Raw genomic sequence first — 144,179 nt, forward strand, 5'->3', positions numbered from 1 at the left:
ATTTGTGGGCGTTCTTTCCTTATTGTTGTTGAAGACCAGCTTTAGCCTGTGGTGATCTGATAGGACGCATGGGATTATTTCTATCTTTCTGTATCTATTGAGGCCTATTTTGTGCCAGATTGTGTGGTCAATTTTGGAGAAAGTACCATGAGGAGCTGAGATATATCCTTTTGCTTTAGGATAGAATGTTCTATAAATATCTGTTAAGTCTACTTGGTTCATGACTTCTGTTAGTCTGTCTATGTCTCTGTTTAATTTCTGTTTCCATGATCTGTCCATTGATGAGGGTGGGGTGTTGAAATCTCCTATTATTATTGTGTAAGGTGCAATGTGTACTTTGAGCTTTAGTAACGTTTCTTTTAAGTATGTTGGTGCCCTTGTATTTGGAGCATAGACATTTAGGATTGAGAGTTCATCCTGGTGGATTTTTCCTTTGATGAATATGAATATGTTTTCCTTATCTTTTTTGATGACTTTTGGTTGAAAATTGATTTTATTCGATATTAGAATGTCTACTCCAGCTTGCTTCTTCAGACCATTTGATTGGAAAGTTGTTTTCCAGTCTTTTATTCTGAGATAGTGTCTGTCTTTGTCTCTGATGTTTCCTGTAGGCAGCAAAATGGTGGGTCCTCCTTACATATTCAGTTTGTTAATCTGTGTCTTTTTATTGGGGAATTGAGACCATTGATATTGAGAATATTAAGGAATAGTGATTGTTGCTTCCTGTTATATTCATATTTGGATGTGAGATTATGTTTGTGTGCTTGTCTTCTCTTTGTTTTGTTGGAAACTGATTAGTTTCTTGCTTTTTCTAGGGTGTAGCTTGCCTCCTTTTGTTGGGCTTTACCATTTATTATCCTTTGTAGGGCTGGATTTGGAGAAAGATATTGTGTAAAGTTGGTTTTGTCATGGAATATCTTGGTTTCTCCATCTATGTTCATTGAGAGTTTTGCTGGATACAGTAACCTGGGCTGGCATTTGTGTTCTCTTAGGGTCTGTATGACATCTGTCCATGATCTTCTGGCTTTCATAGTCTCTGGTGAGAAGTCTGGTGTAATTCTGATAGGTCTGCCTGTGTATGTTACTTGACATTTTTCCCTTACTGCTTTTAATATTCTTTCTTTGTTTTGTGCATTTGGTGTTTTGACTATTATGTGATGGGAGGAGTATCTCTTCTGGTCCATTCTATTTGGAATTTTGTAGGCTTCTTGTATGTTTATGGGCATCTCTTTCTTTAGGTTAGGGAAGTTTTCTTCTATCTATGTTGAAGATATTTACTGGTCCTTTGAGTTGGGAGTCTTCACTCTCTTCTATTGCCACACCTCTTTTTGTGCCCACTGTCTCTGCCTCTGTCTCAAGCAATCCATTGTATTATATATGTCCTTTCTTCTATTTTAATTGACTGTTAATAAAAACACATCCAGCATGTGTGTTCCTTCCCATTTTTAACTAAGAACATTTCTCATCATAGTATTTCTTTTCATGGATCAAATTAAAATATTCACTAGGTTTATTTCATCCATTCATTCTTTATTCAAAGATTTACATGTGATCAAATTTAAAGTATAGAAATGATCTACTATGAAGTGCTCAGTAAGAAAGCTATGTTTTTTCTTAGTGAGTGTTAAGTCATTTGCAAATCTTTCAATGTGTACTAACAGTGTGAGTCAAGAGGGTCCACATTTGGCTTATTAGTCAAGTGTTTACAGATGTCTTTGTCCCAGACAGCCCCAGCTTACACTGTGTGTTGGCATAGTTATTAATAGTGCTGATTTCATTCTCTGAAGTTCTCTAGTTTGTATTTTCAAATACATTACCACTCTACATAGATTATGAGATACAATTTAAATGAGTCATATAAACATGATCACCTTATCTTGCTTCCCTAGAATCACGACATACTTTTAATGTGACTGAATTGAGCAGGTAAAGATGATAATTAATCAACTTCAGCCACAATTCATTTTACTAAGACTTTGTTCCTGCTTAAAAAAAAAATGCCTGAATGGATCAACATGGCACCTATGGTGTTAAAAACCGATTGCTTTGTTGTAACTGGTATGCAAGTATATTATATTGCTGGTAATAAATTACATATTTTAATTATAAAACTGATAGATGGACCCCCTTGGTCCAGAGGTTTCAGATATAGTACCTGAAATATAGTTGGCCCAAGTGTAAAACAGAGTCCTCCTGTTTGTATAAGGTCCCAATAGCTTTCCTGCTGCCCTGCACAGACAGCATAGCTATTGCAGGCATACACTAAGCCTTTACCTCATCTTCTGTTAATATGAGGAAGACTCTGTTCCTCACAAAGCTTATTACCGTGATGTATAATAATGTTGGGAACTTTTAAATTACAGTCAGTACGAATAATGTTCCTGAAAATGTGTACCTAAGGAGTCATCAGAATTAAGATCAATGCCCATTGTTTTTGCTTATTATTAACGTTTATCTTTGAAAAAGTTATTTAATTTTTCTAATCTTCAGTTTTATTAGAAATAATAAAAGCATCAATTTCTTGTTTTCTTCTAAGAGTAAGATGAAATAAATGTAAATAACACAAATCAAATCTATAACATAATCCTTTCATATAGTTCAGATGTTATTTTTAAGAGAAAAATTACAGATATAAGAACTTACATTAAATTTCTTGTAAGGTACTCTATCTAGGATTTTAGATTCTTAACAAAACTGAAAAGAATGTACAAAATTTTCCATCTACCTCCTCACACATAAACCACACCATCAATGTCCTTAAGCAGGTAGAACATTTCTTATAATTTTGAAGAATCCACACTGACACACTTCGATCACATAGTTCTATACATTAATATTGATGTTGTCCATTCACTGGGATTAAAAGGTGTTTAATACCGCACCTCCCTAGTACAGTGTCATTCAGAAAGAGCCTCTATTCCAGCCTAATCACCCACTTCCACTTAAAAACTTTTAGTTTTCCATAGTTTTGTCTTTCCCAGAATGCCCTAACATTGAATCCATATATAATGCAGATTTTTGCACTACATTTAATATTTGATTTTCCTCAATGTCTTTCTTTATAAAGCACTGAGTAGAATTCTAATTTCATTTTTTTTAATAAGACATCTTATTTTATTCAAAAGTATTGTTTAGGATGTCTGTTCTGTCATGCGATCAAATGTGCAGTTTTGTCTACCTTATTTCAAAGGTAAAGAAAGGGGCTCAGAGGGAGTAGAGCATTCTAATTTCTAACTGTACAAGATTGTATTGATCAGTTAAGGACAGATAAGTTTGTTTCAAATTTTGGTAAATATCTCTTAAAACATTATCTCGATTTGCAGGCTTTTGGGTAGAAGTGTCATTTTAACTTCAAGTTGGCCTATAAGGAAGGAAACATTAGTCGTATGAGAGATCGCCAATGATCTCTCACAATGGCTCTTCCTTTCACTGTGTTACTGGGAGTGGTGAAGGTTCCAGTGCACTCAATCTTTGGAGATATTTGCTATTTCCATGTACTGGCTGTATCAATCTTTTTAACAGTTAGGCAGTCATACCTCACTGCTGTTACTTGCATTTTTCTGATGATAAATGGTGTGAAGTCTTATTCACATGCTTATCTGCCATCTATAACCACCTCAGGGGATGTATGCTAACTTCCTTGACTCATTTTAAAATTTTTAATTCAATGATCTCAACTAATGTATATAATTATAAAAGTTCTACATATGAATGGATACTGGGTAATACCTCAATACATATATACATTGTAGAGTATTTAAATCACGCTAAATATATTTATTTTAATCATTGGTTTTTCATAGGTTGTATAAATCAGAAACATTGTATGAAATCTGAGGATTCAAGTCAAGAAAGTAGTCATTAAAATACAAAGATTTCATTTGAGAAGGAGATGACAAAGGCTGGTATCAGATATTTGAGCAATTTACCTTATTGCAAAACAGTATCATTAATAACCAAATAAAAGAATGAAAAAATAAAAATAAAGTTAATCTCATTTACATATTAGAATCTGTCTCATAACTTATGATTTTAGATATACTATCTATTTCTTATGAACACAGTGTATTAACATGATTTCCTGAGAAATATTATTTTGGAGTAGTAATATTGTAAATGCAATAATTAACTTACTGTCTCATTTAATCTTGATAACAACCATATAAAGACTTTTGAACTTACTCTAATTTAATCAAAGACGAATGCATCAGAATGTGTATGAATGTTCAACTTGTCCAGGTAACAGAACACAATTTGTATAAACCTCTGGTAAGACCCTCTGTGACGTGAGCAATGGTCAGTGGGAACTTCCAAGTGATAAAAACATTCTCAATACAGAAACACATGTCACAGGTGTGGACTGGGTACTTGAAATGTAGTTAGTACAAGTGAGAAACTGAATTTTAAAATCTCACTAAATATTAGTAATTTAAATTTCAGATTGCCTCATGCTTAGCAGTAGCCATACATACTGGTCAGTAAACCTTGAAATAGATTGCACTGGAAAATCCTGTGGAACATTCAGGACCATTGAGTAAACTTTTTTGTAGAGATAATAAGCTGCAATATCACTAGTTGTACTACTTTTAAATAAAAACTAATATTGTATATGAAAGATCATATATGCTTATCTTCCTTGGGTATAATATGATTATAAGCTCACTTGCATTTTGGAAGAAATTAACAGTATAAAAGCAAGATGCTTTCTTCATGCTTTCCTTTGTTTGGGTTTGGTGTGAGTCCAGATGCTTACACATAGGACACAACTCTAGGGAAGTTATAGAAGAGGTGTTAGGTGAGTGAGTAGGGTCCTCATATTTATTTAGAATGTGTTAGATGGGGGCAGAATGAAGCTTAAGGATAACATTAGTTAACTTCTATCTGTCTCCATTTGAACTAGCAGGGTGTGCTGTGAAAGTGCTACAGTGGCAATGGTATGTAATAGAATTCTCTCAGGAACATGTAAGATGACTTCTTGCCTGCCTACTCTATCTTGTGCCAAATAATTTAAGGCTAATATTAATATATGTGGTTTTTATTTTCTCTTCAGAGTCTCTTATCCCCTTCTTCCTTTCCCTCTGCTGTTAATTAATTAGTTAATTAGTTAATTAATTAATTAATTAAATACTTCTTTCCCTTCTAAACCCTACAGCATGGTTTTGCTTTATGATAGAAGACTTGAAAAAGCAATCATTCTTTTACATATCAAGAATATGAACACTGTAAATTAAAAATATCTATGTTGATTCCAGGGTTATCTTCCTATATTCCAGCTTATACAATCTGATGTAGGAGGATTCCAAATTCCTTGCCAGCTCATTGCACACAGGGAACACCTACCTCCTTTATAAAAGAAAATAAAACAAAAATCAAAGTTTCCTTCCAAAGATTCCAAGTTAATTACCAGTATCCCAACAGAATAAATAAGATTTACTTTTTTATATGTTTTTTTCAAATCCTTTACTCTTAAATGAGTAAAACTATCTTTTAATTACAAGCAATTGAAGGCTTTAATAACCCCACTTCCTTCATAATTTATTTCTCAGACTATGTTGGGAAGTCGGTAGTGGCTGTGGAAGGGAGTTCGAGTGACCGCACATGTGTAAGAGCCGCGCATACATGCTCAGGGCAGTACTAAGCAGTATGACCTCAGAGACTCACTTCTGGAAAGAGTGGTTGACTCAAGCCCCACCTATACAGAGCTCAGCTCCTAAAAATAGATGCTAGGTTGCATCCTTTGGACACAGGGCTAAAATAAATTCAGCAGCGCTGTCTACTTGCTTCATAGACTCTTCGGTGGAGCTGGTCTCCACTCTGCTGGTTGCTTTCAGGGGACTGGGAAACTTGCTGTATCTCAAACAGGGAGGAACCTTCCGAGTGAAGAGTTGCAAATCCATAGAGCATTTCTACGGAGATAGGGTCAATTCTGGTACAAAGGTATGTGTAACACAATCGTGTGCGTGCCAAGGTTATAAAACATTCTACTCTTACTGAGGAGCAGAGGAGACAGAAAGTCAATAGTCATCATATGAGGGAAGACAATCGGGTTGGATCTGTTCTTAGGGTTGTGCTTAGCATTATTGGATATGAAATTTAGGGCCCCATATGTCGATCCCTTTCCAATAAATTAGTTTTACGTTTAATATTAAAGAATAATGAACTTAATAACCAGGCACAGCTTAAAAGTTATCCTACAATTTACAGCCAGAAGGGAAACTGACAATTCTTTGTCTCTCATGTGCACAAAGTTAAAAAAAATACAGATTAAGAAGTGTGAATGATATTTCATGAAATTTGATGAGGAACAGGAGGGGTCTGAAATATTTTCAAGTATTTCAGCGTACTCAGAGAAATGCAGGAAAGGTATTGCTTCTTGGCTATAGTTTGATTTTGTAGTTCTTCCTCCAGGTGGAGGCTTCCGTCCTCTGGGAATCTTACTGGAGTTAAGGAGTAAAGAATCCGGTTCTTGTGTGTTTTCCAGAATTAAAGTACTGTCGGTTGGATCTGCCAGCCCTAATTATGGTAACTGCAAACTCAAATAGAAGATACTGAGATAGCTCTGTGACGGTGTCATGCCCTATATACACTTTCAAATGGATTTTTTTCTGCCTTCAATTGCCCGCGAACACATTAATTTGGTCCTGTTGTTCTGTGTTTGGATGTTAAGAGATTGGAGTGATTTGGGAGTGACAGTGTGAGAGATTCTCCTGAGGCACGGTGGAAAAGCAAGGACACTTTAAGATTGCATAATGCAAGGTTTAAATTTAGCCAGCTGGTGCCGAAGTGAAGGATATTTTATTTTTACCAGAGCTCAATTTGGTCACTGACGAGCTGTTGGTTGTTTGAAACGTTTTAAAAATTTTGAGTTAAAGTGTCAAAAGGCAAGTAAAATATTTACTTCAACTGTATTCAGAGTTATGGATTTTTTTTAAATAAAAGGATACCTGTTGATAGTTTTAGATAATATAAAAGGGAGTGGAAAATGTTGGGGCAGAAATCAGAACCTCTGCATTGTGTGTTTAAATATCGCTCTGCTTCTTCACTTGATATTTGAATATTTTCCCTTCTTGGTATCAGCGCAGCAGCTAAGAGCTAGATCCGTTTCTAAATATCACTCAGAGCTTCTCGGGGCTGCAATGTGGCACTCGGCACGCTGCTTAGAGTGAAGACGCGGTCTGGCTTTTAGATGGAATGGGGTTTCTTTCATCCAGGATTGGGCATCTTTTAGGTGCCGCTTCCCTCGAGTCTCTGAAAAATAAAAGTCGACATTCTCTAATGATCATGGGAGCCACGGCTTCAGAATAAGTTCTTGAAAACCATGTCAGCACAGGTGCCTGCTGTCTCCTGTGATTACAGGGAATGGCAGTGCTGCCTGTGTGCTGGGCTGCGTTCGCTGAGAAAGTCCACCAGCTTCATAGATAACCTGCTGGTATTTACAAAAGTTCTGTCCCTGCTGTTTAATCCGTTCCAGAATTCCAACTCTGACTCTGGATTTGCTAAATTTGAAAAAAAATTAAAACTTCTACAGAACAGCTTTGTTTCTTCCTACTAGAAAACCATTAGGCTTAATGGAAGAATTTCAAGTCTGAGCTCTCTCTCTCTCTCTCTCTCTCTCTCTCTCTCTCTCTCTCTCTCTCTCTCTCTCTCACACACACACACACACACACACACATGCACACGCACACACACAACACAAAACACACACACACACACACACACACCACATGTACACACAGAGAAACTCATCAGTTTATGTATTAGAGGAGTCCACTGGTAAGGTCTATTTGATAGCAGGGAGCCTACACTTTACGAGGCAGGGTTAGCAATAAGTAGATACCAATATAGTTCTAAGATTTTTGATTAACAATCTGTGTGAGATAGGACTTAATATAATTACCATGTCCTTTTTTATTTGCCTCTCCTCCAGTCTTTTGAAAAATATTCAAGTTACCCTTTGAAATTTAATTAAGTTGTAATTTGCTTTTTTCTCATTTCTTAAAAAGAAATTGGGTCGTTCAACTGATGCACTTATCCTGTGCAGAGGATTGACAAACTTCACCCTTTTCAGATCCAAGAAACCCCTGTCTAAATCAATGACCTATTCCAGAGGAATACGTGGTCTCTATATGGCTGCATTAGGTGTTTTGTTTTCTATTTCCTGATACTGTTTTACAAGACATACACTGCATCCTTTCCAATTACACACAGTTCTTCTATTACCCTAACTCCACCGGGCATCCCACAGACTCGACCCATCTGACACTACTGCTTCACTTAGGAAGTTCCCCCAGAAGCTACAGACTGGATCAGAGTAATCTGCCTCAGATAACACCTGAAACCGAGAGTGCAGCCTTCTGGCCCTTTCTCCTCACAAAACTAGACCCTCCTCCTGTCTGATAATTAATAAAAACGGGTCATAGAGCAGTCTTCCCACTATAGTGATGTTGTAAAGGGTACAATTACTCTACTATAACATGGCAGAGATACCCATGGCAAAGCAGTGGGAGAAAGGTGATGTTGTAGTCCCTTACCCAGGCCGCTCCTGACTAAGGGATCTCTGGAGCCAGAGGAGGACCAAGCTCTGGGACAAGTTCCACAGCCACCAGCAGCAAGGGTGGATAGAATGTCTGTGGAAAATAGAGCAGAGAAAGACTTTCAAGCAAAATCTTGGGGAAAGGGAATTATGTGTTTTTCTAATCAGCCTACACTGGTATTAGTTACTGGAGGAAGTTTTGAGACAAGACAGGCCACAAAAAGAAGTATCTACTTATTCTGGAAAGGGTGGATGGAGTACTAAATGGGCTCCTTAAAGGATGTGTAATCAGGCTTTTTACTGATTATTATTATTATTATTATTATTATTATTATTATTATTAAACATATAACTATTAGCATGATTGTTGAAATTTAAAAAGTATTAAATATATTATTCAATATAATCATATATTAAATATGTATGGGGATATGGAATATATTTCATTGGTATATCTCAAAGGTGTTAACTGGTTAACTGCCCTTATCTTACTATTTTACATCCTCCATGTGTGCAATTAAACTTAGGACTCTCACAGTTTTTCTCCTATTATTTAGCCCTGAAACTACTCAGTAGGGTTTCTGTGGCAGAACTCAGGTTGCAGCCTTTCCCCCCATGCAGAGGTACAAAGGGGCTGGAATATACTCATCTTTCTATTCCTTGATTGCATTTCTGAGCAAGCTCCTATCGTCTTGAAGAAAGGTACTGCTCTCTGATCCAGATTCTTAGGCAATGACATAAACAACATCACCAAGTATGTTCCAAAAGCTTCCGATGCCAAGAGCCAAGAAAAAAGAACAGGTATTTGTTCCAAAGTATATGATAAATGTCCACAGTCAGTCCTTCTACTGCAAATCAAAGGTTTAAAAACATTATCTGTCCCCCTTGGAATCTAACTCTTGCTAATTTTACTCCCCAGAGACGTTTTCCATTTGTAACCGTAAAAACATAATGAGCAAGAATAATTAGGACATGAACGTAGCAAGCATTGTGTTTTCTTAAAATCGGCAGATATAATCCTTGGCAAAAGTTTTGATACATGAAGTGGCAGTGAGTTCATATTTAATTGCATTTAAAATTTGGAGAAACCACCAATTATGACTTAAAAATAGTTTAGGGCAGTGGTCCCAACCTACATAACGCTGCAACCCTGTAATACACTTCCTCGCACTGTGGTCACCCTCAACCTAAAATTATTTTCACTCTTACTTTGTAACTGTAATTTTGCTAATGTTATTAATCATATTGCAAATATTCTTGGTGATGGGGTTTTGTCAAAAGGGTCAGGGTCCACAGGTTGAGAACCGCTACTCGAGGAAACGCACAATAAATAAGTCAAAGTCCTGCTACTGTAGTTGCACCACCTAAAATATTGCCAAAATAATGAAAAGTTACCATGTTGATATACAGCCTGGTGGCTGTTTAGTTCAACATCTTAAAGTCCTAAAGTACAGAACAGAGACCCTGGAATGAGTTATCCATACAAAGTCTCAAGACAAAACCCTAGGAACCCCCTCCCTTGAGCTGAGCTTAATCCCAGTGTTAACTTCTCTTTCTTGGAGTCTTTGAAGCATGGTAGCCCTGCACTATGCAGCTCCACAATAGGACGTGCATTTGGAAGCACATATTGGTAAACCCTTGGCTGTTTTGTGGAGATAGATAGATAGATAGATAGATAGATAGATAGATAGATAGATGATAGATTGTAGATAGACAGACCCAGACAGACAGATGATAGATAGATAGATAGATAGATAGATAGATAGATAGATAGATAGATAGATGATAGATTGTAGATAGACAGACCCAGACAGATGATAGATAGATAGATAGATAGATAGATAGATAGATAGATAGATAGTGATAAATTGGTAGATAGATGATAGATTGGTAGATAGACACAGACAGATGATAGATAGATGATAGATAGATGATAGATAGATAGTGATAGATTGGTAGATAACTGATAGATAGATAGATAGATAGATAGATAGATAGATAGATAGATAGATAGATAGATAGATAGATAATAGACACAGATAGACACACAGACAGACAGACAGACAGACAGACAGACAGACAGATAGATAGATAGATAGATAGATAGACTTTTGTTTCTTTTCATACTGTGTTTCATGTTTTTCCTAAAATTAAAACAAATTACCTAAAAGAGAACATGATCACATATGCTATAAACACTCAAAAAGTAGCAGGTACCTTATGCTCGGTTTTTACCCAGTGTTTGTGTGTCTTCTCTGTAGATGAGGTCTGCTCCCTCACCATGGCTGGTTTCTCTTTGCAAACATGTCATTTCTCATTGCTCTTTTTGGCCATCTTTTCCTTTCCTGTTTTTCTAATTGGACAGAAATATTTCGGCATTGCCTGGATGTATCTGATTGCTGAAAGGTATATAATTCCGTAGTGTGTCGGGTGTGCACGGAACATAAAATAAGCACAGCATGAGAATTCACTTTGGGGAACTATCACTCTTTTGGGAAGATCCAGTGGCATCTTTTCTCATGTTGGAATGAATTGTCATAGATAGTCTTACATGGTAATTACTAGCTTTAATAGTAATGCCTCACGTCTCGTGTGTTTTAAGACATGGATTAATATCACTCACACCTTCCAACCACATGTTTGGGGTTTGTCAGAAGTTTAATAAAGTTAGATTGAATATAAAATGTTTTCAGATGGCAATTGTTATTTTTGTTTTTAATGTATAAATTAAATACTTAGCGGTGTTGAATTTAGGTGCAGGTAGATTTCATATTTTGATGTACTTAGGGTTTAGAGGAACAGAGTCATGATTAAAGGACTAACTGCATTATAACTACAACAGCAGCAGGATTTGGGTTTTGCTTCTTTTAAGTTAATACTGACATAAGAATTCAGATTCGTGTTAGCTAGTTTCTAAGACATTTACATAGACAATGAAAAGCATATGGACAACGAACTATATGATTAAATGTGTCCAGAAAGCAATGAAAAATATTTTTGTGAAGTTAAAGCTCCCCTAATGATGTGTGTGTTTGATATTTTTGAAGTCTATCTAATTGTTCTAGTGAAGTGAGTCCGTTTGCAGACATAGAAAGATTATAGTGAGTTCCTTCTTATTAGCAAAGGTTCTCAATGGTGTCTGCAAACTTTTTTTAGCTCTTTTTCCTAGCTTTGTTTATATTTCTGTTGCATACAGACACATGTCCCTGCATAAATCAGGGGCAAAGGGTAGAAGGTAGGTGTTTCTCTGCTAGGCAAAATCCATCAGGAGTCACCTTTGGAACACAAACAGTGCAGCAGATGATAACAGAAATCCACCAGCAAGACGGTGTGTAGAACTTTCTCTGTGTCGCTCCTTCCCAAGGTGTACATTAAAAATGCAAGAGAGCCACGACTTCTTTAATAAGCGGCACCCACTGCGTCCTGCAGGAATGCAAGACATTTATTTTTAGGGATGAAGTTGTGTGAACATGTCCACTTTCAGTCACTGACTCATTCTGGAGTTGAAATAATCCCAAGATTCATCATCACTCCATCATACAGAACTGAGCAACTGTTAACCCTTTGGCTCCAAAATTTCAGAGAAATGAAATTCTTAAGGCATATGTCTGCATCTAAGAAATGTCTTCTTTCTCAAAAAGAAATCTAATCCATCACTAGCTGTTTTTAATTCAAAACAAGTATTTATAGTTCCCAGAGTCCAGCTTCTAAATATAAGCAATAAGCCATCTCTTCAACGTTACTCCTTTTACCTTTCATTTACTTTGTTGCCCAGTCCAACTGACCACAGTTTCTTGGCCCGGTCTTTGTGGTTAACTATTTCCTTTCTCTCAGTGAAGCTCGGTTATCCTTCACGTGTACACAGCATATGTGTTTTGTATTTTGTTTACATTCCCTTCTGTAAAATCCAATAGGACCTGTGTGCCCACATTTTTCTGTATTTTTTTCATATTCTTGATTAAGAATAATTTGACTGTTCAAAGAGCCATGGGTAGTGCTCAAATAATAGCCAGTATCTATGATATCATAATGATATATCCTATTATTTTGGTGTAATAATAAGTGTGACTAACATCCATGCAAATATTTGTGTTAAGACTTAAATACAAATGATAGCAAGATAATTCCTACAGAATTATTCTTCTAGGGTATATGTGAAAAGGAATTCTAGGGTAGGTACATAAAATTGCATTTATAAATGCAATCTTAGTATTTGGTCATTTGAAGTTAGAAAATGATTATAGGAATTAGAAAATGTAAATGATTTTCTAATCTCTCTCTTTCTCTCCTCCTCTTCCTTCCAACCTAATCTCTCACCATTGTTTTAGAATATACAAATGTATGAAAGACCTCTGAAATATGTTGCTTTTCTCTAGAACTCTGACCACTCTTGACATATGTAAGGTTCCTTCAGTTGACCAGAGTCACATAAGCTTTGTGTCTGAATCCATGTGAAGTCCACATCACATTGCTCTGGAAATGAGAAATGCTAATGGGCTTATCCTCACGGGTCAACCCATGAACTTTAGCACAAGTTCTGTGGACTACCATTCTGCTTCTTGCCTTTACAAAGTGTTGACATTGAGCCAATGGGCAGCTCTAGCCATTACCTAATGAAAATTAGACGCTGGTAGAGTTCTTCCCACAGCATTGCTCTGAGAATAGATTTACCCATATTTGTAAGGTGACCACATTTGTAATGGCCACATATTAAGTGCTACATAAGAACTGATCTTTCATATCATGATTAGTGTTTAATAGTGATATTATTGTAGCATAGTAATTACTGCTATTATGTTCCCAGAGAGCAAGGTAAGAAGATCAAAGTCTTAGGTTTCTCTGTGTGCTTAACTTTCAAAATAGCAACGTTCCAGGAACCTGTTTATGAGAGAGAATTGTCTACCTGATTGAGTATGTTGTTCTGTTGTTAACACCATCCTCACTTTTCACAGGCATACTCTTCAGTTCAAATTAAATTTCTGTGCTCTCCGGAGTTGCAGAAAGCTATTAAGTGCCCTCTTTCCATTATAATTATCCCAGTGCTTTAGATGAAAAGCCTTCTGTCATTCTTGGTGTCAGCATCACATTCCTACAAGAAACTAAGATCTGCACCAATCTTAACCCCAGTGACTCCAATCTTTCCTCTGGAGGAACTTCAGTCTTAGTTAATGTTCTATTGCTATCAAGACACACCATGACCATGGCAACTTCTGTAAAGGGGAGCATTTAATTGGGATTTGACTACAGTTTCAGAGGTTTGGTCCATTGTTGTCATGGTGGGGAGCATGGCAGCATGCAGGCAAACATGGCGCCATAGAAGTTACTGAGAATTCTACATCTGGATCTATGGGCAAGAGGAAGAAAGAGACTCTGGTGTAGACTTGAGCTTTTGAAAATCTAAAAGCTCACCTCCACTGAACACTCCCTCTAACAAGACCACACCTCCTAATCCTTGCAAAGAGTTCGACTTCCCAGTGACAAAACAAAATCTATGAGCCTTATGGGAACCAATCTCATTCAAACCACCACAACCACCCATGGCCACACTGGACCTTGTCAACATGTTGATCTAATTGTTGTGCTGCCAACATGTTCTGAGAAAATGTTTTTGATCTCATGGCACCTTCGACTCTTCAGTCACAATGGAATCTGACAGAAACCCTCAGGTCGTTCTACTCCCAGTGCACCTCCAGTCATTTTGCTGGCCTCTGTTTCTCTGTCTTAGCTCCACTTACATTAAGTGAAAGACAGGACTTCTCACTCAGGAATGAGAAACTAGTAAATAAAGCTGGAGACCACATTGCTTGCTTTCAAACTAGGCAAGGCAGAATCCAGTCAACTCGTTAAGAGAAAGCAAAAGACAGTGAGCTTGTGAAATGGTGCAAGGCATCATAAGTGAGTCAAGAAAATCAAGAAGAGTAAAACAGATAAAAGGGGAAGAAGCAAACAGGGTGCCTGGTACGGTTGTCCACATCTGTAATGCTAACACTTAGAAGGCTGAGGTGATATGGAAATGTAAAGTTCCTTCGGAAAGCCAGTTGTGTCAGAGGGTGTTTTCCTGGGGCAAGCACACGAAGTAGTGCTTTCCTGAAGGGAACATGAATGAAATGATGTTCTACTGAAGCAGACACATGAAGAAACATTTCACTGGAGCAGACATAGGTGAGAGGATGTTTTGCTTTCGAAAACATGTGAAAGGACACGTGATGAAGGATTCTTCGCTAATGACACGCATGTATTGATCCACCTTACATGAATACTTGAGTTCCATTTGTCGTGATTCCACAGAGAGAAATGCACCAAAAACTCCTGGTGGTGTGCTAGTGGCTTCTTGCCACTTCCACAGACTCGGGCAGATTGGCAGAGTGATGTCAGCTGATGCAGACTCTTGTGGAATTCAGCTAAATCAGACTCATGTACTGAGGAAAAACATGTGGCAAGACAAGACCCTGTGGAGGACACATGATGTTAGGAGGGAGTATAAATAGGACCCAATAGACTGTGAGAAGGGCTGGTAGAGCTTTCAGTGCAACGCTTCTTGGTCTCTCTCTTCGCTTCCCTGATAGCACAGCAGAGAACTTCTCCTGATGCTCCTACCTGCTGGCCCAAATCCCTCCAGCTGAATTGTGCTAATTCAGTCGAGGTTTGGCTGTTCCCACTGGATCTTGCCACTCCTGCTGCTATCCCAACACTACTGAACTGGACTGCTGGTGTATCAACAAAGTGTTTTAGAGTGATTCGAGCTGCTACTGCTGACCCATGAACTGAACTGCAGATTTTCTGACAACGCAGATGGGATTTGCTCCAAAGAACCATTTCTAAACAGGTCCACTCCCCCTGTATCATAATAACCTTTCTTTTCCACTGCCTCTGGTGGGTGATGAGCTTGGAGGGAGGTTAAGAACTATCATTAAAAGTAGCCTTTGAAAGAATTAAAGTTACAATGAGGCAAGGAGACCATCAAATGTTGAGGACCTGTGTGAATTACAAAGAGAACTCCATGCCAGCCTCTGTACAAAGTCAGACATGATGGAAGATTTCCAAGAGAAATTAGACAGGGAAGAGTTGGGACTGGATTTGATGAAGATACAATGAATATGCATATGAATTTTTCAATTAAAAACAATCAAAATTAAAGAGACAAACATAAATAAGAATTAAGAGGACAAGATGTGATGGACACTCAGATCAATGCCCTAATGGCATGTGCTTCTTGATAAAGGCCAAGATCAACTCAGGAGTCTCGGAAGACCCCGCTTCCTGTTTCGGAAGTAGTTGTCAGTGCTTAAAGTAGCAATGCTAGACCTAGTCCCCACCCACCCAACCTGGACCTGCTGTCAGCTACCCTCCCCTTCACATGTCTCACCTGGCCCCACAGCATTATACTGTCTGCCTCACGGAAAGTAAGTTCAACTACATCCAGTCAACATGTCCTGAGTACATTTCCATTCCCAAGATCATGCTTGTGTGTGCATATGCATATGTGAGGGCCCTTAACATTAAATAAAAGATCACAAGACTATATGCATGCCGATTGTAGAAGAAAAACTTTCCTCAGGTTTTGTTGAATTCTTACTGTATTTAGCATTATTTCTGACAATTCCACAACTGGAAAACTTGAAACTAGAAACAGATTTGTGAGAAATAAAAAATAAAAGGGAGAGAAAGAAAAAAAGCAAGCCCTGCTGGCCTTTTATAGTTTTGGTAACATAGAAGAATTAAGGTATTGGTTAATTTTAATTGATGGGATAAAAGAGCATGACCAAGGCAACTTATAGAAAACAAAGTTTATTTGGGGCTTATGGTTGCAGTGAATTAGAGTCCATGTCTGGAGCCCTGGGAACTCCCACCCTAAACAATAGCAAGAAGCAGAGAAATCTAGCAGAAATTGATGCGAATCTTTAGAAACCTCAAGGCTGCCTCCATCAACATTCTTCTTCCAGCAAAGCCAGGCCTTCTAATCCTCCTTCAAATAGCACTTACAGAACAAGTATTCAGATCGTCATACTTATAAAAGACATCTCATCTGAGCCACCACAATATATGAATACAAATGGTCTATTTTAGGAGTAACATGGGCAAAATTGAAAAAGACATCTCAGAAAGAATGGAGCCTTATAGATTATTTAGGTGCCATGTCTGTGTGTGTATACGTGTGTGCATGTACAAATGTGTGTGTGTGTGTTGTTTAGATACTAGTATAAGTGTTTTATTTGTGTTCAGTATAAGTCTCTCAGTAACTATATGCTCAAGTCTGAAATTATATAAAATTTGATATATAATATAATATAATCTGATGCTTTTACTTTCTCCTGTGATCCTTTCTCTTAGGCAGTCGAATTCATGGGTTTTATCACAAAGGATTCATACCTTGCACTGATAATGAGTGTGATGTTTGGGACCAGTAGCCATAAATCTATTGGGGGCTTTGGCTAGTAACAGGACCTGGTACCTGGGAACAGGCAAAATGCTTACCATCCCACCATCCCTTTTAGGGTCACTGGGGTTTCTAGCCTTAGCTCAATCAGGAACCAGGCTGCCTATCACAGTCCCACAACTTAGCAAGCATATTCTTCTAGTGTATCCTGGGACAGCCCTCAAACCCAAAACTCACAGACCAAGGAGAGGGCTGCTTCTGATCCATGGTGCACCACAGAAAGACGGGTGTACACCTACATGAGCAGCATGCATAGGCACACGCATTAGCTTTGCATCTCCGCTCAGTACTTAACTTCCAGGACTCGGAGCTGAGAGTGGTGATGAAGACATGGCTGTGTTGGAACAAGAAAAAAAAAGCTGGCAAAACTTAACTTTGGCAGGAAGCCCAACATTTCCTGGGTTTAGTTTCCCAGCAAACTTTTTTTTTCATTTTTAATTTTCACCTGCTCATGTGGTGTACACATTTCCACTTGGGCATGCCAAATTTTGATTGAAAAATTGAATTTTATTGTGGGAGACTCGCGTTTTTGCACAACTGACATTTGTTTTTACTTTCTCTACAAACTTTCATTTTAACTAACTTTCCTGATTTTCTTAATAACTTCCATTGCAGAATTTAAGACTTACTTTCTGAAAAAAAAAACAACAAAAATAGAAAAGAAACGATGAAAGCCATTGAACTGAAGGCACATTGGATTTTATAATGTTATGTCAAGGTAATTCAGAGTATTCACTGTAGATGTCTGAAAACATTTTAAATAGTTGTAAACTGGCTATTTTAATCTGAAGTATCAGTTTGCTTCTTGGGGGAATTTTAGTTCCAGGTAATAATAAAAATTTAATAACCCATTCTACAAAACTCTTTGGATAACTTTGCCACTCACTGTTAGAAAAACACCTGCCTCTGCTTTCTAGAAATAGTCTTTATTTACTTGGTGCTCACAGAAATACTAGTAAAGAGCATTTCCGGTCACTGTCAGCCATTGTAATTAAAAAGATGTGCTGCCGTTTTTAAAACAGATGAAATTGATATTATTGATATGAAACTGTGACAGAGATGATTAACCTACAGATCAGTGATTTATGAGAGAGGTGATATTGTATTGGCAAGCAGTTAAAAGACACAGTTCTTATTAAGTATCTTAAACATTAAAAATAGCTTTGAAAAAGAAAGCAAAGCAGAGGCTTAGCTTGATAGAATAAGTCCCCCTTTAGGGGCACTGCCCTAATACAGTGGGAAAGCAATCCAAATTGAAGAGATCCACTCAAGCTTTTGATGGAAAAAACAATACATATTAGTCAAAATACACAAAGTTGTAAACTTATGAAGACTTTACATGGAAATGTATGAAGTCCAATACATGATAACTTTTGCTGCTTCGTATATTTATCCTCCATTTCTTAACTTTTCTTCCTGTGTCCTCTACTGCACATGAGTTTAAATACCATGAATCCAGAAAGCCTTTACTTGAATGTGTTAATTAAATTAGGTGTTTATGAGTGGAGCTGTCTGAATCTGCATGGCAGACAGCAGGTTTCAATTAGATGGTGTCTAAACGCTAGTTTTAATACTTTTTTCCTTTAAAAACAGGGTGAGGGGTTGGGGATTTAGCTCAGCGGTAGAACGCTTGCCTATCGAGCGCAAGGCCCTGGGTTCAGTCCCCAGCTCCGAAAAAAAGAAAAAAGAAAAAGAAAAAAACAGGGTGAATGAAGCCACAAATACTGAGTCCCCCAAGTTACTGCCTACTTTAAGGGTTAGGCTTTGAGTAAGAAGAAACCCCAAATGCCATAGTTTTAATAACAAGTAACTATACATAAATTTAGGGCAGGTGAGAATTAGGAACTTTGTATTCCATGTGTATCCTAAGCAGGGGAGACTATCAACTCCTTGCTACTCCTTAGACTGTGGCTAATACCACCATAGCATTAGGGATCTGACATCACAGATTTTTGTTGAAATTACAAACTGCAGTTGGATATAAAGGGTATTTAGGTCATGGTAAGTGTATCAGGAGAGGTTTATCCAGCACCTGATTAGTTGGATGTTGATACATTGGAGTTATTGTAACTTTATCTGCAATTTGATACATGCTAACAAAGGAAATAGCATTTTTTCCCAATTAAGTGTCACAGTGTATATCAACTATACCCTAGGGCAGGCCTGATAGCCAGAAGTAGTTTAATTATACAAAATAAACTCTAAGGTATGTTTATGAACTTTTGTTTTGGTTTTGGTTTTTTATTTGGTTTGCTTCATTTGGTGTGGGGTAGTGTGTGTGTGTGTGTGTGTGTGTGTGTGTGTGTGTGTGTGTGTGTGTGTCATGGGACTTTTACCTGTTTAGTTGGTTTTTCAATTTTGTATTTTGTGGTTTTGTGGGGTTTGTGTTTTCTATTTTGTTCTACTTTGGTTTGGTTTTGTATTCTTTTTTTCTTTTATAAAGAGAAAAAGAGAGAAAGAATATAAAATTGGGTGGGGAGGGAAGTGAGTAAGATCTGGGAAGAGTTTGCAAAGGGGTAAATGCTATCAAAATATATTGTATAAAAATTTTAATTAAAAATAAAATAAACTATCATTTCTTTAATTCATAAACATTTTTAAGTTAAAAATAATCTAGTCTTTATTTTATACACCTTGTTTCTTTTACCAAGTGGGGACAATAATCAGAATGCAATCTTGGCAATGTGCACACTGGACCAGGATGTCAATTACCTCTTCTTTTGTTATTACAACCTACGGCTTTTAAGAAGTTCTATCCCACAAGGGATTCTGTATATTTCTGCTTTCCATTCGCAGCTTTATCCTCCTATCCAAGAGGAGCTAATGTAATAGCCATATTGTGTTGGATGTGTTCAATGCTTTGTGTAGAGTTTTCCTGAGCACATTAGTGCTTTCAAAGAGTGAAATGACTTCCAGAATAACAGGGCGTTTAAAAGCAATGCTGTATTTTTAAGTGTTTGTGTGTGTGTGTGTGTGTGTGTGTGTGTGTGTGTGTGTGTGTGTGTGTGTGTGTGTGAATTTTCTCTTCATTTCCTAGCTGTTCCAAATAATGTACAACAAAAAAAATCAGAGGGATCAGTATGGTTTTCCTGCTTTGACTAAGTCTATGTCATTAAGTTCAAAAGGTTAGAATATCAAAGTACAGTGAAGTTTGAGGACTTGACAGAGAAAATATTTTTAGATTAAAACTTCTAATCATTAAAAAGTTTCCTCAGATTAAGAGACTGGACTTCTCTAAGACAAATCTGATTGATTTAAGTAAATCTTACTTTTCAAATGAAGTGTGTTATTCTTTGAAGAAAAAGCTATTTAGTTAACAGCTAAGTTAATGAGACATACTATTTGGGGACTTGGAACCTCCTTATTGTGCTTCAACAGAATACATTTCATATTCTCTTCTTAACAGAGAGGTGAAAGTTAAAGGAGAATAAAGAATTGGGAAATTTCTGAGAAGGGATGAGATTCCTATTGGCCCTACATGCTCTTAGCACAAGCATTGCTCAAGGTACTAGAGAGTAAATAACTAGTCTGCTAATTTCTGCCTATATTTAGCAACTTTAAGCATGGACTTTTCAGGAAGATGTTCATACACACTCCAAATTATTCAAGTCTCATCTCTATTACATAACAACTGCTTGTTTCTCATCTCTGAATGCTTTTGTAGTTCATCGTGTCAATTTGAATGAACTGAGAGCAGATTTGTAAAATATAACTCTGAGTTCTGTCACAGAGCTTCGTGAGACAATTAGATCACAAAGGTTCTAAGCTAATGGATGGATCAATCCCTTGACAGAGTCTTCACATGATCAAAGGAGATTAAAAACTGGGAAGTAGAGTCTAGTAACAGAAATAGATCCATGGAAATGTGAGTGACAACTGTCTTGCCGTGAGCCCTTCTTGTAGACCATTTTTCCATTTCCTGATGCTGATATGAACTACTCAGTTTTACCAAGTTTCCCTCACCATGATGGACAGAGACATTGAAACTACAAACAAAATAAACAGTGCCTTTTTATAAGCTATTATTTAATTTGGCCACAAGATCAATACAAATGCTGATGGTGTTCTTGACACCAAAACAAAACAGCTTCGTGCAAATGGTCTATAAGGTTTCCCAAGCCTGTAAGAAACGCTTCTTTGTTCAAGGAAAAGATATATTTTATGATAATATGTAGAGGTCATTCCATCTACCATTGGTCTATGTTTGACAAAAATGTCATTTTCTCTATATTCTAGAAATCCCAAACACACTAGGAGTACAGAGAGATAGTTTAATGTATTTAAAAGGCATAACATTTTCTTTTCATCATCTTTTCCCACAATCCCTTTATGGTTGAGATGAGCATATTGGCTTCCTCTTTCTTGAGACTCAATTTCTAGCCATGAGAAATACTAAGACAAAGCCTTCTCAGAAGACAACGAACATACAAGAGGCATCATTTGAAGAGATAAGACTCTGAAAATTTTAGGAGCATCATAATGAAGTAGCAGTTTGAGAAATATTTCAGAAACAAAGTGGGGAAGACGTTTCCTCTAAAGGCAGAAACACAGTAAGAAATATAAATGTAGAATGATATGAATTCTAAGATTTTTTCTACAACATAGAACATAAGGAAAACAAGATAAAAGTCAATTTAAATTGAAGAAATTCATAGATAGAAATAATGTTTATAACCAAACTAATCATATACAGCAACATCTTTTTACTTAGGTTATACTTTCTTCACAATGTAACATTTGAAGCACATGATTACTTAACAGATAGCAACACAAACAAGATATGATGAATTGTATATAAAGAATGACATACACTTCCCTTTAGTAGGTAGCTACAGGTCAAATAGAGTTAAGTAGGAATCCATGTAGTGACATCTGATCTAGTTCAGGACAAAGGTAGAAAGTTCTCTGCTTGTGGGACTTTAGAAATTAAAGCACACAAACAACCCTTTTGCACTACTGTAGTGATCATTTATAGTTCTTAAAATGCATAAGAGCAGAGAGAACATGAACAGTCATTTGGAGGAACGCATGACCCGTCAAGTGGGACATCCTTGTTGTCTCTGTGAATCTATTTTCAGATGACTCTTGGAATGCTTGCTTCTACCAACTTGGTTCCTTATCTAGTCCCAGCACTCCAATTTTTGAATATCACATACATTTACCAAATAATTTTCCCTTTTATATTTTTCTGCAACGTAGTAGTATTTTCTGCACGTGTAGTATTTTTCCTTCCTGCAAACCTAACTCTAAATTACCTAATATTTTATGTCTGTGTCCTCTTTGGTGTGGACATCATGATAGATATAAGGATAGGATACATTCCATAAGAAATGAAATGAAATGAAAACATGAACTGTAGACAAGTCAGAACCAAGCCCTATATTTGCTACATACTGATGTTGGTGTTTATAACTTTTCTTATTTACCACCGTAGATCTATGTATCTATATACTTTTTATAAGTCTATGAATCCACATATCTTTATGTGGGGTATACAAAAATACTTGCATGGTTAGAAGACAGAAAAAGCATTTAGTTTGCTCTATTAAAGACACTTACTACATTGAACACTTTCATTTCATAAGATTATGTATAGTCTCCACAGGCAATTATTAGGTCTCACTGTATAGGTAAAAAAAACAAGAGTTTTAAAAAACATTAAGCAATTGATTTAAGGTCGAACTAGAAATCACAAATTATGGACTAAAAGAAGATGGCTACTTTCCTAGTGCTCTACCTTTTCAAAGTAGGTCCAACCAAGACTGTTAGACAGATTTATAAATTTTTTCTAGAATGAATTATATGCTGGTGCAAGATGAAAAAACTGGAAATAAATGTGCTCTAACACAGACTCCATAAGGAATCTCATATGTATATAGAAGGTATAAAATATATGCAGATATATATGTAAAAAAATTCCATAATGTATCCTAGGTATCAGAACCAAGGGTTTTCTAATTCAACCTCCCAAATACTTGATTTAACATGTTCTGTCATGTCTGACTAAAGTATAAGACCCATTATCTGAGTTAAGTGGGAAAAAATTGAGCTGCCATTAGACTATCTGTGATATTTTAATTTCTTTACCATATTGGACTGTATTCATTTTCATCTATTTTTATGTGCAGATCAGTGTAGTTTGGGGTGTTGGCAAAGATGTGCAGTATATGCCACCAATTTCCTAAAGATAACTTATATAATGATTACTGCATGTGGAGTATCTTCAGACAAGCTGGCTTCTTCAGCAGGACGGCCATCTGGGCTTTTTTTTTTCTTAATTCAGGAGCCAACAATAAAATGGCACAAATTGTTTTATTTCTAGTTTTAGAAATAAGGTCAGATTAACACTTCTTAGAAGAACATATTTCTTGAGAATTTTTCAAGCATTTTTCTTCCCTTCTCTTTCCAAGAAAAGCATGACTAAGTACAATGATTATTAATTTGTCCCCATAATGCTGACTAGCTAACGATTGACTACCCTGTAAGGACAGAGTACCAAATTCCCTCAATAGGTAGGAGAGAGCAGATTCAAGCCAAAGGAAAAGAGAAGCGTCATTCCACCCTTCATCCAGGGAGCAGAATAAATCACTAGGAAATGAAAGCCATGTCTTCTGCTCCGCATTTTCTCCACCTTACAGTCAAGCCCATCCATTTCCCTGCTCTCTTGGTTCCATCCCTAACGTTTCATTGGCCTGATCTCTGTAATCACCAAAGCAATGCAAATGAACAGCCTCCTGTGGGTTCCACTTCTAGACACAAGCTTATACGAAAGAAAAGGGAGCAAGTCATTGCTGCAGAAGTTCAATGCACTGTTTTCCCTCTGATCTACCTCAGACTAGACTAAAATCAATATCTAGAAGGGGTTAATATGCAGATATACATGAAGCAGGAAAAATTCATATCCTTAAATAGAAAATCTTCTTGGAAAGGTAAACATAACACTTCAGAACAACTATCTTTACATGAAAGCATTGCAAACAGGAAGAAGTACAAACGCAGAAATGTAAGGAGGTTTCAGTCACTTTGGTTCTACTGGCTACACACATGTGCGTCTGTGTGTCGAGCATATATATGAGTGCAAGCTTCAGTGCGTGCATGTATGCATGATGGCCTACATGTATGTGAATGCCAGAGGTCATCATCGGGTGACTTATTGCTGCTTGTTTGGAGAAATATCTCCACAGGAAGCCAGAGCTCACTGACGTGCTTAGTCAGCTGGCTAGTCAGCTGGAGGGGTTCACCTATCTGCCCCTTCATTGTGTGGATTATAATTGTGAATACTCAAGATTTTAAGAATATTTTCACTTTTACATGTGTGTAGTGTCTTTTGATCAAATCCACCCCTTCGAGACACACACACACACACGCATGTACTCAGGCATGCACGCACACACGCACTACCTTCACTCAAACTCACACCAGAACAGCCCTATCATTTCTTCCTCTCAACATCCCAACAGCGTTATCTCTTTGGTAAATACACTGAGTCCATTAGCACTGCCATGGGTCTATATAGGACCATCCCCTGGAAGACGGACAATCTACAAAAGGCCATATCCTAAAGAGAAACTAGCTATGAACCCCCATACCTTCTCAACTGTGGGCAGGGCATCAGGAGGCCTTCATTCATGCCAGCATTCTGACTGATTGGGTTTTGCACAGGTCTTGTGCACGCAATCATAGTCACTATGAGATCTTGTGAGCAAGGGCCTTGGCAATTCTAGAAATCATTGTTTCAAGCAGTCCTCCAAAACCTTGTCTCTTACACACTCTTATGTGTGGTTGAGTAATGAAAAGGTGGGTCTTCAGTCTTACACAGAAGGCACTTAACCACTGAAATGTTTTCCCCAGCACTTGATTTTAATCTTTTGTTCATTACTTCATCAGGAAAACAGGAATGAAGTCCCTACCAAATATGGGAATCAATGTATAATGCAAGGAAAATGATGCGCATTTAGTCACTCATTAATGGACAGTTTATTGTGGTGTGAGATTTCTCTAGTAAAGAAAAATATAACACCGAAATTCATGCTAAGAAGTAGAAACCATCCACAAGCATTTAATGGTTCAACTTATTTGAACTTTTCATTGAAAGTTAAATCATTTCATCCAATTATTGATTTTTTTTAAAACGGGCCAATTCTCTAAGCTAAGGAATTAATTTGAAATGTTTAATAGGAGTGTAATTAAATTCTCAAATATGCCCAAATTCGCAGTATTTTCACTCTAATGATTATCACATTTCTTCTTGAATTCTGTTCATTCACAACTGCTTTCCTACTGGAAGTCATGGAAAATCTTTACAGCAATTTATTGCATACAGGCATACAAGACAGATTGAATTGGCATGACCCAAGCAAGCTCTCTCTCCATCTCATCCCTCCCCCTCTCCCTCTTTCTCTCTGTGCTCTTCCTAGACAGCTATCTATACGTGTACAATGAATGATTCTGTTTGTTTCTGTCATAGTTAATGTTTATATTGCTGGATAATCACCTTAACCAACTGCAACTTGGGGAGGAAAAGATTTGTTTCATCTTATGCCTTGTAGTCCATCATCCCGCAAAATCAGGGCAAGAACCTGGAAGCAAGACAGGATGCAGAGCCCATAGAGGAATACTACTCACTAGGTTGCTTCACAAGTCTGCTTTCTTCTATACCCCAGGACTAACTGTCCAGGGCTGACACCACCCACAGTAAGCTGGCGGCTTCCATATCCATTACCAATTAAGAAAATTCACCAAAGGATTGCCCACAGGACAAGATTATGGGGGCATTTTCTCCATAGAGGTTACCTACTCCTAAAAATCTCCAGGCTGTGTCAAGTTGACTTAATTTTCTGAAGGGAAAAGGCAAGAGTGGATCTGGGGAAGCGGGAAGTAGTCGTTGTTTGATTATGAGGAATGAAAGGAGGAGAAACTGTGGTTGCAATGAAATGTATGAGAGAAGAATTTTAAAACAAGGCACACAATTTCCTATTGTTTTGTCACAAATGACCACGAGCTTCAGGAAAATTTTATCATGTAGTTGTAAGAGATCTGCATCCCAAGGAGACTCATTGTGCAGAAGTCAGGGTGCCTTCTAGGAGAAGCTCCTACAAGCAGCTTTACAAGAGGATGTATCCCCTGCTTTTTCTGGCTTCCGGAAGACAGATCCGTCCTATATCACTTTTACCTCCAACAGTACAAAACCAAACTCTCTCTCTCTTCTCCTCCTTCTCCTTCACACACTCCTCCTTCCCTCTAACACTCCTCTCCTTCTTTTTCCTCCCACCATCTTCTCTGTCCTCCTCTCTATTATCTATCATCTATCTACCTACCTACATATCTATCTATCATCTATCTATCTATCTACCTACATATCTATCTATACGTACCTATCTATCTATCTATCTATCTATCTATCTATCTATCTATCTATCTATCTCCACTCTCTTCTCTTGCTTCTCTTCTGTTCTTACTCTGTTAATATCTTGTACCTCTCTTTCACATATGAAGTTCATGGGGACTGCAATTTAACCATATGAAGAATCTAGGGAAATCATCCCATATCAAGATCATTAGATCCATAGCATCAGCAAAAAAAAAACTTCTGTTTTTTATATAAGTTATCACAGTTTCTAAAGGCTGGCATATAAACATCTTAGATATAGTTTGTGCAACTTAGGCTGCCTCTTCTCTTCTCCCTCTCCTGGGCTACTTCATGTATAAGATGCCATCTGGTATATGGTAAAAAAGAATTCTAATTAGAGAAGACCTGATAAAGAGAACAGAGCTTATCCTCTACAATGAAGTGAAGAGACACACCCTCACAGGCAAAAAAAATTCAATACAATTGGATGCAGGAGTGGAATCAGGGAAAGTTACAAGTACACAGTCAACAGCATGATGCATTTGGTGATGGTAAGATGATGGGGTGAAGGATTTAAGAGGCAGTCTGTTCCTATGCTAGACGGATGCCACAGAATCATTTTTATGCTGCTGTGGCATCCACTGGCACTCATTTTATTCCCTTGCCCTCCCTCATTGAGATAGGAATTGTGATTTATGCAAGATTGAATTGGATACCTGCTCATTCGTTTTATTATCTATTTCTTGGTTTTATAATACTCAAATACAGACAAGAATATAAAAAGACTCAAATTGGTTACATATTTGGCATGACAGGTGCACTTTAAATGCTTGGAGAGGTGAGTTTTTCTTATTAGCTGAAATATATGCAAATATTAAAATTATAGAAAAATGTATTCCTGCTAATGGATCTGAGCCTATGCTATGTCTAATGGTATCATTTTCTGCATGCAAATCTAAACTTGGTTATAGGTCATATATTTAGATTTGATAGAATTTAGCTCAGCACTTTCCCAACTCAATTCTAAATCAATTTCCCGAGTACTAAACAGTTGACTTCTTTATAACACATCCAGAATAAATAGCAGGGCGGCTGCTCTGTCAGTGTGAAAGAACTTGCCTTCTTGAAAGTGGTGGGCAAAGGAGAGGGGGATGGGGTGGGGAGTTCGTGGAGGAGAGACCTGGAAGAAGGAAAACATTTGAAGTGTAAACAAATAAAATGATTGATAAAGAAATGAAAAGAGAAAGTGGTATCTAAGACTCCTTTGGCCTTATAGAGACCCATGGGACACACCATCACATTCTTCGAACTGAATTGAAGCCTTTAGTGTTGACACTGTAGAAATTTCAGAAAAAAAAATAGTTCAGGTTGTTTTCCTTCTATAAAGTTTAACTTGCTATTGAACCTTGGGTCTCTTTGAGTCATAATCACCAAGGTATTAGCCATCTAGGAGTCTGTTTGTTATATCTGGATATGAACTAGTTCACAACAAGTTCAATATATCAGTGTTCCGCAGAAGAACAGAACTGATAGAATGAATTTTTATGTATCTAAAGGGAATTTATTAGATAAATTGACAGGCTGTAATCTGGCTAGTTCAACAGTGTCTGTCTCCTTCATGAAATGTCAGGAATCTACCATTATTCAGGCCATGAGGCTGGATGTCTCGGTTGCTCTTCAGTGTATGTCAGAATCGCAAAGAATTGGGTTCTCATACCAGAGAAGAAACGTCTGGGTGGAAGAATATGTGAACACGCCATTGAAACCGAAAGCAAGCAAAGAAGCAAACTCTCCCTCCTTCTTTGTCTTTTTATCTCGGCTGCCACAAGATGGTGCAACCCAGATGTGGAGTGGGTCCTCCTACCTCAAATGACCCAATCAAGAAAAAAATTCCTCAATATTTCCCAAGCTTCTTGGGTTTTAGTTGATTCCAAATAAAGTCAATCTGACTACTGATATTAGCCATCAAAGTCCTCTCCTTGACTTTCCCTTCAAGTGCTAACTAAGGAAACTACTAGTTGCCTGGTCTGGGCACACGTGCTTCCTGACAGATGACTGAGAAGTGTGACTAAGCCAGGGAACTGGACACAGAGCACCGAGCCACTCCTCCAGGTGGGCAGCTCATGAGCCACATGACAAGGAGAAAGTTTTAAATCTTTCTGTATCTCTACTTCCTTGCCCCCAAAAAAACAAAGTTTTTTTCCCTGCTCTTATTTTCACTTGTAAAGCATTTCCAGTTCTTTTTCTCATAGTCCAATGGCGTTAACATTTGGCTGGCTTGTCGGTTATCTTTATCAAAATTGAATACTTAAACCCATCAGTTATTCTCCATCACTAATTTGCCTTCCTCCTGCAAATGGTCTAAAATATTTGATCCTGAATTTTTGTTTCCCACATCCAATCCCAGTTTTGTTCCTGCTATAAACTTTGTATAATTGTTTTGTTGTTGCCCTTGTTGTTATTGTTGTTATTGCTGTTTGAGGTGGGTTTTGTTTGTTTGTTTGTTTAATATCAGGACATTCTATTGAAACCATTTTAAGGTGCACCCATGGTCTTCTAAAGATTCCCATCATCTTAAAAATATTTAACTCTTCAACCCAACCTGTACTTCATTTCCAGTATAGTGAGGGGTGAAGATCTCCTAAGGGTGTCCTCAAAGTCACCGCCCAACCTCTCCCACACAATCGCTTGGCCTTGATGCTGTTACATCCGTTCTGCATCTCCTCCTTGCACACAGGGCACAGCAGGCTTATCAGATGCCATCCCTGACAAAGCCACGTTGACATCACAGACGGCTTATGTGCTGCCTGCAAGTTCCAATGTACCTTGTACATGCATACTACCATTTGGGACTATAAATGTCTTCCTCCCAGGAGGCGAGAGCTCTGGAGCATAATGGAGACACACTGTGATTTTTGTAGATAACCTGAAGTAAATCCTGTTAGCTACCTTATTAAAATCATGTCTTCTTAATTTAGTCTTACAAAAATGATAGGTGGAAATTGCGGACACCCTTTCTCCCTGCTCTTCTTCTGGCTGCTGCTGGTGTTGTGCTTCTGTCCAATGATAATGTGCATACAGGTCCACGGTTATTAGATAGGTATTGTATTTCCTCAATAGATTGCTTCCGTATCTTATTCTGGATAATTTGTCCCCATGAAGACATTGCCTGCAAAGAATAGAGCTTAGGAAGTTTTTCTTTATTAGTATTTAATCTATTTCAGCCAGTCTTTCTTTCTAAATGGTTTTAGATGTATTGCCTATTTCTTATGAGTTTACTTTTATCTCTGTTTTCCAATATTAAGTTTGTTATTAATTCAAAACTACCACATTGGCTTTTACATCTATCTTCATGTGGAAGTACTATTTAAAGAGCGTTTCCTTGGTTTTGCCTGTTTTTTGTTTTGTTTTGTTTTGTTTTTGTTTTTTGTTAACATGGCTAATATAGGTGGTTTTATTCTTTCCCTCATAGTTTTCAGTTTAAATTCACATTGGTCTTTTTGGGGGGAGTCACACAACTAATATTCATTAGTTAATAATTGGTTCTCTAGTTCCTCATGATATTCAGTATATAAAATATAACATAATTATATAGCTATATAAACACAAATATGAATATATAAATACACACATATATATACATATATATGTATATAAATTCACGCACTAAAAGTGTCTGAAGGTTGTCCTTTAATCACAGAAACTCTTCCTGTCCCTGGACAATTAGAAATTTCTGATTGCATCATAAACTTGAATTTTTCATGGGGTTGGGGATTTAGCTCAGTGGTAGAGTGCTTGCCTAGCAAGCGCAAGGCCCTGGGTTCAGTCCCCAGCTCCAAAAAAAAAAAAAAGAAAAGAAATTTTCACAATTGTTACTAATATATTGGTTACTAATATATTTGATTAAGTTAACTTTTGGGTTGCATTAACTATTTCCATTTATATTGAAACTTCATTTTAACCATGTATTTCCCCTACTATATCTTACAGTGTGATGTGTGCAGCTTAGATTTCCCTCTGATCTCTGTGTCTGCCATCTGCTTTCATGCTATTGCTAATATGTCACTCATTCTCAATCTGCAACCTGCCAGTGCCTTCCTACTGCTCACGTTTTCCTCAAGACTCTGAGAAGCTTTCTTTCCCTTTGATTTCACCTTGATCTCTCTGCTAACAGGTTTTTAAGATTAAAAAGTTCATATATTTTCCATTTCACTCTATAGGGTTTTTGTTCTCTCAAGACATGCTTTTTGCATTAGTGAATATTGATACCCATTGTCTTCAATATTGGTTTTCACTGTGGCATTTAAATATAGTATATACCTTTCCATAGTCCATGTTGGATAGGAAAACAGGGAGATATGAGCCACATAAGTTTCAGTTATATGCAAATAAGCCAGTTTAACAGTGTCTAATGTCTAGTGCTTTTATTTCAACCCATAGAATCTACTGTTTTATTATGCACTCCTCCTTGCTGTAATACTTTTTCCAGAGCTAAGGTTTGGGAATATGCCTGCCACATTGCAAAAGCAATAAGAAGTATTACATTTAGAAAACATGCTGACAAGAAGTCTGGCTTTATAAAAGAGACAGTGACAAAGCACTTGTCCCTGTGAACCCTGCCACATTGGGCATTTTATGTGCGGACATTTTATGATTCTGGCGGCATTACAGAGTGACACATTGACCCTGAATTTATGTATCAGGCGGCTGGCCTTTAATTCACATTGCTACTGTATAAAGATATTAGGACTGAATTTGCAACTTTTAATATTGTGAAAGTAATTGTCGATGAGACATGCTTGCCACTTTTTGCTTTTATGTAACGTATATAATCTGTTTAACCCCAAACTGGAAACTCTCTGAACAGCTATGCAACAACAGTTCATATTAGCTTTAGGGATGACCCCTTTGGGGACGGTTGTTAATGAGAGTAGCTTCACACTGCTATGTGCTCTACCTTTGACCACAGACTCAGGAAAGTAAGAGAAACCCCAGGCTGAAATAATTTCATCCATTGTTCCTTACTATATTTAGCATCTGGCAGCTGAGACTCATTATTGTGTCCAAAGAACCCAAGACTGTTAAATACACAATCTTCCTTAATCTATTGTTCGGATGTGAATAATTGGTCAAGAATCCTCTGAGCACAAACATTGTACCAGTGTACTTTAAAAACTGCTGTAAACATGAATTCTCCAGAGAGGCAGGTATAATGAATTTCTGTGGCCTGGGAACAAAATGTCAACTGGGTTTGTTTATTTGTAGAAGTTGTAGGAGCAAAGCGTATGTGTAAATTCAAGTCCCATGATGTTTTGCGAGATAATAAAGCACGAAAGGACATGGTGACTTGAATTTTCCGTATTATGGAATGCATTATGTTACAGAGGTGATCACTGACGTCTTCTCCTAAGACAAATAGGACAATGAACGAAAGGCCTTCTTGTCTTCAGTGTCTGATACTTGCCTTCATGACACTTTTTATTTTTTAGTATTTAATTCTCTTTCAGAGTTATTCTGTGTGTTAGTTCTTTTTATGTGGTTTATTATGTCACGTAAAGAATTAATGTTTTAATGAATTGGCAATTGCGTTGGTATAAGCAATAAAAGAAACTCGGTGTACTTAGGGTATGATGGATTCTAAACAGAGTGGCGCCATTAGCTCTGGGAACAGCAGAGGACCCTCTGTCCGCCTGTGGATGGAGCTTTACTAGTCTGTACAGTGAATTAGCTGGAAGGCCAATGGACATAAAACATCTAACAATTGTGTGTGCATGTGCTCGTGCATGCATGTGCGTGCGCATGTGTGTATGCATGTGTGTGTGTGTGTGAGAGAGAGAGAGAGAGAGAAAGAGAGAGAGAGAGAGAGAGAGAGAGAGAGAGAGAGAGAGAGAGAGAGAGAGAGAGCCCTTAGTACTTATGAGGCTTCCTGACAGGACTTGTTTAAATATTTGGGGTTTCCTCTTCTCCACCTAAACCTTTCGACTTGTTCTCCGACATATTTACAATTGTTATCTTTTTTTTTTTACTTTTCCACAGACACTATGTGATGAAGAACTTATTTATCTGTTCTCTCATTACCTTCTACTTTGTAAAACATTCTAAACTCACTGCGCTCTTCTCCAGAGTCCGTCTCACTCACTCAGGGTCCTTGCAGCTCACTGTCCCCTCTTCCTCCCAATGCATCCCTATGGAAACAGATGTCTGGTCAAGGTTGAAAGCTGTGTTAGATATGACCAGACCAGCACCATGGTAAGAGTCCCTGGTGCCTTGCAAGGGAATAAAGAAAGGAGCATCACTCAATTTCGCCGTGAGGAAACTGGCAGGTGTTGACTTAGAAGATTGACAGGCAGTGTGGCTTCCTGTTAGTTCACTGTGATTATTATACCATGCCCAGAGCTGAATATGCAGTTGCTTACGAGTGATGGACAGGAAGATTGGAGAGCTCATCAAAAATGCAGCAGCATCCTCACTGCCAAAAAGGCCACTGGGCAATGAGGTCCAAATCTCAGAGCACTCAGGCCACTGATTGCTTTAATAATAACTTTGGACATCTTTCTCAGAGCTTAAATATGGTAAGAGTTGAATATTTCATATATAAACACTATCTGTAAATTTTAGCAAAAATAAACATGCTAGATTAGGCCAAGATGAACCACAAAGGAGTGAAATTTGTGACTTTTATACAAAATATTTATATTCAGTATGAAGAACATTTAGCAAGTCATATGTGTGTGTATGTATGTATAATCTCACATGAAGTGAGACCAGTGAAATTGAAGATAACCGAATCTATCTGTGCAAATGAATTAAACACTCAAAAAATAGGATATATCTATTTTAGGATGGTGATTTGTGGGGATCATTTTTCTCAGAAACATTGTACACTTGTATAAATCAAACTTTGGGATGGCAGTTGAATTTCAAATAGCTGATCTTTGAGAGTACATCAGTGTACTATAGTCAATCTCAGTATTTATAGAATACAACTTCTTGAAACTCTATAGCTTGTACCTTATAACATGGCAAATAAAGTACCTTTATTAAAATATAAAATATTTACTTGAATAGAAAGTCACGAACACCTAGACAGGGAGCTGAAATGTAAGTTATTTTAACTACCTCTGAGTCACAGAAACTGTTCTTATCAGCCATTGTGTAAATAAATCTCAAAGACACCCAAAAATTAAAAGTGAACAAGCCAATAAAATGTTTTAATGTGGAGGCTGAGGACTGAAGGGAAAAAGGAAATGGGACGGCGTGTTATTGCCGGAGTGATTTAGGCCTTGGTCCAAAGTGGTTATATTAAACCAACCTACATAATAAAATACACCAAGCAAATATACATTCTTTGTCCCAGAAGCTACAGGCTCTAAGAGGGAGAAGCTTGGGGAATATGCTTAAGTGGTGAATATATACACATTCACACACACACACACACACACACACACACACACACACACACTAGCACGCGTGTGTGTGTGTACACATGCACATGTTTGTGTGAACACACACAGACACACATTATCTTTATTTTTAAGATTTATTTATTTATTTATTTTGTGTATATTAGCATGCTGTTGTTGTCTTCAAACACAGCAGAAGGTGGCATCGGATCCAGTTACAGATGGTTGTGAGACACCATGTGGTTGCTGGAATTTCACTCAAGACCTCTGTAAGAGCAGCCAGTGCTCTTAATCACTGAGCCATCTCTCCAGCCCACCCCCACCCCCATCAGACACACATTTTCAAAAGAATAGTAAACCATCTAGCAAAGTGCTAGCAGGAAGGCACTAGATTAAATGAGAAAACATGGCTTTGAAGCCAGTTCTGGCATATGTGATCTAACAGGGTCCAGACACATAACTGTGAGATCTCTTATATTCCTTCCATTGAAAGGTAATATTGAGACATATGTCGTCTTTTGTCTAAGGATGTGCTTAGATTGGGTTAGTCACGAGAATCCTTTGGCTTAAGGCTGCCATCATTCTGTAAACTAGCAAGCAGTCCTTTGCTCTGGTACCCGGTGTCCAAGTCTTCTATGGTGGGCAAATGGTTCAGTAGGAAAAAAGGCCAAACTCTGATGAAGCTGTTTCTAGTGATTCTGTTGTTGTTTCTTCCATAACATCTGCCTCCAAATGAAACAAAAGCATCTATAATCTTCAGCCTTTCATTTTAGCTATGTGTATCTTCTTCAGGGTTGAGCCTAAGGAAAGACAAAAAGAACGATTTTTTTACTTGCAAATAGTCCAACTGTATTGAAACCCTGCTGCTCAGGAATTTTGAGATCCTGGGAAGTTTTGTGTTGGTGTTTGTTGTTGATGCTGTTGTTGTTTTCATTACTATGCAATTTCCACCCATGTAAAGTTTAGAAAATAGCATCTATCCACAAGGCTGTGAGAGAAACCATGGGGACATTTATTCAGCATTTAGCATAAGGGCAACATATAATGATTGAAGAATGTTAACTGTTAGACTACGTATGTGTTAATAAGTCATCATTTCTCATCATACTAACCTCAGAAGTAGAAGAGATGGGCAATAATGTTTCTTTGAGGATATCTTCTTGTATGTATATTTTTTAAACCTTGCCCTGAAACTCTGGAGAAAAGAAATTGTCAGAGAAACGTGAAAGCACCGTAATACTTTGCAGACCGGGTTAGGAGACAAGGACTCTAGAAGCTGTCGCTGTTCGTAAGTTGATGCTATTTTCTTCTCTTGCTGGCACCTATCTGAAAATGCTACATTTGTTTTCAGAGACCTTCAACCTTACTAAGCCGGGAGACGTGAGTACTGCTGGGACTGAGGACCAGTCGGATCTCCTAGAGGCGCTGTCCCTGAAGGAGAGGATGGCTAGGTACCAGGCAGCTGTTTCACGGGGCGACACCCGCAGCTTCTCGGCTAATGTAAGCAGCTCTGTAGAATTTTGTGAGAGTGATATGCATGCTGTCTGTCCATATTTCTCCATTACTTCTGAAAAACAAGAATAGCACTAGTTAAAAAACAAAATAGTTAAAAAAAAACTAAAACAAGTACTAGGTAGGCACTGGGACAATTTTACAGCGGCACCAAAAAACAAAAAAAAAAAAACAAAAACAAAAACAAAAACAAAAAAACAAACAAAAAAACCCATTAAAACAGAAATCTAGTTTAGAACATCTGACTTGAAGCCTCAGATGTGCTGTTTGATGGTTGCATGAACTGGAGCTATTCTCTTGACCACTACCAGAGCTTCAGTTTTCTGCACTGAGGAATGGGGATAATATTGTACCATATCGGGGTCTTAGGGAAGAACCAAGGAATAGTTTATGTGGAAGGCGGGAGGCACTCCGTAAATGTGTTGAAATTGTCATCATTGCCAATTAACCTATAGCTACTATCCTCGGGAAGGTTGAGAATTCATTTCACATCTTAATAATATGGGCTTATGTGTGGCCTTCCTTGGTCTTGTGTATCATTCATTTAAATTCTCTCGCAGTATAATTTCTTTTGCTTTTCTCGGGATGCACCAAATCCATTAGGTGAAGCTTAATCAACATAGAAATGAGAGAGATTATTGATGCAGGCACTTCTACTGAACCAATTATGATTCTGAGAAACTCTGAGATTCAGAAAGAATGTCAGTTTGAGAGACAATCCGTAATGAGTGATGTTCAAAAGAATTTGTAGAATTCTGTAATCTGTGTCATTCAACTTAATGAAATATAAGAACGTTCTTTTATAATTACAATCCCCAAATTAGCCATGTGTGTGAGACAGACAGACAGACAGACAGACAGAGAGACGGAGAGACAGAGAGATGGAGAGACAGACAGACAGAGAGGGAGAAAGACAAAGAGACGGAGAGATGGAGAGACAGGGAGACAGGGAGGATCCCAAAGGTAGGATTTAAAAATAGCTACTCAACATTTACAATTTATTTAGAAGCAAGGCTGACTGTGCCAAACTCATTAGCAGCCCTGCAATTGCAGATGACATTTAAGTTTTTACATAGTCATTAAAGTACATTTTAGATACTGCATAGATTTGAAATGAGTGCAGAGAAGTGACATGAGTAACTAGACCACTTCGCAAATGGTGGGTCAGCTCAACACCATTCGGCTAGTCTTCTTACTGTGCGCCCCCTGCTGGGGATTTTAAACCGTGACTACAAGGGAGTTTTGTTTTGTTTTGTTTTTGTTTTTGTTTTTTTTTTTTTTACTATATATTTCTTTACTTACATTTCAAAGGTTATTCCCCTTCCTGGTTTCCTGTCCATAAACCCCCATTCCCTCCTCTCCCCTTCCCCCATACGGGTGTTCTCCCTATACATCCCCCTTATTGCCCTCCCCCATATTCCCCTGCACTGGGGGTCCAACCTTAGCAAGACCAAGGGCTTCCCCTTCCACTGGTGCCCCAACAAGGCTATTCTCCGCTACATGTGCAGTTGGAGCCCTGGGTAAGTCCATGTATCGTCTTTCGGTAGTGGTTTAGTCCCTGGAAGCTCTGGTTGGTGACATTGTTGTTCTTATGGGGTTGCAAGCTCCTTCAACTTTCTCAATCCTTTCTCTAATTCCCCCCAAGGGGTTCCTGTTCTCAGTTCTGTGGTTTGCTGCTAGCATTGACCTCTGTATTGGACATGCTCTGGATGTGACTCTCAGGAGAGATCTATATCCAGTCCCTTTCCGCATGCATTTTTTAGCTTCATCAATCTTATCTAGTTTTGGTGGCTGTATATATATATGGGCCACATGTGGGGCAGGCTCTGAATGGCCATTCCTTGAATCGCTGCTCTAAACTTTGCTTCCATATCCCTGCCTATGAATATTTTCCCCTTTTAAGAAGGAATGGGAGCATCTGCATTTTGGTCATCCTTCTTGAGCTTCCTGTGGTCTGTGGATTACATCTTGGGTAATTTGAGCTTTTTGGCTAATATCCATTTATCAATGAGTGCATACCAAGTATGTTTTTCTGTGATTGAGTAACTTAACTCAGGATGATATTTTCTAGTTCATTCCATTTGCCTATGAATTTCATGAAGTCATTGTTTTTGATAGCTGAGTAGTACTCCATTGTGTAGATGTACCACATTTTTTGAATCCATTCCTCTGTTGAAGGGCATCTGGGTATACAAGGTGGCTTTACAGTGCTAAGAAAACAGTCAATATCATGAGGTATAAAATAAAAACAACAACAAGAAAAATTATTAATTTGCAAGCTAACAGACTGTTTATAAGACCAGAAGATGCCTCATTCAACACTGGCTATTTGGTAAACAATAGTTTTACTTAGGAAGACTCAGATTGTTTCCCATGAATGGATGCCATAAAATCATGATATGATTTGTATTTCTAAAGTTACAAAAGTAACTGTTTTAGGGGTTGGGTATTTACCTCAGTGGTAGAGTGCTTGCCTAGCAAGCACAAGGCCCTGGGTTTGGTCCTCAGCTCCGAAAAACAAACAAACAAACAAAAAGTAACTGTTTTAAATGGCCACACAGCCCGTCTGTAAGGCAAATGTTTGTAGTAATCAGCAATAGTTCTAAAAAGGTCTTAACTCTGTTTAGTCATTATTGAACTCTGCTATGTTTCTGCTACCGGCTTCCCCTTTAGCTGTGAGGAATGCCAACATCGCACTGGTGTCCTCAGTGTGCGATTACCCTCTGCTCATTGTGGGGTTTGCATCTTTAAATCGGCAAACTACAAAATACTACAAAGGAGAAAGTGCTGTGATCTTTAAAAACTAACAAGAATAAAAAAAAAAACTTTTTTTTTGTAGTAGTGAACCAACTGTTTCTTTTTGGAAAACAATCCTATCAGGAATGTAGTGGGATGAAGAATATTTCTATCATTTTTGATGCTTTGTTACTGTTTCCAAACAAAATGCTTTGAACCAGAATCATTTCTCATGCTTCATAGGCATCTGACGGTCTTTACCACAGTGATCACAAATGAGGTGTAACAGCCCGGCCTGCCTTCAAGATTTAACTCAGATCTCATTGTAAACTGGAATTGGCCCTGCCCTGACTCATAAATTGTGAAGAATGCACTTTTGGATTTGATTCACTCCCCGTGGAGGATGGCGTGTTGTATCCGGAGGCTATCAAATGTCTCACTAAATCTTTATTCGTTGATACAAAATAAATAAATAAAATGGATACAGATAAGTTAAATAATCCTATTCAATAAATAACAGAAATTAAGGCTGGTGTGAAAATGTTTTATATAAAGGCCCAAATTATAGGTAGAAAATTCAGTGAAATTATTTTTAAAGGATTGCACAATTATGAAATCAAATCCCCAGATTCATGATGCCAGTGCTCTTGTAACTATAAAGTTCCTTTTACATACGAGAAGTATCATGGCCCTCGGACTACCATACTCAATTTGCCTCAAATGTTATGACCACAGAAATATGGCAACACAGAACATTGATGAGCTCACAAAGCTCCCAATAAATATAGGGGGAAAAAGTAAATCAACAGTTTTGTTTGTCGGTGGTGTCAAATGCTTCATCCCTTAGCCCAATGAGGCCACTTGTGACTCTACACAGCTGCTGTGAGCATTGCAAATGAAGAATCTGGAAGTCACCGGTTCAACCCAAACTGACTCCAACGTGTCTCAAACTTGCTCGAACACCTATCAGTGACCAACGGTGTCCCCTTGTGTTAACTGTCAGCTGGTGGTGGTGGCTCTCCGTGCACGCAGTGCTCAGGGAACAGGGGCAGCCTGTGGGTGGCCCTAAAAGAGAGAGGGGCGTAAGGCGTACAGAACAACCAATTAAATGCCAGATCCTACGGTGTAACTCTTTATCTTTTCTAACACAGACCATACATTTGTAACAAAAAAAATATTTCTCTGTCCAGTTTATAGAATAGAAGTTTCGGGAACTATAGCTAAGCTTTTATCAGAGCTAGGATTAAAATCGCCATGTGTCGAACTTCCCAAACTATGTTCTTTCTTGTTAGTCCTGCCCCGCCCCCCCAAAAAAACCAACATTCTATGTCATTGATTAGGACTTACATCTTAAACTGACGGCCGTGTGATATATTTACCTAGGTCTAACTGCTGAGCATTTAAATTAACTCATTATTATCGACATATCCATTAAATTCCAGATCTTATTTCCCAGTCGAAACCCGAGAAACGGAATCCAAGTAAATATAAAAAGATTTAACACAAACCAGTCTAGTTATGAGGTCATTAAAAACAACACAGATTACTTGCAGCATTCAGAGCACGGTGCTAAACAAAGCGAGAGCACTGGAGTGATCCTGTGAGCAGGTGTCACTCCAGCAATGGCCTCAAACTGCATATCCGGTAGTCTCACTTGGGTAGACCTTCTCTAGGAGACTACTTCAAGGATATTTAAGAATCATTTTTGTCCTCCACTGGGGAAATCTATCTGACTGGGTTTGGCAAACGGCTAGAGTGTGTCACAGTAGGGCCAACACTAGCTAAGGTAGCAATGTTTATGTTTATGAAATCCAGCACCTATATGTGCTTGTGTATGTGTAATGTGTCTACTCCCAAAGTAGATGTCAAAGGAAAGGAATGGATATAGCTGTATTTCAATCCACATGGTAGGTAAGAAGCAAGCTGTACAGTTCTTTGAATTAATGATTATTGGAAGAGTATCCAGTTTTTGACACAGTAAATGGGGCTTAAAAATTAATTTGCAAATGATTTTGCATATTGAATATGTTTTTAGATATGAAAGTTCTTGACAATAATTACATTAATTCCTGTAATTTTAAACTTATATTTTATTTGCATATGATCTTCCAAGGAGAACATTTATTCCAAATAAATTTGGAATAAATTTAGGGTTAAAGGAAATAATGTGGTCTTAATTCGCCCTTCTGTTTCTTTACTTTTTTAAATTTCAAAACGGATCTAACTTTCTCACGTCCTTAACAGATAGCAAATATCAGTAATTGGGTAAGAATTATATTTAACGTTTTAAACAATTGCAGAGTACCTATGGAATACATAGAAAGTAGACAACTGTATCTCTTCCCATTGAGCAAACACTCACATTGTGAAATGACTGAGAAAGCATGAAGCCAGAGAGAAAGTTGCTATGGCAATGCAAGCACCTCACTGTCTGACAGGAACTCATACAACTCTGCATGAGCTCAGACTAGTACTTACATATCATTTCCTAAGAAATTTTTCACAACCTTTCAAGAATCTCCCATATTTTGGTTGAAGATTTCAGGCCCCTGGGTACCCAGATTCTGACAGATGTGACTCCATTGGTCAGGACACCTGTGACTTACATAGTACTGCACTCCCTGGGCTATTTATATCAGCACTGGTGCAGACCTCAGGAGTCCTGCTGTGGTATGAAATGTCACCGAATCTCCATCCACTCTCATGTAGAACTAGAAGTTTCCCAGGCAAAGGGCTGGCATGGGCTCAGGTTGCTTGTCCTTGGCATCCCATCTGGGTTTGCGTGCCCGCGGGGCTAAGGAGGTTGTGGTGTCATCAGAACCAAAGCTCTAGGCTCTTTTACACTTCCCTGTGAGTCCTCTGATCTGACAAGGTTCCTGGGTGCCCTGCAAGTTCTTTCCCAAACTATGTGCTGAGATCAGTTTTCTTGTCTAAAAATATGTCCTTCTACTCAAATCTCCTGTTCCTGCCACTTGGTCCTGACATGCCAGTGCTCAAAGCAAAATTGAGACGTGCCAGTTCTGGTGAACAGTAGCGGTTTACCTGCCTATCCTGTTGATCTAGCAATTGAGACAGACAGGTGCCATTCAGATTAAGATTCAGACAGACAGATTTAATACATTCCCTTAATGGCCTGCATATAAGGACATAAGATGTTTCACATCTCTAAACCTCAGGTTCTTTAGATTGAAATGTAGAAATGGATGTCTGTGACTCACAGGATACGATGAAGCACGATTTGATAGAGTATGTATGAATGCATGTGAAAGCCCCTGCCACCGTACCTCCATAAGTGGCTGTCTTTACTGACAGTTTCAAGCAGTTTTACATAAGCCCCTTTATTTGGTGTATCCAAAATAGTTGAAATAAAGTTTGCTGTTACTAAAAACGATTCTTTTATAATTATCCGTGATAACGTGTCTGCTGCCTGTACAGATGTTGGAAACTTCATTGACAGCTTTACTTTGAGTTATAACTGATTTCGTTATTTTTATACCCACCAGTCATCCCCTATAATATTGGAGGAATGCAGTACCCAGTCTAATCTAGATACCAAAATGCATCTGAAACACGGTGGTTTTGCTCAGTCACAGTTTTGGAGGCACAATATAGAAAATGTCAGGTAAAAAGGAAAACAACTGGACTGTTTCATTTTAGGGGAAAGGCTATGGCAATCGTTTTGTGTAAATATCTCTCTTCTGGGGTTCTATCCATCAATCATGGCCAAGTATAGTGAAAAAGTAACCCAAGAACACTATATATGCAGACAAAACCCTGAGTTACCTTCTTAACTCACCGTAGGTCGTGGAAGAATCAGACTTGTGCACCGTGCCTGGTGGTTTAGCCAAGATGAAGAGACAATTTGAAAAGGATGAAATGACTTCAACCTGCAATGCCTTCTCTGAGTATCAATACCAACATGAGAGCAGATCTGAGCAGGTAATGCCATCGTGGGTGATATGCAGATCATTTAGAGCTGAATATGCTTTCACCAATGCAGAAATACTCCCTCTGTGGTGATAGAATTATTTTCACTGCTCATTTTAAAAAAAATGATCATTTAGAAAATCGTTTAAGCATATTGATATGTTGGTTTACTTACTTAGAATATTTTGCTATGTGAGCGATGCTAGAATGTTCTCTTTCAGAGTCGTACATTTCAGACAGAAATGAAAGTTAAATAGTATAACTTACTCCACAAGCAAACAGAAATGCTGAGAGCAATGTTTGCACGGAGCATCTACTGGTTGTGATTCATGATAAACTATTTGCTAGCTGTGTGCATCATTGGAATATGTAGCAATCTTCAGAGTTTGTTGTGGGGAGTTTTATCTTGTTTTCTTTAATCATCAAACGTCAAGCAGTAGACCCCAGATGTTACATAAAAGCACGTAATTTGATTTCTGTTGCATAAAACTTTCCCATTTCATTACCTCGGGTATCATAGATCATCAAATATTTTCATGAGATATAATGGTTTTTAAATGTGAAAACCCAAGTCATAAAATGCATCAGACAGGCCTTGGCACTCAAAAAAAATTCACAACTTCATTGTGAACAGCTGTACTGCAGGCCTTTGTCTCCCATGAGAAAGGAAGCAAGTGGGATGCGAAATTTTGTGGTAAGAAACAGAGAGGGTGTGTTTTATTTTCTAAACCCTGAAGAAGATGCAGAGTTAAATAAATTTTATAAATACAAACCAGTTGGGTGCTGTGTGGCAAGTAGCTAAGGCGTCAGGTGAAATGATTGAAAGTCCAATATCTTAACAGCAGTTTTCCAGTTCTAGCTTTATCTGGAGGGTAAAACTGTGTAATATACTTAACTAAATATGTTTATGGGAATAATTCTTTCTAATGATGCCTAAGAGCATAGAATGTGAGCAAGAGAGTAAGACACGATGTACCTGTGATTTCATGGATAACTATCAGAACACAGGAAACAGAACGGGTCAAGTATAGACCATGCATTTAACTGAAAGATATCAAGACATAAAATATAACTATGTTAATAACTTAAATAGCTAACTCCTCGCAGAAGCAATAATATTTCTGTAGTTACTTTACTATTGGGTAAATCACATTATGTGTCCAGATCTGTGGTTCGTATGTCAGAGTTCAGTCCAGCCTCTACCACCCACCTATTTGAATGGCATGGGCTTAGAGGCCTCTTCATTGGTATTTGCACTTTGCAGTCACATAAAGCTTTTCCACTCTAGTTGGGCTTAGTTTAACACTATATTCTCTATTCTGAAATTCTCAATAGCGTTTGAACAAATAACTCCAAGTTTTCATTGTATCCGAATATCTACATCATTGTGGAGTTACACTCACATCTGGAAGCACAAAATAAATCTACGGTTCACCAAATCTCAGATTAGTAACTGGTTTCAGCTCCTGTGGTATATGAACACCGACTCGGACTGTTCGCTGATCGTTACGTTTTGGGAAAGTTTGCAAACAGGCGATGTATATTAGTAGCTGGAAAGTTGGCAAAGTGTGGCCTCTTTATGGTAGTCAGGGCACAGATAGGGGTCCAAGCTCCTATTCCTTTAGTTATCTGTGTGACAGCAGGGTCTTTCACTTCTTGGCAACTTAGTTTCCTTATTTGTAAAATCAAGATTATTATAGCATATAGCTCCTGGGCTTATTTACAGAAATAAATTGGTATTCATACAGATTGAAACAAACCTGAGAGCTTGAAGTGGGGGTCGATCAGTGTTGGAAAGTATATACTGTTTTTACATCGACATCACGATGCAGTCATGTGATCCTTGACTTTGCAGTTCCTTGGGCCTATCCTCTTTTGGTTTCCGTAGGCACTGCACACACATGAAGAGACGTACACACAGACAGACAGGCACACACACATGCACACACACACACACACACACACACACACACACACACACACATACACATAATTAAAATAAAAACGAAAACTGTAAATGGCAAGCCAATGCCTAGAACATTGTATGAACTAAGTGATTCTTTTGTGCTGTGAAACACTGAAGCACATTGAAGCAATGAAAACCACGCACAGAATATTTAGATTTAGTGACCTGTCTAAGCTTCAGTTTTATCATTCTGCATTTAGCTATAGTAAAAATGTCTGACAATTCCCCAAGGATAAACACATCTAAGCCACTACAATGCACTTCACAATATATGGCAATCACAAATAGATTAAACTTGTAAGCAGCATTGATTGCCCACTGCATGTAGAATCCTGTGAAATAAATCACTTCTGCCTTAAAAAAAAAAGAAGGCATTAATTTAAATCGATTAGAAATATGAGATAAATGTCAAATTTGGTTTTAGAGGAGAGAAAGTGAAACCTGTCTTAGATACCCACTTAAGCTTTCCAAATGGCCCAAATGCATCCGAAATGTGTGTACTTTTATCCCCAGGGATGGAAGAAAATAAACAGAGCATTAATTCTGCCTGTACACAAGACATCGTTGGCTCGGTTAGCATTTGCAATACTTTGGCTTTATTGAAAGTACTTGGTACCCAGCTCCCTGATCAGTCCTCCTTTGCTCAAACATATTTAATTGGGTGACATGCAGTAACTAATATTAATTGAGAGATGGATTTAATTAGGATGAAAAATAAAGAACATTGGTGTTGGATTTCTGACAATATTTAATGTCACCGTTAGTAATGTTTTCATTAGTTGCAATAATTAAGTCCAATCTGCCCCTTTCCTTCTTGTTGTATTGAAGTCAGAGGGTTCAAGGTAATTGGCTCTTTGGTAACCATTTGTCTTAGAGATAGGGTTTGAAAACGGAGCTATCCGAGAAAGGTTAAGTCCTCCATATTCGCTTTACACCTGCTGGAAGGAGAACTGTTGGTGGCTTTTCATGTGACAAAATGCCTGATGGTAGAGAAGGTACGGTTTATTTGGACTGACAGTCTCAGGGGATTCAGTATCTTATGGTGGACAAGGCAACTGTTGTGGCTTGGTCTGTGTCAGAAGACTGTTGCTTCTCACGTCCTAGAAGATCAGGAAGCAGACAGTTCAGGACTGCAGCCGGAGTGAGAGATGAGCAGTAGCCCTCCCACTGCCAGCATCCGCAGCCTTCTTCTGCTAGCAAGGCAACAAATCAAAGATTTCAAAACTTCCCAGAACAGCGCCAAAACTGGCTAGGAAAGAAGTGTTCGAACCCATGAGCCTGCATGTCGCTCAGTGAACCAAGACACCAGAACATTCATTGATGCCAGAAGTGTGAAACAAGATAATGCCTCGTTGGCATATGTAGTGATGCCCAGGAAATTAGAGGAAGGAAGCCACCTCGATCCCTGAGAGAAGTGTTTAGTAGCAGGACAAAATTGACTTTTGAGTGGGAGTAGAGTATACCAGCAATTCCAGCACTCGGGAGATTGGAACAGAAATAGTCCAAGTTTGAGGCCAGCCTAGTCTATTGGCAAGTCGCCAGCCCATGCTGCATAATGAGACTGCTTATATACACACACACATACACACATACACATACATATACACATACACATATACATAGAAATCTTCATAGGGTTTCCCTGCTGGTTATTACTGGTTTTTAACAGCACTCACGGAGACTGCCATTAAAAAAATTGTTTTTCCTTCTAGCAGGAATGATTGACATATGTCTCTCTCCAAGGATAATGAGCCACTCAGAATACCTCCAGTTTATTTATGTCAGATTTACCCTATCAGCCCTTTAATTTTTTCCACTTATGAAGAATGAGTTTTCAGCATTCTATACTAGAAAAGACAGTTGATCCTTCATGCTAAGAGCCAAATACCACTCAAAGGAACACTTTTTGACTTTTAATTTTTATGGTTTAGATGTGTTCATTTCTATGAGCGTCTTGCCTACAGGTATGTACATGGACTTTATATGTGCCTAGTTCCTACAGAGGTCAGAAAAGGGCACCAGCTCCCCTATAATCTTAAAAATTCAGCTGTCTCAACCTCAGATGTGGACCTCATAATGTGTGTGGAGCAGAGGGTGGCACGGACGTGTAATGGAAAAGAAACTGTCGTTGTCTCCCCATGCTCATGACCGTGTGCCAGTCTGGTGTTCTTAGGGCTTTTATCCTGTTCTTTTCCTCCTTGTTTAGAAGCTTCGTTAACATATGATTTGCATACCATGCTATCCACCCACTTTATGGGTACAGTTCATTGACCGTTTTATACACTTGTGGAGTTATTTTATGTCACTGTAGCCTAGTTCTAAAATATGCCCAGACCCTCCAAAAGAATCCTCAGACCCCATGGAGCTAGCCTGGCGCTCTGGGCCCTCTTCTCAGGCTCAGTATTTACCTTGAGTATTTTTACCTAAATGTCGTCATTCTCTTGCCCCATCTTTGTGGAGAGCTGAGGAGCCCTCTAATTGTTGTGCCCCAGAAGCCTCTTTCTTTTGGAAATTGCTTGGTTTCTTTCAGTTTCTTGTCTCACTCTGTGGCTTAAGGGAGAAGGAACAGATGGGGCTCCAAATGTTTTGGAAGGGCTCACCGTGGTGGAGCACCCAGGAAATGGTTTCCCTGTGGATCTGATGCCCTGAGCCTCAGCATGAGCTGAAAGCCTCTGAGTCCCTGGCCCTGACGCCATCTCAGATGTGCCAAGTGGTGGCGCATGCTTTTCACATTCATCTGCTGCTGCAGAACCGCAAACGTAAACAGAAGTCCTCTGAAAGACTTCATGGCTCTGACGGATCCCTGGACACCGTTAGTTCTTAGACCAACAAGAAAAGATGTTTCCGTCAGCTCCAGATAGATGCAATCTGACGTGCATCGGTTTGGGGTCTACAAAGGTGACCTGTAATTATTTTCAAGTAAGCTAAATGTATTTGTATCAGTTTTTTGTGCCCATGGCCAAGTTACTCAGATTTAAAATTACCTTTAGTGTATTCCACAAATATCACTTTTCAAGGTCATAAATTTGCCCTGAACCGGATCACTATTGAAACAACAAGTGTCTTGTATTATAGTTCATTTGCATGCAGTACTTTAAATGAATATTATAACTAAAAATATTAACACTCAAAATAAGGCAATCTGGAGTATGTTTGGCCTCTGGCTCCGGAGTCAGACAACTTGGGTTATAATCTCTCAGGGTCAGCCACCTGTCCTGTGCTATATTGCGCTGCTAAATGCAATGCTACAAACTCTCTTAGTTATAAGGATTTAAATGCAGAGCTCACCAGTTCTGGCTGCTAGTATATAACATCAAGGCCCAGTAAGGGTTGTTTTTTTTTTTTTTTTGCTACACCTTAACAGGAATACAAGAGGAGAGAGGGAGAGAGAGAGAGAGAGAGAGAGAGAGAGAGAGAGAGAGAGAGAGAGAGAGAGAGAGAAGAAGAAGAAGAAGAAGAAGAAGGAGGAGGAGGAGGAGGAGGAGGAGGAGGAGGAGGAGGAGAGGGAGAGGAGGAGGGGGAGGGGGAGGAGGAAGGGGGAGGGGAGAGGCAGAGGGAGAGGCTGAGGAGAATATGTGTGGTGGAAGACAGGAATAGCTGAGCAGTTCATATATGTTAGGCACTTTACTTTGGATAATCATTCTTTACTTAAAACATGACTTTTTAAAAATCTTTATGTGAGTGTAAGGGCACAAAGAAGCCTTTTGTTACACCTTAACATTCTTGTGGGCTCTTTGTGTAGCTCTAGGTAACAACTGTTTCTTGGGAACTCCGGAAATAATTGGGAATTAGCTTAAAATGAGCATACCTGTCTGTGCTTTGGGCAAATGTTGTTCTGGAATCGTCAGAAACACTGCTGAGTGCACATTTTGAAAAATTAGAGTAGTAAGCAGGTCTTCCTCTGAGGAAAAGTGCCCAGCCCTCATCTAAGAAATGAAAAAGATGAGGAGTCAAACTGCTCAGAAGACAAAGGAGAGGGGAGAGGGTAAAGCCTCCTTTGTGCAGGCATTGCATGGCTCCACCGTGCCGCCGTGAAGAGAGTTTGGTTTTTAAGTGGAAGCCATTGAATAGGCTAGCGTTGGCTTTGGAGACCACTTTGTTCACAGTATTGTGACAAGACATATGAGAAAAGAAGATGATTTAGTTAGTGTATGAATGGAACCAGGCAAAAGACCAAAAGCTCTACTACTTGCAGAAATGAAGAAAACAGGAGGACTCACAGAGGTGGTTTGCCCGTTTCTACTTAGACTGAAACCACGGCACTGTAAGGTGCGATTCGCAGCACATTTCAGCTGTCGGGTGGAAGGAAAGAACGTAACCTGTGGCACTCTATGGTTTGTGTAGTTGGGACAGTGACAGAGGTATTGCCACATTAACAGAGTCCGTAACAGGTTGCCTGTAACAGCGCTGCTTAGCTAAAAATTAAAACAAAGGATGAAGCTTTCACTGTTGCTATCTTTTTGTTTGTTTTGCTTTTGTTTTGTTTTAGTTTGGGGTTTTTTTTATTAGTTTGTTTTCTAAAACCAGCCCTTTAAGCTGTTTATCCTCTATAGCTCTTCCTCAATGTCTCTGGTTTAAGTGGCAAAGCATTGCCTAGTGCTGACTCCGAATGAGAAGCCCAAGTGTTTGCTAAATGGTGCTCCTGGCCTCGCCAGTTCCCATCTGTAATGCTCGCATAGCTGATCTGCAGGAGCTGCTCTGGGCAGACTTCAGTTGACTATTATGAGAACATCCGGTTGCTGACTATGCCTTAGGCAGTCATTATAACTCTACACGGTCCTTCTATATTTCCTTCAGTTTAGAGAAAAGGAAAGGTGCGGACTCCAAACCCGTTGTGGTCTTATAGGTACAAATTTCATGAATCGACTGCTTTTCCTCTACCCTGTGTTCAGAACTTTTTCCCAGGCTCGTGAGTAACCATTTCCTCGGTGCCTTTCCTCGTTAAGTGTCAACACCCATGGCACTCTTGCTGTATCATATTACAGCTGGTCGTCACCAGTTGTCTCTTTCACTGACCTTCCCCCACCCTCCTGCCCCCATACCCAACTTTCTGTATCTCCATAGGTCATGATACAGTCGCAGACTATTTTTAATAGAAATTGAATCTCATGAGATTATAGTCTAAGAAAAGCTCCTGTGCTCGAGTTGGGAAGTGCATTAACCACATTTTGTGCTTGCTACCAAAGTGTAATAGGAACCGTATTTCTGAAGATGGAAGATAGGGCCGTCTTTTCTATAAGCCTGCCTTACTACTGCCTGGACTTAGTTACAGGATACAGTGGTGGGTTTGTAGGAATCTGATGTCTGCTGTTTCCATAAACCTCTAAGCCTGAAGCGGGCTTCCTATTCAGCCATTCAGACATCCTGAAAAGGCACTTCCTAATCTTATGCCTAAACCTAGTCTATAAGAATGAAATCAAAGCATCCTCCTTGTTGGTCTGGGTCTGAGAGTCTCAGTAGGAATTTTGGCATTGAAGCCCATTTCCCTTGGGCCAATACAGTGGAATTTCCTGGAAACTCTGTGCTGGTTCCAATTAATTCATTGGATAGATCAAGGATTGGAAGGATATGTCTCTCTGAATCATTCTTTTGTCTGAGTATTTGGTTGTTTATTTATTTGTGAACAACAAAGTCTTGTGTAGTCCAGACTGGCCTTGAACTCTCTACATAACCATGTTTACCTCTTGATTCTTTCACCCCACTTTCCAAATCCTGGGGCTATGGACTCCTGGTACATGCCTGGCTTTCTCAGTCATTCGAGTCTGTAACAGTGAACTTGGGGCAATTCTACTACAAAATCCATTGCTTCAGAACTGATCCTTCTTTTTCTCTCCTCCTTCGCCCTCCCCCTCTCCTTCCTCCACCCCTCCTCCCTCTCCCTGTCTGTCTTTCTCCCTTTCCCCTTTCCCCTTTCTCTTCCTCTGCCACCAGAGGAGGCTTCCTGCTTAGCTGCCTCTCCTGAAGCTAGAGCCTTCTTTCTCCTTTAGGCCTCTCTCTCGAGATGCTTATTATAGTCAAGAACAGAACATGAGAATATAAAAATGGAAGAAAAGAAAACTTTAAAGAATCTATGGCAAAATGTAGAAATTGTGGTTAGAGAGCCAAGCAGACAATCATGAGGACCCCAAACCACGTTAATAGTTTTCTTAGTGACAAACTACATTGAAAGTACTGTTTTTCATTAGAATTACATTAGAATTTTATGATGCATTAGAATTTTGAAGCATGTGGACTAGCATGATGTAAATTAAGGCATGCTAAAATATTAAGCAAAACTAAAACAGTTCTTTCTTTAACTCCTCCATTGGGGACCCAGTTCTCCATCCAATGGTTGGCTGTGAGCATCCGCCTCTGTATTTGTCAGACTCAGACTCCTCTCAGGAGACAGCTATATCAGGCTCCTGTCAGCAAGCACTTCTTGGCATCAGCAATATTGTCGGAGTTTGGTGACTATATGTGGGATGAATCCCCATGTGGGGCAGTCTCTGGATGGCCTTTCCTTCAGTCTCTGCTCCAAAGTTTGTCTCTGTATTTCCTCCTGTGAGTATTTTGTTTCCTCTTCAAAGAAGTACTGAAGCGTCCAGACTTTGGCCTTCCTTCTTCTTGAGCTTCATGTGGTCTGTAAACTGTATCTTGGGTATTCAGAGCTTTTCAGTTGATATCCACTTATCAGTGAGTGCATATCATGTGTGTTCTTTTGTGACTGGGTTACCTCACTCAGGACGGTATTTTCTAGTTTCATCCATTTGCCTAAGAATTTTATGAAGTCATTATTTTTAATAGCTGAGTAGTACTCCATTGTGTAAATGTACCACACTTTCTGTGTTGAAGGACATCTAGGATCTTTCCAGATTCTGGCTATTATAACTAAGTCTGCTATGAACATAGTGGAGCATGTGTCTTTGTTATATGTTGGATCATCTTTTGGGTATATCCCCACTAGTGGTATAACTGGGTCATCAGATAGTACTATGTCCAAATTCTGAGGAACCACCAGACTGATTTCCAGAGTGGTTGTACCAACTTGTAATCCCACCAAAAATGGAGGAGTGTTCCTCTTTCTTCACATCCTCGCCAGCATCTGTTGTCACCAGTTTTTGATCTTAGCCATTCTGACTGGTGTGAGGTAGAATCTCAGGGTTGTTTTGATTTGTATTTCCCTAATGACTAAGGATGTTGAACTTTTCTTTAGGTGCTTCAAGGTCATTTGACATTCCACAGTTGGGAATTCTTTGTTTAGTTCGGGAGCTCATTTTTTAAATAGGGTTCTTGAGTTCTTTGTATATATTGGATATTAACCTTCTATCATATGTAAAGATCTTTCCCCAATCTGTTGGTTGCCATTTGGTCCTATTGACAGAGTCCTTTGCCTTACAGAAGCTTTGTAATTTTATGAGGTCCCATTTTTCTATTGTTGATCTTAGAGCATAAGCCATTGGTGTTCTGTTCAGGAAATTTTCCCCATGTGTTCGAGGCTCTTCCCCACTTTCTCCTCTATTAGTTTGAGTGCATCTAGTTTTATGTGGAGGTCCTTGATCCACTTGGACTTCAGCTTTGAACAAGGAGATAAGATTATATTGATTTTCATTCTTCTACATGCTGACCTTCAGCTGAACCAGCACTATTTGTTGAAAATGCTGTCTTTTTCCACTGGATAGTTTTCATTCCTTTGTCAAAGATTAAGTGCCCATAGGTGTGTGGGTTCATTTCTGGGTCTTCAATTCTGTTCCATTGGTCTATCTGTCTGTCTCTGTACCAATACCATACAGTTTTTATCACTATTGCTCTGCAATACTGCTTGAGTTCAGGGATAGTGATTCCCCCAGAAGTTCTTTTATTGTTGAGAATAGTTTTTGCTAGCCCATAGGAACAACAATATCAACCAACCAGACACCCCAAAGCTCCCAGGGAATAAAGTACAAACCAAAGAGTATACTGGATCAGGTGTTTCCAGAGGGAAAACTGGGAAAGGGGATAGCATTTGAAACATAAATAATGAAATTATCCAATAAAAAAATAAAAACTCCCACACAAATAAAACCTGAAACAACAATAATTCAAAGGAATAAATAAATTTGTTGGCTTATTAAATTAGTGTTCAATGAATTTATTAAAACTTAAATTTAATTCTTGCTCTTCTTCCCTTCTTGCTCCTGCTCTGTCCCCTTACCCCTCCCCCCTCTATGCTCATTCCCTTTCTCCCTCTCTCTCCACGTGCTCAAGGCCAGCCTCACCTCCTCTACTTCTCTATTTTCTTGCTCTCTCTGCCTTTCTCTGCCTCTACTCCCTCTCAACTCCCCTCCCCATGCCCTAAATAAACTATTCTATACTAAAGAAAACCCTTAGATTTATATAATGCAGTGAGTATATTTTTTTTCACTACAGATGGCAATAATTAACTTAGCGGCACTTAACAGGGAACTTTGATATTTCCATACCAGTAATAATGTTTTGTGAATGCCACAGAGCTTTACTTAATGAAAAGTGTAAAACGTCATTAAGTAATTGCAGAAAAGGTGCCTATAGATGCTTAGATCTTCCCATGACTAAACCGACATGTAATCTTTCCCTAGGATGCAAAGGGTAACTCATAAAATAGGGTAAGATGGACATCTGTGCTGTACTAACGTCAATCACATTACTCTACAGTCAGGCACAATAATCTGCAACCTCTGCTGTCCCTAAATACAGGCGACGGTAATTGGTAACTGTCTGCTGAGGCATGACTGTATTGCTTCAGTCATGGTTCCTTCGCAATTTGCCTTTTAGCTTTGTGAGGTGGAACCTGTCGGTAGATGAATTATCCTGCTGAAGCACAGAGGGCTTGTCTCCTCCCTCCTCTTGGGCACACAGCAGCACATTCTGCTATCTCATTATACAGAGAATCTCATCCCCACCTGCACTGTGCAGAACGTTGGCCTGAGTCTTTTATGGACTACATCTTCCTGGTAAAATAACGCCATCTGCATGAACATCCATTCAGAGTCAGTTGCTCTACTGCTAAATGAGGCGGAGAAAGGAAGAAAAATAAATGAACTGATCTTGGTGGTTTCAAGGGGTCTAAAATATTTAATATAGGGGGGATGTGAAGGAAGGGGCAAATAGGCTTAAGGAAAACTGCTACAAAAACAGAAAATCTTGAATTGGTTGCTTTTCTTTCTGAAACTTTCATTATTCATTCTCCCAAATAGAATTTATAGGAGCAAGTCCACACCCTAATTTTTGGTGTCTCCCTGATACAGCAGCTCTGGTTCTTAATGGTATTGTGGGTTTCTGTTTCTATAGACCTGTTTGTGGTTAGAGAATACAGTTTCAGTTCCATTTACAGAAGACAAACACACTTACATTTATATCTCTCCCTCTTTTAAAGTTAAATGAGTCCGAATTGCTTTATCAAGGTACCACGGAGACATTCTCCTGGTTCCTGAACCAGACAAACAACACTCGAGTCTTCCCACTAAAGACAAAAAAAATCCTAACCCAATGGCCTCTCCACACTTCACTGGATCCTTCCAAAAGTGTTTGATGTTGATAATCATGTAAAATACTTGAAATTTTACGGCTCTTATGAGAGCTAATAGACATTTAGGAAAAGTTAAAATAGTATTATACTGTTTCTTCTACCAGAAAACTCGGAGTAACTTAGAAATATGGGTTATCTTTTTGTGTAATTATAGTAAACACAGTTCACATATATCTGGATAATGCTTCCTAATAAACTAGTTAAATCTGCTGTGTTTTCAGCTGTTTCATTTTAATGAAGTAGCAAGCTATACCAATTTTTAGGCTCTTGCGTTTGGGTATGCTGTAGGAAATAAGGAAAACATAACAACAAAAGAAAACATTCTCATGGCAGAATCATTGCAATTGTAGAACTTCGTGAAATCTGCAAAATGTGCTTCTTTTCACATGGTTACTTGTATAAAAAATAGGTGTTTGTTGTAAGCAATTGAAATCAGAGGCTATTATTAGCTGATTCTGGTGTACTTCTCAGTCCTGTAGCTCTCAAAATAAACTCTTCCTCGTGGGTCTTTGAAAATCATTGGATTGAGTCAAGCTTGTCTATTCTCTGGATGTTCATTTAGTTATTCATTTGCATAATTACAAATAAATTATCATGCTAAAAAGAACTTGGAGAACATCAAGGCCTGAGAAAGGAAGAGGCACTAAGTGGCTCTGTCCTTAAAACAATGCCATTGCACAAATATGTTAGGGATATCTTTCATTTCTCTAGTTTCTTCATTAATCTCAGCATTATGGAGCAGAGACGAAGACTGTCTTCTAATGGATTTTCTTTGGATTTTTCTCCTTACCTTTCGCTCCTGAGTAATCTGACTATACTAAAGAGAAAGTTGTTCATCTCATTAGTAACAAAGGATAAATGGAGGCTACTTATGCCCCCTCCCCATTGACAGAATAGGGCATAAAATATACCAACCACCCCGTCAATATCGACAAGGAAAGTCAAGTCCACTGGATCTGGCTTGTCCTTGAGTAAATACCGGTGCCCTCTAGAGATTCAAGTATACCATGCTAAAGTGTCTAATATGTATTCCCCACCGTCAGCACACAAACTGTAAAACATACTGTAACATATCAGAGCATTTGAAGGCAATATTGCAGGCCTCAATAACATCATTATTATGGTGAGGCCTCCTGTCTAGGAGTCTTTTATCATAAAGACTAGATCACCCATTACTGTTCAAAAGGCTTCATAAACCACCTAGACCTTAATTTTCTTCTTTAATTGTCAACTAAGATGTTCGTTTCCCCTGTAGTCTTTTTCGTTTTTGGTTCACTATTCTATGGGAATTGTCATAGGAAGACATTTTAACAGCAACTCTGTACTTTAAGAAGGTTGAAAAAAATAAAGAAGAAGAAGAAGAAGAAGAAGAAGAAGAAGAAGAAGAAGAAGAAGAAGAAGAAGAAGAAGAAGAAGAAGTAGAAGAAGAAAAGAAGAAGTAGAAGAAGAAGAAAAGAAGACGAGGAAGAAGAAGAAGAAGTAGTAGAAGAAGTAGAAGAAGAAGAAAAGAAGAAAAGAAGAAGTAGAAGAAGAAGAAAAGAAGAGGAGGAGGAGGAGGAGGAGGAGGCTGCAAATACATACTGGTTACTATACTTACTGTGTCTGAGTGTTAAAAAGCGTACTGGGCTGCTGCTTGATACACTATAATCATAGTATATCTACAGATTTTTCCAGTTAATTGCTTAATACATTTTTCGTTAAAAAAAAAAAGACTGTTATGTTGTACAGCCAGGACCAGCCTCAAACACATGGCCATCTTGCCTTCTTGCCTTAATCTCAGGTATTTGTTATCACCCAGATCTGTTTGTATTTTTTAAAATTGTTTATTTCATTTCTCCTTTAACCCCATTTTCTTGTTAATCTGATGTATAATCAATTTGCCTAAAATGTTTTGTGAAATTGTACATTTTATAGCACAATGGGCCTTCTGCATTCTATGATATGTGCCAGCATGCTCTCAAAAGAATCCTGTCTCCTTCAGCCTTTCCGCAACCAATGCCTCAAAAGCTTAGCAACAAGGATTCTATGTGAAGTAGAAATTAATTTTGACTCTTTTACCTCATTCCTCAGCTCATCTGATGGTGAGCTCCAGGTATAATCCAGAAGTTCTGCCTATCGCTGTACACTTCTCTCCTTGGGAGCCACCAGTGGGTACAGTCACCCATGGAATCACAGATAATCACATTTGCCTTCCCCTTCATTTTAAAGGAACCACAAGTGATTAATCTAACTCATCTTTAATTGTAATTAGCATTTACAACGAAATGCCTTGTTTGCACAGACAACCTACGGTACTCATGTGAAAGCCAAATCTACTTTCTCAGTCATCTTTCTTGTTAAGATCTTAAGTAAGGATTAAAATGTCATTTCATTCAGAAAAGGTCCAATGGCCATATAGACTCAGAAGGGGAATACAGTCAGGCAGGTTTGTGTAGGAGGAACTCTTAATGACATCCTTAGCAAGCAAGTTGTGCTGTCAACGTCTGAAGGCAGTTCTTATAAAATTATACCAAATCCATTGCAAATAAATAAGGCAAATCAACTCTTCACAGATTTGAGTATGCTGTTTACTATGCTGTCTAATGTCAAAAGGGAGTGCTATGGACTCTCTTTTGTCTTTCACCAGTTTCCATTTGGTTAAGCATACTTCAGAAATTACCATTAATGAGTTTTAAAGGAGAAATGAATGACCACGTGTTTTGACAAACTTCTTTTGATTTCGTTTCTCAATAAAAACAAAACCTGTCACCCCTAGGAGACACATTCACTAGCCTTCCTAAAATCCAGGATCTGTGTCTCTGAACTATACCGTATTGATCAGACCTCCAGCTGAGAACTGGCATACGAAGTCAATGAACTAAGCTGCAGTATAGATCACCATAATGTATGGCAAATATCTTCTACATTGTTTCTGGGTACAGACTCGTTCCTGCTGTCCTAGAGACGCCTGAGATGCTACCACACTCCTGTCAGCTCTTTGATAATTCGTTTCTGTTTGTGCCATGAGGCAGACCCCTGTAATTGAAAGTGAGAGGTATAAATGCTATAAATTAAATATTTAAAAATATAGTACTGTTTATAGTCAAGATAAAAGTCATACAACAATGGCTTTTATTAAAAAGGTGAAGTGTGGAAATCAGTCTCTAAATAATATGCTGTGAACTGACTGTTCACTATAATAGTAATTCATGTAAAACTAAAACAATAGTTCCACTGGCTACATGGGCAACCCTCTGCCCATGTCTTTAGACATTGTTTCCATGTATAAGGGATCATGATTGTTTGGAAAAATGAAAATATAAACAATTTGTCCCTCTCTCTTAAAGAACATGCCCCAACCTACTACTTATCCTCTACAGGGAAATAAGTGTGTGTTGAAATTTGACTTAATCATTCTTGTGTTTCTGGACTTGTTAAAAAAAAACCCTCAAGCAATAGAAGATTAAAGATGCCTAAAGGCCGAAGAGACTCAGAAGAAACTAAGTTGGAATAACTTAGACTGAGGGACAACTAATGCAACATGAAACGTGAATGTATTCTTTGTAAAATGGGAAATAGCTTACACATGCTATTGGAGGCACAATCTAAAAATGGAAGAAAAATTGGTATGTCGCATGTAAGAATTGTCACCTTGTTCTCCAGCCACCTGAAACGTTGGCAGGGTGTAGGATGAACGGACATGCTTTTCAGAAAGATAATTAGGACTGCGAAGATTGATTTACGGTTAGATGGAATAGGATGAGTATTAATGTTGACACAGTTCAAATTCTGCAGAGTTAAGTGGGCCAGAGAAGAGAGCTCTGGCTGAAGAGGAATTGATGTACTGCTAGCTGCCTTGTACCTGAGAGAGCTAAGTGGGGATTGCACAGTAAGGGATAGAATTTTCCCATCTTGCCTTACATTAACTATTATAGGGAAAACTCTTCTTCCTGACTACCTTTTCTTAGACATTTTTAATCTTTTTAAAAAAACTTTAATGGATAATGTTACTGCATTTACAGTTTTGTCCATTTCCTTTTATTATATTACATTATATATTTATTTATTTATTTATTTATAATTCTAGTTTCTGTTTGATTGTAAGATATTTTAGTTTATGTGGGTCTGAAATAATATATTAACACACTTCTACAAAATGTCTGTAGAGAGAATTTTTAATTTATTCTAAGTTGAATGTTTATAGTAAGCTGCTTTTTCCATTTGCCAAGTAAATATTGCTATTTATGTAACTAATATGTTCGAAGGCCCAGTTGAGAGTGCATATTTTATAGGCTGTTTTTAATAGGTCTTCAGCTCTTCTAGACCCAGACTTGATGGCTCTTTAAGTAACGTGCTTAAAGAGGAGGAGAGCCAGTGTTCCAGCACTTAAACTTAGCACTGAGTAGTCACAATCCACCCTGAGAAGGACACACGCACCTTTTCCGCTTTAACCTAAGCATCTTTTATTTAAACTTACTGCTGATATAATACGCAAACGTAACCAAAATCTTCTTGGATGAAAGAGTTAAATTAATTGCATAATAGTTCTCTTCAAGAGTCTTGCAATAAACTTTCATAATCACACACACACACACACACACACACACACACACACACACTTGTAAGTATTTAGTATCTTGTCTCAACCCAAGAACTTTTATAAATATAACAATAAATATGAATGTGTATATTTGCATATACATTTGAAAGTCAATCCACAGAGAAGAAATATCAAAATATATAGGTTATGGATAATTATATATAGATGAATGGATGATAGACAGATACATACATGATAGATGATAGACATATGATCAAAATAGGATCTCAGGAACTATAATAATGTCACCAATGCTTAGCACAAAGACATGGAGATATTCTTGCAACACAATGCTTGAGCAAATAAATGTATGTGTTGCCATCTGAGAAAGCAATATTTTTTAAAAGGAACGTCACTATCTCAACTTTTTAAATATTTTAAATTCTCAGCCCCTTAAAAACATAATAATCTTTGTGGCAAAGTCTCATAATTTGAGACGTAATTATTACTGCAACAAGTAAAACTCTGCTTCTGAGTGTACTGAGTCATGAAACAATCAGGACTTAACACTTGTTTTTTTTTAATAATTTATACAAATTTAAAATTAAACAAAGCATTTTCCATTGTTACAACTACCATAATCTGCTTTTCATATCACAATAATTCCATCAGAGCATCCTCTCACTGTTTATATGTAGTACTCGGCAGCTACAGGAGCTCTGTGAGTAATAGTAGTTCAGTTAAAAAAATGACCATGGACCATTTTTTTTTAGCACATTTTAAAATGGTGGTTAAGAGTGTGTTTTCTTGGTTCGAAGATTCTTTACCTGGTTTTGTATTTGTCGTTTCTTGGTACAGCTGCTCTTCCCTCTGATGACGTTCTTACTACTGCTCTGTCCCTACTGTCCCACAGACAGTCTGGTCGTCTGACTCAAGCACCTTTCTCTGAGTAAACTTCGTCAACTAATTGTCATCTTAATATCATACGCATTAACTCCAGTAGCTTCGCCCAGCAATCATGCCTGTTAACGATAGCTGTGGAGTATACCAGCTAAAAAGTTGTACGTAGACAGTCCTAGGGACAAGAAATGCAAGAATATCTGACAGTATGAGGAAATGTTGGAAATGCCCTAAAAACAAATAAATAAATAAACTCGAGTCGAGCCTTCAAAGAATATAATAATGTAGAAAAACACATCAAACCGTTAACCCAACAGGTATATTTCAGGTAGTATGTTATGGCTCTGAGCAGATTTTTTAAAAAATGTTTGTTTAAAAAGAGAGCAAGAAGAAACATTTTTACTTGAATGCATGCAATCAAAACAATATCTGACTCGAGCATAGGTTTTGAAACTCAGCCATGAAAAGAAAGAGCCCTTTGCTCTAGCAGTCTTGAACCTTGACGTTTTCTTCTCCTTGGGATAACTGGCATGTTTTCGTTTCATTTATGTCTGCTTGACAGAAATGCAGCTAAGTTAACACAGCATAGCCCTTTCTACTTTCATTACAAATGAGATAGGTTTCTGCAAAATGTCTCAACTGACACAGAACATGAACTATTTTTCACTTTGAGAGAAATTTTTTTCTTCCCCAATTGCCTTAAAATGAATATGCATTTTTTGTGGGTAAAAATCAACGATGCCTTTTCCTGTAATGACCAAAACAAATTGAATAGTCAGAGTACGAACATTTTCTGGGCTAGAAAAACTTCCTAAAAGATTGTATGCAATACACCTGGTTATTAGATGAGTTGACATCAAATGCATGTAAGCCATGCATTTACCTTAATAATGTTTGACAATTGTGCTTAAATCTGTCTTTCAGCTTTCAGATATAGATCCTCTTCTTCTTCCTTTTAATGGTAATGTGAAATGAAAAACCTGAATTGAAGTGTGATTTAGTGGTTTGCCAAAGATTACAATGTATCCAGTCCAGGAGGAAGTTAAGATTGACTCTTCTTTCCTAGCTATGGGCTAATCTACCTGGGAACAAAACAGCATGTTTTTCTCATTCAGCCTGGTCTCTAGTTGAATTTAATTTCAGCAACCAATTTCATGTATCGTTTCATGTGAATATGTGTGCAGTGTTCTGACTAGAATTCTTTATTATATTTTATTTGTGTAATTTGAGTTCCGCCTGTGCATTATAATGATGTATCCTTACACCATAATCCGAAACTCCAGACAACAAAAATTAGAGTCAAATTTAAAATTCAGATTAAATACTTGCAAAATGGAAACCAGAATAAATGACAGGAACACAATCTTGGAATATTTTAAGAAAGACTTGGTGTAAGTTATGGCAACCGGGGGACAGTAAAATTCATGCACTGATGATCCCATATCCAACTAGTGTGGCAATTACAATTCTACTTAGCAATGGCACATAAATGCTGAAGTTAAAAACTGCTACTATAAATACAGTTGATGTGCACTTGCATTGCCTCTGTTGTCCCATCTCCTACAAGAAAATGGATTTGGAGGTGATAAACACTGGCTAGTTTTTCTTGAATATGTACATGCTAACTATACTCTTTTTTTCCTCTGAAAAGGGATACATTTCGAGCTATATCTCAAATGCATCCATGTCTAGGCTTTTTTCCCCTAGAACAAATGGCATTATTTGCTATCTCAAGTATTTTGATTTTGTCTTTCATGCAAGAGAATTTTGTCACTTTACTCTTTCGGAATAACAATTGGTGGCAAGTATCAGAAACTAAGATTTCTATGGTTACCGGAATAAAAGCATATCTTAAATATCATCGTCACAACTGTTAGAAAATAATAAGGATATTGGCTTGATGGCACGTGTCTCATCCAAGAAGAGTGGCCACTGCTGTATGTCAGTCATATACTGTAGTGTTAAAATATAAACCAGTTAGCAGGTATTCACCCTTCAAAGGCAGAAAGAGGCATTAATTTCTGTAATGTGAACATTTTGTAAGTGGGACAATGTGGTGAGTTTAAAGGCGAGTGCTAGCACATGGGCTTCTGGACAGAGACCTGCCTCAGTGAAAGTGGTCACATTGCACCTCAGCTAAGATCTTCCTGAGTTCATATAAGCTTGTTCTTTTGATTTAGAGGAACTTGTCCTCCTCAAGGCCCCCTTCCCCTGGCTCTCCTGGTGTTCTCAAATCCCTCTGCTCTTTCACTGTCGAATTGATATTAGAACATTAAAGGGTACTCTCATTCTTTCTCTAGAGACGGAAAGCTCTGTCACTGGTCGAAAGTCACCCTATGTTTCCATGCATTTTTCTGCTGTCTTGGGTTACTCTTACCTTTCCACTCTGTACAATGCTTCCAATACCATTAGGTAAAGCCTGACTATCCTAAGGCATTTTGTCCCATGAGATTCTGTATCTTTGAACTTACAGGAAGCAACGTGGATCATCTCGTTTCTTCATTCTTCCTAGAAGAAATAGTATTTTTTTTTAGTTCCTTCTCATTGTTCTGTCCCTTAGTTATCAACAACAACTGGGCAAATAGGAGTTCAAATAGAATTAATGTATTGATGGGAATTTGCTATGCTATTCCTTCTTTCTGCTCTGGTTCATTCATCATGTGAAGTTGTCTTTAATGAAATTTATATGTCATTTGAGTACACAAGTCCTTAACTAGGAACTGGGAACTATTTTCTTCAGGAAAAAAAGACAAATTCAGTGATCTGCTCCAGCTTAATAAAACATAATAACTTTTAAAATATAAGCCCCAGATTTTCCATTATATTTTGTTGATTTCTGGGGCAACATTTTAAAATTTTCCTTCCTGGGAAACTATATTGGAATTAGATTATCCTACTTATCTTTAAATCAGTGAACACCTGTTGCTTAGTGTATCAGCTGTCTCACCTGGCGTGCAAACACCTCTGTGAGAAGCCACACAAGTTACACCCTGTATATATAATATAAGTTACAAGAGATGCAGCCAAAAGCAAGCTGCCATGAATTAATTTTATTAATTAAGGTTATAAAGTGTTACTTTAAAACAAACTCACTGTAAATATATACTTTAGTTCTTAGCTATTTTGTTACTTAACAAAAGCAATGTACCTAGGCTCACTGGATTACGCTCACTATTAGCAAATAATTTTTTAAAAAATATATCTCAAAAGTAGTACTAATCACTTAGGCATAAATAAAAATGTGAAAGTCCAATTTTACATAATTCCAAACACATGCATTCTTGGAAAGTCAGCTGTGTACATCCCTGTTTTCCATATTTTTTCACAAATCCATATGATTCTATTAATGTATGCCTAAATCTTTAAATCACAGGTTTCTAAACTTTTATTTTTTTAATAATTTTCCCTTTTATTTAAAATAATTCCTTTCTCATACACTGTCTCCTGATTAGTCTTCCCTCTATTTCTCCTAATTCCCCCACCCCCAACCTCTGCTCCCATCTGGATCCACTCCCTTCTGTCTCTTATTAGAGAAGAACAGCCTCGCAAGAGATAACAGCAAAGCGTAACAAAATATAATAATGAGAGGAAGCAAGCACAATCTCATAATAATTTGATAAGGCAAACAAACCAAAGAAAAAGAACCCAAGAGAAGGTCTAAGAGTCAGAGACTCACTTGTCCACACGTTCACAAGTACCATAAAAATACTAAACAGAAAACAATAATATATGTTAATGAATGCCCAGTGAGCCTGGACAAGAGCCCGTCTAGGCCCTTAGTGCCTCAGTCTCTGTGACTTCATATGAGTGTTGCTCATTTGATTTAAAGGGACTTACTCTCCTGCCATCCTCAATGCCTAAACCACACCACACCCACAAACACACACACACACACACACACACACACACACACAGAGCTATATTACACACTTCTGCCTCCTCCTTCCTGGGATTCCCTGAGCTCTGATGAGAGGAATTTGATGAAGACATCCCACTTACAACTGTGGGTTCCAAGGTGTCTCTGTCTCGTGTGTGGGTCTCTGTATTTGAACTCACCTGCTGCAGAAGGAACCTTCTCTGATGTTGGCTGATTAAGACGCTGATCTATGAGTATAACAGAATAGCATTAGGTGTCATTTTATTACTATGTTTTAAAAGACCCATTGCATTTGGTTTTACCCTAGGGCTCTGAGCTATCCAGTCTCTGGTTTGCGGTCATATACAGTGTGGGATATGGGCGACATCTCAAGGAGTGAGCCTTAAGCCAAACCAGATGTTGGCTGGTCACTGCCACAAGCCTTTGTACCACCATTGTTCTAGCATATTTTGTAGGAAGGGAAGCATTTTAGATCAAAGGGTTTGTGAAATGGTTTGGCATTTATGTACCTTACTTTATCATAAAGACACTGAACTTCGGTGTGAATGCTCTATGTAATAGGCACCAGCTCACCATTTCGAATGAGTTGTATGGAGGTTGTCTTCAGCTACACGGCCTTGCTGTCAGTTTATGGAGAGCAATGTATTGTCTTGGCAACAGCCTGAGTTGTTCGACAATTTCTATCAGACACCTTTGGCCAACCGCTCAATTGTATATAACCGAGTACCAATAATGAAGTCATTGTTTGGTGACAATAGATGGCCATTTGGGACTCTGTCTCCTCTATTATTTGGAGTCTTCATTAGGATTTCCTTTATATATTCAAGGTTTCCACTGAACTAGGTTTCCATACTGCCTCTCAAATGTTCCTCATTTCCAGTTGTCTCTTCCACCATTGTCTCCCTAAACCCTAGCTTCCCTCCTATTTCCCACCTTCCCTTTCTAGTCCCTTATTTCCCCCACAGACACATGCAATACACGAATAAAATCTATTCTATCCATGTGTCTTGCCCTAGTCCCTTCCTCTATACCTAACCTCTTTCTGTCTACAGATTGTAGTAACTTCCTTATAATTAATGCTTAATACTCATATGTGAACAAATGCATATCATATTTATCTTTCTGAGTCTCAGAAAGCTATCTCAGCCAAAATGAGTTATCTCAGCTGGAATAACTGTTTCTAGTTCTGTCCAATTGCCTGCAAATTTTAAGATGTCATTTTTCAACAGCGGGAGTAATACTCCATTGTGTACACGTACCACTTTTCTTTTATTCACACTTCTGTTGTTGTTTCTAATTTCTAGCTATTATGAATAGATCAACAATAAACATGGTTGTTTCAGTTAGGGTTCATTGCTGTGAAGAAACACTATCACCTAGGTAACTCTTAGAAAGGATATTTAATTGGGGCTAGCTTACAAGTTCACAGGTTCAGGTCAGTATTATCAAGGCAGGAAGGATGGCAGTGTCTAGGCAGTCATGGTGCTGGAGGAATCAAAAACGTCTATATCCTGAGCGGAAGGCAGCCAGGAGATGATTCTCTCCAATGTAGCTAGGAGAAAGTTCTTAAAGCTCACCCCAACAATGACATCCTTCCTCCAACAAGGCCACACCTATTCCAACAAGGCTGTGGCACTCCCAATAGTGTCTCATTGTACTGGGTAGTCAGTGTAAATATTATAATAGGTTATGAACATATGACAACCTATCTAATAAAAAACAAAAATATATTTTTCTTTATGATTTGCATATTTCTCATCTTCATTCACACATTGGACACAAGCTACTTACAAGAGGAAGCAGATAGGACAATGACTTCTAAAGATATTTATATCTTCACCTCCAAAATTTTTGAATGAGTTAAATTACTTTACAAATTAGAATTAAGGTCGCAAATCAAATAAAGCTATGAGGTGATGGGAGAAAAGGACCTTAGCTAGACAAAAGAGAAGGCCTTGACCAAAGGAAATTGGCAGCTTCTAAAAGCTTCCAAAGACAAAGGAAGGAGTTCTCTGATAGGGCCTGTAGAAAGGAGTTGATGTCATTTCATATCTGTCAACACCCAGTTACTCATAGTCAGAACTTTAAATAACTATATTTACAGCATTACATTTTGGTAGCTGCTGGTGTCATGGATCCCGATCCTGCTTTTCCTCCTTCTCCTCTTGCTCCTCACCCTCTTCTTCCTCTTCCCCCTCCTCTTCTTCTTCCTCCTCTTTTCCCTTCCTCCTCTTTTCAGAATTATCTATTACTGAAACAACACTAATAAAATAGTTCATTTTTCAAATGTGTCTTAAGAATTGCCAGCCTGTTTATATGTCCAACTGCTCATTTTCAGGAGGCAATCCACAACAGGCAAGAAATAAGAAGGAATGAAGAAGAAGTTTCTAAAGGACACAGAACTGATGTCTTCAAAGCTGAAATGGTAATTGCCTAAGAGCACAGTAACGTTCAAACAGTCTTCAGAACTGTGTAGAATTTCTGACTTTCCTCTAAACATATGCTTTTGTACATGTATTTAGTGTAAATATATAGCAGTGTGTCTAACCCCACTTTCCAGCTGGAAATACTTTTTTAAGACGAAACAAGCATCCTAAAAATATGCCTGCGGTTAGGTACTGTTCACATATGTTCTGTTATAACTTGCATACACATGAAAATAAACAATAGAAATGGTAGCTAGCATCCGTCAACACATACAAAATTCTCAGAGGAAAAACACTGTAAAATGAAGATTACGTTCACTGCTCAAATCACCAACTTCCTCAAAACAATTATTCTTTTTAAATTGTCTTTAAACACAGATGTCACATCTTGAAAAGCACACGGAGGAAACAAACCAAGCTTCACAGTTTCGTCAATATGTTCAAGAAACAGGTAACGGTCTAGTATTGGTCCAGCTCTATCCTTGTCCTTTGGGTGTGTCTGGGTTTGCAGGGCTTTCAAAAGCCAGTCCTCCCCACCAAGTAACTTTAGTAGCTATGACTCATGTTCCCAGAGAGGGCAAGATAGCATTTCTGCATATAATTAGATTTTGACTCTGGTAGTACATGTAATATTTTTTAAATAGCTCATTGCCCATCAGAGCTATGATAAATTCACCTAAACGCCAAACAGTTGATAAGGTAAGAGCTACTGAATTTTTTTTACCTTGAGACCTAGAATAAAACTTATTGTTTGTAAAGCACCCTGACAATAAAATTACCCACATTATGTTAATAGTAATAATTAATTTAGGAATTAATACATTTAATTCTCAAAACATAAATAAGAGTTGAGATTTCAAGGAATTTTCTCGATGTTTGCATAATATAAAGTGCAGCTGTCCACTTGTACAAGACTTGCTTCTCTGATGAGATGAAAGGAAAGATTTAACCCTTCTGTGTCCTAAATATTCCTTGAGTCTTGCTACATAAGAAAGGCAGCATTCTACTTGCCAGGTTTGATGACTCACACAGGTCATTTAGTAATCCTGACATTTAGGAGGTTCAAGCAAGAGAATGGCTGCAGGTTCAAGGCCCACCTGTGCTATACAGTGAGATATAGGCTAGCCTAAACTATAGACTGAGAAGTCTCAAAATATCCAAAAAGAAACAAACAATAAGAAGAGTAGGCCTCCATTACTCATTTTGTGCTTCAGGATGTTTTATTTTTACTGAGTGCAGAATTAGAGCACAGTTGCAGAAATTTTGAAACTATCACGAGCCACCAGAAATAATCGCTCCAAATTTTTAAGGTTTATTTTTATTTTTGTATAGTGTGTGTGTATAGAGAAAAAAAAGAGACAGAGACACAGAGACACAGACAGAGATAGAGGAAAAGAGACAGAGATATAGAGACACAGATAGAGACATAGAGAAAGGGACAGAAGGACAAAGACGCAGAGAGACAGAGAGAGACTGAGTGACAGAGAGAGACATAGACTGAGAGACAGGGAACTCTAGGATGCCAGAAGAGGGCATCTGATCCACTACAGTTGAACTTCCAAGCTGTTGTGATCTGACAACATAAGTGTTGTGAGGTAAACTTAGGTTCCCTGCAAGAGCAGCAAACTATCCCCGCTGCTACCCCAACTCTCCTGCTCCCAACTCCTACAGAAAGTTTTCTGTTCCTTACTTAGTATTTCTTGCTTCACTTCTATATTTCTAGCTTAAGTAATGCTCTGTGCATAAATCTGTCCTTTGGTTCTTAATCCTTAATTTCCATTATAGGAAGTTTAACGAAACAAAGCACTTTCTTCTCAAGTGCCATTTTATTCATTAAAGAGTATCACTGTTACCTACTTCTCTTTGTAGTCATTGATACACCAGAAGACGAAGAGATTCCTAAGGTTTCCACTAAGATTTTAAAAGAGCAATTTGAAAAGACTGCCCAGGAAAACTTCCTCTACTCTGATAAAGAAACAACAACCCCAGCCAAGTGTATAAAGGTAAGGTAATTTCTCTATACAGGAAACCATTAGGTATTAGTATCAGACTTAAATACACTAAAATCTAACGGCATTTTCTTCACAGAAAATTTTGAACTAGCTTTCATAAAAAGAGTATTGATCTATGAGGTAGAATAAGATCTCTCCAACCACTGGCTCACATGAAGAAAGTCATGTATGTTTTAAAATTTCTAACATCAAATAAAGTATTAAGTTGATTTTAAATGCCAGATTGACACATGCTCTGTTTTAAATGCCACAAAGCAAAAACAAAAATCTCCACAAAAGTATTGTAAGACTTTTTTCTCTTTTTCTGAATATTACTCTTCTTATCAAGTAAAGAGGGAAAGTTTAAGAATATTTATAAATGTTAAGCCAAGCATAGTGGCATACACCTTTAAGCTCAGCACTTGAGAGGCAGATGCAGGAAGAGTCCTGTGAGTTCCAGGCTTCTCAAGGCTACAAAGAACGATTCTGTCTCAAAAAATGTATTAATAATAAAATACTGAGTTACTGGTTGAAAAAATATATATTAATGTTGAAATACTGAGTCACTGGTTGATGGAAAAGCATTGTTATTATTTAAAATAGAATGATATTTATTAACACACATTGACTGTTTTTCCAAGTAGGATTAGACATAATGCATGCCTATTTCCCAAGGAAGTCATCACAGCAGAATCCTGGTGTAAAGTAGGGCTCAGGAAATCTCCATACTACAGTCATCGTTTTAAGCTTTGATTTTCTCTCTTAAAGATTGAAAATGACAGTGAAGAAACCTTAAAGCCATCATCGGCTATGGGTACCTCTTCTTATACTTCAGCCAGGCAAAGCAAGGAAACTTCAACCTCAAGTTATAGTAATCACAGTCTGACTTCAACAATCCTGGCACAAGAAAAGGGCACTCCTTCAGGAAAGATGGAAGAATTTCCTCCTCCCCCACCTGATGTTTTTCAAACACCAATGGATGTGACAGCATTTTCCCAGTCCCCTGAATTCCCCAGCCCTCCTAGAAGACTGCCAATGCCCAGAGATGTATATTCCAAGCAACGAAATTTGTATGAATTAAACCGTTTATATAGGCATATCCATCCTGAGTTAAGAAAAAACTTAGAAAAAGATTATATCAGTGAGGTTTCTGAAATTGTTTCTAGTCACATAAACTCAGGGAACTCGATATCAGCAGGTGTACAACAAGCTCGGTATGTTTTCGAAAATACGAATGACAGTTCTCAGAAAGATTTGAGCTCAGAAAGAGAAAACCTGGAGTGGGATGAAATTCTGAAAGGAGAGGTGCAGTCAATTCGATGGATTTTTGAGAATCAGCCATTAGATTCTATCAACCAAGGTTTTACAGATGAAGCGTACACTTCCAAAGGCATTGCTGACCAAGAACTCATTGCTGGGGGTGACGTGAAATATACGACTTGGATGTTTGAAACTCAGCCAATAGATGCATTGGGAGTTCCTTCTGCTGGCACTGAAGAAAACACTGAGAAAATTCCTGAGCTAGCTAAAGGAGATGTTTGCACAGCAAGGTGGATGTTTGAAACAAGGCCTTTAGACTCAATGAACAAAATGCATGAATGGGAAGATGAAACGGCATCTACTTTTATAAAGGACATAACTGGGGGAGATGTCAAGACTGTGAGATACATGTTTGAAACTCAACAACTGGATCAACTTGGACAGCTTCACTCAGTGGATGAAATGAACTTATTACAACTCAGATCAGAGCTCAAAGAAATTAAAGGAAATGTTAAGAGAAGCATAAAATGTTTCGAAACTCAACCACTGTATGTCATTAGAGATGGTTCAGGCCAAATGCTAGAAATTAAAACTGTGCAGAGAGAAGACATTGAAAAGGGAGATGTAAGGACAGCACGCTGGATGTTTGAAACGCAGCCTTTGGACACAATAAAACAAGACATCACGGAAATTAAAGTTGTTCGAGGAATATCCATGGAGGAAAATGTCAAAGGCGAGGTGGGTAGAGCAAGGTGGTTATTTGAAACTCAACCACTGGAGAAAATCAAAGAAGAGTCAGGTGAGGCTGTCCTGAAAACAGAAGCAGTTGTAGGGATAGATGTGTCTAAAAAGTGTTGGATGTTTGAAACGCAGCCATTAGACACTCTAAAACAATCTCCTGATACAGAGAGTGTATCACCTGAAGAGAGGATAGGAGGTGACGTAAAAACCACCAAACATCTGTTTGAAACACTCCCAATAGAGGCCTTAAAAGACAGCCCAGATGTTGGAAAGCTTCAAAAAATCACTGCCTCTGAGGAAGAAAAGGGCGATGTTAAGCACCAAAAATGGGTTTTTGAAACTCAACGTTTAGAAGATATTAGAGAAGATAAGAAGGAATATACCCAGACAGTGAAGCTAGAAGCAGTGGACAGAGGGCATGTGAAGAACTATACACATATCTTCGAATCCAATAATCTAATTAAGGTTGATGCATCACATCAAATTGAGGTGGAAGGAGTCACAAGAGGCACTGTGGAGTTGAATAAATCTCTCTTTGAGACAACCCCACTGTATGCCATTCAAGACCATCTTGGAAAATACCACCAAGTAAAGACAGTCCAGCAAGAAGAAATAGTAAGGGGTGATGTAAGAAGCTGTAGATGGCTTTTTGAAACAAGGCCCATTGACCAATTTGACGAAAGCCTTCATAAATTTCAGATAATTAGAGGAATATCTGCTCAAGAAATACAGGCAGGGAATGTGAAATCAGCTAGGTGGCTGTTTGAGACCCAACCTCTTGATTCAATTAAATATTTTAGCAACGTGGAAGAAACAGACAGCAAAACTGAACAGAGTACTGATATTGTTAAGGGGGATGTCAAAACCTGTAAATGGCTATTTGAAACCCAGCCAATGGAGTCTCTTTATGAAAAAGCTTCCTTGATGACGAACTCAGAAGATATTCACAAAGGTGATGTTAGAACTTGTATGTGGCTATTTGAAACTCAGCCACTTGATGCCATAAGAAATGACTCTGAAGCCACAGTAAAACTGCAAACTGTGAAACAGGAGGAGATACAAGGTGGGGATGTCCGGACAGCATGTCTTCTTTTTGAGACAGAAAATCTGGACAACATACAGGGCGGTGAAGGGAAAGAAACGAAGCCCGTGGAGATGGATATAGAATCTGGGGATGTCTCTGGCATGAAGTATAAGTTTGAAAATCAGTCCTTAGACTCTATAAGTTGCAGTTCGGAGAATGTTTTGAATAAGATCAAAACCCTAAAAATCGAAGACATTCAGAAAGGCAATGTTTTAAATTGTAGGTGGCTATTTGAAAATCAACCTATCGATATGATAAAAGAAAATCAAGAAGGTGATGGATTGGTTAAGACAGTGACAGACATACAGGGTGGAGATGTGAGAAAGGGATGCTTCATTTTTGAGACGTTTTCTTTAGATGAGATTAAAGATGAATCTGATGTCATCAGCACCAGACAAACAAATACCGAGGAAGTAATAAAAGGTGATGTAAAAAGCTACAAGATGCTTTTTGAAACACAACCACTCTATGCGATTCAAGACCAAGAAGGGTTTTATCATGAAGTGACAACAGTTAAAAAAGAAGAAACTATTCATGGAGATGTACGAGGAACAAGGTGGCTCTTTGAAACAAAACCGTTAGACTCAATTAACGCATCAGAAGATGTATACATTATTAAATCTGTCACTCAGGAAGACATTCAGAAGGGGGATGTGAGTTCTGTCAGATACCGATTTGAAACACAACCACTGGATATGATTTCAGACAAATCACATAATATTATGCCCACTATTGACCATATTCAAGGAGGCAATGTGCAGATGAATAAACAACTATTCGAGTCTGAAGGTGGTGACAAGAAGAATTATGTAAGAACAGTGAGCATCAATGAAATACAAAAGGGCAATGTTAAGACTTCTACTTGGCTCTTTGAAACTCACAGCATAGATGAGCTGGGAGAAGTGTCCACCTATGAAAATATCAAGACAGTCACCCAGGAAGACGTGCAGAAAGGTGACGTGAAGCAAGCAGTGTGGCTTTTTGAAAATCAGACATTGGATTCCATTAAGGAACTTGATGAAAGTGACACCAAAATAACCAAAGAAGAAATTCCTCCGTCAGATGTCAAGACAACAACGTGGCTCTTTGAAACGACACCTATTCACGAATTTAATGAAACTAGAATAGAAAAGGAAGAAATTATTGGTAAAAGCATTAAAGAAACCTTGGAAGACCTCTACTCTCAAAGAGTGGTTGAAGCTCCCGGAATCATCATTGAAGCTGATGAAGTTGGGGATGTCAGAATGGCCAAATACAAGCTCATGAACCAAAGGACTCCTGAGATCCAGAAGGAAGAAGTTATCAGAGCTGACCTTGGAAACATAATGATGAACTTGCTTTCCCAAAGAGACTGCACAAAAAAGGAGATATTTATCAGTGAAGAGGAGAAGGGAAATGTCAATTTTACTAAAACCCAGTTATTAAACAGATCAATGGAATTCCATGCTGAAAAGGAAGAGATAGTAAGAGGGGATGTAAAACAAGCAATCCAAAAGCTGTTCTCTGAGGAAAGGTGTGCAAAGAGAGGCATATTAATTCAAGAAGATGAAAAGGGAGATGTTAACATGACTATCTATTGTCTTCTTCATGAGAATGCTGGCGACAAGACTAAGCGTGAAGACATACTGGGAGGTGATGTGAGGCGCACTATTCATAACCTGTTGTCTTCCGCATCAAATGATAAAATATCTGAAAGGACAAAAATCGATGCATCGGAGAGGGGAAATGTTCAGTTCTTCACAACATGCATAGAAACTGGAGCTTTGGATTACCTCAAGCAACTCCAAACAGGGTCAAATGAAACACTCACAGCTAGAAAGCAAGAAGGGGAGGAAGAAATAATTGGTGGTGATGTTGAGGGAACAAAATTCTTACTAAAGAAAAGACAGTCTTCTATTGAACGCACTGTTAGTGAAACTGATATCATCCCAGGAGATGTGCGTAATACAGTTAAAGTCTTCATGACGGAGCCCCAGAGTGCATCTTTTAAGACAGCGAAAGAAGAGATTGTAAAAGGTGATTTGAAATCAACCCTGAATTCTCTCAACCAGGCCATGAATCAGAAAGTAGTGGCTAAAACAGAAGATATTATGAAAGATGACAAGGCAGCTATACTCAAGTCACTTAAGGAGTCAGGTGGCAGACAGAAAGAACATAAACAATCTGCTAGCATCTCTAGTGATATTGGGCAAGCTATTGAGTGCCTTGAAAAGGCCACAAATACAAGGACAGAAATATTGAAAAAGGAGCTGATATTAGATGATCTTAAAACATCATTAAGGTCTTTGAAAGAAGAACAATACAGTTTCAAAGAGGTTGGTAAACAGGGAATGGTCAAAGATGTACTAGGATTCTCAGAGAGACAAGAACTAGGGATTCATCCAGCAGCTGTCCAGAGAGAGAAAAAAAGCCTTCTTCAACCAGTGCCAGGACCATGTGAGCCAGCAATCAGGCAGCAAGCAGGACCAGGCCCTCTTGATGAAGCTACACAGAAATCCTGCCATCGGTCTTTAACAGAAGAAAGAACTGAGGCTAATCTTCCCAAAGCCCCTAAGGGCACTGTAAAGATTGTCATTGATCGAGAACAAAACAACGATGCTCTTGAGAAAAGCCTTAGGAAAATGTCTAATTCAGAACATAGAGCTATGAAAAATGTTTTAGACATGGGTGACAGAAGGGGTGTCTGGACAGAGAGCAAAGAGTGTCTGTGTAGTGACGACCATATGAGCAAATACGTAAGTGCAAGCATGTCAAGGAAGAAAAGTCTAAAGACCAAGGAATCAGAGAATGTGAGAGAATCGAAGGACGATGTGAGCTCCACCCAGTCTGTGGATAAAACATTTAGGAAGCAACAGACTCAAAACTGTGAACTGGGGAAGGATCACCAGAAGTCTCAGTTCCAGGATTCCTATGCGAAGAATCAGAAAAATACCCAAAACATTAGTATGTCAGCAGAAACCCAAAGTTACAGACCAGACCCTACCCAACATCCAGTCAGCAATCCAGCTGGAGAAACGCTTGAGATGACAAGGGACTTTCAGAAGCAAGCCTTGATAAGACAGGAAAAGCAGAATTCTAATAAAGATATGAGGAAAAATGACATGGGCCTTCAACCTCTGCCTGTAGGGAAGGACGCACACAGTGCACCAGGAGTGACAGTCTCTGGGAAAAACCACAAAAGAACTCAGGCACCTGACAAGAAACAGAGAATTGATGTTTGTCTAGAAAGCCAGGACTTTCTAATGAAGACAAATACTTCCAAGGAGTTAAAAATGGCAATGGAGAGGTCCTTTAATCCAGTCAACCTTTACCCTGACTGTGGTGTAAAAGAAAATGAGGACGCCCTTCCTCCTCCATCTCCCCCTCCTCCTCCTCCTTCCAATGCGTCATCTGAAATTGAATTTCCTCTCCCTCCTCCACCACCTATAATGCTGTTGCCTGAAAAAAATGAGTTTCCTCCCTCATCACCCACAGAGAAGTCAAGGGCTGAACTTGAGAGCCTCCCAACCCTGCCTCTTCCTCCACCACCAGGAGATGAGAAATCTGATCAGGAATGTCTACCAACATCCCTACCTCCTCCCCCTCCCACAGCTCCATCCCAACCAGCACATCTTCTTTCCTCCTCTGTTTTAGAACATCACAGTGAAGCATTTTTACAACAGTATTCCCGAAAAGAAACCTTGGACTCTCATCAGCTTCACTCACAGGCTAAAATCCTAACAGGAAAATCACCACCCCCAACACTCCCCAAACCCAAACTTCCCGAGAGAATCAAAGCTAAGATGAGCCAGGATTCACCAAGCGGTGAATTGGAAAGATCTCTGTCAGATGTGGAAATTAAAACTACCCTCTCAAAGGATCAGAAAAGTTCGCTGGTGGCAGAAAGCCGTGAGCACACAGAGGCCAAGCAAGAAGTATTCCGAAAAAGCCTTGGAAGAAAACAGCTGTCAATTAGCTCTGCAAACTCCCTCTCTCAGACAGTTCCAGAAATCCCAGCACCCAAGGAAAAACAGACAGCACCCCTTGTTAAATCTCACTCATTCCCATCAGGTTCAGAACAACAAAGTCCTAAGCCTTACATGAGAAAATTTAAGACACCCTTAATGATTGCGGAAGAAAAATACAGACAGCAAAGGGAAGAGCTTGAGAAACAGAGACGGGAGAGTTCTTGCCATAGCATCATCAAAACAGAAACCCAGCACCGCAGCTTATCAGAGAAAGAGAAAGAAACAGAGTTACAAAAAGCAGCTGAGGCAATGTCCACTCCCAGAAAGGATTCAGACTTCACTAGGGCACAGCCCAACCTGGAACCTAAAAGCAAGGCTGTGATCGCCAGTGAATGCTCTGAAAGCCAGCTCTCTACAGCTTCCACATTGACAGTCGCTACCGAGAGGCTCCAGCATGTTCTAGCCGCTTCAGACGATAAGCTTACCCTGCGACGGGAAGGCACACAGAACTCAAGTGACACCCTACAATCGAAAACAGCTTGTGAGATTAACCAGAGTCACAAGGAATGTAGGACAGAGCAAACATTTGAGCAACACGTGGAGAAGTTGCCCTTCCCCCAAACCAAACCCATTTCCCCGAGTTTCAAAGTGAAAACTATCAGGCTTCCAGCTCTAGATCATACGCTGACTGAAACAGATCTCAGTTCTGAACGCCGCGTAAAGCAATCCGAAATTGACGTTCAAACCAGTACTAAAGAAATGAATAAGGAAATTAAGAAAACCGAAGTGAGCACACAGTGTGATAATAAGCAATCTGTGGCTGAAAAATATTTTCAATTACCTAAAACAGAGAAACGGGTGACGGTACAAATGCCCAAAGACTATGCAGCGAAAAGTCATCAAAGCAAACTCCAAACAGTTCCCAAGAAGCATGGAGGATTGGGGGAGTTTGACAGAGGGAATGTCCTGGGGAGGGAAGGAAAAAATCAGGACTCCTCCATGAGCAGTACAAAAGAAAGCAGGGTAATAGTTGAAAGAAAGCAAGAACATCTACAGGACCAGAGCGTACCAAGGTTAGTCCAACAAAAGATTATCGGTGAAAGCCTGGACTCACGGGTTCAGAATTTTCAGCAGACACAAACACAAACTTCTAGGATTGAGCATAAAGAACTGTCCCAACCTTACAGTGAGAAAAAATGTCTTAGAGACAAGGACAAACAACAAAAACAGGTCTCCTCTAACACTGACGATTCAAAGCAAGAGATAACACAAAAACAATCTTCATTTTCCTCTGTGAGAGAATCCCAGCAGGATGGAGAAAAATGTGCCATAAATATATTGGAATTCTTGAGAAAACGTGAAGAACTACAGCAGATTTTGTCTAGGGTAAAACAGTTTGAAGCAGATTCAAATAAAAGTGGCCTTAAAACATTTCAGACACTGTTAAATATTGCTCCGGTGTGGCTGATAAGTGAGGAGAAAAGAGAATATGGAGTTCGTGTTGCCATGGAGAATAATTTAGAAAAAGTCAAAGAAGAAATAATACATATTAAAACTCAAGCGGAGGAGATGCTCGTTCACTGTGAACACGTAATTCGAACAGCCATGATGGCTTCCCAAACAGGAAAGCAGAAAGATAAACCTACCAATCTTAATGAAATGCCACTGAAAGTGTCTAATGTTAATCTCAGCTCTCATAAAGGCACTGAACAGAAAGAAAGTAAATTTGTAGAAGAAAAATTAGCAACCCGCCAAGTAGCAACCCATTCTGAGGCAGCAACTCATAATCCTGCTAAAACATATCAGGAGGCTAAGGGGGACGATAGTAAGATGGCTCCTCCCTCTTTGAAAACTCGCCCACCATCACCAACTTTCATCACCATAGAATCCACTGCCCGCCGAGCAGAAACATCCACTAAGAGTGAGCTTTCTCAGTCCCCTAAAAATAACAGTTGTGTTGAACCTCTACCCAGAAGACCCATGGAGCATACATCTAGGCTTCCCAGAACAAGTACATCACCTTCCCCACCAAGGAGTCGTTCAGAACAACTTGTCAGACTCAAAGACACCACGGCCAGGTTAGCCAAAGGCACTATCCCTTGTTCACCAGGAACCCCGGTTCCAGTTGTCGAGAAGAGATCTGAAGTTGTCATGTCTCCAGCCACACTCCGCAGGCAAATCAAGATAGAAAGCCGTGGCGGGGACTCCCCACCCACCATCACAATACCTGTGAGTGTAAACCACCATGTCGTCAGTGGTTCCTTCAGAGAATCAGTAGACGCTCAAGAGGCAGTGAAGAAAACAGAAAAAACAGAGACGTACGTTCATAAAGACAAAAAGAATTCTGTCAGTAGCGCAATGCCAGAGACTGAAAGCTATGACGCAGTTGAAATCATCCGCAAGGTGGAAGGGCCCCACCTATCAGAACACAGGGAGAGATTTGAAGCCACCAATCAAACTGTTCAAATGGCTGAACATTTTCTGAATGGCCACGAAAATGAAGTAAACAGATGGTTTAGGGAATTTGAGAATGGCCCAGTTTTCGGAGCAAAGACAGAGAGAAGAGCTTATGCAAATGGCGAAATAAACCACAACATGAAACAAGAGAGTCATACGTTTTGCAAGGAGGAATTTGGATTAGAATCTTCTGAAACTGCTAATTTTACAGGCTTTTCTTACAGACATCCTAGAGAGCATCGAGCAAAAGCCCCTGCAACGCAGCCCAGGGTTCACTCTGAAGCCAGAGCTCTCAATGAGCATTTTTTGAGCGTGGATGCGTTCGACAGTCAGATTGTAGAGTCACAGGTAGCAACCTCATCATCACGGAGCTCAGAGGCAGGCAGATCTGGATTTGATTTTAAGCATGCCCCACCGACCTATGAAGATGTCATCGCTGGCCACATCCTAGATATTGCAGATTCGCCTACAAACCTCAGACGGAATTTTCAAAAGACATGGCAGGAGAGTGAAAGAGTTTTTAAGAGCGTGGGATATGAAACCTCGGATGCACATGCGACAGAAATGAGCAGGGCCTTCCAGGAGGAATCGGCCTTTTTGAGTGGTAAATGAGATTGGAGAGTGCGAAAGGAGATTAACCCATGGGAAAGCATGCGTGCCAAAGCCAGATGATTTGCAATTAAAACAGTGTGTGGAAATAACCAAGTAACAAGCTAGAACTAACGGCTGACCACGAGGGCTTCTGATTCTCTACTGGCCTTGCTCTCTTTACTTGCTTTTGTATAATAACATCTAATATAATCTTCAGTATGCATTTCTGAAACCTGTTCTTTAAACTCCAGTTAAATAAGAGCTTGAAAGAAACCATAAGACATAATAACAATAGTACTGCCTATTTAGTAACTGTGGAACTGTGATTTGCTATAGAACAAAGCAATTATTAAAATTTCCTAATAAAATTGACTTCATTAAATAGTTTATGGAGGTATCAGATCAAAACCTTCATCCTGGTATTGCTATATTTCAACTGCATACTTAAATAGCCTCTACATTAAATTCAATACACGTAAGTGATGACCCCAGACAGAACTCACAGGATACATACGTGCAGAACGGATTTTCATCAATCTGATAAATATGTAGGTGTAACAATAAACATTTTAGCTGTTATTACTGAGTTGGAGAGATTCGAGCCACAGAACCCAGTATTTTCTAGAACTGATATTTTCACCTTTATGAATGTAAACTCTAAATGACAACTCAGTTGGCCCCATTCGGATGCGGATAAGCCATACGTATTAAAACTTGATTATGTTTGTAAGATGAGGACTTTCACTCATTTGAACATAGTACATGACATTTTTAACATCAGAAGATAGCTCATTCCATTTTATTCTCCACACTTTTTACAATTAATGAGGCTTCCTGATCAACAGGATTGGATGTACTAAATCGGCATCATTAATACAGTCCACTCTTAGATGGAAAGAAATAGCAAACTTAAAAATAAAAACCACTGAAATTAATAATTATGCCTCTCATATTTACAACGCATGTGTCTATTTTATCAAGTTAATATGGCTTCTTAATGCGCTTGCTTCTGGCATAATTAAGCAAAGCTGTCTAATTAATTTCAAATGTTCAGTTTTTGTTAAGACAATCCAAAACCATAGACAACACACAAAAAACCTGGTGTTAAGTATAGAAATATGTCCCTACAGAAATGAAAAGGGCAAAGGAGTCCTCTCTTCTTACGATTTATTTATTTTGTGTATGTGAATACACTGTACCTGTCTTCAGACACACCTGAAGAGGGAGGGCAGCAGATATCATTACAGATGGTTGTGAGCCACCATGTGGTTGCTGGGATTTGAACTCAGAACCTTGGGAAGAGCAGTCAGGGAGTGCTCTTAACCGCTGAGCCATCTCTGCAGCCCAGGAGTCCTCTCCATCACAGAGGTGCAGAGTGTGAGCACTGAAGTAGTTTCTGTATGAAGGACCTTTGACATACTTGCTTTTGTAGGTAACAAACACAAATGCTGCGCTATTCTCAGAAGAGTATGGTGAAAATTAAAACCCATATTTAATCAATAGATCTCTGTCCACTGTAAGCCACCATAGAAACCCTGGTTAGTGAGGTAACTACTGTGATTTATAAGGGCTATCCTTCACAGGGGAGCCATGGGAAGTGACTCTAAGTCCTGAGACAGAGAAGCAGAGAACATAGAAAGAGTAGATGCAAGGATCCAGAAGGCTATAAAAATCTAAAGCCAGTTAGGTAACAGTAGAGGCCCCTGCCTGCACATTTTATATATGGAAGAGTATCATTGCAGAGAAGTTAATGGTTGGTGCCATTAGGTAAACCTAGAACTGTTGAGAAAATATTTAATCAAATATTATACAATATTTTTGCTTATAAAACTGTATGTACTTTAGAACGATTTATCTATACGGTTTTAAAAATTGAATTTTGTGTAAAAATTCATATGTATGGTAGCTTAGTTGCTTGAAATGATGCACTTTCTCAAGGCTCCTCATAAATTTAGTGTATATGTCTAATATATTAACATAAGTTAGTATAACCACATTTATGTGTTTGTTATATAATTAGCCAAGGTATTCATACGGAATACATGGCAAAGGCATTAAATCTTTGTTCCAGATCCTGACACTCTATGCTAATATATCCTGTTCAGAGAAAGGAGACAAAAGATTATTGTTAGAGCTGTTTCCCTTTATCTGCATGGCCAGTTAGTGTATTATTTGTTTTCTTATGCTTTTACAGTTGCGACTGAAAATAGAAATATATGAGCCTTTATACATTTTTATTTTTAGAAACTGTTGGTCCAAGACAAGGAAATCTGCATAATTTGTCAAAAGACGGTTTATCCAATGGAGTGCCTCGTAGCAGACCAGCAGAATTTTCATAAATCTTGCTTCAGATGCCACCATTGCAGCAGTAAACTGAGGTAAAATGTCTTGTTGACTGTGCCACATAGATTGAATAACCTTGTAGCATACGCCTAAAATCTAGACTCTACAGCAGTGGTTCTTAACCTTCCTAATACTACGACCTTTCATAGTGAGTGGTGTTGTGATGACCCCTCAACCATAACATTATTTTCACTGCTACTTTATAACTGGTTTTTTTTTTTTTTTGCTAGTTACGCATTGGTAGTATGAATATCTGATCTTTCCGATGGTCTTAGGTGACCCCTGTGAAAGGCTCATTTGACAACCCCCCCCAAGGCTATAACCCACAGGTTGAGAACCACTGGTATAGAGAGTAGGATTTTCCATATCTTGCCCCTCCCTTCAGTGACTATAGTCACTCGGGTGTTGGGGGTTGAGATGGTGTTCCTGTTCTATTTTGCATTGGTCAGGTTGATTGTCCACCCTTCCCTTTCCCAAGATGCCTTTCTTGTGGTAGAAACCATGTGGGTGAGAGAGTGTCCTGAGTTAGTGAGCAAGTCAGGATGTTTAAGTTGGTGCTATGGCTGGAAGTCATAGCTTTAGATTAGAAGCTGTGAACTCTTTCTGTAAAGGGCTGGTAACAAATATTGATATTTGGCTGGCTATTCTCTTCCTATCAGGACTCCTATGTCATTTCCATCCAAGAATGGTTGTTTACCCAGAACAGGTGGAGGTAGCTGTAAATGAACTGGTCTGGGTGTGCTCCAGGGAGACTTTGTATCCCCACGCAGGGGATGGAAAGATCTTGCCTGTTTGAGCAACAGTCTCTAAGTTAAGAAATAGAGTTGGGAATATTAGTGACAGGTCAGGGGAAAGCTGTTTAATTCTGAAGCAAAAGAAGCACGCTAGTCAAGAGAGTGGCAGGAGCTTGCCTCTTCCATATCTCTCAAAGTTCGTGCATCTAAATGAAGGTGACACTTGGTAAGGCTGTAGTTTGCAATGCTGAAGGGGAATCTATTTTGCTGAATCTAATGTGCACCTTTCAGACTAGCACTTTCCCGGCTTTAATTGGCAGTGTCAAATATTCCTCATTGCAAAGTTATTCTCCCTTGGTTTCTATGACGACACAACCTAACAATGCTCCTCCACTCCCAGGAGCACAGGCAGCTGGGTGGGCGACTCTTTCTGACCATCAGTGAGGTGCTAGAGCTCTTCAGAAGCCAGCAGTGTGGTTATATTCTTCTCATTGGTTCTTTTTCCTTCTGGTGAATCCCATACAGTCTTGTAACTTAAACAATCTTGCACAGGGGGATGACTCTGAAATGTGGACTGCTGGGCCAGATTGCACCTTTGCTCATTAAATGCTTATATCCAATAATGGATATCTCTGCAAGCTTAATGACATCAATGTCTCTGCCTAACAACATCAATGGGACCCTTTTCCTTCACACTGTTGACGTTCATTCTGAGTTTAATCTCTGTCAATGCTGTGACGAAGTTACCATTCACTTACCATTCTCCTTCACCCCTTGTACCCAAGCCATACCCCACTTTTTTAATTTTAGGACTCATACACCTCCCTCCTAAGCTGTGCACATTTGGCCATCCCAGTCGCTATTGTCTCTCACTTGGGTGAATACCACAGCCAGCATAGCTAGAGATTTGACCTCCCTGTGTTCATATCTCTTACCAGCACCACCACCAAAAATCTGCCCTAAGACTGTGTTCTATAATATAATGAAAGGATCTTTCTAACGAAAAAATCTGAAGTCACTTCTCTGTTTAAAACATAAACTAGCTTCTTCTGTGTCGCGTGCCCAATGTCCCGCCAGCAAGAACGACGCGCGGCAACAGGATTCTTCTGCGAGCAAGCCTTTACTGTGTTACAGCTCTTCTTAGTGTTACAGCTCTTCTCAGTGTTACAGCTCTTCTGAACAGGGACCCCGAGCAGCAAAATCGCTCAGCTTATATAGACAACAGTATGCTAATTATCTCTCAGGGATTGGTGGGGCTTGGATCACACCACTACTTGTCCTCCAGGGATTGGCGGAGAATGAATCACCTCATTAGCATATTAACGGTCAACTAACACCTGGTGCATAAACCGCACATGTGCAGTACCGCTGTTCACCACTAGAGGGAGCCCTAGCAAGGGGACAAGCCTGCACATGCGCAGTAAGTCGTTTATATCCAGACAAGGCTGGATGTCGGCGCCATCTTTGTTTCGCCGCGCCGCTCTCTACATCTCCCCCTTTTTTGTTTAATAAAATGACTGGTCTAGATCTGGGTGTCACGTCAATCTTGTCATTGCTCCTGTCTTAGGTCGTTCTCATCCAAACTCAGCCTTACCCGTCATAGAGTTACTCTATCGCCACCGGGCCCCGTGTCTTAGGTTGGTCCGAGTTCGAGGAAAGTTGCCCGTCCCTGGATACAATGACTCCACATGACTGTGACAAAAATGATCTAGGGCGAACTCTTGATCTTTCAAAGAGGCCAGCCATATGTTGGGAGAAGCACCCTTTTTAACGGTGGTCATAGCCTGGTAAACAACCATTTTGTGTCTGGCATGTTCTCTTTTTAAACAGCCAATAAGCCAGAGACCAACTCCGCATCCCAGGAGGACAATAGCTCCCCGGGACAAACATGCCCGCCCACTCCTTGAAAAGGGAGAAAGCATTTGTAATCCATGAGGTAAAGTCTTCAACTGTGATGGGGTCCAGCCTAGTGCTGTTGAGGACAGCAATCTGCATCAGCAATTGTCTTGATAGTTGCTCTGCTTTCATGGACCAGTTTCCTTTCAGATAATTCGAGATTTCTTTGCTCTGTTGAAAATTCTGAGAAAAGTTAGCTCACAAAGGAATAATGCATAAACCTCTAAGGGAGGAAACACAAGACAGCTGTGTCATATGATACAGTGCTTCAATTTGTTCTTGAACTAAATCTATCCTTTGATTGGCTAATAGAAGGCCAGATGCCAAATGGGTATTAAATTCTTCTTGTATCTCTAGCACCACTGCAGTTCTTTCTACAATCTGATTGACAGTCTCAGCCGTCTGTATTTGATTGGTCATAGCGATTTCAGCTGTGGTAGCTGCGGCAGCAGACAGCACAATGGCTGAAATTATGGCTGCCGTAATTCCAAAATCTCTTTTGGCTCTCAGCAAATTAAGAATAGGAAAGCTATCTGGGTTTGCCTCCACTGGGATTGGCACAAAAGGAGGGAATCTTAACCATCACTGCGGTGTCATTAGTGCCATCCCAGCATTCAGCTAAATAGCAGACTACATCAGAGCTATTACAATTTAAAGCACCACTGCTTACATTAGTGCTTATCAGAAAAAAGGTGATCTAGCACATACTGAAGTACTAGTGGCAGTATTATTTACCAAGAGGTTATTATATTGAATATTGATCAACCTGGTATCACCTTTTTCTGGTAGCTGAAACATTATACAGCACGAAGTTCTCTCCCATCAACCTAGCAAAGGGGGTCAGGGATGTATATGCCCCTTGCTCATTGGACAGCACCCATTGAAACCAAGACCAGAGATTATGCTTGTCAGTCTTATTCTCAAAACAGTAGAATTGCTATGAACTGGCATGGGTACTGGCCAGGATCTGGCAATAGCCCACAGGGTGAGAGAATTAACCTGTATTACCATTCCCAGTAGTAATAGTAGGGTTCGTAGTCTCATCTTCAGGAAGAGCAGAAGGCAATTTTCGAGTCAAACGCTCAGGTACCCAAATTGGATTTTCTTGATTCTGCGGAAAAACACAAATCGCTCCCCTAGATCTCGAAATCACGGGATCTGGGCCACGCCATTCATCAGTTAAGACATCCTTCCACTTTACTTCTACATTAGTTATAGGTGTAGTAGCAGCATGTCGATCCGTGGCAGAACGGCCATGCGCATCCAGAATTAAGAAATTTAGAGTAAAAAGAGCTAAAGAAAGTTGTTCTTTTGGTGTTCAGCTGCTGGCAATTCCCCCTTTTTGTTTTTGTATAAGCTCTTTTAAGGTACGATGTACTCTTTCCACAATTCCTTGACCTTGGGGATTGTATGGCAATCTTGTAGTATGTTTGACCTGCATTGTCTGGCAAAATGCCTGAAAGGACTTTGCAGTGTAGGCAGGCCTGTTGTCTGTCTTGAGACTATCAGGCTTTCCCCAGGCTGCCCATGCCTTTAAGCAATGGCTAATGGCATTACGAGCCTTTTCACCAGTCATCAGAGTAGCGTGTATAATACCAGAACAGGTATCAACAGAAACATGAGCATATTTTAAATTTCCAAATTGAGATATGTGTGTGACATCCATCTGCCAAAGTTTTAGCTGGATCAGACCACGAGGGTTAATACCCACATGAGGAGGGTGGTGAAATTGAACACAATTTTGGCAACTTAACACCACATCACGAGCTGCAGCTCTAGAGATTTTAAATTTTTGTTGAAGAGTAAAAGCAGGTACATGAAACTTTTGATGAAATCCTCTAGCGAGATCAACCGGAGTGGCATGAAAAATAAACTCTCTATGAGTACTAGCATCCACCAGGGTGTTATTACTGGTCATGGGACCAGGCAAATTAGTATGGGCTTGAATATGTTGTATAAAAATTTTATTTTTTCTGGCCCAAATCAAATTTTGTAATTCTAAAAGAATTTGACATACGGTACTACTTGACCGAATTGGCCCTGCAATTTCAAGTGAGTGCACAGCATTAACTACATAAGCAGAATCAGAAATTAAATTAAAATAATCATGAAATCTTTTGAAAACTTTCAATACAATTTTATGTTCTGTAATTTAGGGGGTACCTGGACTGTATTGAATTAATACTGGTTCTTGAGAATCAACCATATCGGCACCTACACCTGTTTTGGAGCCATCTGTATAAATATCTAACAAAGGCTCTGGCAAAGGCTCTGAGGCAGTGATCTTAGGAAAGATCACTGGATGTTCAGTAAAAAAAAAATTGTAGCAAAGGATCCTTAGGATAATGATTGTCAAACTCTCCATCAAAACTACAGCGTAATATGGCCCAATCATCTATCAAGGCACACAATGTTTCTATTTGAGCTGTTGTATATGGTATAATAATTTTCTTGGGTAAAATACCAAAATGCTGAATACAAGATTTAACGCCTAACACAGCAAGCTGTGCAACAGCAGAAGTGTAATATTCAAGGGTCTTATTTGGAGAAGTATGGGGATAAATCCAAAGAAGTGGACCTTGTTGCCATAGCACACCTGTAGGCTGACAAAAGGTTCTTAGTATACACAAAAGCAGATCTTCCTTTTCCTTGTACCTTCTTAGCATTGCCTTTTCTAATCTTCTACTTTCCTCCAATGTTACATTTTTTAAATCATATCCAATAACTTAAAAGCCAATAGTCCATAACCAAGGCATGTAGAGAATATTCATTCATTTAAAACCAATCAGAAAACAAAAATGAAGTGGCTACACATACCTTTAATATTTAAATCAATCACCATTTTTACTTTTTCTAGCTGTAGTTTTAAGAGAAACACCTTGTCACCTGTTGAGTCCAATAATCACAGTCAAAGACTTTTCTATCAGTTCCATTTCCTTAGAAGCTGTGAAGCTCCTTGTGTCTTTAGGATCGGCTAATGTAAACATTTAGCCAGCCCCCTGGGGAGCTTGCCCAGCCGACTTAGGCTTCTAGCTACAGATGCAGGCTCCAAAAGCCAATTGAAACTTTTTATTTATTTGTTCCTTTCTTGAAAGGAGTTAAAGCTACATCAATGGGTGAATCAACCAGCATTTAAAATTTTAACCTTTTCTTTTAAACATGAAACACAAAACATTCAAGCAAGGAGAAGCAAAACCCAGACATAAATTGACATACATGGACAGCTTGGTGCACCAAGGACAGACAATAGACACAGAGGAAAAGAACTAGATGGTGTTCCACCAAAAGGACCCAAACATTCTACCTAAAGAACCCAGAACCAGAAATAAGCACTTCTCCAATAGGAGCCAGCAAGGAGGCAAGACGTCTCCCACCTCCTTCTGTTCCCAGGAGAGCTCCAAAAAGTTTAAGCTCATTTCCTTCTTTTGCCAAAGCATCTGTGGAGAGTTCGGGAGGAATGTTTTTCTCAACCCCATTCTCTCTCTTGTCCAGGGTGTAAACTGTCTCTAGTCAGGGTCCAAAGCCTAGAAGCATCTATGAGAATCGACTTTGCTTCTCTAGATTTTAACATAACTCTAAAAGAACACATACACAAAAACATTTTACCATTATTACCTTGTCCACTACCACTACCCCAAATCTTTATCTTTGCACATGCTTTCAGTTTCTGTGATCCTTCTGAATTCTGCTTACTGGGGCCTTTAAAATCTGTATCCACCACCTGAGTTCCCATTCGAGGGGTCAATACGAGTCTGGTGGTCGAACTGAGGTCGAGTCCTGCGCTTCCTTTTGTTGCTCTGCGGGAGGCCCGGGACCCGATGGTTCTACCTTTAGTTTCACTTTCTCTAAGCTGTCGGTGATGCTTTCTAGATTGTCTGACATTTCTAAGGTCAAGGCTTTTAAAGAATATATCTTATTTGTTTCCTGGTCCTGATTATCCTCTTTTTTTTATCTCTGCCTTCTCTCTGTTCCTTTTATCTCCTTTTCTTTTCTTTTTTTCTTTGGAGACCTTTTCTCCCTCTGACATACTTTGTTGCTCTGCAAGGACCCTCTGACCTGTCCTAACGGCTCTAACGGCTTCCTCACATTGTTTATCCTCTAAGCAGGCAGGGACCATTTGCCAAAGAGGTTTTGGTCCGGGCTTAAGCTTGCCGTCTGTGGCTTCTCTATCCCACACAAAGAAAAAAAGAAACAAAATTACCAGCCTTGCCCACAAAGGATCCATAACTTTAGGTTTCTTCACAGTGGCTCTCCACCTAGGCCCATATCTTTCTTCCTCATATATGGCTGCGTCTTCCTCTAATTCCTCCTCCTCGGACTCTGACAACTCTTGCTCAGAGTCACTGCCAGCCAGTTCTAAGGCTTCTAATTCTTTTAATGGATACAAAGTATCCTCTCCGGATGACTTGTACTTCGTCCTCCAGGGCACTCTTATTTTTTCCTCCAGCGGCATTTCTTCTGCCTTTTGTATCTCTTTCACTTTTGTTTTAGTAACCTTTTTCTTTTTGCGAGCTCCTAATTTGAGCTGCTAATTTCTCACTCTGCTCCGTTTCTGCCTCTGCTCTGTTTCTGACATGCTCTCTTAAATCCAAAAAGGGGCATGCCTCTCGAAGCCTAATTTCTCACTCTGCTCCGTTTCTGACATGCTCTCTTCCAAAAAGGGGCATGCCTCTCGAAGCTTACCTTTTAATTTACCTTCTCGCAGTTCTGAATCCTCTTCAGCACACTGAAGGGTCCCCTGGCACCGGCGATGTTGGTTCCCGGGTCTCGGCACCACTTGTCGCGCGCCCAATGTCCCGCCAGCAAGAACGACGCGCGGCAACAGGATTCTTCTGCGAGCAAGCCTTTACTGTGTTACAGCTCTTCTTAGTGTTACAGCTCTTCTCAGTGTTACAGCTCTTCTCAGTGTTACAGCTCTTCTGAACAGGGACCCCGAGCAGCAAAATCGCTCAGCTTATATAGACAACAGTATGCTAATTATCTCTCAGGGATTGGTGGGGCTTGGATCACCCCACTACTTGTCCTCCAGGGATTGGCGGAGAATGAATCACCTCATTAGCATATTAACGGTCAACTAACACCTGGTGCATAAACCGCACATGTGCAGTACCGCTGTTCACCACTAGAGGGAGCCCTAGCAAGGGGACAAGCCTGCACATGCGCAGTAAGTCGTTTATATCCAGACAAGGCTGGATGTCGGCGCCATCTTTGTTTCGCCGCGCCGCTCTCTACATTCTGTCCATTAAAAAAATATCTAACATGCAGTTCAAATGAAGCTCTTGTTTCTTACCAGTTCAAGCATCCCTAATCCTTCCCAGTTATGTGTTACTTTCCAAGCAGAATTATTTCCTTCCAGCTCCAATTCATGGCAATTTTTCTCCTAAATTCTAGCAAGTACCATGTGCTATCCCTACTCCTTCTAAGGGTTTTTCATATCCACCTGCCAGATCTCTATCAGGGTAATGTTTATTCATTCTTCAGACCTTAGCTAAGGCTATCCCATCCATGAAGAATCATGTGTCTCTCATGGACAGGTCAGATATCCTTCCCAAGTATTCCTCAAAGCATTTCTTGCACTTTTCCCTGCTGTGAACACAACGTAATATAATTCTCTTCCACACTGATGGTACTACTCTTTGCTTTCCAACACCTAGTCAAGGCCGACATTCAACAAAGACTCAAAATTACATAATCAAAGACTAATATTTTTTAAGCAATCAATCAAAAATACAAAGAAAGTCAAACAAGCCAAAAGCAAGGTATCATGAATCATTACATCATGACCACTTTGTAAACTAGGTAAAGAAATAGAATTCTTCGAGCTGAATTCGGGAAGACTCTTGTGTATTCCGCTTTTAAACATGAGATGCACTCATTCCCATGACTAAAAGTGACTCATGTGAATATGTCTTTTCACTTAACCGTTCCTGCTATGTGTATTTTCTAGTACTGTATTTTATTTTTTTTATTTTGTTGTATATCATAATTATTTTTATCTCCCACTGCATTCCCTTCTTGCCTCACAGCATGTTTAGAGCACAGAACATTTGGCCTATGGAGTGGTCCAGTCTGAAGTGGCTGATTGCACGCTCACCAAGCAGTTCAGGCTCCTCCTTGCCCTGCGAACTTCCAAACTGACAGAACTAGATTCTGCATTAGACCTACAGGTCTACACTCTACTTGGCCAAGTGACTACTTTTTAGGGAAGGAAAAGGATGGTCTTCACAAACTTACTAAACCTGTGTGTGTGGTTGGCGATGGTCGATTGCCTTCAGTCAAGTACACTGACAGGGCCTCACCTCTTCTTCCCCCTGGACAGAGAAATCTCTTCTCTTGCAGCTATCTGCAGAGTGCTTTTGTCATGACCGTAATAGACTTTAGGGAATTCCTCTTTATCTGACAGTTGCAGCCTCGCTTTACATTTCCTGTGCAAGGGCTGATTCCATAATTTCTGTAAGGCATCTTTGACTCAACATATTGGTCTCGACCCCCTTGGGTGTCAAAGGACCCTTTCACAAGGGTAGCCTAAGACCACGAGAAAACAGATATTTACATTATGATTCGTAACAGTAGCAAAATTACAGTTATGAAGTGGCAAGGAGAATAATTTCATGGCCGGAGTCACCATGACATGAAGAACTGAGTTAAAGGGTCGCTGCATTAGGAAAGTTGGAAGCCTCTGCTCTAATGACATGTGTGACTTTATGTTAACGCTCTTGATGCCCATTCTACTCTTTCAGGTTTGTTTCTATGCCTTTTTAGTGGGAAGAACTAATAGAGGTTTACATATATTATACTAGATGCGCGCGTGTGTGTGTGTGTGTGTGTGTGTGTGTGTGTGTGTGTGTCCTTTCCTTCATTCCTCAAACATAAAGAAGATGGGGCCAGATCAAATGCTCTGTGCCTTTAACAAATAGATCATGAGGAAAGAAGAAATGCAGAAGACATTTAAAGATTTAAACGGGATTTACCATTCACAACAAACTAAGCCTTGTTCTTGTTCTAAGCCGCCCAAGACCGCTTTGAGGGAAACCTAATGACACCCTATCTGAAAATAACATGTGAAAAGTGGGACTGATGTGTACCTCAGTATCAGAGCACATGTCTAGCACATGGATGGCCCCCGATTCAATGCCAGGTACTATTAAAGCATCATAACCGACTTAGAATTAGAGTGCCTTATATTCATTCACTTAGCCGTGGATTGGAGCTTGGAATGCCGTTGAGATGGTAGAGTGTTTATGTAACATGCACAAGGTCCTGGGTTTATAACAGAGTCCTGCATCATTAAGAATGTCATTAGTACACGCCTGTAATCCTGGCCCTTAGGTTCAAGTTATCCCACAGTTCATGGCCAGCCTAAAGGACAAGAGGCCAGCAACCACATGGCTGCTCTCACCTTTCTGGATACAGATTCCAGTGGGCCTGACTCCCTCTTCTGGCCTCCTTTAGTGAACCAGGCACTCACCTAGTGAACATGCATACAACAGACAAGATATACATTTTTTTAAAAAAAAGTTTAAAGTCATTGAGCAATTAAAATGTACTAATAATGCTAATCTATTGACCAGATTTATAAAATTTACATGTGATTTCATTCACCTACTCTCTATTTTCTAAAAAAGAAAAAGTTACCGATGGTCCACGCCAGGTCATTTAGACGCTGACTACACACAGTTCCCTCTCTGCTCTCTTAACCTTTCATTTCATGCTCCAAGTATCGTGATATTTATTAGTGCCAAGTCTAACCCGGTGCTACTCTAGGCATTCTAGTTATTCAGGCGTATTTGCTATGGCACTCATCAGAAAGTGATTTGGTAGAGGCAGTATTCCTTAAATTCTATTATGCTGGTAACATTCAGCCTGAGCCCTCTGTGGTAAAAAGGCATTTTTTGCTCACACTGGTATCTTAAAATCTTTGAGTAATATTTACTTTCACTGACTATATCAAACGCCTCAAATGATTTATTTCATTTCCTTCTGGTATAAAGTATTGGAACAGTCTGCTTATCCAATTTTCTCGTCTATATGACACATTCTCTTTTCAAAGAGACAAACTCTTTGTTGTTTTGTTGTTGTTGTTGTTGTTGATTGTGGTGGTGGTGGTTTTGTTTGAGTGATTAAAAATCTCACTGTGTATCTCTGACTATCCTAGAGCACACTGTGTAGACCAAGCTGCCCTCAAACTCGCAGAGATCCGCCCGCCTCTGTCCCCCAAGTACTGGTATTAAAGGTTCACAGAGTTCTTTTCTGTCTTTATATTTTATTAAATGTTTGGTAGTGCTAGCAGAACAGTTCTTGGCACAGGTCATTCTGGGTCTGGACTCTAGGCTCAGAGGTCATAGTGTTACACAGGTTTGGGCCCATCAGTCTAACGGCATGGACAGACTCTGACAACACCGATTACAACCCTGGTGATATACGGGTTGAGATTCTCAGTCCTGAAAGTCATACATCACAGCACGTACTGATAATAACTCATCTAACAGGAATTTCAGTTAGCCGGACCATTCCTTTGGGTCGCACATGGGTTTTACTGAATCGCTGACTCATTACTACAATACTTCTGCAATTCTCTGTGAATTTACAGTAAGTATATAGAACGCTGAATAACGTTTCTTTTCTTTTGGCAGTTTGGGAAATTACGCATCACTTCACGGACAAATATACTGCAAGCCTCACTTTAAACAACTTTTCAAGTCTAAAGGAAATTATGATGAAGGTTTTGGACACAAGCAACATAAAGACCGGTGGAATTGCAAAAACCAAAGCAGCTTAGTTGATTCTATTCCCAGCGGAGAGCCCGATGCTCGGGAAAACCCTACAGCAGATATCCTCTTGCTTGGGGATCTTGCTGTACATGCAGACGCTTGTAACAGCAAGCGGCAAGACAATGGTTTGAGAAAATGGGGGGAGAGGGGGAAATTAAAAATTGTTTGGCCTCCCTGTCAGGAGATGCCTAAGAAAAACTCTCCCCCTGAGGAAGAACTCAAAGTGAATAAAGCTAAATGGCCACCTGAGTTGACCATCCCTGTTCCCTCAGAATTTAAAAGGGAGTCACTGACCGAACACGTGAAAATGTTGGAGAGTCAGGGGCAAGAACAAGATCACCTCCCTGACTTGCAACCCTGCCAACGCATTTGTCAGAAAGAGGACATTACAGGCATCAAAGAAATAAAAGGGTACGAAGAAAGAAATGATGAGAAAGAAGCAAAGGGAAAGGCGCAGGATACGCTGAAAGATGCAGAGGGCTTGAGGAGTAAGAGAAAAAGTGGGATGGAGCTTAACGACCATAATGCGCATGCTCAGAGTGATGGAAAGGAAAAGAATGCTCGTGCTAATGAACCTGACAGTGCAGACATTTTACAAGTTACAAACACCGATGATGACGATGAGGTGGGGCCAGAAAATCATAGGGAGAACTTCAATAACAATAACAATAACAATTCTGTAGCTGTCTCATCCTTGAATAATGGCAGGCAGCAGACATCTATTTCAGAATATCCTCATGTACTACAGACAGCCAGTGAAGCAAACTATTACACAAATGAATACCAAATTAAAAAGTTTAACAATGCCTCTAGAATCTCAGAGTTACTGGGTATATTTGAGTCTCAAAAGTCGTCCTCCAAGAATGTCCTAGCCTTGGCTCTGGAGGGCAAGGCTGACAGAGGGACTGCAGGCAGTCCCATGCAGCTGGCACTGGAGCCCGGCTTCCAGCAGGGCTTATCAGTTAAAGGGGAAAGCCTTGCAGTCTCTAACGAAGTAAACCCCTTACACATTAAAGGAAACCATGAAAATAACAAGAATGTACACCTTTTCTTCTCTAACACTGTGAAAATCACTTCTTTTTCCAAGAAACATAACATCCTTGGGTGTGATTTAATAGATTCTGTTGATCAACTTAAAAATATGTCATGCTTGTATTTAAGAGAACTCGGGAAAAATGTCAAATGCTGGCATGGTGAAACTGCAGGAGCGGCTCGGCATGGTGGAAAAATGTGTTTTGATGCTCAGAGCCAAGAGAGTGCGGCTAAGCCTGTGTTTCCCAGCATGCAGTGCCAGGCTCAACATCTGACTGTGGAAGAGCAGATTAAACGGGACAGGTGCTACAGCGACAGTGAGGCTGACTGAAAAGTCTTTGGCCACTTGCAGTTCATGCTCGGGCACTGAGGGAGAATGTTCTCGGAGAAGACCTCGGGATCATCGCTAACCTTTTGATGAGTTTGTAAAGATCACGTTTCATAATCTCACCCTTCACAGCACATTATTTCTTGTATCGCACTCCATAATTCTTTTCCACCATTCACTTGAGACTAGTTTGGATCTTAATGAAATGCTGAGATGAAACATGGTGACCGTGTTTTCTTCTCAAATGGCGCATGGGCTACGGTTTTCTGTATCTTAAAGTGGGAGAGAGTCTGCACCGCTGGTGTTCATCGCCACTCTTATACCTTCTCTATATTTTCTGATGAAATAAAATTTTGTCAACTGAGATGCAAACTCCTGTGAATCTGGCTCTTTTTTTCCCCTCTGTCCTATATATTACCATAACATTTGAAAAATATTTAAGAGGCTGGCGGAAGTGGTTGCTCACACCTTTAATCCCAGTGCTCATGGAAGCAGAGGCAGGCAGATCTCTGCAGATAAACTATTTGGCTGGTAAACATGAGGCCTGGTATCCAGATTCTCCAGGACCCATGTCAAAAGCCAAGGAACGCTGGAGGCAACACCCCCCCCCCATGAACGCTCATCAACAATGCTTCCAGAACATAAGCCAATCAGAAACAACCCCAGTAAGCATTCTGACGCGGAAATGGAAAAGCTCACGAGACCTCAGCCCTACATGCTGAGCTACAGAGCACTAACGAGTGCTGACATTGGAGAAAATAGTCTTCTCCAGGGAACCGCACACCGAGTAGTCGGTCCTGGAAACATGATACAATCTATGCTTGTATTACTGTATTTAGGAATACATCCATTCACATGTGCATACACAAGTGTGTGTGTGTGTGTGTGTGTAGCAATAATTAGCAACAGCAAAGCAAGGCCATGAATATTAAAGAGACCAAGGAGGGGTATTTGGGAAGTTTGGAGGGAGGAAATGAAAGGGAGAAATGATGTAATTACGGTCATATCAAGAAATTAAAAACAACAATTTTAGAAACACAAATCAAGGCAAACACAAGAAAGAGAAGCTATTCCCATTCCTTAGGATAAAAATTATGTTTCAATTTCTTAAGAAAGAAGAAAAAACTGCCTCTGACTTTATAAAACTGTTAAGAAAGAAAAAAATATAAAAGAGAGACAGAGACAAAGACAGAGAGAAACAGACAGAAAGTGCTAAGAATCTGGTTGAGCATTAACCGCCCAGCAAGCCATCTAACTGCATTTCCCCACGGTTTCTGCTTGAAGATTTTGCTTGAATTAGTGTCTAACTTCCCTTAATGGCAAACTGTGATCTGGAAGTCTATGTCAAGACTAAACCCCTCTCTTCCCCCTGCCCTCATCAAAAAAGGAGAAGGGGGTGGGGAGAAAGGCCATGTGTAACAATGTATGTCTAAAACTCTCAGGAGTACAGAGGAAGACACAGGTGGACGGCTAAAATCTATGAGCCAGTCAGCCTAACGAGATCACTGGCAGACACTATCTGAGAAACAAGGTAGACAAAAAAGTATGGTTTTTACATTTCGAAGACTAAAGAAATAAAACAACTCTTCAATTTTTTTTTGAAAGAAAGTGGATTGAGATTGAAGAAGACACCCAGTACCGACCCCATTTTTTTCCACAGACACCACAGATACATATTCACACAATTTTTGGAGGGGCAGATATCTTACCTATGTTTTCCCACATCAAAGAATGATGTTTAAAACATAAATCAAACCTATATTAAGAGGAAATAATGTTTCCTACTGATCTATAGTTTAAAAACATTGTTATTGAAGATGTGTTAATAACTACCTTCATTAAACTATCACAGATTATGCCTATAAAAATTCAATGAAAATTTTCAGCTTTCCTTCCATATAGTGTAGACTCTATCTGCAGAATCAGCTCAATTGAAATTTTTTAAGAAGTCCCTTCAAGTCTACGCATTGATATTTTCTTGCTTAGTCTAAGGACTGCACTAATATAAAGATTTATGGCTACGGTTTGTTAGGCTTTTAAAATTCATATTTGATGGGATTTATCCCCCCCCCCGTTATACAAACATTCTTTTGAAAATTTGGCTTCTAAATCATCTGCTGACTTTGTCTCCTCAAATACATCTGATGATTCTGAGAAAAAATTAGCATGAATATTAATGAGTGGCTTTGCATAAATTTGGAATGTACATGTATGAAACGGACCTAATCCATATTCTCCTACATAAACACAAACCATTGATTTTTCTATAAATATAAAACCAAAAGGCACTCTTGGAAATAATGTCTTTTTCGACAGTGTAACAAATTCCCTCTTGCAAGTAACTTCTCAGATAATATCTGAGACCTACACGTACCTGCACAGTCCTGTCTCCGCAGCAACGTGCCATTGACTGGGGATCATATTGTTTTAAACCAGAACAGAGTTTATTTTAGATATTAAGCTTAGGAGTGAATATAAAGAAAGCTTCTCAGAAAGAGAGTAAGACAGACTCAAGGACATGGGTGTCGGCCTCTTAAAAGTCTGCATGACCTGGGATTTTACATGACAAAATCTTACTCCCTCACGGTAAGTGGAAGTTCCTAGTCCAGGTAAAGGCAAGCAGAAACGAAAGCCCTGTAAGGGCTTCCTCCTTGGCTTGTTGGTACCTGACTAATCACTGCGTTTCTCACATTATCTTCCCTTTCTGTATTCACACCCCAGAGGCCACTGGTTCTTCTATGAAGCATGGAAGTCTCCTTGGGTTACGGACCACCTGTCTGACTTCCTGTAACCTTTCTCAAATCTTTATAGTCTTATTTCCAAATATAGTAACTGTAGGTATTAGGGCTTCAATAGATACATTTTATGAGGCTATAATTCAATTCATAACACACATCTCTATCTAATTTAATAAGATACTTGTGAAATCCTGCCAAGAAAATGGTAAACTATGGGGCTATCACAGCAAATTTTTGTTTGAATTGAATTATTACACTTTTCACTGTTCTTCATGAATTCCTGATGACACAGCACTATTTCTAAAACCACTTAGGCTAAGATAACCCAAAAGTTTCTATAGAAGGAAAACTAGTTCGTGAGAACACACGACATGCTATCTTGCTGTATAAATGCTTAACACCAGTGGTCTTCCTAAAAACTTGAGTCTCAGTTTACAAAAGCCCCCTTGTCGGACTTTTTCCACTTAATCTTTGAAGCAGAGAAGTTTCTGTGCACTTATATAAAGCCTAACATTAAAATAGACTAATATCTACATCCCTGAAAGTATTAATTCCTCTGTTCATTCTTCATGTAAATATGGGGAGGGCTCATGTTAGGTTTTAAGTTTAAAATACTGTGCTTAATAGAACAGTGAAAGAAAAATACCACCAACTTATAAGCTTGGTCCACTTGCTCCAGGACAAATAAGCTCCTTGAACAACGCTGGGGCTGTTTATGTAAGATAAGAAGCTCGGTGTTTGAACTGAGAACGGGACCCCCGTTGAAGGAATCAGAGAAAGAACTGGAAAGCTTGAAGGGGCTCGAGACCCCATATGAACAACAATGCCAAGCAACCAGAGCTTCCAGGGACTAAGCCACTACCCAAAGACTGTACATGGACTGACCCTGGGCTCCAACCTCATAGGTAGCAATGAATATCCTAGTAAGAGCACCAGTGGAAGGGGAAGCCCTGGGTCCTGCTAAGACTGAACCCCCAGTGAACATGATTGTTGGGGGGAGGGCGGCAATGGGGGGAGGATGGGGAGGGGAACACCCATTAGGAAGGGGAGGGGGAGGGATTAGGGGGATGTTTGCCCGGAAACCGGGAAAGGGAATAACATTCGAAATGTAAATAAGAAATACTCAAGTTAATAAAAAAAAAAATTCTCAACAGAAAAAAAAAAGAAGAAGCTCGGTGTTTCCACGGATGTAAACAATCATGCTTGCTTCAGTTTCACAGGCTGCGTGTTTGATCACACACAGGTGGAAAATACTGAGGCAGGAAGTGTGACAAGATGTATTCTTTCTTTTTCTTTTACTTCTTACTGGTTCTTTGTAATTTCAACACCATGCATCCCAATCACACTCATCTTCCCCTCCCCTCATCCTCACTCTTGCAATCCCCTCCCCAAAACAGAGAAAAAAAACCACACTGTGGAAGCTGCAATGTGTCACGGTGTGTCTCAAAGTATACCCTTTGGTCTATACTTCTTTGTTGGCAAATGTTCATTGCAATGACTTGTTGGTCTGATACTAGGCCTCCGGCTTCTGCTACTCTACCAATACTGCAGTCTCACTGGGGCTCCTCTTGGATATCTTGTTGTTGCCCTATGTCATGGAGATCCTATAGCTTTGGATCTGTATGACTGACTCCTTCATGTGCTCCAGCAGGTCAACAATGGGGTAGATGGTGGAGTGGTACAATTCAGAGCCCTGGATATGGGCCTGAGAAGTACCTAAACTGGTCAGTCTGTTCTCACACTCAGGGTGGTCATCAGCAGCCCCCACAGTCAGGGACAGCTCTATTCTGTTGCCTAGGCAAAGTGTAGAGCCCACTCTTCCAAGGGTTGTAGCCGTAAGGGACATGGCCAGTTCTCCCACTCTCATAACCCCAAGGACAGCTCTCCTGCTTGCCATAGATGGCAAGGGACTAGGGAGGGGAGGAGGATATCTGCTTCATCTACTTCACAGCAGAAAAGTGTCAGGGCCAGTTCTCCTGTGTTTACCCACTGGGGGCCTGCCATCCCGGTATCCAGGACCAGCCTTGCTGTGCTGCCCAGGTGAGGTAGAGGTCATGCTTTCCCAAGTGCTGCCGCAGGTGAGGGTTAGGTCTTCTCTCTTGCTCTCATGACCCCAGGGTCAACTCTCCCTCCTGCCGTCCACCATAGGTGGCAAAAAGCCAGAGTCGATGAGGGAATCTCTGTTGGCCTTGCTGTGGAATGGCAGACAAACTGCAGGACCAGCTCTCCCATGCTCACACCTTTGAGGTCACCCACACCCCTGTCATCAGGAATAGCTCTACTATACTGCCCAGGTGAGACGGGGGCCTGGCTCTCCCCAGTGCTGTAGCAGGTAAGGGGTGGGGACAGGTCTTCTGCTCTCATGACCCATTTGAGGCCAACTCTCCCACCCACCCTCTGTGATGAGGGCAAAAGGAAGGGGGAGAAGATCTCTTCCTCCATGATGCTACAGAAAAGAGGCAGGGCAATTGAGCTAGCCCTGGATGTGGGCTTATGAATATGGGATTCAGGATATAATCTTGCCTCTGACTGGAAGAGGTAGGAAGTAGAGAGCCTTGTAGGTTCTGCCTTTATAAGTCCCTATCGAAAGTAATTTGATGACTAACTCTGGGGATCCAGGGTATGGACCTGCCCAGTGTTTAATAAACCCTGCTTTAAAATTGGCTCAAGAATAAAAAAGTAGTCGTATTAATCTCGCCCAGTGGGATTAACGATACCAAATAATTTTTTGAAAACCACTCCTAAGTTGGAAATGGCATTCTATTATTACTGTTTGCTAAGTTGCCTTTTCTGACTGATATGCTGGAATTTGAAAAAAAATTCAAATATGCTTTAACAAGCCAAATACTTGTAGTAATACAAGTTTTATTACTAATGAGATCATTTGTATTATGACAAAATTCTTTCAGCTAAATATCAAACTTAGTTACTAAAAAAAAAATTCAGTGACTTCTTATTGTTACACGGAGAGTATTACTTTGCTTTGGTTGTCAAAACAAAGCACCACATCTGAGTGAAACGATACAAATATATTTAATTCTGGAGGCTTGAAACATGCACTAGCAAGCTGTCTTCAAGGGTGGTCTCAACCGAGGCCACATCCTAAACGTCTTTCCTTGGTTTTACTCTGCACCGTGCTGTATCTAACTTTGTTGTCCGTGGTCCGGGTTGAGTCAAGTATTTCCAGGCTCCTGCCTCTGATCCAGAGAACTGAAGATCGGGGCTTATGGCGATTTACAAAAGTAGAGAGATAACTATGTGAAGCAGAGCGCAGGTCCAGGTGGAAGAGAGATAACTGTGCAGAGGGACATGCGTAGAATACTCAAGGGTCCTAAGCTGCAGTCTAGGGTCTTCTCTTGATGGTGTATGGGAGGAGGAGTTGGATTAACTCTCAAGGAAGCAAGCAAGAGTGTGGAAGGAATGATTACTCTTTGGAGCAGGTCAGAATGCCACGCCCCTGGCTCACAGACATTCTTTTCAGTAGAAACCCTAAAGAGTGACTAAAATTATGTTTGTCTTTCTAATGCTCCTAGGAAAATGGGAGGTAGGGTCAAAAGCCAACTCTAAGGGCCTCTAAGGCTACCAATGTCTGTCCAGCCATCTCAAACTATGGGTTAAAAGTTAATCAATACTTATATATTTAAATGTATATATTTATATATGCATATATTTATTTATATGATAAAACTTATATATTCATATATTCTTGTGAGTGTGTGTATGTGCGCGCGCATGCATGTGTGTGTGGGGAGGGAGAGAGAGAGAGAGAGAGAGAGAGAGGATGAGAGAGAGAGAGAGAGAGAGAGAGAGAGAGAGAGAGAGAACTGGCAAGTCCATCTCTGTTGGTCGTAGGTACATGTGAAGTGCTCAATGCAAGACAGAATAAAGGATCAGGAGATTCGTGCCTGGAGAAACTTGATTCTCCCTCTATTAGGAGCCTTGATCTGAACCCCTAAAATGTCTTCATTTAGACAGAAGGCTTTATTTAAAGTCCTTTATTATTTGAACTAGTGTTGTTGTGAATTAGGGGGAAGGTCACAGGAGAAGTGGGAGGGGAAGAGAGCTGTGGAAACAATATACATGCAGGACTTATGTGTAAAATTCTTTTAAAAAGTCAGTTATAAAACATAATCTTAAATATGAATCTTGGAGGGGCACAATTCTGACCCTGTCACTGTTAGTTTTTAAACTTAAAACTATTAGCACTATGAAAAAATTTCCCAATAATTGTTATCTTAGGATTTAAATCACAGAATTACATTAAGCAGATTTATGTTATTAATATTCTAGGAGAACACAGTTCTCTTATCAAGGTAGACTTGGGATAGACGAGGTGCTATGTAGAGGAGACCATGCTAGGGAAGATTTGGAGAATAAGAATTTTCGTGTTATTTAGGAGACCATGCTGGGGCAGATTTGGAGAATAAGAATTTTTGTGTTATTTATTCATGATGAGGCTTCCCAATGAATCTTGTAAAAAATGTTCTATCTCCAAAAATTTGTGCTGAATTGTGTCTTGCAGCTTTCACACAATCAATCCTTGTGACAGATTTGAGGCTCCGGGCACGTTCTCTGAATTAGGACAATGGCTTTCTCACAATTCGGGAAGCTGAAGAATATAAACACACAGCCCGGGCTGGGGATTTAACTCAGTGGTAGAGCGCTTACCTAGGAAGCGCAAGGCCCTGGGTTCGGTCCCCAGCTCCGAAAAAATAGAACCAAAAAAAAAAAAAAAGAAGCACAGCTCAAGGGATCCCTGGAGCCTTTCTTACCCTTCAGAGGAACTACTAAGTCCCAAACAAGTTTGCCATCCTCCAAAGAACACACAGCCCATTCTCAAACGTGTAGCCACTGTGTGCATCTGGGATCTTTCCCTCCAGACAATTTTCTACACACCTCTCTAGAGTAATGTCTAAGGGCATATTAACTTTTCAGAGAATCTAAAGAAAAAGAGTATGTCTCTGCTGGTTGTTTTGTTACCTACTGATGACGGGCTGGTTTCTGGACAGTTGTAGAGTAGGAGAGCTTTTCCATCACCAAAATAGAGCCTTTAAAAGGTAATCAGTTTTTAAAGTGAAAGATTCCCTCCCACCCCAATCTGCCTCTCTCTCACCTCCCCATCCCTCTCAGAACTAAAGATGATTTCTAAATATAATGTATTATTTTAAAATCAACTATTAAGATTAGTATAACACCTGTTTGTCAGAATATTGATTGATGTTAAAGCCATAAACTATCTACAGATACTCAGATTCAAATGGGTAATTTCCAGGAAAAACGTGGAGAATTGCTAATGAATACTGAGTCTCAGTCTCCAGGAAGTTAGAAGGTATTTTGGAAGAGACAAACTCTCAAAGCAATTTAACCTCACTGTGAATATTGGAGTCTGTTGAGTACCATGGAGATTTCCAAAGGCGTTGGACTGGGGCTTGTGAACAGTAGCTGGAGGTATAGTTCAAATATCAGATGTCCAAAAAGATGAAGCGCACCCTGACTCTGATGAAGGTTAGAAGTTCAAGGGCATCATGCTGATCTGGGAGGGATGATTAGGAATCATCTGCATAGTGTGAGTTTTCTTGATCATTTCCTCAGAGCTGCACCTCTCCAGGTGGGTCTAGGCTCACATCCTTCCTCCTGGCCAACTAGTTTCTTTCATATGCTAATCTCCTACACACTTCACATGCCCGCCTCATCAACACCAATTAAGTACTGTGGCTAATTTAAGATGCTTCCCATCATTCATTGCCTGAGGATATTTTTTCTCCTAAATTATTTTGGGAAAATTTGAAACTCACAAATATTTGTATATAAACGAAGCTCTAGGGGGAAACAGTGTTAGAATATCTATAGGTTGACATTATTATTTAGTACAGCACTTTCTGTAGGCAGTAAAAACAATGGGACATGGATAGAAAGCCACATGAGTTTTCACTGTGGCAGCATCTAGCCATTCCACCGACATTTCTTGAGCCATTGACATGTGTAAGGAGAGCGAATAAGGAAAGAAAAATAGTTAAATCATTATCTTTCCCACTTGGAGCTCTCAGACAAGGAAAAGGCATTCGAATAATGAAAGAAATTACACTGTTGCCTATAGATACCAGAAGCTCAGGAAAACATGCTTGTTTGGTTTTTTTGTTGTTGTTATTGTTGTTGTTTGTTTATTTGTTTCTTAATAGGAAATGGTTGTACAAAGTATTTGAAGTTTGTAACACAACCTCAATGTTGTCTTTCTTTAAGCAGTATTTTTATTTAGTCTTTGAGAGCTTCAAATAACTTTCTTTGATCGTTTTCCTCCCCAATCTTCTCAGTTCCTTCCCCACCTCCCTGTCCTTCAAGCTTCACCCACACATACTTTCTTAAAACACTTGTCTTTTGGGGGCACAGAAGAGGGCCAGGTCTTGCTCTAGGTCTGGCTGCCCAGGAAGTCACTATAAACCAGGCTACTCTTAAACTTGTAGAGATCTGAATGCTGGAATCAAAAGCATAAGCCTTCATGCCTGGAAGTTTGGGTATAATTACTTAATCGTAAGTTTCGAACTTACCGTTTACAGTGCCTAGTGAAGATTTCTCTTCCAAACTAAAGGTTTTCATTCACAAAGCTTAAGATTATGGAAGGCTTAGCACGATTGCTTCTGCTGATAAGAGCTGTCTATCAAGTGTGGCCTACATGGGGACAATGATCACAACAAGGACAATCCAACAGCACGCAACTCAGATTCCCCATAGGACTGGCTGAGGCCTCCTTTGAGATACTCCTCTGCTAAACTCCAATCTCTTCCTCTCCCATGGTAGCAAGAACACAAAATCCAATGGATTTCCTTTACATTCATCTCTGGTTTAAAGTTCAGTCCTTGGAGAACCCAGAACGGACCTCCGGCTGTGGTTCAAGAAGGCTGACATTGGGATGGTTATTTTAGAAAGAAATCATTTTCGGCCTGACCGACAATGGGCACAAGGGGGCAGTGTTAAAACTCTTAGCTAAGTGCGCTCAGTGGTTAGGCTGGTTGAATACATGCCACCTGGTGTCATGTATCAAATATTTGAGATAACTAAGAAGTTATCAGCTCAGAAAATTAAAATAAAATGGGGTTGAGTTTAGTGGCCATTGTTGAACCCTCATGAAGAAATAAAGGGAAAAACCCATTGCGGTCATCCAAGAACTAAAAGTTGAAAGCTTGCCACTGGACTGTGAGAATATTGGAGCACAGTGTCAAGTAAATCCTCTTGCTAACACTAGGGAGTGTTGATTGTTCGTTTAATGAGATATTCAATAAGAATAGGAATAAATGGCTGGCAACCCTACAGTACTGAAATCAGAGACATCAGGGTCCTTCTATTAACAAAAATTTTCTCCAAGCACTCAAGCTCTCACAGGTCCAACCACTAAGGATGGATCAACACCCAACCATTAGGATAATTAAAGGGATACGTAAGGGTGAGTAACAGAGAGGGGCCATCTTGCAAATTGGTCATCCTGCAAGAGGAAGAGACATGGGACAGTAGCCCAAGTCTCGTTTCAGGGTATTGACTTGGGCTCTAGGTATAAACAGAGGGCAGGTTGCTCGTAATGAACCATTCCTGATAAGGCGTGGCCAACTTAACCTTAACCCATCCTTATTGCAGTTCCAGCTTTGAAAGATGGATAGATAAATTGCTAAGACCCACTGTCACGGGTAATTGTACTTACCAGGGACTGGGTTGAGCAGGTGGGTGTCTACTCTGGAGGTTTTACCCTTCTTGAAACTCAAGATGACTCAGAGGAAGAAGTTAAGATAGGATACATTATGTCTCCCTCCAGTACAGACTCAAATTGAAAACAGATACCAGATCTTCATATTGCTTTTCCTTACCGTATAGGCTCAAACTGTTGCAGAGAAAGCCCTACAGGGTGCCTACTTCCTCGTATATAGGTGACTCTTACTCTGTTTGGTTGCATTGTCAGGCCTTAGCACAAGCTAATATATAGCACCTTCGCAGCCAAGGAAGATCTCAGAGCATACAGAAGAGGTTATCACATGACTCCAAGTCACTCAGACAGCAAAAACGCTAGCCGAGGGCACAGTAGTTAATAACTTTTGGCAAATTTTTTGTCAGTGTGATATAGCACTGTCATTTATACATGCATCGGGCCACTTTCAAAGCTCTCCTAGAATGCAGACGATCCGAGGATACAGGTCCAGAAAAACCTCTGACCATTTACAGAGGAAGAAAGAATGCACGTGTCCTGACTAGTTTTATGTCAGCTTGAGGCAGGCTAGAGTCATTTGAAAGAGGGGAATCTCAACTGAGAAAATGCCTCCATAAGACCCAGCTGTAGTGCAGTATCTTATTTAGTGAGTGATGGGGGGAAGCCCAGCTGGAAGGAGAAGGAGAGGGAGAGGGAGATGGAGAGGGACAGAGAGAGGGAGAGGGAGAGGGATAGGGGGAGGGGGAGGGGGACAGGGACAGGGACAGGGACAGGGACAGGGACAGGGACAGGGAGCTAAGTGGATCCAAGAAAGTTTTATCTTGCTCTTTCGAAGCAATGTACTCTGTGAGCTGCTTGCATATTCTGTAACCAGTACAGTTTGTCTGGATAATACAGAAGGACCATGAAGCTTAACCCTACCCTTAAACTATTAGTATCTTTGTTAACGAAGACTTAAAAGCTTAGAAGGGGAAAAATAAATGGTAATCACCATTATAGCATCTGACTTCTCATTTGCTGCACATTTTGTGAGATGATGATAAACGGTAAACTTGTATGTTATCTATATTCCCCACTAAGTTGTTTTTCTTTGACGGCAAGGCAGGCTACTCAAATGATGCAGCCAATGAAAACACCTTTCTCATCGTCCTTAGATGCTTGCATACAGGTTTAGTTGTTTTTGTTTCATCCCCAAAAAAAAATTTAGTTAAAAAGTGAATTTTAAAATAATTGTTTCTTGAACTCTACCTACCCTAGAATATTTATTACTCAATAAAAACTTCAATGGCTTTGTAATTTAGATGATATATAAAACATAATTAACACTGGGAATCTCTGAGAACAAATAATGGCGAAAATCTTAGTGTCCTGCCCCAACTCATTAACCGATTTGAAAAAGCTTAATTCCTGAGTTCAATGCCATGTGTATGTTTCGATATGTAAGTATGAGCATGAGGATGTATTTAACAGTTCATGTCAAAATTAGGAAAACATCAATATCAGTAATAGCAGCAATTTCTAATGCTGTTCATCCTGTTTCCAGGAAATCAACACATTTGCTGTAAATGTCATCAAGTCACCATGAATACAAATTTCTTATAAATGAATAAAAACATTAGTTCTATGTGTTTCCATCAAGTAGATAAAACTTTGTCCTTTCAAGGGCAGTATTCAGTTTCTACAGCTTATTTCTCTCGATTGGAGAGATTCCTGCATCCATCTGCTGTGGGTGGTATAGTAATGGTGCTTTTGTACACAGATGCATGCCATTTAACATGATAGAAGGATATTGTACTTGCTCAGGATGCCCAACTAACCTCTAATAATACCACCCGTGCCCAAGACTTCAAGTATCCTTAATATCAATGGCTCCCCCATATTCCCCTCCTTCTTTCTCCTTCCTCTCCACTCTGGAATCATGTAATAATTGCCACTTGATATTCTGCCCAGTACCTAGCCCATTGTTTTTGTGGTTTTGTAAATCACTTTACATGTGGGAGACCCCACCTGCTTCTGTACTAGCTAAGAGCTTTGATAAGGACTGGGTTCTGAGTTTATAATTCAGTTTTTCCCAACTCCTACTAAAAGCTTTTAGCACATACTCTTGATGCCATATACATCTACCCCTTGAGTCTTTGTTAAAACTCAGAGCAACCCAGGGGCATTGTAAGGATATGATTGGAATATTTGCCAACTATTACCCAGAGATGTGCTGATAACACATGTCATCAATAGTTCCAAAAAGCTGCTGGTCCAGACAGGAGAGCGATTACAACTAGCAATGGCGTCTGTGGATTAAACAACGAGCAAGTGTCAATTAGTTATGACTGCAAATAATGCTAGGCAAACTTCGCAAGCCATATATGTGTTACTGTAAGATAGTAAAAATCAATATAATATCAAAATTATACATGCATAAATAAACACGCAATCTCTAATAATGCTCACTGCAATAGTTCTCAAAGTGTTCATCACATATTAGCTGTTTCTGTATTTCATTTTCAATTATGGTACTTACTATTGTGCTTGGTGTGTGTGGGTGCAGGCACACGTGTGGTAGCACACCTGTGTACATGAGAGGACACTGTGTGAAGTCTGTTTTCTCTTCCACTTTCCCATGGGTTACAGGGAGCAAATTCAGATTGTCAGGATTATTTGACAAGTGTCTTTCTTCTGAGCCCTCTTGCTGTCCTCAGAACTTTATAGTTTGTGTTCATTAACTGTCATAGGTTACTTAGATATAAGCAAATACTGGGATCATGGTAAGTTTTTGACTCAGAAATTTCAAAAATATCTGTATAACCAAACTGGTGTTCTACGGAGAATTTTAAATGAGCCTACCATTCACATATTTAAGGTACAATAATTCATATGATAATATATCTATTATTTTCATTGGCTATAGAAGCGTTTGACATATTTATGATTGTTTAAGCAAATGCTTACAACCTTTGAGCGCAAAAGGTTTGGGGAGATTAGTAATGAAAAAGAAAACAAAAAGTCAAGATTAACTATTATTTAACTAGAAACTTCAGACATACTTGGAATCAATTATAGATAAATTATATATGTCCATATGAGAATAATATAAATTGAGATGAAAGTATAACAAATGGTAAAGTGATAACCTAAAATATACAATTCTCTGAGTTTGATCCCTAGTATATATACATATGTGTGTGTGTGTGTGTGTGTGTGTGTGTGTGTGTGTGTGTGTGTGTGTAGAAACAGTAGCATGTGTCTGTCCTTTGCTGTGTACCAAACTCACAACAAGGACAAGCATCAAGATCCTTGACTTCCTTTCCTTCAGGAATATTCCTTGGATATGAAATAAGGATTTACTATTACTAGTAGAGGGTATGTGTGAAGTTAAGTTACCTGATGAAGTTCAATTACTTGACAGATTAATATCAGTTCTCTTGGACAAAATGTCCACCAAATATGACTTCTTTATAGAAATGGCTTAAGAGCTTATTACATCCACAAAAATATGCAAATATTTGCACATATACACGTATAGAAATATCTCCCAGTGCTATCATCATAAATAAGAGACGCACAAGTCTGTATATACTGCATTTCTTTACATTGCAGTTGTACTTGGCTTGTTCATGTGAAAATGTCTCTGTGTGTACGCCTTTGTCTGTACTCTCACACACTACGCCACAGAGTATTCCACTGCACGTATGTGATGCAAAATAAGAACAGCCAAAAGAAAAAAAGGTTCTTTATTGAAAATGTCATCAACCGCTGGGAAAGAATGTGAAGGAAATACATCAATTCCCCTGGCTCCCTTAAGGGCGAGCACAAAGCAGAACTGCTCTTTTTAAATCGATGAAATTAACAAAAGCAATTGAATGTGGCAGAGAGGAGATGTCAGGTAGGAACCGGCGCACGTGGGACCTGAAGGCTGTGAATAACTTGGAGAAAGACATCAATCCCTCTGTTGCTAGCGATTACCTCACTCTCCGTGTGACTGTAAAACAAAGCAGCAGTTTGTCCCCGTGCCAGGAAACGTCAGAACTTTAAGCATTCAGCCCTAGTTATGTGAAATAGAACAGAACTATTTGCCCTAAATACTAAGCCTTTTAATTTTAAGAGTTATGAAATATTTAAGACAGAAATATTCCCAGACTAGAAGATGTTTAAATGGCTGCTTTAGAACGAAGAAAGGAAGAGCACATGCCTATTTTTTAATTCATAAGGAAATTATTAAATCACTGGCTTTTCAAAGAGCCCACTTTCAATTACCCACAGAGAGATCGCCTACAGAAAATGTTAAAACTCCAGGCTGGCGTCTCTATCCGGCCCAGACCAGAGCATCCCTTCTGCTTGCGCTAGAGTCCTCAGGGAATAGGAACGTACTTCAATATCAGCAGAAGTAAAACATAATGGCCACATTTATAGAATAATTCCCTCTGATATTTTCATTCCAGCGCAGAAGGGAGTCGTGAGCAGGCTGGCTCACCTGGATGTCTGTGGCTGCTGTCACAGGCTGCCTTTTGCCAAGGCGGTCTTGCGTCTCGCTTGGGGTTTTCCTTAACCTGGGCTTACCTCCCGCACTAGTCTTCCTAGCTTCTGTTATTAGTTCTGGCCTCTGTCTAATTTAACGTTAGAATACAGTGAGTACTAAATGGATGTTTTGTGGAGAGGAAAAGACAACAACCTGGAGGTTACAAAGGGGAAGGGAGGAAGGACACGTCAGGTTCTCAAATGAAGCAAGCAGTAATACTGGTCTGTCCCCAAGTAAAGAGTCAGGGGCTAAAGCCTGAAGTGAAGGAGGGTAAATTTGATAATATTTACATTTTATGCAAGTTCAGACTAAATGTAATAAATATTATGTTCAATATTAAATATTCAATACATTTTATCAATATCTCTTGTGGCTTGCTTGCATTCCGAGAAAATACACCAATCCCAGGTCATTCTTTCAGAAGTAGGGTAACTGCAGGAAGGTATGGGTTATCATGGGGACACTGGTGAAAATTAGAGTACTTACGACTAATCCCGGCTATCAAAAAAGTAAAAATACATAGATAACAAAAAAGCTATGTAGTAAAACAACATACATGAGCATGTGTTCATGTGTGTGTGTTTATATGTATGTATATATTTGTATATATACATGTGTTTCTGTGTGTGTGACATGTTTGTATATGTATTTTTATATGTGTGTCCATGTATGTGCATTATGTAATGTATGCATTTATGTTTTTGTGTGTTCTATGTGTGTATCTATGTCTGCCTATATGCATATATAAGTGTATTGCATACATGTATTTGTATGCTTATATGTGTTTGTGCATGTATGTATGTATGTATGTATGTATGTATGTATGTGTGTATATTTTTGTTTTCACCCAACAGCAGTGGTAAGAAATAGTTTGAAAAAATGTTATTTATTGACATGATCTCACTGGCTGGCCCGGAGTGCTCTAGGTAGACCAAGTTGACCGCAAACTCACAGTGATCCTCTGCCTCCAACTCCCGCATGATAGGATTAAATGTGTGCACCACCTCAACCAGCTCTTCTTTTACTATCTTTACATTAATATTATTACTGTTTATAAATAGAGCAACAATAAACACGAATTGACAATTATACCTGTACTGGATATCGAGTTCTATGAGTATATGTCCACGAGTGGAATGGTGTCTGAGCAGGTCCCTTAAACTATCTGGGTAGTGAGTTTATCTGTGAGTTAGTTCAAATAGAAAGTGTCAAGTAAATAAATATTGTTTAACCGTTGTGACTTCAGGATGCACAGTCTCCCTTTAATGAGGCTCCACAGATGCACTTGGGAGGATGAGCAGCAAGGATCTAGAAGAGCATACTTCAGAGACGTCAGTAGGGAGAGTGGACCCTGGCAAGCAGAACAGAGGTTGGAGGGAAGAAAAACCAAGTCCCTAGGGGAACTGGGAGTTGAATGTAGCTGTAGAAGGCTTAGGAGGTTGACTGGCAGGAAAAGGCAAGAAACAAGCTTCAATCCCCCACCCCCAAGGCCTCAGCATGGATACAAAGAAACCAAGGTCCCTGGTGTGAGTGCTCAGGATAAACTAACTTGTTAATGCTCCCAAGATTCCCAAGATTGACACAGAGGAATCTATCAGAATCCCGTGTCCGACATAGGCCTTGTTACTAAACCTGCAGTGTCTGGAAAACAGAGTACATGCTACGGACAGACCTCGAGAAGGGGTTAGCCCAGCTGTGGTTCCGGCCAGTCTCCTATTCTAAAGGGATCACAGGTACCTGGATGACAGACTGTGGGAAAGACATTCTAAACCCAAACACGAGCGGTTTAGCATTGGCACTGTCTCCTGCTTTGCATTACCTGTGACCTCTCTCCCTTTGCTGGAGCAGATGATGGGAAATCGCACATCTTCCGAGCCAGGCAAAAAGAACCTGACAAATGCCCGTGTCACCTAAGACTGCTGCTGCTGCTGCTCTTGTGGCCACTGCACTGGAGGTGCTCTGTCCTCTGCCACCTGCAGAGACACATCTGGTGCCTAACACATTTCAATTTAGGCTTATGATTCCTGTCCGCATTTTGAGTGTCCCCTTGTAATTTTCCTTGCAGTTATTCAAATTGTGACCCCAGTGAAGCTTTATAAGTATAAAAATCTGGGGATATTTTTGCAAGTGGTTGAACTTTATCTTCTGTGAGTGCCTGTGCTTACTTACCTGGCCAAGGTCATCCAGTATGGCCCTTGAGGAATTAAATCAGGCCAGTTTGGAGGGAGCCATGGCACAACTGAGGCTCTGATGGTTTTATTGAGAGTAACCAGATATTCTATCCTTTTATTGAAAACGGAATATAATGGCAATCGCCAGGATCGATACAGTTGTAGTTGCCAGGATACAATGACGTTTGCAAGTTACACCGGGTGCACAAGATTAATGCCTAAGACCAGTGGTCCCGTCAAGCTTCCTTGCTTCCCTGACTTACAAGGGGCCTTACAGAGAAACATAAAGCTGCCTGAAAACTTCACTGCCTGAGGGAGAGCATCTGTCTCTCAGGAACTAGAAGGCACACTGAAACTCAGGAGCCACACACACCAACCTGTAAAACCTATGATACACGCCTCTGGGGAAGCGAGGTGGTCCTGGTCACCGTGGTGTCCTGCCATGTTCAATTCCTATTTCACACGTGCTGAGAGATGCACACTTTATTCTTATTTAAAAAAAAAAACAAAAACAAAACCAAAATGTGAATGCTTCACTCCTTCTTTAAAAGGGGAACAAGAATACCCTTGGCAGGGAATAGGGAGGCAAAGTTTAGAACAGAGGCAGAAGGAACACCCATTCAGAGCCTGCCCCACATGTGGCCCATACATATACAGCCATCCAATTAGACAAGATGGATGAAGCAAAGAAGTGCAGGCCGACAGGAACCGGATGTAGATATCTCCTGAGAGACACAGCCAGAATACAGCAATTACATAGGCAAATGTCAGCAGTAAACCACTGAACTGAGAACAGGACCCCTGTTGAAGGAATCTTAGAAAGGACTGGAAGAGCTTGAAGGGGCTCAAGACCCTATATGAACAACAATGCCAACCAACCAGAGCTTCTAGGGACTAAGCCACTACCTAAAGACTATACATGGACTGACCCTGGACTCTGACCTCATAGGTAGCAATGAATATCCTAGTAAGAGCACCAGTGGAAGGGGAAGCCCTTGGTCCTGCCAAGACTGAACACTTGGTGAACGTGATTGTTGGGGGTAGGGGAGTAATGGGGGGAGGATGGGGAGGGGAAGCCCGTATAGAAGGGAAGGGGGAGGGGCTAGGGGGATGTTGGCCCGGAAACTGGGAAGGGGAATGACAATCGAAATGTAAATAAGAAATACTCAAGTTAATAAAGATTAAAAAAAATAAAAATAAAAAAACCAGAAAATCTGATCATGTTCCCGTCTTCCCCTTCCTGTTCTTTCCCATCCTGGACCCTCCCTCCCCCTTCCTGTAACTGCTTTCTTCTCCCTCCCAAGTGGGATTAAGGCGTCCTCACTTGGGTCCTTCGGCTTGTTGACCTTTTTGAGTTCTGTGGACTGGATCCTTGGTATTCTGTACTTTTTCTGGCTAATATCCACTTATTAGTGAGAACATACCATGCATTCCCTTTAAGAGCTGAGTTACTTCACTCAGGATGATAATTTCTAGTTCTGTTTATTTGCCTGCAAAACTCAGAATGTCCTGGTCCTTAATAGCTGAGTATTATTCCCTTGTGTAAATGAACCACGTTTTCTGTATCTTTTCTTCTGTCGTGGGGCATCTGGGTTGTTTCCATCTTCTGGCTATCACCAACAAGGCCGATATGAACATGATCAGGTATTGGGTGGGGGAAAAGACTGTGCCCTGAGGGCCAACAGAAAGAATGGAAACAGGCAACCTCAGGATGTAGGAGGTAGGGACCCTCCAGAATGTACTAGAGACCTGGGAGGTGAGAGACTCGCAAGACTCATTAGATGAAATGCCCTACAATGGAAAGAGAGAACTTGTAGAGCCCACCTCCAGCAGAAAGGCATGGTATCAAGTGAGGGATGGAGTTGCCATCTCACAGTCAATAACTCTGACCCATAATTGTTCCTCTCTGAAAGAACTACAGGGACAAAAATGGAGAAGGGCCTGAGGAAAGAAGGTACAGGGACAGGCCCAGAGTGAAATCCAGCTCAAGGGGAGGCCCCAAGGATTGACACCATTACTGAGGTTATGGAGTGCTTACAAAAAGGGGCCTATTATGACTGACCTCTGAAAGACCCAATAAGCCGCTGAAAGAGTCAGATGCAGATATTTACACTCAACCATTGGACAGAAGCTGCTGCCAAATGTGGTTGAATTAGGGACAAGTTGGAAGAAACTGAGGAGGAGGGCAACCCTGTAAAAGGACCAGCAGTTTCAACTAACCTGGACCCCTGAGGTCTCTCAGACACTGGACCATCAACCAGGCAGCATACACCAGGTGATAGAAGGCCCACAACACATTTACAGCAGAGGACTGCAGGGTCCAGACTCAGTTAGAGAAGATGCACCCATCCCTCAAGGGTCTGGAGGCACCAGGGAGTGGGGAGGTCTGATGGGGTTGGGTATGGGGTATGGGATATGGGGTGGGAGCATCCTTGTGGAGATAGGGGTAGGGATGGTTAGGAGGTATGGGATGTACAACAGTCAGAAGAGGGTGGTCCAGAAGGGGGATAAAATATGTAGCGTAAAAGAAAAGATTAAATGATTTTTTTTTAAAAAAGTGAACAGAAAAATAGTTTTTTTATATCCTGTCTACACGGAGCAAAATGTATTGTTAATATATGCATGGCTAGTTTTCTCATTCGAGAATTAAAATGTAGTAGTATTAATAGAGATGCCTGGCTTTAATGCCTAATAAGGCACAGATGTTTTTGAAAGCCTCTTAGAATTCTAATTGTTAAATTACACTTCAAACATTTAACTAACAAGTTAATCCAGCTCATATTAGATTAAAAAAATTACTAGCACCTGTTCTACACAGCAAGCTGGAAGAGTTTAGGGAGAAAGGGAAAGCCTGTGGAAGAGGAGGTGGAAGTTTATTTTTCCTTATGAACTAATTTAGGAGAGACCAAACAGGAACCCAGTTGACACATTTACCCTGTGAGGGAGCTGACCTCTTCAGTGCTGATGCTTAAAAGGCATCGTTGACCTGACATAAAAGTGGGTTTGTATTTTGAGAGCTTTATATGCATTCTGCATAGCTTGTTAAAGTGGTTTAAAAAAAGGCCCTCGTAGTCTTCATTTAGATTTTACTCTGTTGCATTTTTACTGTGGACCAGATGGAGGAAATGGAAGTTTCTGTTTGACGAGATCAAAATCTCCAGACACTGAGCTGTGGTCAAGCTGTCTTCATCTCTGCGGCCTCCTCAGAGATGCTTTTCTTCCAGATTGCTTTCTTCTTCCACTTAGACCTGTCCCTTTCTTACCCCTTTCCATCTCATCTTTCTTAAAGGAAAAGGATGCTCTCTAGACCAGGAATTTTCTTTTCACACACTGTACAATTCCTCTCTTTCAAAGTAAAGCTGCCTGGAAACATTGTTTCTTACTTGAGAGGTTTTTTTGTCTCCTTTTACTCAGTGTTCTTTCAATTGTAAACTGGAATCACCTTGGAACATGGCAACTTTGTTACTGAACCTATTTTTCTCCCTCTCCCTTGTCCCCTGTCTCCTCATCCCCTTGCCCCCTCGTCCCCTCTGTCTCTCTACCTTCTCTGTTTTTGTATCCTCCATTACAAGAATAAAGGTGGTCAAAGATAGAAAGCCCAAGGCTTAGACCTTATAGGGGCTGCGGCATAAGGACTGTGTATGGATGTCAATGAGTTGCCAGGGAAGAACACAGGGAAAGCTCGAGGACAGAAAGTGGGAAAGCGTGTTAGTGTCTGGAGCATCCAAAACAAAACTTAACAATAACAACAAACTCATTAAGTACCTAAATTCATAAAGAATAAGGACAGTCTCAAAGCTTTAAAACACTACTTTATTTTCATCCCCAAAAAATAAGAAGTGGGAATTACATTTTAAAAAATAGCTAATATAGGGGTTGGGGATTTAGCTCAGTGGTAGAGCGCTTGCCTAGCAAGTGCAAGGCCCTGGGTTCGGTCCCCAGCTCCGAAAAAAAGAAAAGAAAAAAAAAAAGAAAAAAGAAAGTCTGTGGTAGTATTTACCTCTTATGTCTAATGTTTATATTTGGGATGATATGAGAGTGTTTTTTTTTCTTTTCTCTTTTTCTGTTGCTATAACAAATTATTAGTTGCTGGCTAAAACAGGACAAATATATAATGTTACAGGTCTGGAAATAAACTACAAAATGAAAACAAAACAAAGCAAAGATTATCTTTCTCACTAGTCTCTTGTTTTCAGATTCTAGAAACCCGCAGAACCCTTGACACATGCACCAGCAAAACCAGACTTTAAGAATATGAGTGTAATTCCTAATTTTCACATAGTCACATGCATATCACTTGAACCTAGTAATTCATATATCATCAGGACCTAGAGTTGAGAGCTGTCTTTACATATTTTTGGAGAGATTAACCTGTCTATCAGAGAGAATATCAAAATAGTAAATATTAGGCAAATTTCTAAGCCTAATTCACTAACACTGGAGCTTCCTTTCTAATAGATAAATCAGTTTTCTATTGACCCTTGTGCTTTGTAAGACATTTGTACCTTCATAACCACACCCAAACGTTGATCCAATCTTTGAATCATATAGGTCAGATAGGATAGTCATACTGTTAGATGCACATATGCTCCTGAGAGGTCATGGATCACTCATAGGGACAATGGTAGTGTGTAACATACTTAAAAAAGCAAAGCTATGTTTTTAGTTTTAAGTTAATTTTTTATTTTTTAAATTGATCCCTGTGATCATTGAAGTTTATACCTATTGATGTCTTAACATCTGATGTTTCAGTTTGCATAAATATATATTGTATGATGTATGAATCAGGTTAAATATAACCCTTCTCCTCATTCACCCATTCATTCATTTTTTTTATTCTTTTATATACTAAATCCTAACCACATTTTCCCTTCTCTCCACTTCCTCCAGTTGTTTCTCCCAACCTTCCTTCTCTCCCACATCCACTGCTCCTCTCTTGAACTTCTTAAAAGTGAGCAGGCCTCCCAGTGATATCATCCATGTTGGTATAGTAAGTTAGAAAAAGACTAAGCACACGCCCTCATATCAAGGCCAAGCAAGGTAACCCAGTAGGAAGAAAGGAGTCCCAAAGGCAGACAAAATAATCACAGATGGCCCCACTCTACTGTTGTGAGTCCCACAAGAACAGAACTATGGCATAAATGAGAGGACCAAGCACAGCCCCATCTAGACCCTGTGGTTGTCAGTTTAGTCTCTGTGATCCCTCTTTCTTTTTAGTAAAACTTTGTGGATGTATTCCTGTATGTGGAAGTGTTTTTGTCTTCAATCATCCACTGTACAGCAACATACCTTCACTTCTTACTCTGATCTTACTCCGAGTGAGATAGAACCCATTGAGTAACCTCTCTCTATCCTCACAACCCTGCTTTCCCCAAACTATGGTAGCCATCATTCTGATCTCAACTTCCACTTAATTCAGATTCCTCATAGGAACAAGATCATGTGATTTTGACTTTCTGTATCTGGCTTATTTTGCTAAATATAACATTCTCCAGTTCCACCCAAGTTGTTGCAAATGTATTTCGTTTCCCTTTTGTGGCTGAATAGTATCCCTTTGTATATACGCCTTACATTATCTTTTCTCACTCATGATTTGATTTTGATGGACACATAGATTATTTCTAGTTCTTGGCTAATGTGGATGATGTACCAGTAAGTATGAAAGTTCAGATGTTTCCTTGGTACACCGCTTTTGTTTCCTTTGGATACATACCCCATAATAAGATTTGGGAGATCAAATAGCAGTTCTAGTTTTAAATTTTTTCAAATTTCCACACTGGTTTTCATATTGACTATACAAATTTACCTTTGCATTGACAGTGTTCAAAGGCTTTCGTTTTCTCCACATCCTCATCAGATTATCTTTTGTCTTTCTAATGATAGCCAAGCTTAGAAATATCTCATATGATTGTGTATGTGTGTGTGTGTGTGTGTTTTGTTGTTTTTGTTGTTGGTGGTGGTTTATTTGTGTATGTTGTGTTTGTGCAAAAGGTTATATTATGTAGCCTAGGCTAGTCTAGAACACGTGATAATCAATCTCTCCAGTGGTAGGATACAAGCATGCATTATCATGCCCAGTTTTTCCATAATTATAATTAGCATTTTACTTATTATTAGTGATGTTGATAATTGGCATTTATATATTTATATTTTTATGGAAGGACCTCATTGCATTATTCAGGTTGATCTCAATTCTTAGGTTCAAAAATATACTTTCCCTAGCTTCCAAAATACATGGGAACTTAAACGTATGCCGCTAAGTTCAGATGTAAACTTTCTCTTGAGAAATGTGTACTCTACCACTTTTAATATCCCATTCTTAAATCACATTATTTGGGGTTTTTGCTATTGAGATTTTGGGAAAACCTTCCTATGTGGTCAGGATATTAAGCTCTCATTTGATGTGTAATTTGGATTTTCTTTTTCATAATATAGGTCATTTCCTCATCCTGTTGATGATTTCATCTTCTGTGATGAATATTTTCGCTTTGTACATTTTTTCTTATATTCGAGGGTCTTGTTTAAAGGTTCTTTGACCATTTCAATATACCAAGGATTTCCATTATTCTTTTCTTGTAGCTTCACAATCTCAGACATTATAATATTAGTTTATAAGTCAAGCTTCACTCATCTACTTATGGGTAACCAGTTTTTCTAACATCTTTCTCCAATGTTCATCTTTGGTACATCAATTGAGAGCCATTGGCCAGGGCTGGATGGGTTCATCTGTAGGCTCTGCTCTGTACCTTCATCCACATGCCTGATCTACACCAAGGTCATCCTGGCTTACCCCTGCAGCTGTGTACTTTGTTTGGGAAGCAGTGTCCCAGCAGTATGATGTCAACTCAGAAGTGGCTTTGGCTTATTCTCTCCCTTTGTTTTTTGTGGTTTCTTATAAGCATTAACATTGATTTCAGTTCTGTGGAAAACTCAACAGTATTATTGGATCAGAAAGGAATTGACCATATGGATGTGGCATAGTATGGGCTTTTTAATAATATTAATTCTTTTAATAATTGAATGTATAACACTTTTTTTCTCATGTGTGTCTTCAGCTCCCCCCATCAGTGTTTCCTGGATTTTTTATTATTTATTTATTTATTTTGGTTTTTACCTTTGCGTTTTAATTTGCTTAGACAATTTTATAGGTATTGTAAATGAGATTACTACTTCGGTTAATTTACTTCTGACATGTAGCAACACTACTGATTTTTTTAATGTTGATTTTATATACTGCAGCTTCACTAAACTCATTTATTAATTTGACTAGGTTTTGGCAAATGTTGGAGGTTTTCTTCATATAAGATAGTGCCGTCTGAGAACAGTGACAATCTGGTCTTCCTGTTTCTAATTCTAATAACCTTTTTTTCCCTCTTGATGAACAGCTCAGACTAGTCTCAAAGTACTATGCTGAATTAAAGTGGTGAAACTGAGCATTCTTAACTCCACCTCTGAAAGACAGCTTCAGCTTTCCTCCATTAGCAAAATAGAGGCCATTGATTAATTATCATTATTTTTTAATATAATTCTATTATAATATATTGTACACACCACACACACACACACACACACACACACACACACACACACACACACACAGATTTTTAAAATTTCAATGCCAGCCTCAGTGACAACTTTCAACAAAGCCATCTCTCCTAGTCCTACCCAAAGTGTTTTACCAACAGGGAATCTAGTAATCACATATTATATATGATTGTATTATATTGTATATAATTATAATAAATTATTAGTAATATAATAAGTATATAATATAAAATGACTATGATGTGGGGATGTATTTTCCTGATATGTAGTGTTTCAATTTCATCAGTAAGTGATGTAGAATGTTATCTAATATCTGTCTGCATCTACTGAGGTCACCACATGTTTTTTTTGCATTTCAATCTATTGATGCTGTAGAACCGTTATTAATTTGCATATATTAGGACCTCTGCACTCTGGATAAATTTCATTTGACAATGGTTATAAAAAGCATTTTTAATGTGTTGTTAGATTTAATTTGCCAGTATTTTGCTGAGATCTTTTTAAACATTTTCATCTAGTGTATTGATCTATAACTTTTTTAATTGCTTTGTTTTGAACTTGTTTTTTCCATCAAAATATTGACACAATTATGGAACATCTTTGGAAAGATTATTTCTTCTTTGTGGTAGTTTTGATAAGAAGGGGATTGCAGGCTGGTCTCTTAGGAGTGCTGTCACTCCTAAGTTCACCACTATTGCTCCAATTACTGGCCAAAGAGGGACCTGCCAGAAGCTGACAGGGCACAGGAACTGAGGAGCAGCTGGGGACAGGATCCTTCCAGTTTCCATCTATGTAATGGAGCTAATCCTGTGACACAGCTCTCTGCACCCTAATTCTGTCAAGAGAGACCTGGTCTCCCAGGAGTGCTGACAAACCTAAGTTAACAGGCTCAGAGTCTCACAAGAGGGATGAGCTTCAGTCAGAGACAGCAAGACCAACCAACATCAGAGATAACCAGATGGTGAGAGGCAAGCACAAGAACCTAAGCAACAGAAACCAAGGCTACTTGGCATCATCAGAACCCACTTCTTCTACCACTGTACGTCCTGGATATCCCAACACACCAGAAGACCAAGATTCTGATTTAAAATCACATCTCGTGATGATGACAGAGGATTTTAAGAAGAACATAAATAACTTCCTTAAAGAAATACAGGAGAGCTTCTGGTTTCTGCCTGTGCCCAGAGCTGACCCTGTCCCACAGCTCTCTGTACCTCAGTGCTATGGAGGAGATAGCAGGACTCTCAGAAGTGTGCACAATCCTGAGAGCTCAGGGGGGGCCACCACTTCTGCTCACATTCCTGGCCCAAGAGGAACCCGACTAGAGCCATCTGGACACAGGAACCTAGGAGTAGTCAGGGACAGGATCCTTCTGGTCTCTGCCTGTGCCCAGAGGTGAGAGCCAGTCTCAGGAGCTCTGACACACCTGGGAGCAGAGGTACAACCAATCCAAGCAATCCTAATCCAATCACAAACCGAATCCAAGAGCGCATCCAAACGACCATCCATCATGATCGAGTGGGCTTCATCCCAGGGATGCAGGGATGGTTCAATATATGGAAATCCATCAATGTAATCCACTATATAAACAAACTCAAAGGAAAAAAAATAACATGATCATTTCATTAGACGCTGAGAAAGCTTTTGACAAAGACCAGGAATTCAAGGCCCACACTTAAACATGGTAAAAACAATATACAGCAAACCAGTTGCCAACATCATACTAAATGGAGAGAAAGTTGAAGCAATCCCACTAAAACCAGAGACTAGAAAAGGCTCCTCACTGTCTCCCTACCTATTCAATATAGTACTTGAAGTCCAAGCCAGAGCAATTAGACAACAAAAGATCCTAGCTATACCACTCCTGGGCATATACCCAAAAGATGCCCTAACATATAACAAAGACACATGCTCCACTATGTTCATAGCAGCCTTACTTATAATAGCCAGAAGCTGGAAAGAACCCAGATGTCCTTCACCAGCGGAATGGATACAGAAAATGTGATACATCTACACAATGGAATACTACTCAGCTATCAAAAACAATGACTTTATGAAATTCATAAGCAAATGGATGGAACTGGAAAATATCCTGAGTGAGGTAACCCAGTCACAAAAGAACATACACGGTATTCACTCACTGATAAGTGATATTAGCCCAAAATCTTGGAATACCCAAGATACAATTTACAGACCATATGAAGGTCAAGAAGAAGGAAGACCAAAGTGTAGATGCTTCGGTCCTTCTTAGAATGGGGAACAAAATACTCACAGGAGGTAGAAGTTGGGAGAGACTTGGGAGGAAGGGAGGAGGGGAAGAGGAAATGGGGGCAGTAACAAGTATGGGAGCATATGGGGATGATATGCAGAAAGTCTGGAATTTGAACAGAGGTGTAGCAATGGGGAATGGGGAACTAGGGGTAGCCATCAGAAAGTCCCATACCAGGAAAACAAGAGGCATCCAGGACCCAATGAGGATTAGATTAGCTAAAATGCCCAACAAAGGGGAGAGAGAACCAGTAGAGACCATATCCAGAGGTTAGGTAAGGCCCCTGGTTGGGGGATGGGGCCACCCACTCATTTTCAACTTTTTAACCCAGAATTGCTCCTGTTTGGGGACAAAGTATGGAGTAGAGACTGAAAGAAAGCCATCCAGAGATTGCCCCACCTGGGGATCCATTCCACATGCAGACACCAAACCCAGACAATATTGCTGATGCCAAGAAGTGCTTGCTGACAGGAGTCTGATATAGCTGTCTCCTTAGAGGCTCTGCCAGAGCATGGCAAATACAGATGTGGATGTTCAAAGCTACCCATTGGACTGAGCATGGGGATCCCAGTAGAGGGGTTAGAGCATGGACTGGAGGAGTTAAAGGGCTTTGCAACTCCTTACGAAGAACAACAGTATCAACCAACCAGACCCCTCAGAACTCCCAGGGACTAAAACACCAACCAAAATGTACCCATGGCTCCAGCTGCATATGCATCAGAGGATGGTGATGTGTGGCATCAATGGGAGAAGAGGCCCTTGGTCCTGTGAAGGCTTGATGCTCCAGTGTAGGGGAATGACAGGGCATTGAGGTGGATGTGGGTGGGGCTGTGGGGTGTGTGGAGAACCCTCACAGAAGCAGTGGGAAGGAGGAGGGGTAGGGGTTTTCTGGAGGGGAACCTGGGATAGGGAATAACATTAGAAATTTAAATAAATAAAATATCCAATAATAAAAAGGAGTGGACCAAATAGGCTCATATATTTGATTGATTGATTCCCAGTTAGTGAAACTCTTTTTGGAGGATTAGGAGGTGGGGCCTTGTTGGATGATGTCACTGAAGGCTGGCTTTGAGGTTTTAAAATCCCTTGCCTTTCCCAGTTAGTTCTCTTTATCTTGCATTTGTAGAGCAAAGCATAAGCTCTCAGCTACTCACCATCTCAGCTCTAGCACCATCCTTGCCTGCTTTCTGCCATGGTCCTTACCACAACGGTCATGGAGTCATCCTCTAAAATACTAAGTCCCAAATAAACACTTTCTCAAATAAATTGCCTTGGTCATAGTGTCTCACCACGGCAATAGAAAGGTAATTAAAACATTCCCTTATTTTGGGAAGTATTTATCCAGTATTACCATTAGCTCCCTTTTGGAGGTTTGGTAGAACTATGCTACCAAGACTTAGAGTTTTCTCTTTTAATAGGTGCTTTTTCTCCGACCCAACCCCTGACTCCCAACTTACTCTCATTGGTTGTCATTAATTTGTTCGTGTTTACAACCTCCTTTCGTTCTGTTCTATGACAGCAGAAATGAGAAAAAATGAGGCATATTAATATTAATCTAACATGATACCTTTACTGAATATATTCTTTATTTTGAATGAAAATGAGAGAGATGCACACCTTTATAAGCATTTCCAGCTTTGGATTGCACACTGATGGTAGAAGCAGAAGGCGTAGACTGCTGTAGACTTCCCTGGGTTTGGTGGTTCCTTGGTAGCCCAGCCAAAGCTGGTGGGTAGAAGAGTGTAAACTTGTGTATAAAAAGTAGCTAAGTCCAAGCTAACACATAGGAGCTGGGAAGGAGTGGAACAAGGAAGGAGTGGCAGAGCCTCTGGTTTCCATCCTTGGAAACAAGGGATATTGTTACTAGACTGTGCTTGCTTTCTCCTATGTGGGCTGTGTTTTCAGAGTATATCTATTTACAAAAGGATAAGCCAGAGATTTAGAATTGTAACTCACTCTCCTGAATAGAGAGAGTTAGAATGTAAACCTAAGACTTTAAATGGCTAGAGATAACTGATGTGAAGATGAGAAATAGCCCGTCTGTGACTTCTAGCATAAGAACATTGATTTTATAGAGAGCTACTCCTGGAAAAGCATAGAACACAATATTATGTACACTCTTATTTTTTTCATATTCAAAAAGCAATGCCATCTGCTTTAATATTGTCTTCTAATTTTATTTGAAAAAAAATTCTTCATGGTAGCACTAACGGTTATCCCAAAACATATCAAACATAGAATAAAAAAAAATTAAAGACAAATATTTTCTACAATTTTATTTGAGATTTATTCCATTTCAGTGTATGCATTTGTATGGGGAGATATATACATATGTACATTTGGGTACAGGGAGCAGAAGATGTTTTCAATATTCTGGAGAATGTAGGCTGCCCAACTAGAGAACTGATACAGGTGGGTCCTTTGCAAAAGCAAGTGTTTTTAACAAGTGATCATCTCTCCAGCCTCACATAATTTTATGAAAGCTTACTGGAACAAGGAATTTCACATCACCAAAGTATTTGGTTTTAGAGATGTGGTGAGAGACTTCAGAGCGGCAGATTCCTCTGTACACTGTGAATGTGTCCTAATATTCTAACACAAACAAAACCATATTACTTTCAAACATCGACGGTTAGATAGAAGCAATACTAAGAATCACATGCACTGTAAGCCGAGGTAAGAGGACATTGAGGAGTAAGTGAGGTTCTTCTGGGCCAAAAGCTACAGAGCAGGCAAATCACAGCAGAGTGGCAGTTAGCAGCTCCCTCATAGCAAACCTGGTTGGCCTTGGCAACACTGTTTCTTATTGTGCTGTCATAGGAATATGGAGGCCTAAGAGGAATCCATCTTGTAGTACATAGGGAAAGGTAATTATGTTAGGCAGAGGGATTTGGTAACATACAATAGGACAAACATTTCCTTCCCATGAAATCTGAGGATATGCACAGAAATGAAGAAGTTAAGCATTGCTCTAACGATGGGAACTCACTGTGAATGTGCTGGTCTCAGTACTAAGTGGCTTCAAATGCCTGGTATTAAGGATCTTTCTAAACTTTGAGAAGAAGGGATTTTACCATCCAGAATATGTTTCAAGCAATAGTTGGGATTTTGATATGAATACTTTCATCTACTCTTTTTATGATCACAATAACTTTGATAGAAAGAATCATGTAATCTCAAAAAACGAAGGGTTAGTAAGTGCTACCTACAGAATACACAGTGGATTGTCTTAGGGGTTTCTAATGCTGTGACAAAGCCCCATGATCAAAGCATCTTAGGGGGAACAGAGTTTATTTGGCTTATGTATCCATGTTGCTGTTCAGCATTGAAGGAAGAGAGGCCAAGAACTGAAAAAGAGAAGGAATCTGGAGGCAGGAGCTGATACACAGGCTATGAAGTGGTGCTGCTTACCTGGTTGCTCTCCATGACTTGCTCCTTACTTTAGAATCCAGGGCTACCTGCCCAGGGAAGATCCCACCCACATGGGCTGGGCCACCCCTTGTAAATCACTAAGAAAATGTTTCACAGCCTGATCATAGGGAGACATTTTCTTAATTAAGGTTCCTTCCTCTCAAATGACTTTAGCTTTTGTCAAGTTGATATAAACTATCCAGCACATGGATGTATAATACATGAAAATATTATTATCTTGTATGTGTTATATACATTATATAGAATGTAAGTTTTAATTGAGAAGCGTAATATTTAATTTTATTTCTAGAAATAAAACTTCCATATATTTTCCCAAACACACATTCATTCTGCCAAACTCAGGAAAGATTTTCTTCTACCTTGGCACATGTTAAGCTTCACTATTTCTGTTATAAATTTCACTGAATCCTGAGAAATGTGACTTGTCGTGTAACCACCCTTGCTTCATGCTCACCACTCGAGGAAATCCACGGTGACCCACCCGTTCAGCAATCTCAAATCCAACCCTTGGCAACTGTTCGCTCATGCTCTCTGTGGTTTTGCTTTTGTTAGAATGTCATAAATCCAGAATAGCATGGCATTCAATAGCCTGGCGGAGAAGCCCTTTTCAATAGCTTCGTAGTTTGACTTTACCCATATCTCTGTACAGCCTATCAGCTTATTCCTTTTATGTTTCTGCTTTGCATAATGTCCTTTTGTACAGGAAGGTAGTTTGTTTATACACTCATTTAATGAAGGGCATGTTAGTTTATGTGCTGTTTTGTGATTAAAAGACAATTATTAGTGTGTATGTGGATAAACATTTTGTTAGACCCCCAACTTTGCAATAAATTAGTTTGATACAAAGAAGCGTAACTTCCATGACACATAATAACTGAAAATTAAAGATGGTGCATATATATGCACACACACACACACACACACACACACACACATAGATATAAATGTGTGGAACATACACGCACACACGTAAACACACAGAGGTTGGAAGAGAACAGGAGACATCTTCCATCTCCCTTTACTTTGTTACCTTGATACAGGGTATCTGTCTGAATTGGAAGCTTGCCATTTCATACTGGCTAATCAGCCCGTGAGCTCTCAGTATCTGCTTGTCTTCACACAGAATTCCGACCCTCTTTCCTTGGGGAGGAGAGGGTTTATTATGGCTTCGTATAACCCAGTCTGCGTTACAGACGTGGTGCTCCTTCACATCTGGGTTACAGGCAAGTACACATTCAGAATTCTTCCCTGAGTAGAGATTTGAACATGGACCCTGATGCTCACATAACAAGTACCTTACCTTCCCGGGCACCAGTTTTGCTTTTGCTATTGATACAGGGTTCCAAATAGCTTAGGCTGGCCTTGAAATTTATATGTAGCTGAGGATGACCTTGGACTATTGATGTCCCTGCTTCTACCTCCCGAGTGCTGGGATTACAGGCGAACACACATTTCTGCAGACAATGATGTTGTCCTTGTTGTTGTTGATGATGGTGGTGGTGGTGGTGGTGGTGATGATGATGATGGCGGCTCCAGGCAGCTCTTTTGAGAATTCTCTGTCCTTGTATGACATCACTAAAACTAGACCTGCTACTATCCTCTGCCCCAGACTTGCAACTGCAGGAAAAAGATGGCTCAAACAGACTGCAGGACTAGCATGCAATTCAATAGAGACCCTTAGGAGCTGTCACCCACAGCTGTGACAAATTGAGGGAGTGGCCTGTTGAAATATGGACCCTCCCTCACAGTCATCTGCATGTTTAACCAGTTTCCCAGGTATTTGTCATGCACTACACTGTGTGGGAATCTGTTTAAGTGACTCTAGTGTAAAAACTCAGTTTCTGGATTGGGGATTTAATTCAGATAGGAAAATGGTTGCCTAGTTTGCTAGCTACTTTTCTACTGTTTTGATAATACATCATGACCAAAAGCAACTTGGAGGCGAAAGGGTTTATTTCACCCTACAGTTTGAAGTTCACCATGAAGGGAGATAAGGGTATAGAATCAAGGCAGGAACCTGAGGCACTAGGTGATGCAAAAGTCAAGGTCTATCACTGCTTACGTTGACTTGCTCCCCACAGCTTGGTCACTGTCCTTTCGTATACAAGGAGGAAGAGTGGGCAGGGCCCTCCTACATCAATCATAATCAAGAAATTATCTCACAGGTTTCCTACAGGCCAAACACTCAGAGTATTTTCTCAATGTAGCTCCTCTCCTCTCAGGCAAGTCGACCAATTAAAAAAAAAAGCCAAAATACATGTTAAGTAGTCATTTTCCAGAGATTATTCAAAATATTATTAGACCCATTTTGCTAGCAAGGAAACTTGGACACGGAGGTAAATAGCTTGCTGGGTCTCAGGTTCTGTGTAAGGAGGACTCAGAGTTTAGACTGATAATTGCCGTTTTCCCAGAACCTAATTTAAAAAAAAACTTATTTAATCTTACTATATACTATTGTTTAGAAAGGAAAACAATTTGAAAATATTACGACACTCAGTAGATAGGCAAAATAAGTAAGTAAACAAACAAACAAGCAAATAAATAGGTAAATAAATAAGGAAACTCTAACATTGGGTGGGAGAGGAAGACAAGATCCTGGGCTGAGTAGAAGGGACTGAGGGTGTGGCTTTACACACTCTAATCCATGCATGCAACTTTCAAAGAACGGATTAAATTGCAAAAAGCCCTTGATTTAAACTGCTTGATATAAATGAAAATATACATGCAGTGGTGGACATTTCAAGCCTGAGTTTGTAAATCCAAATTATTCTCTTTGTTAGTTTGTTTGTTTGTTTATTTTATTCTCGGTCAGTCACGGGGAGGAGTCATGTGCTCAGTGGGTCACTAGGAGGAGCAGCTGGCTGTCATTTTCAGTCCATTCATATCTGGAGAACCCATCAGGCTACCTGTGGTCATGTCAGTCTGCTTCAGCCCCTCCACTGCTATAAACACAGATATAACCAAATGGTTAATATTTGTTAGATATTTATGAGGTCAAACACAAATGTTGCCTTAACACATGGTAGGTTGCTTTCTCTTTTGACCCATCTGAATTTGTGCTTCGTGTAATTATTCTGTTACTCTCTAGAAATTTATAATGTCTCCAGAAGCTGGAACCTATCAAAGTGTATCTGTGCTCCTGTGCCAATACCAGCTGTTGGAAATTATCTTCCAGCTCAAATTTCATCTGTTGCTTTCAGATTTCAGGGGTTCCTCTTCAATTTCCAGAAATAACATTTTCCCCCCACGGCTGAAAGACACTAATTAGTTACCTTGAATAACCCGATTTAGTGTACTACCAAGAGTCTCACAAGTTGCTACAAGCACTTGAGAACTTATGAAACCTCTAATAGGTAGTCTTGTTACACCATTTCTGGTGCACATGGCCAGGAGATGTAACTCTGGTATCCTTAGGAAGGCCTAAAATGTCATGTGGCTCAACAGAAAATTTATTCAGAGATTTACCCTGAAGACTTGAAGACCTAAAGGAGTAGCTGTTTGAGAGCTGACTAAGCAGAATCTCTATGCATAGTCCAGGTAAGATAGTCAAACACAATTAAAATATATTCATATCTATCTTTCTTGAACACAATAATATTACTTCTAAAACAATATATTTCTAGAGCAGTTAAACCTTAATAGAAATCTTAAAATGTATCACCTTGAGAAGCTGACTTATGCCCCCATATGCACCTATGGTTTGCAACTTTCTCCTTGTAAATATTTATAATTAATGCCTCAGCTGAAAAGTACTTGAAGACAATCTGAATTGCCTTTCCAAGAACGGAGCACTTAAGCAAAGTCAAGTAGTATGTAGGTTAACTAGAGAACATTATTATGAAAGGAAAAAAAACATAGTACATTCAGATAAAAAATATCCTAGCCAAAACACTGAAAAATACAAAAGCAGAAGCATTATCATTACAATTGAAAAGGCATTCTGGGTATGTGCATATACGTGTGTGTGTGTGTGTGTGTGTGTGTGTGTGTGTGTGTGTGTGTGTGCACATGAGCCATGGTGCATCTACAGAGATCATGGAGAGTCTTCTGGAGCAAGTTCTCTCCTTCCATAACGAGGAAAACAGAGATCCAATTAAAATCATCACTTGACAGCAGGAGACTTTCACCACCTCATCAGCACTGGTATAATTTTCTAAACATTGTGTGAGATCCTGAGTTTTGGTTTTTGAGATCCTGCATCAAATTTATCAGAACTCATATCTCTCAACCCAAGGAATTATCTGTATAGAAATAACGTAAGACATTTCAGGAAGCATTATGAGCCTAGAATAAGAAGATATGGAAAATGAAATTAGGTTAGTCTAGTTCTCCTATGGGAGATCTAAGGAAAATTTGCAATGTGAATACAGACTCTCCCCTTGGTGGTTATAAGACCAGTAACAATTTTTTTCTTTACCACTTTGAAAAATATTCTTTTCTCATTTTCTTTCTGATCACAACTGAAAGTTATTTTTCTGCTACCAGCTAAAGGGCATGGCTGTGCCCACTAGAATGTAGCTAGCAGTTTACATGTTATTAAGCTCATAAACATGCTTTCAGCTTCTCAGTTTCTTTTCAAAGTCTCAAAAATTCTTGGTCTAGTAGGGGGCACATCGGTGTGTGCTTTTGCTTCAGGATTTCAGTGGGCTGATGTGCAAGTCTCCAACTCCCCCCCCTGCATATAGGACATATCCCACAATGCAGCATTGGCCTTGCATGCTTCACTCACCAACCGAATAGCCCACCTACCTCCAACGGATCACAAGGTCAACAGCCACGGTGCTAACAAGCTTTACAAAGGGCACCGAAGCATTCTCTACAACCTGGCATTCTAGACATTCAGAAAAGTGGTTTGAAAGAGGAAGGGGATTAGTGGGAGGGGGCAAAAATGAAAATAGGAGACTAATATGATTCAAATACATTGTGTAGACAAATGAAAATGTCATAGTGGGTCCCACCGTTGTATATAATTAATGTGTGCCAATAAATCATCTGAAACAAATTTTAAATTAAAAACCCAATCCTCGTAGAAAATATAAGGCTTCTGAAAATAGACAACATAATGTTTCTGGAAAGTAGAGTTCGCCTGTGGGCAGCCTCTGTCTTAGTAAGGCAAACAACAGAAAAGGAAATGGCTGACAGAGATCTCTATAGGTTTTTCTTCCCTTACAGGTACCACGTCTCTCAGAGTGGAGGCTTTTAGAGCAGAGAAAGAAATTCTTAAGCAAAAAAAGCTTTTCAAACTTGATTTCTGTAATTATCAAACTGCATGGTAGCATAAAGTCCTATTGATCCGAGTTCCTCTCTCTATATGAACTTCACGGACTTGCATGACTTGGCACCAGTAAAGACTAATGATGATTCATGCTATTAGCTTCAGGAGCCCAAGTCCCTAGGGACTCCGCTCTGACCTTTTATTAGCACTTTTCTCCGGAGGCAAGCATGATTATCCTCCAGAAACTCTCTCTAATCACTCTAAAATACCCAGAGAATTCATTAAAAAACCGGAAAGGGTGATGGGCTTGAACGCTGCAGAAAAGGAAGGATTCAGTCTAAGAAGAGAATACAGCTAATAGCCATCCTCACTCAGGCACCTGGCAACCCTAAGAAACAGAAACGCACATGAAAACTTACTTCATATAAACCCCAAATGGGCAAAATTGTAAGAATGCATGTTAAACGGTACAGTGGGCTAAATTTGTAAGAACATTGATCTTCCTCTTCCCGGCAACCTCACATAATGCTTATATATTCACTGACTCTTGATAAAACAAGTATTGGGTTCTCAGTACTGCACTAGGCCCTTAAAGTACATTCCATTATGATAACAGAGAAGGAATTAGCCTTTTAAAAATTAGCATCTCAGTGTCCTATGCTTTGACTAGTCCCTAATGAAAATGTTGATTCATGAGATCATAAAGGATAGGTGTGCAAATACCTCGAAAACTTGTCATTACTTGTCTCTGTCTTACTTCCTACTGGGTAACCCCCCCCCCCACACACACACTTTCCATTTTCCCATTTCAGTTTGGACCAATGTAATATCATCTCTTCAGTGATCAAAGCAAAATAATAATAATGACTTAATTAAAGAAAATCGCATTTGATGAGATTGAATTCTCTTAGTCAAGTAACATTTTAACTACATTTTATTTAATGGGCCTGTGTGTGCATATGTGTGTGCACATGTGTGTATGTGTGTGTGTGTGTCTGTGTGTGCACACACCTGGGTGTATGAATGTGCACCTGTGTGTGTGTGTGTGTGTGTGTGTGTGTGTGTGCCTATGTGTGTGCCTATGTGTGTGCCTATGTGTGTGACATAGCACACGAGTTGAAGTCAGAGGACAACTTGTAAAAGTTAGGTCTCTCCTTCCACCATATGGATCCATGAGATGGATGCCAGGTTGTCAGATGTGGTGGCAGGTGTCTTTGCCTGCTGAGCCTTTCGTCAGCCCCAAATAGCAGCTTTTTAAATCACAAAGAAATGAAAGGCATAATCTAATAATGTAAAGGAATATCTTTGTTGTAATTCTATCAGTAGTTTTATTTCCATAAATTTATCAACAACTACTCATTAAATGTCTAATATGATTAATAGAGGAACTGTTAAGGACCATCAATAATTCAAGACTTTAAGAGACATTATATTAATTCAAATCAATTATATAGTGTATAGTCCTCTTCCTAAGTCATGTATTTCAGAATATTGAATCTAAAATAACGTACCTGTTCCCTAAAATACAAGAAACATCTTGTTTGTCTTAGGTTTTAGTCATTCTTTGGGGATCATATGGCTTTCACCCCAACAACCCTAGTATATTCCTCTAGCCCAGTAGTAGGTTCTTATGCCAGTATTTACAGCCCAAATTCAATATGACCCACTTTCCACTGTTTCAACACTCACTTACAAAAGTTGTTTCATAATTTTTTATAATCAATTGTTCTAAACATTTTAGTTTTAAGTATGAGGCTCTGTACGCTTGGCATTATGTAATTAATTACATTATTTGGGGAAAATAAGTTTATGAAAAGTGAGTGTAATTTTCAAAAGATAATAAAACAACTGTTGTCCTTTCTAATAATGCTCAGGGCCTTAAAGTCTCATATTTTAACAGTACTGACTATGTTGCGGGGAAGAAAGTCCAGGAATACTCTTGCAGGTAACATCGGCATGGAAAACGTAGTGTACTTGGTAACTAATCTAATCACAGCTTTGGCAAAAGAGCCTCTTCAGAACTCAACACGGTACTGTGTGGAAATAGCTATTTCCCACCCATGAGGAACAGCTACGATGAGAACTAAATGACTTCACATTTGAGAGAGGGTAATGTCATTATTAAACCCATGTTCTCTACCTTTTTACAATGGCCTTTCAGCAGAAACCTATCATACCTTGTAGCCCTAATTACAAGTTAAGCTTCACACCCGAGGAAGGCAGCCGTAGATTTGACTTTGTTTTCAATCTCTGCTTTAAGGTATGGAGTACTGGGGAAGTTTAATGACTGACCTGAGTTCATTCATACCGAGAGTCAGCAATAGAACTAGACAGATTTCTCTCCTTGTTTAGTTTCTCGCCTTCATTCTAAGTGACCCCAATAGATGGTCTGCATTAATTAATATATCATTTCTTGACATACTTTTTGATTAGGTGAATCCTTATCCCTTTAAATAAAAAGAAACATCTTCCTTTAATAACAAGGAGAAAAAAATCAGACATATGTAATTAGGAATTAAAACCAAACAGAATTCCCTCAGTTTTCATTTAAATATAAACAGTTCATTAAAAATCAAATAACATTGACCTTCCTATGCCACCTATGCTGATTCTCTTAGAAATGCAGAGAGACCTACTACAAATGTACAATATTTTTAGATACTTTGTGAATGTTTTCTCTTTTCTTTATCCTTGAAAAAAGCTTCATTGATCTTAAATACTTCACAATTCTTCCTGTCAGGTGTTAATTCTGAATATCTGCTTTATTCCAAGCTAGATGCAGGAAGCACTAAGGCTGTGAGGTATTCCTGTCATGTACATGCAGCTGTTGATTCTCTTTAAGCCTTTTTTTGGTCCATCATTGCTCGGTTGTCTTATTCAATAAGACTATCTATGTAAAAACTCAATCTTTCAGGGGTAGAATCTGCAAAATACTAGATAACACAAAAACTATAAAATCACATACTTGGAGAAATATATAAAGTAGTTATAAAAATTTATGTGGGCTATTTATGCACTTCTGCTTGCAAGGTCCTAAATCACCTACCTCTTTCTATTGCCAAAAATAGCTTTTATATTGAAGCTCTTTTTAAACTTATCTTTTTGTTAGAGATTTTCTACATTGTAACTGCTTTTGAAAAAAATGGCCTTTTGTATTTTAAATTTTAAGTGTGCATATGTGGGTATGTGTGTGTGGAAATATACACTAGAGAGGATGGGTTCTCTTCTTCTAACATGTGGGTCTCTCTGTTGAAGTTGGATGGTAAGGCTCAGAGGTGCTTTTCCCTTCTGATCCCTCTCACCGGCTTCTTATTGTTTTTGAACTTTCTAATTTTAAGATCTGTACATTTGATACATATCAACTACTCCCCCCAAAATTATCTTAATAAATCACAAGTTTATTTTTCTTTCTTGAACTTCATTCTTACATGTTTTTTCCTTGTATAGTCCATGAAGATAATGCTTTTTTTCATTATGCAATAAGAATGCATATATATATACTTATATATCTCTATATATGTATAATTAAAAAACAAACAAACAAACAAGCAACGTCAAGGCCTTCATGTTAAAAAGAAATCAAAGGAACAGGGTCTACATTTCAATTCTTAACTGTAAAGAAATTGGCTTACTGTCTGCACAGCTAGTTGGAAAGGGGTGGCCTAGCAAGATGTCAACTGTCTTAAAGGAGGGAAGGCCCAGAAACCAGCGAAGGTCTAAATATTCTTTATAGTAAAAATGTGATGATCTTAGGCAAGTCTATTGTAAGGATGTATTGACCATCCTTTTAGAGAGTCCAAGAAGTTTGTGTATGGTTTGATCTGGAAATAAAAGAATCTCTCTCTCTCTCTCTCTCTCTCTCTCTCTTCTTTCTAGAAAGGTAAATGAAGAAATTACCGTTGATTGCAAAAACAACTGAGCCCCTTAATGGTTACAAAATAAATAGCAGCATAGAAATAAAAAGGAAGGACCATACTGAGCTCCAAGTAATTTCTCAGAAAATGATGTAGCTGTGATATTTTTTAAAAAACACTCACAAAAAACAAAACAAAACAAAACAAAAAAAACCCAAACCAAAAAACCATGTGAACTATCTCTGTTGGTGAACAAAGGTCATTTGGGGACTGTCCCTTTCTTCTACAAGTCTTTGTGTAAATGCTTTTAATTTGGTTTTCCTTCCTTCTAGAAATTAAGTGTGGAAGCTTTTACGTAGTCCTCTGGGCTGTTTTGATGGCCGTTTTGGCGTATCTGCACTGGAAAAGTAAAATACTCTGCAAGGAAGGATTACTAGCATTTGACAGAAAGAGTAGGGCAGGTTTCTGTTTTCATTTCCTTGCCAGTGTCCCTTAATGTTTAGTCACATTCGCACACGCACTCTTAAAACCTCTTGAATCAGTTAGACTTGATGCTCCCCAAATGAGTAAATAAAACCAACGTGCAAGGAAGGGCTAGGTAATTAACTAGCCCGCTCAAACGGTCACAGTATGGTTCCGTTGTTGTTGTTTGGTTCTTTTCCCGTGGTGGTTACTCTGCCGGGTTGGATAACAGACAAGGAAGGTCCACTCTGCAAGGAACTTTGAAAACCTTTCCCCATGTATCTCCTTCCTAGCTTGGGTACCCCCAGGCTGATCACTAGAAGAGGTATCACTTTTCAGCTGCCAAACCTAGAAGGATGGGGGCGCTGTCTGGTGACTTTGCTTGCTTCCTTCAAGGCGGCGACCACCTCCAGGGATTCGCTCTTCGGTAGAGCCGCTTCAACTCGGGTCCCAAGACCTCTGCATAGGGATGCCAGGACACTGAACCTCCCGGTCAAGGCTCTGGGGACAGTCACCCGGGAGTGCCGGGTCACGCCAAGGTGCTCTCCGCGGGTAGTCAGAAAGCGCTCCGGGCCCAGATTTTTGGGCCGGGCTTCTTCCCTGCATCTTGGGTTCTGGGGCCCGAGTCCCCCACCCTTCGCCCCAGCCCTGCCTCCCCCTTCATCCCACACCTCAGCAGCATCCTCTCCCGGAAACAAGCCTGCTGAGCAAAGGCGGAGGCAAACCTTGGGCCTTCCGCTCTGATTGGTCTCCCCCCGCCGCGCGGGGCGAGGCGGCGATTGGCTGCCGGGCGTTGTCAGTCGCCGAGGCCAGAGCCGTCGCCGGGGAAGCGCAACCCGGCTCCGGTGCTCCGGCTGCCGCCGCTGCTGCTCCGCTGGTGCAGCTGAGCGAGCCCGCGCCGGCGCCACCGCCGCCTCCGCCGCCGTCCACCGCGCGCTGCCAGCACCGCGGGGCTTGCAGGAGGCCGCCGGGAGGGGCGGGCGCGCGAGCGGAGCACGAGGAGGCGGAGGCGGGGGAGAAGTGATGCTGGCGCCAGGGATCCGGGCAGCGGCAGCGGAGAATAAGCATCTTCGGGACCCCGGCTGCAGCGTCCCCGTGGCCCGCGGGCCAGCCGAACGGCCAGAGACGGCGCGTCCCGCGGGTAAGGTGCGGCTCTCTAGACCGCTTTGTGATCTTGGGATGCTTACAAGATCCTAGTGGCCGGAGCATCCGGACAAGGATGTTTGGGACCTAGACAGCGAGTTCTGCTGCCTGGTCAGGCTGATGCTCGCGCTGGTGCGGCTTAAGCTCCTGCCTTCTCGCTTAGGCAGTGACAGACTTTGACAACGCGTGGATGGCATTGTGTGTGAGAGAGTGTGGGTATATGTGTGCGCGCGCACAGGCACGAGGTTTGGGGCACTTTGAAAGGAGAGGAGTAGGTCCCCTTTATGTGAACTGATGTCCTTCAAGGATCCCGGCTGGGATGGAATGGACAGGATGTCTTGAGCGCTCCGGGAGGGAGAACCCGGTGCATTGGAAAGTCTCCTCTGGCACAGAAGGAGCCGGGCAAATTGAACTTTATTGCCTTAATGAAAAGGAGCCCTCGGGTCTAGCGCGCTAGGGGAGAAGCGCATTCACCGAGGCTCCCCAAAGTCTCACTTTACGCCAGGGACTTTGCATCTGAAAGTAGTGGTTGATCTGCCTTGCTGAAGCAAAGACAAGTGGATAAGGGGCGAGGACCAGAGGCTAGGCTTGGGGACTGTCCACTTTTAGGTGGCAGAAACCCCGCGTGGGAGGCTCAGTTCACTTTTCGGAAGCGCAGATTTGGGGTGAAGAGGATTACGCTCCAAAGGATTGGCGCCTTTGGACTCAGGTGGTCGCAACCGGACAACCGGGCAGAGATGGAGTAAAGCTAGTGTGGACATTGAAAGAATGTTCTGGAGGAGGCATTTGACAGGTGTGTCAATGTGTTTGGGACTGGTGTGTCCTGGGACAGATACTGGGAAAGTGGCTGTGCAGTCAGAAACTTCAAGCCTTCTGGGGGTTGGGGCCACCAGACTTGGAACACGTTAACTTAAAAGTAACCAGGTTTTTATACCCGGCTTCTTTCAGGGCGTATGCTGAATCCCCCCCCCCCCCCGCTCCTCACATGTTCTCATATTGTAAAGCCATTGCGAGTTCCACATACGCTGCAACCCTTTCCGCAGAAGACGAATTTTATGTTCTGCTATTTCTGGGTAGTGCTCTCAGGCTGAGTCCGGATCTCACTGCTCAGAGCAGTGATTCCCCATCCCTGTTTAGGATGCACAAACTTAATGTTAGAGACTTTTCTTTGGGATCTACTGTCTCCGTAGGGATCTCCTTTGGAAACTTCTTGAAACATTTCAGCACCAAGGCACTCCCCTCTCCCTGGCTCAGACAGAGAAAAGCTCTGTTTGTGACAGGAGATGGGTTGCAGGAAGCTGTAGAGATGAGGAGGGCAGCTCCCCTGACTGGCAGGGTTGGAAAAACTAAAACTGGTTCAATACAGGGAACTAACTGGATCTTGAACTGCCTATACCACTTTTCCTGTTCGAAGCTGGGTTATCCTTTAAAATGAAGAAATCTGTTGTCCGACTACTGGACAAATTTCATAGAGCAAAACAAAAAAAAAAAAAAATGCCAGACTCAGAAACAGCTTTTCTTGGGCTCCTTTCTGGTTTGCTTGGACAGTGAAAACGAAAGTATGGTACCCCATAGGAATAATGTGGGCAGCAAAGAGGGAGCTGTTCACCCACCACCCCCACCCCACCCCTGTCTGTGTAGTTTGCAAAGACTCTTACTTCTCAGTTTATTAACTACGTTATTCTAGAAAGAGAGGAGCAACTTACAATAAAGTAGCAGAGATGTTAGTTTTGTGTCTGAGGCTTGTTGCTTTATTAGAAATTGCTACTGAATATTTGTTTTTAATATCCATGGCTTCTGACTCCAAAGCTTTTTTGCTGATATATTTAAGGTATATGATGTTAGATTTGTAGTCAAGGTTCACCTGCCTCCGGGTGATTTTTTTTTAAATTATAACAACTTTTAAGTTATTGTACCATTCAGGACTTTATGGATGTTATAAATATGCTAAAGGGTTGATTATAGTTTGTGGGATTTATTTGCTCAAATCTGTGGGCTGACAAACATATGTCTGTGTCCACGATGGCTTAGTATGAAGGCATTAAGTTTAAAATGTGTAAATTTGTTCATGTTTAGAATGGGTAAATAATTCCAAAGAAACTTAAATCCACAGGAATTAAATAATAGCATCCAATATTAAAACTGTAACTTCTTGGGAGAATTTTAGCATTTGGCTAATGAAGTGCTTTTCATGTAACTTCTAAGTAGATTGCATTATATATTAGGGTAAGTTACAAGTCTTAGGATAGAAAAATGTACTTATTTTATGGTGGCCTTTTAAAAGCGGGATTTCTAATTTGAAAAAAAATTCCGTTTGGAGAATTAAATTGTTATGAACAATGAGAGTAAATACATTAAGGCTCAGAGAGTGATGTACATGGCCATAAATTAGGATAAAAGAAGTATGTTTATATGCAAGCACAGTGACACTGGCCATAAGGGTAGGGAGCAGGAGGCGGATTTGTTGGTGGCAATAGGTGGAGTAGCCACTAGTTTCTATAAGCAATTCAAGTTCTAACACGTCTTCAGATTCACTTTAGTTATGGTGGGCTTTGTTTCAAGGTAACCCATGAGCTTAAACTGCCTTTGATTCTAGGCAAATTTTACTAACTCAACAAAAGGTCAGGTTGTCAAATCCCCAAGCCACTAAATTCTCTCTTTGACATCTATCAGATTTTAATTTTAGTGTTTACTGATTAATTCTTATAAAAAGGTCATGCTTTGTATGACAAACAATGCAATAGGTCCAATTACCTTATGGAACAGAACAAGTATGTCAAATAATCAAAATAAGAATGTATTCATAAAATGTGATAAAATGATTTATCATGTAGAAAATTTGGGGTTTTTTTCTTCTTCTTGATGAAGTCATTCTTTTTTCTGAAACTAAGAATTTTAGGAGAGTTGCAAATCTCAACCAATAGTAAATCAGGAAGTTATTTTTTAACCTATCCTTGTTTGACCATCCTTATCTCTCTCCATGTGTACATGCTCATGTGTGCTATACACACACACATACAGGCACGCATACACACATGCACACACAGAGCTAGGAGAAATAAGATTGCTATGCATTTGAAACAAATTTAGAAGTCCATTCTGCATGATAAATACTACTCATTTGGCCATATTGTCAACCCTTTTAGTAATCTGTTATTGACTATGATGCTGGCTTAGTGAAGTAAATTTTAGCAAACTGTACTCTGTTCCCATTGTGTGGGTGAATGTTGTCGCAGGTGTTAGCTCATTATCACGGAATAAAGACAGAGACAACCGCCATTCTGTTCTATACAGATAAATAGATCAAAATGAAAAACAATAAAATGTAGTATATTAATCTACCAACATGTATTTTCTACACCGTTACTCAGTTTTTCCATTTTCCAGTTATCTGTTTAGTTGTCAAAGCACACTGACTCATGTATCCTCCTCAAGAACTTGAATTAGTGTTGGAGCTGTCAGTCAGTCATAAACATAACCCAGGCTTGCTGGTCTTGCAGCTCTGTATGAGGGCCCCAAGAACATGCAATAGACACGAGTGTTCAGGTAAAGAATGGAGACACCCAGACAATTAATTAATGGAAGGACACGATAACTATCCCTTTAAATGTTTAATTCATTCAGACATGGTGGCCCACACTCGTAATCCTAGTCTTCCTTCAGGAAGCTGAGGCAGGAGGATTGTGAATCCTTAGCTCAAAAGAATTGTGAATCAACCCAAAATAGGTTTCACGGGAATTAATGTGCGAAACATTTGACTGTTAGAATAATCAGTTTAGATCAATAATAGCTTTTAAAAGGCATTTACAACTATCCAAATTCAACTTACGTATAAAACGTCATCCAGGGGAATTGAGTGATTTGGTAGTAGCTAAGGATGGATTCAAAGGCATAATTTTAATGAAGACTTTCTACTTCAATGTTGATTGTGTCAAATCCAAGACATTTTTAAACACCAGTCACAAGTCCTGGATTTGCCGGGGGGGGGGGCGGGGGGAGGGGTGTGCGTGAATCAATGTTGCCATTGAAATTATCATCAGGAAAAGACTTACAAGTCTGATTTTCTGGTAATAAATGCCAAAACAATTGGAAAGGTTCCAGGAAAGTCTATCTTTAATTGGTTAAAATTTAAGTTGGTCATCTAGCCAGTTCAATTACACATGAAATTTGGCAAAATTGTTCCTTTGTTTCATTTCTGTGTGTGCATGTGTGTGTGTGCATTTATGTAATGACTATTCCAATTTGATTTCTGTGCTCCCTTCCGTCCCATAGTTTTTGAATGTTTAGCTTATGTCTAAAAGAATCATTATCACTTGCCCCATAGGAACAGCGGACCCTGCTTAATTTGAGAAAACCAGTTTGTAAATAATATCTTCATCTTAGAACACAGCGACGCATATGCTCTCAAGAAGTTGCGCTCCATACAAAGACTGCCCTATGTCCACAGCCATAGCATGGTGGGAAATTAGTATGGGACGTGTAATGCTAACAGTTGTTTCTCAATGTGTTTTCATCCAGGAAAACAGTCTGAATTGTAGTGATCTAGCCTAGGTTTACGAGATATGGAAAGCCCCCTGATATTACCATTAATATTTCATGCTCTAGAGCCAAGAATATGTAAGGACCGCTCACTGAGCCTCCCTCTTTTAATGCCGTCACCTGCCCTTTCTTTCCCAAATGCAAACTTTAGAAAACCAATGAAAAGAAAGTTAGTACACGTTTATATATAGCACACCCAAGCTCATGGTGAAGCCGTTTGATAGGAGCTAAGCAGTCATCAACTGTTTTAAAGTGGGAAAGTCACAGAGTCTTCTCTGTGAATGCAGGAGGATTTTACTTAAGGTCAGTGAAAGTGAAGCTAGGTTTAGGGGATCCAGTTTGAAACAATTTATCAGCAGATACATTTACTCTGAAGGTTAACGTTTTGTAAAATAGCCAGGGAAAGAGATAATGACAGCATCTACTCATTTACACACAGAGCATCTTAAAATATCTTAACAAAAACATAATATTACATTCATTAATGCTATGGTAGAAAAAATGTGAGATAAACTGTGGTGCACTTAGAGATGTCATGCAAGATTTATTGGGTTCTGCACAGTTTGCAATGGAAGTTTGTATTTATAGCAGTTCTTGTATCTATAGAATATAGATATATATGAACGCTAATGCGTAGACTCATAGTATCTGCTTTACCTGCTACATTCTCTAAACTAACATTGTTTCCTTTCCGAGGTCTCTGAAATTCAGTGACTGGTAGATGAATTGCAGGGACCCTGAGAAATCCTCAAATTGTTGACAAGCATTTATGTTTTAGAGTAAGGACGTGTCATGGCAGATGAAAGTTTAAAAGCCACTAATCTGTTAATTGTATAAAATGGGAACATTCATAGAAATTCACTACACATACCACAAAACAAAAATTCCTAGCAGAAAGGGATAACATGGACGAGTGATGAAAGGATTTTAAAGAATTAGCGTCGGCCTCTTCATCATAAAATACCCTGCACAGAGAAACAAAGAGTAAAACTATTGTCATAAAAGACTGATTTCTAGCTGAAGAGATGGTTTATACATGATATATGCTGTACTTGATACTGAATTCTCCTTAGCTTACGCTTTGATGAGCAGTGTTTCCCTGACATGTATAAATGACACAGAAGTTGACCCAATTCTCCATGAACCTAGACTTGAAGGCAACGTTCCCTCTGTTCTTGCACTCAGTAAGGACAAATAGCAGAGGCAGAGTTTCTTACTATGCAATCATTTGTAAGTTTCAGTAGTGTTAGACAGGAAGGAACTTGCTAAACATATACAGGTGTGCCATGGGCTCATGAATACTGTGTGTGGACTATAGTGAGGTTGTTCTTTTCTCAATAGTCAGCGAGTAAACACGCAGTCTGGACTGTTGATACCTAACTTATAAGTATGTTAATATGTGAATATATACATGTCGACTCCTCTAGGTGAATACAGCTGCCTGATTACAAAGGAGACAGCAGCTAAAGAACACATGCATCTTTAAAACTATGCTAATAACTACTTCACTCCCAAGCCCTCTATTTCTACTTCCCAGAGATTATTCTCTTCCCCCTACTGAGTAGGACTGTAGCATTCACACTTTGGTGTGATCTTCTTTCTTTTTGAGGTTCATATGGTCTGTGAGTTGTGTTGTGTGTATTCTGAGCTTTTTGGCTAATACCCACTTAACAGTGAGTGCATACCGTGAGTGTAAATTTTGGGTCTGGGTTACCTCACTCAGGATGATATGATTTTCTAGTTTCATCCATTTGCCTATGAATTTCATAAAGTCATTGTTTTTAATAGCTGAATAGTACTCCATTGTGTAGATGTACCACATTTTCTGTATCCATTTCTCTGTTGAAGGGCATCTGGGTTGTTTCCAGCTTCTGACTATTATAAATAAGGCTGCTATGAACATAGTGGAGCACGTGTCCTTGTTATATGTTGGAGCATCGTAACTATTTTGACCTAATTTCCTAATGATAATCTTTTAGTTTCTAAACTTGCTAAGTAAAGCACAAAATAGGCCAATCCTGAAATTACATGTTGAGCTAAAAATAGTTATTTTTACCTTTGATGCCCTTCTTCCTTCAGATGACCTCTCCTCTTCCTTTGCCCTCTTCTCCTCTCCCCTGTATACATACAGACAGACATACAGAAGTATACAGATGAATGTTTCAGCTCTTATATGTTAAATGTTACAGTTATTCAACACTCTGAAACTTTCTTCTTTGTATGTCCTATGAAGCCAATATCAGAGGACATTAAAACTGAAAACTTTACTAGAGGATATTTGCAGTAAACATAAGTAAACGTGTAGGCACCTGTGTGCACATATGCTCAGTGAAATGACATAGAGACATCATCCCATTAATTACAAAGAGGGCATTGTGAACTTTACAGAGATTGTGAGATTCGTCAAAGACTGAAGATGTAGTTTAGTGGTAGAGCACTTGCTGCTTAGCGTGTTAATTGCATAAATCCCAAGTACAACAACATTTTATTTATCTAGAGTATCATGTGGGTTTTATTTGCAAGTTCAAATACAGATCACAATGAGAAGTTAACCTGCCAAATCATTAATGATAGCACAAATTACAATAATTTCTCTACCCATTCCCAGACATTATTAATGGGCAAACACTCATGGAGAAAAGAATAAAGACCACAGACAAAAACTTGAGAACAAAACACTCCATTTCATAATAGCTAGAAATAATATCAAACCTTTGTCAAACTAAGAAAATGGAATTAATATCCAGTTACAGGAAATGGGGTGATTACTTGAGATGATATGTGACCAAACTGCATTCTAAATTAAGCAGCACATAAAGAGAATAGTTAGCATAAGATCTTCTGAAACTAGGTGACACTGCAGACCTATTATCCATAAACATATGGAGAGAATATGAAGTCTCAACCTTAAACAAGTTAATATTTCCCTATATAAATGCCTTAAAGATAATTGCACATAAATTAAATAGGACATATTACTATGCACAAATTACTAATGATGACTTAATTAATATGCACAAATTACTAATGATGACTTAACATCCAGCCTTACAGGAGCTTTTTTGTGTGTGTGTGTGTTTTCTGTGAATGGAGGGCTTTTCAATTGTATAATTTTTAATTCCTGTTTATCCCCTTCCAGTGGTCTGCAAGTTTTTTAAAGAGTGTGTGAGACTCATGGTCACTATTTACTTTGGGAACATTGAGAGTAATTAGGCACAGTGAGAGTCGTTATCCTCCGGAGACTTTAAAATACCACAATAGCAAGGGGAGTGGTCAGAAAATGCTTTCATAATTTGCAAACAAAACTCCCGATCTCCATTTATGTCCTGTTGGTAAAAGCATAGGTAAATTTCTGATGAGACACTTCTAAAATGAGTGTTGCATCTTTTTTAAAGAGTGATCAAAAGGACAAGGGAGAGGCAGAGTGCGGAGACTCTTGGACTTCCGATATGGCTGTTTGTGCACTGATGTTTATGCATTTCCTTAGATTTCAACAGAAATCACACACGTCAAGGAATAAGAAGCACAAAAAGGGGGTGAAATTTGTAGCTTACAGAATCAAAAGCAACAGAGAGGAACAGAATGGTTACAGAGATCTTAGGAGAAACCCGATCAGGTTTTTTCTGGGTCCTGTCACCAAGGATAGGAGTCAGCATCAAGTCTTTTCAGTCTTCCTTTGCCTCCAACCAACATTACTAGAACGGGGAATGACCCTGGACCAGGTCAGGGTGCATTCTGATGTTGGATGTCTTGGTCAGCTGGCATCTTGAGTTTTAGCCCTCGATAACCATATTTTAAGGGAAACCAGAAAATGGTTAGAAACAAGAATGGAAAGTACATACTGGACATGTCAAAACTCCAAACATTCACTGTGTATGTGAAGAGCCTTAAAAACTCGCTTTGGGGCTGGAGAGATGGCTCAGAGGTTAAGAGCACCGACTGTTCTTCCAGAGGTCTCCGAGTTTAATTCCCAGCAACCACATGGTGGCTCACAACCATCTGTAATGAGATCTGATGCCCTCTTCTGGTGTGTCTGAAGACAGGGACAGTGTACTCAAATACATAAAATAAATAAATTTTTTAAAAAAAACCTCTCGCTTCGTTTCAGTAACAGAGCTTTATTGATATGCACTGTATTCGAATTAATTTGAGATGAACACAGTTTCATTGAAGTATCCTTTGAGAAATGCGGACATAGAAATAATTTGTTTATTCAATCAAGGTGTGGGGATGAGTAAAGTGTGTGTCGTACAATTATGCCTTAGTTTTAACTTGTGTTATTAAAACTTGCATTATTTTGAAAGATTAGCAATTACATCAGGCTTCACTTATGAAAAAAATATGCAAAATTTATTATGAAGTATTTAACATTATGTATGTATATATGCAAGCTTAGATTAAATACGAGCATTTATTAGTTTGAAGAGTATAATTGTGGATATTGTACTTTTAAGTATAAGACATGGGGGCCCCACCCACTCAGTGGAGAAGGGGAGGAGGCAGGAAGGATTGTGGGAAGAGGTGACTGGGAGGAGGGCAGTGAATGGAATGTAAAGTGAATTAAGTAAAATATAAAATTGAATTAAAGAAGAAAAGACTTTCTTAGGAATTGGCACTAGGTTATAACTGACTGTTTCATTCCTATTGATAATAAATTATGAATCCTAAAGAAAAGCAAATGATAGCTGGGGATATTGGTCAGCGGTAAAGCACTTACTTAGAAGGTTCCGCGTCTGAGGGAAAGATGAGAGTCATCCTGACTTAAGGGTAGAGCAAATTCGCCTTTCTTCAGCCTTTATGTTCTCTTACAGCCCTCAAAAGAGTGGGTGACGCCTCCTCTTACTGATGAGGTTTTCACTTCTCGCTCTTAACCACGTTCTTATCCCTTCCACCTTCCAAAATGCCAGGAAATAATACTTGTCCCAGCCACTGTGGCTTCTACAACCCAAGTCAAACGTTGACTTGTAAGTCAAGCATGGTACTTCTTCAGAGATTGCCAATGCTTATACAAAACCTAACTTTCAAAACCTGTCCTCTGTTTTTCTCTGCTTGCTTCTTGTTTTTCTAAGCCCAACATTTGAGCAGACTGACAAACTTTGTACATACTGAGCCGCCTTTAAACTCTGTGATGTTAAAAATTTGCTGAAAGTCCTGTAGCATGTCTAGTATGAGAAAGTCCCTTTGTGATGATTCTGATTGGATTGTATTATATTTGATCCTCCAGCCAGCATAACCGAGGCCTAGGGAGATAGAAGAGGGGATGGGAGGTATAAAGTGAGTTGGTGGTTTGAAGTGTGGTTTCGTGTCGACTTGGTAGGTGAGCAGACGTATCCGTCCTAGTACTCGGTTATGTGCCTTCTATTTCGGTTGAGTACGTAGTTAATGCTGCCGACTGTACTGGATCAGAGACCTAGCATCTCCTCCGTACATTTCTCTGTCCACACTTGCACTTATCATCAGCACGTTGTATGTACAAGCAAATGATTGTTGACTGATCTCCCTTGGTGATCTGCGAAGTCCTCTATGACCACAGGAGAGCAATAGAATATTGAAGTTTTGTCAAATTTCCTAAATTTGGATGCTCTCCTTTCTCATCTTGTAATTAACTAGACTCAATAAATTATATGAACAATGTGATGACTGTTCACCTGCTAAATGACAATATTAAAAATAATCATGTCCCAAGTTGGCAGGGATGAGTGGATGTGGTACTTTCAGAGAGTCCATTGCAATTAAAACTGGCACAGCCCTTTTGGAAAGCAATTTGGCATTATATGGGAGAAAACCCATGAAATATTCACACTGTCTAATCTATTAATATTCATTCTGGGATTCTGTCCTAAGGAAATAGAGCAAAGTATGAAAATGGTCGTATATTTGGTGACATTAGTAGACTCGTTCGTTATGACAAAAAGAAACAGGTAATCGGGTATCCGAAACAGGCACACGACCATGACCGGCAAACATGGGGATTATGCTAAGGCGAAACGTAATATGCTGTTTCTTGAGGAAGAAGTCCGTTACACAATGATATGCAAATACAGCCAAAGCTGGTCAAGCATAAGTGGTAAGGTGAGTTTTGAATGTGTTGTAAAATGTACAAAATTCTCTTTTTCTTTCTACCTGTTTGCCTCTGATTTTAAGAATGTGTTATTGACTTTTGAATTTAAAATTTGGCCTTTTTAATAAAAAAAACAGAAATATAATTTTTTTGTTCTTTGGTATTCTTATGCTGATGGTTCGTCATTGCTTGGAGCAGTTGTAGTCTCTTTGACACTCCAAGGTGGTCAGGATGATTTTGAAACCCCCCTCCCCCTTTTGTTAA

The 144,179-nt window shown here is 39.6% G+C and overlaps 2 protein-coding genes and 1 long non-coding RNA gene across 11 annotated transcripts in view; 2 read left to right on the plus strand and 1 right to left on the minus strand.

Moving 5' to 3' along the window:
* Positions 1–5,773: 5,773 nt before the first annotated feature.
* Positions 5,774–92,655, plus strand: Xirp2 (xin actin-binding repeat containing 2). 2 transcript variants are annotated; one of them, XM_017591688.3, is made up of 9 exons: positions 5,774–5,937; positions 35,074–35,222; positions 41,772–41,909; positions 65,021–65,107; positions 65,487–65,559; positions 66,978–67,111; positions 67,868–77,192; positions 79,440–79,557; positions 90,786–92,655. In XM_017591688.3, exons 2-9 carry the CDS (start codon positions 35,166–35,168, stop codon positions 92,284–92,286), a joined length of 11,433 nt encoding a protein of 3,810 aa, XP_017447177.1. In that variant the 5' UTR covers positions 5,774–5,937; positions 35,074–35,165; the 3' UTR covers positions 92,287–92,655. The 2 variants fall into 2 exon arrangements, with proteins under 2 accessions (XP_017447177.1, NP_973718.2); NM_201989.2 differs by having other exon boundaries at positions 5,785–5,937; positions 79,424–79,557.
* On the minus strand, positions 81,363–87,400 carry LOC134486373 (uncharacterized). The gene is made up of 2 exons (XR_010065206.1): positions 86,836–87,400; positions 81,363–83,263 (listed from the first exon to the last, which is right to left on the minus strand). It is a non-coding gene; the product is annotated as an uncharacterized LOC134486373 (long non-coding RNA).
* Positions 92,656–133,008: 40,353 nt separating the features above from the next.
* Positions 133,009–144,179, plus strand: part of B3galt1 (Beta-1,3-galactosyltransferase 1) — a 573,038-nt gene continuing 561,867 nt past the window's right edge. For 4 of the 8 annotated variants that reach the window (XM_017591942.3, XM_039105589.2, XM_017591945.3 and 1 more), the window contains exon 1: positions 133,009–133,313. The gene's annotated coding sequence lies outside the window, so the exon portion shown is untranslated. The remainder of the gene's footprint in view (positions 133,314–144,179) is intronic. The other 4 variants (XM_063284269.1, XM_063284268.1, XM_063284266.1 and 1 more) reach the window with 1 other exon arrangement.

This window comes from Rattus norvegicus, chromosome 3 (assembly GCF_036323735.1).
Source record: "Rattus norvegicus strain BN/NHsdMcwi chromosome 3, GRCr8, whole genome shotgun sequence".
Taxonomy (NCBI): domain Eukaryota; kingdom Metazoa; phylum Chordata; class Mammalia; order Rodentia; family Muridae; genus Rattus; species Rattus norvegicus.

Excerpts from the sequence above, each read along its gene's own strand:
- Xirp2 (XM_017591688.3), top strand. The coding sequence starts at position 35,166 with ATGGCTAGGTACCAGGCAGCTGTTTCACGGGGCGACACCCGCAGCTTC. Across the intron at positions 67,112-67,867 it reads CCCCAGCCAAGTGTATAAAG|ATTGAAAATGACAGTGAAGA; the intron begins GTAAGGTAATTT and ends TCTCTCTTAAAG. Across the intron at positions 79,558-90,785 it reads CATTGCAGCAGTAAACTGAG|TTTGGGAAATTACGCATCAC; the intron begins GTAAAATGTCTT and ends TTCTTTTGGCAG.